Here is a 107108-nt window from a genome sequence, read left to right as displayed (position 1 = left end):
TCGGTTTTGGAGTTCCCATTGAAACTGCTCGGAGCCACATAGTAATTGGGGCAGCGTACGTCGGAGAGTAGATTTCACTAAGCGGGCCCGCTCTTTTCGGAGGTATATATTTAAAGTACTCCGCAATAGCCGGTGGTTACTGCCAGTGTTAAACCAATTAACCAAGGAGACATCTCTGAATATATGCCTTTTATCCGCTATGATGAATCTATCTCGTTCCTCGTCATAGTGTTGGGGCATAGCCATGTACACCGCCTTTGGGGCTTCTTCTCAAAAAATTGAATTCATCAAGAAGAGCCCCTCTGACTCATAGTAGTTGACGAGCATCTACCTCCTGCGATTCCTGCGCCCCTACCCGTGTGGTCCGATCCTCGATTCGTCGCGGTCTTATATTCCCACTTTAGCGTTGAAGTCTCCCATAACAACGTTGTAGAAGGCCGAAGTAGTCTCATGCATGGCCCTAGTAATATCGTCATACAAGGCTTCGACTTCATTGTCAGAGTGTACTGAGGTCAGTGCATAGAGCTGTATCACTTCTAGGGAGTACCTGTCAGTGAGTTTAAGTACAAGATACGCTACCCGGGTCGACACATTGCTGACTTCCACAACGTTGTTAGTGAGAGTCTTGTGGACCAGAAAATCGACGCCACCTTAGGAAAGCCCATCACCTTCACGGAAGCAGAACAAGTGCCCGGAGTCCAAGATCATCGTGTCTTCGCCCTCTCTTCAAACTTCAGACAACCCCAGTATGCTTCACTTAAGTTTAAGTTTAAGACTCAGTTTTACTTCCAGTTCGGTAAGGTTGTGGTCCAGTCGTAACATGCCTCCATTATACGTAACTGGTACGTAGTACCTGTAGTTTTGAGTGACAGCCTCCCGTATCCCGGTGATCCTCAGCACCCTCCGTCCCATCGTTACCGCGGCCGCTGCTATAGCCGGGAATAGTGGGGCTACCGAGATCTGAGGGCCTAAAATTCTACCGCGAACTCATGAGGGTTTTTGCCCATAGTCACTACGCTGGGCAGGCGGGTTGGTGACCGCAGGGCTAGCTTTGTCGCACCGAAGACGCTGCTGCTCGTCTTCGGTTGTGTATTTAAAAAGCTAGCTGTAGGATGGCTATACCGCCATCGGTCGGCTCAACTAGTTCCACAGTGGTATTGGAACTTTGCTATTTCATATTATTAACTAGCTGACCCGGTAAACGTTGTTTTGCCAATAAACTATCTACTATAATATAAGTGTGCGGGGATTTACTTATAAACGTTGTAGACAATGAAAGTATACTTTATTTAGTACACAGAAAAATTAAAATAATACGTATAACAGTCACTACTACGATCGGTACACAAATAAAAAAAAAAAAACAATGGCCGAAAACAGTATAGTGAGTAAGATAGGAGACCGGCTTTATTCTCATCCCTACTCCGTGATGTTTGCTGGATGAGAGGTGACAACGTAATGTAGACATATAGCGGGGATAACTGATCGATTGATAGTGATCGACCGGCGAAGGCAGGAGATCAAATTGAATTGAGAAAAAAATCACTATTAAAGGAAATTATTAAAAATAATAAAAAATAAAAATTGCGATGGAAAAATAGGGCTTGATCGTAGAAAGGTTGAAAATTAAGAGTAATATAATTTTTTTTATTCTAAGTAATGACAAAATAAATATAAAAATCCTGCCAAAAAAATTAAAGTTTATAATTAACAAATAAAATATAGGGGTTGATCGTAGAAGGTTGAAAATTTAGGATTGTATGTATTTTTTAATGTTGTATCATAAAAAAATAAAAATATAAATAATTTATCTAAAAATAAAAAAAAAATAAAAAATTAGGGGTTGACTACCCTTAACATTTAGGGGGATAAAAAATAGATGTTGTTCGATTCTCAGAACTACCCAATATGCACACAAAATTTCATGAGAATCGGTCTAGCTGTTTCGGAGGAGTTTAACTACAAACACCGCGACACGAGAATTTTATATATTAGATTTATTTATTTATTTTACATGAAATAGTATGTCCTAATAATGATCACTAATCTAATAAAATCTAATAAGTACTATTAATTATTTTGTATTGTTATTTAATTGATTGAAATTTTGATTTGGGCAAATTGAGATAAGGATTGATGAATTTTGCATGGAATTAAATAAAGCTTTATCATTATTATTATTATTGGAACTTTTCTATCCCTTAGTCGCCTCTTATGACACCCACGGGACGAAAGGGGTGGCTAAATTCTATATGTCGTAGCCACTCAGCTAAGTAAGTTTTAGTATACTTTAAATTGAAATACCTAAATAAGGGGGCGGCAAAATTTTCTTCCGCCCCGGGCGGCCGACAACCACGCTACGCCACTGTTAAAAAAGAAATGTTGTGGTTTAACAACATAAGCCTGACTATTTTTTTCTGTCTACAATAAACAATAATCAATCTGTAGCTTATAATCTCAACCACATACCACACTGATCATTCTCCTTCGTGTCTTTTCTATCCCACGTGACACTGGAGAAATCGATAGTGGCCCCATGGTGCCCCCCCCCCCCAAGTGCCCCCTGGCACAACTGATAGCCATTAAACCTACTATTACAATGTACTCTGTGCATTAAGCCCAAGATCCTAAGAATAATATTATGATACGGTAATTGAAAATTACAATACATAGGTATTCACAGGGCTCACTGAATTTGACCCCACATTTTTATTTATAGCTAGCTGTCCGCGTGGTATTAAAAAAAAGCTATTGTTCAGTTTGCAGAGTTATAAAATAAATAAATTTCTAAAATAAAAGTAGCCTAGGTTACTCCTTATTACATCAGCTATCTGCCAATGAAAGTCCCGTCGAAATTGGTCTAGCTGTTTCAGAGATTAGCCGGAACAAACAGACAGACAAAAATTGTAAAAAATGTGATTTTGGTATATGTTCCATATGCATTTTGTAAAAAGCGGTTCTTTTAATATTACAAACAGACACTTTTATTTATTTGTATAGATTAATTGAACAAATGTTGGCCCCCCTAACTAGATATCGTGATTTTTGTCGCTTCGATTAATTAATTTTGATTAATTATCGTTTTTTCGAGCACTATTGATGATTGTTCGATCATAAAAACAATTATTTTCAGATAGTCCGGTCAATTTAGATATAAAAATAGTGGTCAAATAACAAAATAATAAATGCAGTCAAGTCAATAATGCAGAATTTTTTATTTTATGAATAATTCTTTATTTTTTATTTTATCCTTTGATGATCAAGGAATATTTTTTTACAGACTTCAAAAAAGGAGGTGGTTACTCAATTCGACCATATACGGTCGAATTGAAAAAATATATCCATTTTTTTTATGTATCTTCGTCGTTAATGATCCGATTTTGATAATACTTTTTTTTTGGAAAGGAGATATCCTAAGTGTGGTACCATGGTAAGGAAACCAGGATCTGATGATAAGATCTCAGAGAAATCCGCATAACTTTTTACTGGGTGTACCGATTTTGATGATTTTTAACTTAATGAAATGAAAAGGCTGTTACAACACAGAGTAACCTCAAATACCGAAAAGTACTTTCGGAAATCTAATTTGAAACGTACATGCAGGCTGCACCCTGCTAATGTTGCTAATCTTATATCGTTCACTTTATCAAAAAACTATTTGTATAGAAAAATTACCTACGTTATTAACCTTAGGGGTTAGGGGTGTGAAAAATAGATGTTGTTCGATTCTCAGACCTACGCAATATGCACACAAAATTTCATGAGAATCGGTCAAGCCGTTTCGGAGGAGTTTGACTACAAACACCGCGACACGAGAATTTTTTATATTACGAGTAGATATACCTACAAATTTAGTTAGAAACGGTGGATCTATAATAGGTACCTAAAGAAACTACTAGTATATCTTACTACTAATCTATACTTAGTCTAGAAGTCTTGACTAAATATAAAGAAAATTGTTATTGAATGCGCTAGTTTAGTTTTATGTGATACTAGCTTCTGCGCGCAACTTCGTACGCTTGGAACAGAGGCGCGCGCAATACTTGATCATTATTTTGCTGCAATATTATTTAAAAACTGCGATATCTCCTGAGATACTCATTGAAAACAAATTATCTAAAAGGCTATTTTGTTTTAAATTAAATACTTGTGATGAATAATGTATTAGATTATTTAGATAAGGATTAATATCATGTTTATAAAGATATCTTCGCAAATAATGCACTATTTTAGAACACACTTGGTTAGCATAAAAAAGGTTATAGTGAGTCAACCTTAAAAAGATAGATATATGCTGTCGCGGACCTTTTTTTAGAACTTTTAAAGAAGATCAATTCTATCATCCATGATTTTTGCGAAACTGTTTTCAAAGCGCACGCAGCAGAAGCTCTCAAAAGGAAAAAAGAACCCCCAATTCTGAAACATTCTTTATTGGTGCTCCGCTCTTTTTGGTCTTAGCGTGATGATATATAGCCTATAACCTTCCTCGATAAATGGGCTATCTAACACTAAAAGAATTTTTCAAATCGGACTAGTAGTTTCCGAGATTAGCGCGTTCAAACAAACAAACTCTTCAGCTTTATAATATTAGTATACATAATATGTTAACTAGCTTAACTGAACTATTTTATCGTCGAATTAAATTTTATTATACCGCATAAGTTTTCGCTGGGTGTTCACATTTTGATTATTCTTGTTTTAATCGAAAGCTGATGCTTGTATTGTGGTACCATTTAAATTTGATTAAGAACTGATAACTACTTTTTGAGTTATCTTTGTCGTCAACTTTTGAATTGCAATCTCTAAGCCAATGAATTAATGACGAAAAAAAAGCCAATTGTTCAAAAATAAATTTATTTTGTCTTACCATCCCCATATGTACTAGCTACTTATATTAATAAGATTAAAATATTAAATTGTATATCAGTCTTAATACTGGAAAAATACATATGATAATTTGTGATTTGAGTATTTTATAAATTTAATAAGCTTTTGTTGTGTCATGTTTAAATTGTATATATAGTATACAATACAAATTCTACACTTACATCTATATAATCCAATGTTATTTATCTAATAAAGATATAGTAAAAACAAGTAAAAAGTTATATAATCAATATAAAGGTAAAAATTATCTCTGCATTTAAGCCTGTTATCAGGACCTTGAAGAAATCAATTAATTTTCATTATCGTTTTTAGTTGAAGAATAAATGAATTTTAGTTATAACTTTTTTATTCTAGTCTGCAACTTTTTCAAAGTATTTTCTTTTTTCAGCTGGATTAGGTATAATCTGAAATATAAACAGATATACTTATTATGGTTTTGTAACAATAGTTATAAATTATTTTGAATGTTTCATGCCAGAAGTATTAAAATACTTACAGTATCTTGACCTGGTTTCCATCCAGCAGGACACACTTCACCGTGATTGTCAGTGTATTGGAATGCTTGAACTAATCTCAAAGTCTCATCTACAGACCTTCCCACAGGCAAATCATTCATCGTAATTTGTCTCAAAATTCCTTTGTCATCAATAATAAATAAGCCTCTCAATGTATGTCCCAAATCTTCTAAATACACTCCATAATCTTTAGAGATTGAGTGTGTGAGGTCACTAATAAGAGGTATGTTAATTTTTCCAAGACCACCTTCCTTTCGAGGAGTGTTAATCCACGCAAGATGTGTAAAATGCGAGTCTACTGAACAAGCTACTACTTCTGTATTAATTTTCTTAAATTCCTCAATCCTCTCTGAGAATGCCAATATTTCAGTGGGACATACAAAAGTGCTGCAATTAAAAAATAGGTTTAAATGATGTTACTCAATGTTAATTAATAATAATTTAATAACATTGGTATAATTATAACATACACTTTAAATTACGTAAACAAATTGATTACATATTCGACATAAGTCTTTAACACTTAATTTTTTTAATGGTTATTGACCTTACTTTAGTACCTTAGTACAAGGGAATGCAACATTATACAAATAAATTAGAACTTACAAGTCCAAGGGGTAAAAGAAAAATACCAAATATTTTCCTTTAAAACTCGACAAAGAAAGCTGCGTAACTTCTCCGTTGACTATAGCCGTCGCCTCCCACTCTGGAGCCGGTCTGGAGACTGAAATAAAGAAGTTATTAAAAAAATAGTTAAATAATACATTTTAATTTATGAAATAAACTTTTGTTTTTCTTAATACTTACTCATAGCCTTTGTAAACTGTAATTTGTGGTCAATTTTTCTTGCTCCACCGGGAAAAACATTACCGCTACCAAAACTATAACACGAGTCACTTTCAAATAATGTCGAGTTACATGTTGATATGAAAAAAAATGTTACAATTATTTTAGTAATTATTTCATTCATGGTGAAAAAAGCTAAGAAAATACTTTTAAAAAAAGTGGAAAGCCAGAGTTGTCTAATATTCAATACATGACACGTCTATCAAAACGTCTATGACTTTTAACTGATAAGAAAATAACGTAGGTACATCGTGTTAATAAAAGAGTATATTTAAATAATGGTATATGCGTTAAAATTATACACATATGATGATTATGACCAATTTAATTTAAAAAATAAAACAAATAAACATAATCTATGTCATTTACAATCAATTTATAGGTGTTTGTATCTGGGAGTATATAAAAAAAATTAATATACTCTAACTCTTAATATATAAACTGAATGTTTGTTAACTATATGCCAATTATTTATCAACTGTTTGTACACTTCCCTACCGCTTCTCTTTTTCTACGCTATATTCTATGCCCAAAAGGTTGTCTGGAAGACATCGCTCTTAGCGATAAGACCGCCTTTCTACATCTTTCTTTGCATGTATCACTTTTTTGTAATGTTTTTTTGTGGTGTACAATAAAGAGTATTTATTATTATTATTATAAACCGAATATATATATTTTTATATATAATAAGATCTAAAAGTAAAAAACAACTGATTTCAATATATAAAAAATGGGATAATGTAGTATAGAGTCCAGAATAAAGGGCAACACGGAAAGGAGTGGGCATGTACAGACGTTCCCCTCTGTCAAGGTATAAGTCCAAATGGTCATATGTGTACAATAAAACTAGTTGCAGCCGCACTGATCACTAGACTAAATCCAGTTGCGCGATTGAATCAACGTCCTCCAAAAATGCCAAATTGTTCTGTTTTTTGCTGCAAAAAGAGATCTGCCACGTAAAATTTACTAAAAGATGGCATTACCTTTAATATGTAAGTATTTTTTAATCACATTATTACTGTATACTTCTTTTAAACCTTTTTTTTTAACTTAAAAATTACAAATATTATCGGTCGTGTCGTTTCTTATTTGTTTACCAACACAGGCTGCTCGCTCTCATACAATATGCGGATCGGTCGAGCGACTAATCCGAGTATATTTCCGAGAAGTCACTGTCGTCGAGCGATAGTGTTGTTACCGGTTTGTTTGTAGATAGGTATCGAAAAAAACGGCAAAGGAAAAGGAGGAGACAGACATTTTTAATATATTGATTTATTTAAAATATTATATTCATATATATCGTCTTTGTATAATATAATATAGTGTTAGGAGAGTGACGTGTTTCCGGACCATAGAGGGGATTTGAGTGGGAGGAGTCAATTTGTGTATAAAGGCGCTTGCGAGCTCGGGCGGACACGATTCGTCTAGTCTGCTTGCCAAGGGGAATCTCTGCCCGATCGAACGGTCAAACTACCTGTGTTATTTCATTAGTGTGCAGTGTTAATCTTTATCTTTCGACTTGTTATTAAAAAATTAGTTATTTTGATTATTGAAGTGATCATTCTGTGTAAGTGTAACATTATAGGTTTAAATATTGAATAAGTTAATTGTTAATCGTTAGTTTAAGAAATTATAAAAATTACGTAATAATTATAATTTTCGTTATTTGTTGTTTTTTTTAATAAAACTCACTTCTGGTTTATAAAATCAGAAGTGGGATAGGCCATACGCGTCCAGACCCGCTCTGACCACTAAAATACGGCAGTTTGACCTTTCGTAAACGAATTTATTACTATTTTTTTTTTGAGGGTAGTTTTGAATAAGATACCGAAGTTTTATAAGAAACGAATCTTTTGCTTCAAGGAAAGTGTTAGTGATTAAGGTTAAGTAAAAGTGTATCTCAGTGAGTTCTGGTGAGTATAAATCAATTAATCGACGTGTACAGGATTGCTATTGACTTTTATTACGATATTGCTTTTTATTTTTGCTTTGTTGCGATTCGCACAGTTTCCTTAATAGCTTTACTTTCTTGATTTGTAACAATAAAGTGGTGAAAATGCCCAACGGTAGTCGTAAAAGTAGAAGCCGTTCTAGGAGTTACGAATCACGTCGCTATCGTCGCGATTCACGAACTAAGAGTCCTGAAGCAAACTCTAGACGTCGCAATGCACGTCGCAGCTATCGCAGTTCACGAACAAGTAATTCACCAAGGCAACATACTTCTTCAAACAATTTAATAACTCAACAAATGGAACTGATACTAGGTCGATTAACAACGCTAGAGGAACAACAGCGTGCGCCCCACGACCTGACCGCTGCCGCTGCGTCACGAGCAACGCCGCCGCCACCGCAATCGAAGAAGCGTGGTTGCGTGTCGGAGGCGGTGACGGCAGTACAAGATGGTGCAGGCCACCGCAACTCCGGGTCTCCACCGCCTGGGCGTTCTGTGAGTGCGGCCGCTTATCGCGATGCTAACGTGACTGATCGGCTGATTGACGCCATATGCTCCATCAATACAACGGTAAGGTCAAATCAACCATATTTTATTTCAAACTTCGATCCCAGCGTTAACGATATTAACATCTGGTGTGAGGAGGTAGACCGCGCTAGGGGTTTGAACAATTGGAGCGATAACGAGTGTTTATCTCGCATTGGTAATTGCTTAAAGGGGGACGCTAGGACGTGGCTCAACGAATGGGTAACCAATGATCGGAGCTGGAGTAATTTTAAAAGGGAATTTAAGCCTTTGTGCCCTAGAAAGCCCGATATCGCAAATATCTTGTATGAAGTAATGAGCACTAATTCTGATAGGTATCCTACATACGCGGATTATGCTCGTCGGTCGCTTCTCAGGCTGCAGATAGTTAAGGGATTAAGTGATGAGTTAATTTCTGCAATCGTGATTCGAGGTATTACGGACCCTCAGATTCGCGCATCAGCTACAAATGCAAAGTTACTACCCAACGAGTTAGTGGAATTTCTTTCGATCTACGTTAAATCGAATTTGTCTAATTCAAAGAGACCTAATACCTCAAATAACGATCGTTTCTCGAAACCTAGTTACGATACAGGTTCACGTAAGCGTAGATTTAACGACGGGGTATGCTTTTCATGTGGGAAGCATGGCCATAAGTCTTCAAATTGTTATAAACGGACGAAACCTATTTTTAGCGATAGTAAAGGTGGTGAAAATAATCCGAAAATTTATCCCGTTCCTAGTACTACTAAAGTTGAACAGTGTAGTTTCTGTAAAAAACCTGGTCATAGGATCGAGACCTGTTTTGCTAAAAAGAAGGCAGAATCTAGTAATGCTAGCAATACTAACTTTTGTCGTGAGAATTGTGGTAGTCGACGTAATGATATAGTCGTCGCAGTCATACAGGGTATACCTGTTGATGTCCTCATTGATAGTGGTTCAAGTATTTCATTAATCTCTTCCACACTATTGAAACACTTTAGATGCGCACGCAAGCCTGCTTTCAGAGTTTTGAGAGGCATTGGTAGTCAAGAGGTTGAGTCTACATTTTATGTTACATTACCAATAGAGTTTGACGAAATTACTCTGGAAGTGGACTTGCATGCAGTGTCACCAGAATTTCTAAACACTCCACTTATAATCGGTACCGACGTGCTGAATCGTGAAGGGGTGACTTATGTTCGTACTCGCGATCAGCAACATCTGACTTATAAACACGGTCTTACATCCAATGTGATGTGTGTTTCGTCACTGCCGATATCCCCGTTAAAACGTCTTTGGTTGGTCATGATCTAGATAGACTGCTTGACTTAATCAACGAATTTTCGACGTTTCTCATCTCTGGTACCGCTGCTACTACAGTAAATACCGGTAGCATGTCAATCAAATTGACTAACACAATACCCGTCAACTATAGACCGTACAGACTTTCGTTAACAGAAATTTTGAAAGTCCGTAAGATCACTCAAGAGCTTCTTGATAAGAAAATAATTCGTGAATCAGAGTCTGAGTATGCGAGTCCGGTACTCCTCGTGAAAAAGAAGGACGGGTCGGATCGCATGTGTGTCGATTACCGCAAGTTGAACGAGATTACCGCCAAAGACCGTTTTCCTTTGCCATTGATCGATGATCACATCGATCGGTTAGGGAAACATAAATTTTTCACTAGCCTTGACATGGCCACGGGATTTCACCAGATTCCAATGGCCGAAGAGTCAATACCTCTCACGGGATTCGTAACGCCAGAAGGTCATTACGAGTATTTAAAGATGCCATATGGCCTGGCGAATGCTCCCATTGTTTACCAGCGTATCATATCAAAAACCCTTCGGCGTCAGTTGGAATCTGGTAAGACCCTTGTGTATATTGATGACGTGTTAATACTTAGTAATACAATAGACGAAGGCCTCATTTACTTACGCGACGTAATTCAAACGCTGACAAAAGCGGGTTTCTCTATCAACCTAAAAAAGTGCTCATTTTTATCAACGCAAGTCGAATATTTAGGCCGCACTATAAGCCAGGGTCAGGTAAAGCCGAGCAAACTTAAAGTTAAAGCTCTTGTAGAGTCCCCCATCCCGAAAACGGTCAAGCAAGTTCGTCAGTTATTAGGTTTGGCTAGTTATTTTCGCCGGTATATACCTAGTTTCGCTATTAGAACCGCCCCGATTACTAAACTGACAAAAAAGGGCGCATTGTTTGTCTGGGGAAATGAGCAAGAAGAAGCACGGCAAGTATTAATCGCATACTTAACAAGTGAGCCTGTACTAGCAATATACGATCCTGGTTTACCAATTGAAGTCCACACGGACGCGAGTTCGATTGGGTATGGTGCGGTACTGCTTCAAGTACACGAGAATGGCAACAAGCGAGCAGTTGGTTACTTTAGCAAACGAACTCAAGGCGCCGAGCCTCGATATCATTCATATGAACTCGAGACTCTGGCCGTTGTTAATGCCCTGCAGCATTATAGACATTATCTGGTTGGTGTTCATTTTAAGGTGGTAACCGACTGCAATGCCCTTAAATCCACACAGCAGAAGAAAGATTTGCTGCCACGAGTTGCCAGATGGTGGATGTATCTTCAGGACTTCGACTTTGTCCTGGAGTACCGCAAAGGTACATCGATGTCGCACGCAGACTATTTGAGCCGAAATCCTGTAAACGTTTGCAAAGAGCGCAAACAGCAGAATTGGGCTCGAATAGCACAGGCTGCTGATGAAGAAACTCAACAACTTATTCAAAGACTGACGGACGGACAGTTAGATGACAATCGCTATATACATAAGAATGACCTACTCTTCTATAAATACTCTCCTGTCGGAGAAGAATCCAGACTTCTGTGTTTTATACCAAAAGGTCACAGGCTCAGCCTACTTAGAATTTTTCACGACGAACATGATCATCCTGGCATCGATAGGACTTTAGAGCTTATTAGAAAGCATTTTTGGTTTCCATCCTTAAAATTATTTGTGCAAAAGTATATAAGTCATTGTCTCATTTGTTTAACGCATAAAAAGGTCCCGAGAGCCCCACAGCAACCAATACATTCTTGGGAAAAACCCTGTACCCCTTTTGAAATCATTCATGTTGATGCACTTGGCCCACTGCCTCAATCAAATGGTTATCGATATATTCTGATTGTAATAGACGCTTTCTCCAAATATTGCTTGTTGTATCCTATGTTTAGTCAAGACTCTAATGAATTAAAACGACTCTTTACGAATGTTATTTCCTTATTTGGCACACCAAAATTAATGGTAGCTGACCGAGGCAGAATGTTTCAGAGTTCAGACTTTATGAAGTTCGTATCTGAGTTGGGCATTGACGTGCATCTTATAACCCCGGAGATGCACCGTTCAAACGGGCAGGTAGAACGCTACTGTCGGACGTTATTGAACATGATCCGCATACAGTGCAATTATCGCTTGAACGAATGGGCAGACATGATGTGGCGGTCACAGCTAATCCTCAATATAACAAAGCAGAAGACCACTCAGCTCTCACCATTAAACGTGCTCGTAGGGATTGAAGCAGCCACACCTGTCATTCGACAGCTAATACGTGATGTAGCCTTAGACAGCTCTCACCCAAATCGTGAAGCGTCGAGAGAGATGTGTAGACAACGGGTTTCTGAGCGCTTAGCTCGGAATCAGCGGCTGCAAGATACGACCGTGAATGCTGACCGGAAAACCCCACAAGCGTTTGAAACTAACTCTCTTGTTTTTGTAATTAAGCAGGCGCAATCGACTGGCAAGCTCGACTCCGGCATGCGCGGCCCCTATCGCGTGGTCAAAGCGCTTCCCCACGACCGATATGAGCTACAGCTGCTGACGGGCTCATATGGAAAATCGACACAGGCTGCGGCCCAGTTCATGAAGCCGTGGCGTGGGGAGTGGACTCCGGAGACTTGCGCTGCTTACTTTGAGGGTAAACATACTCACTTTGTATGATAAGCTAACGTCGTGCCTATGTCATACAGGTGGGACTTTTCATGATAAGCTAACGTCGTGCCTATGTCATACAAGTGTGGATCCTACATGATAAGCTAACGTTGTGCCTATGTCATGTGTCAATACTTACTACTAAGAAATAAGCTAACGTAGTGCCTATGTTTCTTGTTAATGGAGATAGCTAACGTAGTGCTTCCTCTCTGGTGTTTGTTTGAACTATGCTAACGTAGTGCCTATGGTTCATTGTTTATAATTTTATGGTACAAAACGAATAAGATTTGTTTTTAGTGTTTTACAACTGGGGCGTTATTTATGTTCTCAGACGCAGATAGCAACGACGACAATGCGGAGTCCACGCCTGAGCAAACTGCTTCGTACGATGTACAGGCTACAGACGAGATAATGACTGATCCGACGCCAAGCACCTCCAGAGCTGCGGATCCGATACGAATCCATGCAGAGGAGGACGAGAACGTCCTCCAGTCAGGAGAGGCCGTGTTAGGAGAGTGACGTGTTTCCGGACCATAGAGGGGATTTGAGTGGGAGGAGTCAATTTGTGTATAAAGGCGCTTGCGAGCTCGGGCGGACACGATTCGTCTAGTCTGCTTGCCAAGGGGAATCTCTGCCCGATCGAACGGTCAAACTACCTGTGTTATTTCATTAGTGTGCAGTGTTAATCTTTATCTTTCGACTTGTTATTAAAAAATTAGTTATTTTGATTATTGAAGTGATCATTCTGTGTAAGTGTAACATTATAGGTTTAAATATTGAATAAGTTAATTGTTAATCGTTAGTTTAAGAAATTATAAAAATTACGTAATAATTATAATTTTCGTTATTTGTTGTTTTTTTTAATAAAACTCACTTCTGGTTTATAAAAATAGATTTATTATGTATTTATATATGTATGTATTTTAAATATGTAAGTAATATGTATGTTTATTATTATATATTATCTATTTGTACTTTATTCAAATATTGTAATTCGCCCACCAATTATTTGTTTACTTCTTAACTGCAGTTTCTGTTTCGTGTCCTATACCCAAAGGTTGTCTGGAAGAGATCGCTCTTTCAGCGATAAGACCGTCTTTGCACATCTTTCATTTGTTTTTTTTTTTTTGTTGTTTACTTTAATGGTGTACAATAAACAACATATTTTTATGTGTGCCATGATAGAAAAAGGTACATTATTTTTTTTAACCGACTTCCAAAAAAGGAGGAGGTTCTCAATTCGACTGTATTTTTTTTTTATGTTTTGTTTTGTAATTGTTCGGACGTAAAAAGGTGGTTAATAAGCATTATTATTCTTCATTCTTCATGTTTAAAAAGTCATGTGATATTAAAGTACTTTGTCTTAAAAAATAATTTTTTTTTCTCCCCTAGGCAATGTATCCTTAAAGACACACATTTATTTTCAAATAAAATGTAGGAAACTTGGCAATGTATCTTGTAAGATACATGCTATATATCATAATATATAAATAATATATATTTTTTTTACAATTTTCTCATGTATTATTATGCCAAACTATATTTAGTTGACAATTAATGGAGATTGGGGTTGGGTTATATATAAATGCAACTTGAGCAGTTTGTTAACACTTTGAGCAATTGAAAATATTGTATACATCAAAAGATATAGAAGTTTGATAGTATTGATAAATTAATTTTTTTTAACAACTTTATTGATTTTTAATTAAATAATTTAAGGTGAGCAATTTTAAAGGACAACGTAGTTGAATTGTGTTATTGAAAATCTATCGATTAGTATTTTTTTTATTACAAATATCATTATTTTGCAGGCTGGGGTGGGGTAGGTTTTGAAGCACTGTAATACTGTATTATCTGTTCTATTTAGACTATTTAATTTATTATCTGTTTTGCATCGTTCGCATCATTCGCAATCGCATTATCGCAGCAAATGTTGTATTTCTACTTTCGTAATATCATTTATTTGTATTTTCATGATATTAGTTAAAAATGTTTTTATTTCCGTATTTTAAATCATTTTCCTAAGTTCGGTTCTTTTCAAGTCCATCGCAACAAGTTGCGGTAAGTGTATAAAGCTTACTTTTTAAGTATCCACTTGTTCATTATGGCGGTCTGATTATATTGTCTTGTTTGCAATCTAAAACGTGAAAAACTCCCCACAAGAATTCTTTAATTTCGGAGTCTACAGTTGTGAATGAAATTGATCGTACGTGTTTTAGATGGACGGAGCAGACGAGGGGGCTTTGGACGTGGATTTATTAGCTGACGATGGGTCCGACGAGGAATGTGAAGCCCCGCCGTCTTCAGGTACTTTACTTTTTAAAGTGTACCTACTTTATTATATACTTTCTTAATCCATCATTAAATAACATTTAAAGTATGCTTTTTAGAATTAATAAATATTTTATTTAGTATATTTATATTTATCATAATTTTTACACATTTTCGATACTATTATAAAAAAAAAAAATCAGTAGTACTACCGTAGTAAAATTTTCCTAGACTTTTATGCAGGGCCTGCTTCAACGCCGACATCATGCGCGTCATCACCCCGCGGCGAAGAACCCGCCTCTCCTCTTGCCGTGGTGTCGCAGCCCGCATTCTTTCACCATCAGACTTACACTCGTCCATTCGTAACATCAGGCAGGAGAGGTCCTGGAAGGCCTCGGAAAGAAGGGGCAAAATTAGCGCGGGAAGGAAAGATTGTGAGACGGTAAGAAATTCACACATTTTTAAAACATCTATAATAATTCTATAAAGAAAAGTTTGTTTGTTTGAATGAACAAATCTCGGGAACTAGTGGTATGAATGGATTTTTTTCAGCTTTCAGCCCATGATTTCGTTGACGTGGAATAGGAAAAATTCTGTAAAATTTTTGCAAAACTTACTGTTTACGCAGCGGAAGATTTCAAAACATTCTTCATTGGTGCTCCACTCCTGTTGGTTTTAGTGTGATGATATATAGCTTATAACCTTCCTCGATAAATGGATTATCTAACAAAGACAGAATTTTTGAAATTGTACCAGTAGATCCTGAGATTAGCATGTTCAAGCAAACAAACAAATTCTTCAGTTTTATTATATTAGTATAGATACAATTAGTTTGGTTTAAGTACATTTTTACCACAAATTAATATAAGTGAAACTGCAGGACACAGCTAGTACCATATAAAACTTTGATTCAATTAATAACAATGTCCATTTGAATCTTATTAAATCTCTTTGGGTACAGCTACCGTGGAAATCCAGGCTCATTAAGAGGAGCTAAGAGACACAGAAGCAGTCGTGATGAAGCTCTCGATGACATGTTAGATGAAGATGACTTCACTATGCCCGCCCCAGAGGAACCACCATACATGCCAGAAAAATGGTAAGAAATAGAGGCTATAATGTACAATATAGGTAGATTTTTTTATCGGAGGTTAAATTTTTGTTCTTTCTGTCTTTACCTTAATTCCGGTGCTGCGACTATCACGCATTATTTTCCAACAAATTTAAGTAAAAACGATCTTTACTGCAAGATCAAAATACGATACGAACTGACCTTTAACGACTGACAAATCGACACTTTTAAACAATATAATGCGTCAGACAATATTCTAGTAAAATTAGTAATATAGCGTGCTAGAATATAGGTTTAGAAATTCGAAAAATACCCAAAACCGAATCGGAGCACCCCGCAGTCCACTTCGGCGACCAGCCTCCGCTGCGGAACGCAGCATGAGTGAGCGTGCTTTCGCACGCAAGGGCGGAAGGGCTGCACTTCCCGCAGCGCCGGAGCCAAGCGTTACTCTAACCTTAAAAGTGGTAGGTTAATTTTAACCTCAAAACTTCAATTACGATATCTTCTTAACAGCGGGGTTTAACAAAAATTTAACCTCCGATAAAAAAATCTACCTACATTGTACATAATAACCGAAATACAAATCAAGGATTCAAACACTACTTGTACTAAGATATTAGTTTGATTACATAGTGAAATGCTAATTTTTATTAATGTTTTTTAGGCCTGGTAAAGTTTGTGCCTTATGTAATCTAAGTGAGCGTAGCCAGCTTGGACAAGGAGAAATGAGGCAAATAGCATGTAATATAGAAGGAGAAGGGAGTCTTCCACCAAGTGTTAGTAACTCTGGAGGTGCCACACCCACCAGTGTCACAACTCCAAGCACACCCACCCTACCATTGCCTGCTGGGTTGACATCTCCACCCCCAGAGTTATTAGATATGAATGTCAATCAACAGCAGCAAGTTCTACCTTTAAGTAGACGTCAAAAGGCTTTTAACAAATGCAAGTAAGAATCGGTTTACTTATAATTATTCAAAAAATATTGAAATAGTAATCTATACTAATATTATACATAGGAAAGATTGGATTGTTAGTTTGTTTGTTTGCATGAATAGGCTCCGAAACTACTGAACCAAATTGAAAAATTCTTTCACTGCGGGATCTGCAGGTGACATTGGCCATATTATATTTATAAAAAAAATTAAAAATCTTACTAAAACTCCAACAATGAAACCATGGATTAAAAAATTACAGAAAATATTCTTTACATTGCATGAACTGCGGAAACTATTGATGACTAGCTGCCTGGACAGACTTCGTTCTGTCAAAAGTAAATAGTCAATTTTTTTAAATTTCTTTTTTGTATTACAACCATCCGTGGGCCTTAAGGAACATAAAAAAAAGAAGAACCGACTTCAATTATATCGACAAGTAATACAGTGTAGGTAGACGAAAAATAGTCAAGTAAATACGCATTATCAAAGATTACTCCAAAAGTTTTAATCAGATTTTGATGAAATTTAAATGTGACCATATGATAAACATCGGCTTTCGATTAATTTAAAAATTATCAAAATCGGTACACCCAGTAAAAAGTTATCGCGGATTTTCGATAGTTTCCCTCGATTTCTCTAGGATTCCATCATCAGATCCTGGTTTCCTTACCATGGTACCAAACTAAGGATATCTTCTTTCCAACAATAAAAGAATTATCAAAATCGGTACATTCAGTAGAAAGTTATGCAGTGTAATACAACGTAGGTCGACGAAAAAAGCGTCAACTAAAAACGCATTATTAGATATAACTCGAAAAGTAGTAGTTAGATCTCAAATAAATTTAAATGGGACTAAATGACACACACTACCTTTCGATTAAAATTTTTTTTGTCGAAATCGGTCTACCCTGTCAAACGTTCTGAAGTAACATACATAAAAAAAAATACAGTCGAATTGAGAACCTCCTCCTTTTTTGGAAGTCGGTTAAAAAGCCGGCCAAAATTTTTTACTTAAAAAAATATGATAATGTAAATCACTTTCGTAAGCAGCTTCAGTGGCTACCTATCCGCCATCGTAGAAATTTTAGAATACTTTGTTTCCTTTTTAAGACTTTTTAATCCTCGTTCTCCTTCGTATCTACGGGACCGCTTTTCTTTCTCTCACGATGATGATTCTCCGTGCAGATCTCTTAAACGTTTTCTCCCACCCACCGTACCGATTTTTATTTTTACTCCTTTACTGTACATTCCGTTAGACTTTGGAATTCCGTACCATATAAAATTCGCGATTGCAAAACACTATCCCTATTTAAGAACAGAATGAGAAAATTCTACCTTGATCAATCCTAGTCTAAAATCAATTTAATTAAGTGACTTATGCGTATTGGAATATATTATCGTATGTATTATATTATGTATCGTATATACATATATAATACATGCGTGTATAAGTATCGTATTATTTGTATCTACGTGTGTATACATTATTATGTATGTGTGCATTTATATATTGTATAATTATGTATTTATTATATATTGTATTTTTATTCTCAATATTTTTAGATTGTACACGCTAATTTTGCGACTGTTTTATAAGTTTCCTGTGGCAGGACTACAGGAAGAGATTCCATCATAGGATAAGTAGTGCCTTTGTACCGGCATTGTTTATAAGAGCTTTTGCTATCCTAGTGTACATAAATTGTTAAATAAAAAAAATAAAAACATTTTACGTTTTTAATATAAAAGTCTATTTTGCTCAATATTATCATAGTCGTCAAAAAATAGAGGCCCGTTTGGACATTTGACAAACACCCTAGAACGTAAACGTTAATAACATAGTGTTTTTAAAAGATACGCACATTTTTTGTCGCGTTAAGTAATATTATAGAATATATTGGGTGTATTCTTTTCGCGCTAACTTTATAGTACCATGCAATTTCTAATTATTACGAAACGTCTCAAAAACAGTTACGTCTTAAGTGTTTTTTTTAAACACTAGTGCTGTCACTAATTAATTATTGAATTTCACCAGCTTCATTCGATTTTGATCGTAATTAAGTATTGTGTCGGGATCTTTACTGAAAAACAGAGCTTGGCTCTCAGTCGTAAATAAAATTTTGATTTGGCTAATGAACCGCGATAAAATCAGAAAAAAATGTTTCATTATAATGATTAAAATTCGTGTAAACAATAGAAAACAATATAAAATAAAGACAAATTGACCGTTTGTACCATTATATTATTTCAAATTACCTAAAATATTAAAGTGTAAGTTAAATTTCTGATCAAACTTTAATCAAATGCACTTTACATTACATAATTAAATCGATCAAGTACTCATACAAATTTGAATTGATTTATCGTGAGTATCGAATACCGAATCGTATGGTTACTTCGTTATTTACGTCCCGGTGACGTCTCCAAACGGACCCATTATTTTGTGACGACTATACTATTAATTTTATACAAAATTTACACTATTTGAATGTACAAAAATCGCAATAAAAATCAAGGTATTATTATTAATATTTATTTTTATTAAGCAATAATTACTAAAATATCTAAAACTGTATTCTAACATATTTTTAAAACCTTTTTGTTTTATCAGGCAAACCCATAATTTGTCTGATAGCGAAAGTAGAAAAACTCTGCTCTTTATATGCTCCGCTGTCAGACGGCTCTTTTTGTTAGGAAACGCCAAATTTACTGTTGAAGCTACTCTCTCTGAAGGTACAGAGGAAGCCGTAGGTGTCAAGTCTTTAAGTGCTAGATTCGAAAAAACTTAGATGAAATGTCTCGTGTCTATCCAAAACTTTATCGGGTTTTCCTTATGAGATAGATTTGGAGCATCTAGGAATTGTTTCAACTCGTCTAGCACTCTAGTAGTTCGAGAGGCTACATTCGCTGCATTATTGCTGACTACAGCAGCTAGTAGTTTTCGTGTCGATACCATAATTACTCTGATTCTGACCGATCATTCTAACTGATCACAAATAAGTACTAATGCTATAAATAATTAGAATTATAACCGCCACATATCATGATCCACTTGGTCAGTTCCCAATCATCATCATCACTTCAGCCTGATACAGTCCATAGCTGGACGTAGGCCTCCACAGGTTCCTGCCAAAAATGGCATTAACTCATGTGTTTTGCCCATAGTCACCACGTTGGGCAGGCGGGTTGGTGACCGCAAGGCTGGCTTTGTCGCACCGAAGACGCTGCTACCCGTCTTCGGTCTGTGTATTTCGAAGCCAGCAGTTAGATGGTTATCCCGAAATCGGTCAGCTTTTTAACTTCCAAGGTGGTAGTAGAACTGTGGTATCCCTTAGTCGCCTCTTACGACATCCACGGGAAGAGAGGGGGTGGCTATATTCTTACTACCGTAATCACAGCAGTTACTTTTTTCTGTTCGTTCCAATCCTTTACGGTTTTAAATTCTAGTGATTTTAGTTACATAAATAAAAAATTTATCTCGTTATTGATAAAATTTTCGCTATTGTATATTTTGTATTGATATATCGGATCAAAATATATCGGCTAAATATTTCGATTTATTGTATTAAAAATACCGATACATCGACACTTTTTAAACAACGCCACTCAGATAGCCTTATGCGTTTTAGGCGTCACTGGGGTACGTTTCTTAATAATCTTACTTTTTTAGTAACCTGACGCAAATAGAAGGGTTTATGTTTGTGTATTATAATTTTTAAATTTTTGTTAAATATCAGTACGAATCCGGGGCGGGCTACTAGTTTGTTAAACAATAGCTATTAGGTAGGCAATGGTAACAGAAACAAAATTTTTTTAGGACACCCCTTTACAACATGGAACATACTGATGAACTATCAATAATTGGATTTTCCGAGGCATTAGAGCTACCAGCAGTCCTATCTTCTGGAAATTTTTACATCCACCGCTGCTGCCTCGAGTTTAGTCCCCCTTTTCAAGACCAAGTTGCTGCTGCATGCACATCTGAAGAGGAAAAAGAACAAGTTGAAGAAGCTAGAATCAAAGGAATTGTTAATGCTGCGCTTTCTAGGAAATGTGCCTTCTGTCAGAGACATGGAGCCAGCATACCATGCAAGGTATAAAAATTGTAGTATGATTGTAAAACATAAAGAAAAAATGTCTTATAATTAATAAGATAAATTATCTCAAATGTAATTAAAACTGTTTCAGATGAGTTGTAGTAAATATTTTCATCTGCCATGTGTTCTTGCATCTGGAGGCTTTATGGATTTTCAAACTAAATCATCATTTTGTAAAGATCATTTGTACCAAGCACCACTTGTATGTGAGTATGTTGCACATATGATTTATTGCAATAAATTGTGTTAAATTTTGCGTTATGTACAATACTTAATAAATTATATTTTTATATCTTAGGTACAGCAGATATAGATTGTAGAACTTGCCGAACTATTGGTGACATGTCTAACTTAATGACTTGCGTTACCTGTGGTGCACATTATCATGGAACTTGTGTAGGACTCAAGCAACTGCCAGGTAGAGTATACATTAAAAATAATCATCGAAACTAATATTACATAGTTGTGGTTTAGGATAATGTCGCTACATATCTTAATTATATATAAATCTCGTGTCACAATGTTTGTCCTCAATGGACTCCTAAACCACTTAACCGATTATAATAAAATTCGCACACCATGTGCAGTTCGATCCAACTTGAAAGATAGGCTATATTTTGTTTTGATATATTAATTATTATATTTAAGAAAAAAATAAAGAAGGCGGTACAAAGTTCGCTAGGTCAGCTAGTTTTAATATAAAAATCTTCCCGCGCGTAACTTGAAAACTACTACACGAATTTTCACGCGGATTTAACAAGTAGAGTGATTCTTGAGAAAGATTTAGATGTATTACTTGATGTAAGAATTTGTGTATGATTATAATTCTTAAGAGCCATTTCACAATTTTACGCTCTGCAAGTTTAGGTAAATTTGGTCGTATCGCGCGAGTCGTACGAGCCGCGCGATCTTTGTGCTAGTAAGTATAGTGTGACAACCAAAAGACCATCTTGATCATTTTCTGATGTATAATAAAAATTATAACTATGGTATAAATTTTTTTTTACATAATTAATTTGTTAAAAATTTCAAGTATGTTATATAACAACAGTCCATAAATTTAAAATAAAAATAAAAAATCAATTTTATGAAACAATTTTTTTAAAATTGATTTAGTTTTTTTAGTTTATGAATGAATCTAATATTTACGATATGAATAAAATAGCATTTTATGACATCGACACCGACAAACATATTAATTAACAAATAACAAGACAAACAGATTGAAATGCCTATTTGTATTGATAATGTGAGAAAAGAAAATTAAATTATACATTTGTTTACAGAAATTATCATTATATTATTTTACAGTCATTTTCGTAATATGTTTATTTTATTATAAAAGTATCAAATGCGGTTTATCCGCTATAACAACAGGCGCTTGCCGCGTGTGAGCGAAAGAGATGGCTCCGCAGAATTTGGCGTGGACCTTACCTCTAAGAGCGCTAGCGCTCAACTGATTTACCGGGCTTGATGCGTGGCAATATATAATATCTTTTTATTATTTAATATAAAATGTATTAAAAATGATTACATCTTTTAATTATTTTTTTTGTATTCCTTAATGATGTAAGTTTACTTTGATGAAGATAGTTCGTTAAAATTTCTTAGTTTTCTAGGAAAAATATCGCTTTTAAAATTGTACTTATTTGGAAAATATTCGTAACTTTAATTTTTTTTTTTTATCGTTTAATAGAGATACAAATATTTCAAGAATATAAATTACATTATTGCATCCAACACTGAGATTAACGACGTCAAAATATTACAATTTCGCGGATTGTTACCGATTTTTGTGAAATGGCTCTTAAAAACGTTATACAAAATTAGCAGTCAGGAAACTTTAATCGAAAACAGGTTTGAATGTAATAAAAAAATGTATAGTAGAATTATGTGACAAGAAATTTTATTGTAACTTGTATAAATAAATGTAGTGATTGGAAACTTACTCGGGTGAATACAGTTTTAAGTCTCATCAACTTAAACACGTTAGTTAGTACCTTAAACGTAGTTTAGTACCTTAAATAGTTCATGTACATCATAAATATTCATTTAGGAACATTTAGTTGGCATCGTAAAACAAAAATTACGCGTTTGAAATAAATAAGTTTACGATTACGATTACGCTTCAGCCTGTAATATTCCACTACTGGGCATAGGCCTTTCCCCATGTAGTAGAAGGATCAGAGCTTAATTCACTACGCTCCTCCAATGCGGGTTAGCGGATATACCTACCCCTACTATGAGTAACAATCGCTATAAGGTGTACATGATAACAAACAGGACCGACGGCTTACGTGCTCTCCGAGGCACGGTGGGGTGACCTACAAGAACTGCACAAACATTCAAACCACGGCAAACATCTGTATCTCCAATACAAATGTTTGTCATGTGCGGGGATCGAACCCGCAATCGCCAACGCAAAAGCCACAAACCAGGGCTGTGATCTTTGCGTCAACGCGTCGTAATAAATTTGTAATAAGTCGCTAGTCCCAAACTGATGTCGGGGCCCGCTCGACGTTAACTCCACCGCGCCCTTGCACCTTTGTGTTCTTGTCCCTCCTTAAGATAAAAATATAATAGCAGTACCGAGCCGGGACGGATCATAAGTAAGACCGAGTGGTATATGGCAGGCGTCCGCGCGGGCTGGTCGTGCCGCGCGTGCCGCGTGTGCCAGGTGTGCCGCGAGGGCGGCGCGGGCGGCGCGGGCGAGGCGCGCGCCGTGGCGTGCGAGCACTGCGACAAGCTGTACCACGCCACGTGCCTGCGGCCCGTCATGGCCACCGTGCCCAAGTACGGCTGGAAGTGCAAGTGCTGCCGCGTGTGCTCCGACTGCGGCGCGCGCTCGCCCGGCGCCGGCCCGTCGTCGCGCTGGCACGCGCACTACACGGTGTGCGACTCGTGCTACCAGCAGCGCAACAAGGGCTCGTGCTGCCCGCTGTGCCGCCGCGCCTACCGCGCCGCCGCCTACCGCGACATGATCCGCTGCTCGGCCTGCCGGCGCTACGTGCACGGCTTGTGCGACCCGGAGGCCGACCCGCAGCAGTACCGCCTCAAGAAGGAGCAGAATCCCGCCTACGATTACTGCTGCCCCATCTGTAAATCAAACATGCTGGCGGGATCCAAGTCTGGATGTAAGTTTCCGTACTAAATCATACATTTTTATTATTCTCTTGTGTAATAATATTAATTACTTTATTTACTCCAAAGCATTTGAAGAAGACAATATGGCATCGACGTCGCAAGATTCTTCTTTTGGCGACGAAAACAATCAGGATCAGGACCCTCTTGCCATTGAATCGAAGGTATGTTATTTAGATTTTACAAAATTATGTATAATAGATACACGCAATGTAATAAATAGCACTGCACAATAAAATCGAACGTTTTTTCTGTTGCATGAGATTTTCTATTTGTTGTTTACTAATTTGGGCTCGCTTGTTTTGAACCTACCCTCAGATTTTTTCTAGCAGCTCTAGTCTAGGAGCTCTAGTCTAGGAGCTCTAGTCTAGGAGCTCTAGTCTAGGAGCTCTAGTCTAGGAGCTCTGGTCTAGGAGATACAGGTACTCCCTTAAAATGTGCTCTACATTTGACTGTTGATACCGCTATCGTCAACGTCTTACTAGTTTCTGTTTCTTTTTTGCAATGGCTTCGTCTAGAAGGACCTACGTAAACAATCCAAATAGATTTTGTAACATTTGTGGCAAATATAAATTTAAAAATTTTTGTTTAAATGTGTCGGACTTCTTAAAAAATGCCTACATGGAGTACTATCAACGGCCATTAGAAACAAACAACAAGCCCTGGATACCGAATATAGTGTGTAAAGCGTGTGCGGAGTCTTTGCGTTTATGGAAAAACTAGCTGTGCCCCGCGACTTTGCTCGCATTGAATTTTTTTTAAATAAAAAGTATACTATGTTACTTCTAATACCTCCAAGAATATCTGTACAAAGTTTCATGATGGTCGGTTAAGTAGTTTTTGCGTGAAAGCGTAAAAAACTTACATTCACATTTATAATATAGGGATTAGGGATAACAAGAGGGATCCCTTGAACCTCAGTCCTATGATTTGGCGTGAACCGTCGAACGACCACGACGACTGTTATTTCTGCGTTGTAAAAATAACAGGAATTAACCGCTAAAATCATTCCAAGTGGGTTTATCCTACTGTGCCGTCAGTTACGCGACCTGTCCTGCGTTCAATTGATACATTAGATACCAGTAAAAGTAATAAGTAACCGAACAAATATAAATTAAAATAATTAAGTACTAAAAATTTAAGTACTCGGTTAGGGAATAAGCTTTTTAAAGTCATAAAAAGGTAAGATAATATATAATAAATAAAATAGACTTAATTTATTATACACTACAAATCAAACATCTTCATGTAAAATAAACGATTATAAAGAGTAAGATTGTTTGTTTGTTAGCATTGAATAGGGTCCGAAACTACTGGGCCGATTCAAAAAATTATCTCACCGTTGAGAAGCTACACTATCCCTGAGCGACATAGGTTATACTATATTTTCAAAAATATTAGGGTTCCTTTCAAAAACTCCAGTAATGTAACCCAATGGATAAAAAATAACCCAAAAAATTCCTTACTTTACGTGCGCTGCAAAAACAAATGATAATAGAAATATATAATGTAGTAAGACTTTGTAGAACACATCATTATCTACAATAATTGTATTTGCTTGCAAACAAAATAAAAAAAACCGACTTCAATTACATCGTCAAGTAATACAATATACGTAATATATACGCGTTATCAAAGGTTACTCAAAAAGTTGTTATCAGATCTCGATGTTTGAACGCGACCACATGATAAACATCAGCTTTCTATTAAATTAAAAATCATCAAAATCGGTCCACCCAGTCAAAAGTTCTGAAGTAACATATATAAAAAAATACAGTCAAGAACCTCCTCCCTTTTTGGAAGTCGGTTAAAAAGTGTGGCGACAGCATATATCTAACTATTATAATTATGTCACAATACGTTTGGTGCCATGTTGTTGTGCCAAACAATGCCAGTCTACAAAAAACGATTTAATGTTAACCCACATTTTGAGGAGTTGATGATGTACACGGTGATGTCAACGAATCAGGAACAGGGAGCGTGGCACTAATGGCATCATAAAATGATAGCCTGTCACCTGCTAGATTGAATGATTTGCTGCCGACTCTGAAAGGATGGATTTACCGACCGAGTAATAAAACTGGCTCAAAATCATCAGGGTCCTGGAGAAGGAAAACTTCATTTGAAACCCGGAATGGGGTCGCCGTCAAACATTCGTGGCATTGCTCTAAAATGCGAAAAACTCCTGCAACCGAACTGGCTCCACACGTCTCATCGTTCCTGTGGGCCTAGCTAGTGAGGTCGACAGGGTGGCGCAGAGCTTAGGCAACTCTGCGTTTTCCTGAAGAGTGTCCTAGGCAACACAGTACCTGTCTGACACTGTCTAAATCGTCTGCGATAGACGGACTAAGGCGAAGCTCCAAATTTTGAGTAGTCCTGCTGTGCTCTACCTCAGTTGCATGACAACATGTCAATACTGCCATAGCGCCGAGTGGCAACGTTTCGTTTGACAAAAATTCGGAACTTAAAATTATTGTTTTCTAAACTGAAGTTGTTTTTCGCGAGTTTTTTTTTCTTTGTCGGGAGTCGGGAAGGTAAACAAAAATTCTGGAGAATCCCGCCAAATCCCGACCATCAGGCAACCCTAGGTAGTATTGCGCGCGTATTACTTTTGTTTAGGAACCAGGTGCAGGAAACGTTGGGCGTCTAAAAAACTTAATAAACCGCGATAAAATCCGAAAGAGTTGTTTCAGTAAAAAAGTTATTTGTTTTCATCTATACTAACATTATAAAGAGGTAAAGTTTATAACTTTGTTTGTATGTTGGGGGTAATCTTCGCAAATATTGATCCGATCATGAAAATTCTTTCACTAACAGAAAGCTACACTATTCAGGAGTGACATAGGCTATATTTTATTGTAATTGAACAAAAAATTCAGTAAATAAGAAAAAGATTAAAATATAATATCAAAATGGTAAATAAACTAGCGCCATCTATCGCTATTAGAAAACAATTTATTAGTCTTTCGACGTTATTAATTTAGTCTTATTTTAGCTATCGACGACGTCTTCTCGATTATATATTCGATTCGATTACATATTATTTCTTTAAGTGCTATAAAATTTTTCTTTAAAGTATGTTATTTGGTTAATATAATAATAATAATTAACGCCCAACGAAGTGGGCACGGGTCGGCTAGTTTTCTTATATTTATAAAAGTAATGTCATAGCTTTCTATGTGCAATAATGATATCGTATGATAGTTGATTTAGTATAATTGAGTTACTATTAGTATGATAACTTACAAGAATATAATTATGTTTGCAATAAAATGTACCAAATATTTTTTAATTATACTACTTAATCACATAATCTAAGTTATTTTGCAGCATTTTATCATGTCAATTAAATTTGAAAATTAATAAAAGATCCGTATAAGATCCGCGAGAAAAGTGGCGGATACGGATCTTATTTTCCCCGCGGATATCCGCGGATACGGATACGGATATCCGGAACATCACTATAATCGGCGCGGCGAACCTTGATCCCTATGACAGTTCGTGTTAGTGATGGGTCGTGTCTTTGGTTGTGTCGATAATTTTTTTTTTAGGCAAAGGCGTGGCTTGCTTTCAGCCAAGTTGGTATACATGTTTTAAAAAATATTATAATGTGCATTTTTAATGTCCATTATGTTGTTGTTGTATTAGCCCAAGCGCCGGGGCGGTTTTTTTGCAATGTATTAGACCTTGTATATTTTTTTTGGAATATGTTTAGGGGTGTCCCCTGAATGTAAATCAAAGTTGGCACGGCGGTGCCGGGCCTGCGTCAGCCGCCATCTTGGAAAATGCGTTTTATCGAATATCTCGCGAACCGCGCATCGTACAACAAAAAGTGTTCAGATCATTATTGTAGATTATAATATTTGCCATCTTTTTTATTTGAAACTTTTTTTTTGTTTAACGCATAGGTTGTTAATTATAGCGCTCCAAAGTTTTCTCAATATGGTTTTTGCTAAATATTTAAATTTAAATTTTTTTGCTAATTATATAATTTTTTGTTATTGTAGGTTATAATAATATTATAGGATATTTTTAGATATAGCCACACTATTTGGTCGGTCACTACGACGCGACGCGCGCGATCGCTCGGCGGCCGGGGCCCGGCGCTCGCTTCTTCAGTACGAGTGCTAATGCTTTGTATGCGCCACGTATTTTTTGTTATCGGAGTGTTACTTGTTATTACTGTTTTCTTGTTATTACTGTTTTTTGTTTTTGTTGCTGTTTTGTTATTGCTGGTATTGAAAAATGCCGAAAAGACTACGAAAAACTGTACTCAACAGTGAAACGCGGGAGTTTGTTGTGCGTTTGCGAGATTACTTTGCTCGTGAACAACAAAATGGGGGGCCTTTGTTGCCACTTGACAACGTACGCGACCGTGTTGCTGATGCTCTAGGGATTGGCAAGGCTACCGTTTCCCGAATCACAAAGGAAAAGTTCGGCGAATCATCGATGGAGGAGAATAAACTCTCAACTCCAAAGAAGAAAAAATGTAATAGGGTACATTCCGTCACCAGTCCAGATGATTTCGACATGTCTGCGATACGTAACCATATTTACGGCTACTACTTCCGAGGTGAACTGCCGACTTGTAAAAAGTTATCGACGTCGCTGAAATCAGCCAGTTTATTTAATGGCAGTATGACTTCACTCAGAGTAGTCATAAAAAAATGCGGATTTCAATATGGGAAGTGTGATAAAAGAAAAGTATTAATGGAGCGTAAGGATATAGCATTGATGAGGTGTGATTTTCTACGAAAAATAAAGAAAATAGAGAATTGGGACAATGTGGTCTATCTGGACGAAACGTGGCTTAACGCCAATCACACGGTCTCCTAAACATGGACAGACGATACAGCAAAATCCTGTATCAAAGCTCCTGAAGGCAAGGGCCAGCGTTTGATTATCTGCCACGCTGGTACAGCCAAAGGTTTTGTGCCTAATTGCTTGTGGGCCTTCAAATCAGTCAAAACTACAGATTATCACGAAGAGATGAATTTTGAAAATTTTAAGCAGTGGTTCATAAAACTTTTGGATAATCTGCATGAGCCCCACCATATTTTGATGGACAACGCCCCATACCATTCCGTACAAGTAAACAAACCACCCACCAGCAACAGTAATAAAGGTGAAATACTAGAGTGGCTGCAACGCAATGGTGTGGAGGCTGACAGTCAACTGTTAAAAAAAGAGTTGAAAGAAGAAAGAGTTGAAGAGATGAAAGGGCAAAATCTAAAGGTCACACAGTGATTCGGTTACCACCATACCACTGCCAATATAATGCCATTGAGATGATATGGGCGCCAATCAAAGGTGGGTAATTTGTATTTATTTTAACTTTTATGTACAATTTAATATGTACTTTTACTTCAATCTCACTCTTTTACTTTGCATCATACTCAAAATAAATATTGTTTCAGGTTGTGCAGCCAGGCTTAACACCACTCCGCCATTTACAGCCAATAAAATGATGACATTATTAGAAAAAAGTTGTAGTGAAGTGACTCCGGATAATTGGAGGAAAATCGTAGAAAAGACCAAAAAACTTTGCTACGATGATTGGGATCGAGATGTGCGATACGACACTCTTGAAGATCAACCATTATTGATAAATGTAGGTGACAGCAGTTGCAGTTCAGATTCCGAGTCTGAGACGCAAACACTCATGTCATTATCAGATTCAGAATAAAATACAGAGTGTAACAAAAGTAAGTGATAATACTTTAGGGTGTGTAGTGTCCCTTATATAGATTTCGCTGGCAAAGTAACAGCGCTAAAAGCAAAAAAATTTTTTTGTGATTTGCATGGGGAAGCTCATGTTGCGCTTGACCATACTAATCAAAAAAAAAAATTTTTCGCTTTCAGCGCTGAGTACTTTCACTGTAAACTATATAAGGAACACATGCAAACCCTAAAGTATTATCACTTACCTTTGTTACACCCTTGACCCTGTGTAAGTAAATAAATAATTGTTAAACAGATTTTGTTTCATTTCATTTTGTCCTATAGCTGTTATTTTTTAATTTTCTTGGGTATAATATAATCATGTGTCTATGTATGAATGGTATGATCGTAATATTCTGTTCCATTCTATAATATATGAACTAAAATGTGAGTATGAAAAAAAAATGTGCATTCGTTTCCATTACCGACATTTTTTTATCGATAATTGCCGCCCTAGTCGATAAACGTCACACGACGTAAGTTTTTCAGGACGTAAACATAAATTCAGATTGAGATAACTTCTTGTAAATGTTAAGAATTGTTGAAAATATCAACGGAATATCATTACTAATGGTATAAAGCTACGTAAAATTTATAAATGGCATTTTTAGACGCCCCCAATATGATCCCAATTTAATGGTGACGCCACTACAATGTTATATGGTGACATTAGCTGTCAGTGTCATAGGGATCAAGGTTCGCCGCGCCGAGTATAGTCTATGTCAACCGTCAATGTTACGATATTGTTATTTGATTGGATTGCCGTTCGTTTCTTCGCTGCGCTTGCGTTCGTTGTACCTACTGTGTTTGTTTTTGCGATTATTCTCTATTATTTTTCTTCTAATATTTTTGAGCCGTACTTTTGCCTATGTTTTATTTGACACTGAACATAATAGTGATTCTGACCTGGAATCTATTTTAGGCTATTATTGTAATTGCCTTGTAGGGAACAGGACTGTTGGTTGTTGCTGTCATGTAATGACTGTAATCTGGTACCTTGGTTGGACAAGGCACCAAAACAATACTCAAGCTCCAGCAACATTTTTAGACAACATACTTATAACAATTCAAGAAAATTAAAAATAAAATAAATATTAATTTTTCCTTTTTTTTTGTTTGCCTTGCCTTTGCAATAAAAGGGATACGACCGATGAAAACTTACCTGGTTTAAATACCTATTATTACTGAAACTATATCAGTTTAGGCTTTAATAATTCGAAACTTTTCACTGTTTGAAAACGCCTAGTTTTTTAAATCATAACCATACTCTTACATGTTAACGTCTAGTCTATTGTAATGACAAGTTCTGTGAGTTTGATAATTATAACAATTAAATGTGCCTATTATCACGAGTTTATAACACCAAAAGTCATCGGTGTACACTAAGTTCGAATGTCCATACAAAAATTGGCCATGTCATTTAATAAACCATGTCAATTTTACTGAAAGTATGACAACCGCTGAAAAAAATGCCTGGATTAAGTTTTTTTGGCTCGTAAAGAACTTTTGGAGAAATAAAGAAGTCCATCGACTTTTCTGACCACATCAAGCAGTAACTATTATACTTTAGGCAACTTGGATGCAACATGAGCATTAAGATGCTTTCCATGCATAGCCTCCTAGATCGATTTCCTGAAAATCTTGGAGAAGCGAGGAGCACAGAGAGCGCTTTCATCAGGATATTTGCTTCATGGAGGAGCGCTCCCAGGACTATTGGAGTGAAAATATGATGGCTGACTACTGTTGGATTATAAGAATAGAGTAGAACAGAATAGTAGTAGAACTCCAACTTATTCAAGAAAGTCACATAAAAGAAAGTTTTGTTAGAATTAGATAGTTAAATAAATTGTTATATGACGGGATACCATGTTTTTTTTTGATAAAATTCCCTTCATATCTCGAAAAGTAGAGCTGCTAGCAAAAATCTGAGTACAGATTTAGAATCAGTCTAGAAAATCCATCTAGATCCATAAAAAAACATTCCATGTAACAAAAATGCTGTTGTGTAGTGTAATTATATACACTATATAATAAATTTACATATACTTACATAGATGCAGATAATAATAATAATAATAACATATTTATTTCGGGACTAGCCCATATAGTGTTAGTAATAATTATTCTTATAATCTAGTGTTAGTCTGTTATGCCTGTATTTTATTATTTAGTCATTTTTTATTGTTTATTTAGGCTTTTCTTTTCTTGTATGTGACCAGTGGTTGACTTGGGCATATTATGCACTATTATATTGTGACATCTATTTTTCAACTTGGTTTGTCCTTAGACAGCCACTTCAGTGGCCAGCATATTTTGTCGCATATGTTCTGTTCTCTATTTCTTGTTATTTTTGTCTTGGGTTCAACCACCCAGATTTCAGTTACCAACAGACCAAGGCAATCACTACACAAAAGGTCAACACAAGAAACGCAAGTAATGGACACTTTCTTATCAGCTGTTGTTGTTGCATTTCGAGCATTTTTTCATTATTGTAGAAAGTTCTTACTTACCCTTTACACTCTTAGTATGAATTCCTTTTTTTAAATTCTATAATCTACCACTATGGTAATTTATTAATAATACTAGCAACATAGAATGTCTGTGGTAAGATACTGAAAGATTAGTCTGTGGTGTATTATTAAAACTTATGTGGGTATCCAAAAATTTTTTGAATCAGATCACTCAATCGTAATTATAACTTGATGATTTTAATCTTATTTTTATATAATTCTTAAAAATAACACTTGTGGAGCAATCTTGATCGGTATCGGATGATGCGTATATTTCTTCTACATGGAAAAAAGCGACCTTTGCCCAGCAAAGGGATTTTACGGGCTGAAGCGATAAATTTATATAAATACTTAATATTAATTTGATTTAATTTTTGATTCATGTAGTTTAGTGAACAAGTATACAGAATTTGATATATGATTTTTACTTAGAATTAATATATTATACAATACATTATGTTCTTACTTCACAGGCTGATGTAGGTCTCGGTAAAGGCAAGCCATACACGGTATCTTCCAAAATAGCGAAAAAGAAAATAGGTGGTTATAAACTCAAGGGAGGATTTCCACCAGCTGGAAAGCTAGCATTTCAGAAACGCCAAAGATCCGTTTTGGACTTTGGACGGAAGAGAGGATCTAAACCAAAGATGAGGGGAGTTTTTGGTGTTCCAGGACTTGGCTTACAAAGGCCACAAGCCCCTGACAATAAAACAGCTGAAGATGATCCAGGTGATTATTAAAAAGATGTTCCTTTAAATAGAAATTCCTTTAAATATATTGTAAAGGGTTGTCTTAAACAATAATTAAAATATTATTGTTTTTCTTTTTATGGATTATTTTCAACTTACACTATAGCATAAGTTGGTTGGTTAAGCACTTACACACAATCTGAAATTAATTTCTTATTCTACTAGGTATCACTTTATACTATTGTATGTAGGTATCAACTTATATTATAATATTGTCTTAAATCTACTTATGTCTAATTTAAAATTATTAATTAGGGCGCCAGGAGAGTTTTTATATTCAACTAGCGTATGACAAGCTTGGTTATGTGGAACTTTGCAAAACCTGACTCAGGCTATATGGTATGCTTAGGGACTTGTAGTATGAGAGGGCAATGATTGTGGACTCATCCTCCTTATTTAAAAAAAGGCATTTCCAAAAGCCCTTCGTGCACAATACACCACAAATTTACCACATTTAGACTTTTAAGTAAAGCATAAATAGCATTCATAAATCTGCAACTTTATTTCGCAACTTTCTTTATAAGAACAGTTACTATCTTTCACATTTTACTTCACGTCTCTCAGTTCTTTGTTTAAACTCGCTACCAATTTTTCTCATACTACATACCCAGACATAACAATATTTTTGATGTTTCCTGGGAACAGGAACTAGTTTCCTGTATGCATAAAAAAAAACTATAATACCTAAATTGTTTGATATAAATAATTAATTTGAAAATCTCTTGAATCTGTCTTGAATATTAATTGTCATTAAGAATGTCATAGAAGTGTTTATATCGTAAATTTATATCATATTTGTTTCAGGTGTAGAAAACAAACTAGTATTGTGTTCCAGTAAAGACAAATTTGTACTAACTCAAGACCTCTGTGTGATGTGTGGTGCGATCGGAACTGATTCGGAAGGATGCCTCATAGCGTGTTCCCAGTGTGGACAAACCTATCATCCCTACTGTGTTAATATAAAGGTGAATTTGTGTCGTGTATGGGTTTTATTTAAGACATGACAAATCTTTAGCTGTGTCAATAGACTGAACTCGCTGAATTGTATTCATTTAAATATACGTGGCAATGTAACCTACCTTGTAAGGACACAGTAACAGAAGAGACTATCGTATAGTTGAACTAAAATAGAGTTATTACAGTATTACCTAATTAGTTATTCGTGTTACTTATGTATAATATCCCGCACCTTCCAGACCGTGAGCTCCGAGCTCCACTGTATGTCGTATCCCTTAAAGTGAGCGCTCTCGCGCAGGTGTCGCAAGTGATCGTGAGCCTGGGCTGGCGCTGCCTGGACTGCACCGTGTGCGAGGGCTGCGGCTCGCGCGGCGACGAGCCGCTGCTGGTGCTGTGCGACGACTGCGACACGGCGTGGCACACGTACTGCGCGCAGCCCGCGCTGCCCGAGGTGCCGCGCGGCGCCTGGCGCTGCACGCGCTGCCGCCGCTGCCTCGTGTGCGGCACGCGCGACACGCCGCGCTGGTGCGACAACTACACGGGTGGGTAGTGGCTAGTGGGTAGTGCCAGACGCACTCTTCCGTTATTACTATTGATACTTCGAAAATATTCTTTCTTTACCACTATATATTGTATTCTTTTGGAGCAGTCTTAAATAGTAAACAAATATGGCGTACCTCCGCCAACAGACAATAGAGTAATGTTGTGTAAGTATAGTGAAGTGACACAACGAGCAAATGAATGAACAATATTAATAAGCCATAGATGAAAGTAAAATACATTTTATGTTCAAATATTTAACGTTAACTTATTGCTAAAATTATTTCAAAACCTAATAATATATTGAATATTTTTGCTAAGAATTAGTAGAGGTACAGAATTCCGTATAAAAAAAAAAAAATTGAACATCGAGCATAAAAGGCAACAAATTTATATTTCGTTTATGTGAAACGGTCGGTAAAAAATACGACAAAAATAAAAATTACAACAAAATAGGGCCGGCCTTAAGGAGGCCACCTGTGTCTAGAAAAAAAGTCGACCCGATTAGTATTATTGTCACATTATTTGTATTCACTATGAATATAAAACCTTGCGCCGGCGGCACACTATAACATCTAAGCAAAAGGATTGATAACACTGTTTCTCACGAAGCTCTCATTGGGTAATCCTAAGTCTCATACTAAAGTCCCACTCAATTTTCCTGTGAACTACAATAAACTTTTATGCCAATGCTATGTGCTATACTCTTATATATTATATGGGATAGCATTAAAAATGTTCAGTGTGAAATTGATATTCATAATATAAAATAAAACCTTTACAATAAACACTTTACTATAAAAGATTGACATTTATAATATTTTGTCAGCATTTTTTATGCTCAACATAAGTAAAAAGAAAAAAAAAAAACATAATAACAAATCGCTTTACGGTAACATTGTTTTATAATTTGTTAGCAATTTTTTTTTTCTTTTATTAATTTTAGGGACTTTTGTCCTACAAGGACACGCCAATCTCATTATAACTTTTACAAAATAATCGGAACACGCACAAAAAACTTAAACAAAAATATCTCTAAATTATGATTTGTGAAAATTTAAAATATAGGTAACAAACACGGCCTATTTTATCGCTCATGCTGTATATTCACCTCTAAAAATATTATGACCACATCCTTATTTGCCTCATAAAAAAATATATCAAAATGTCGTATTCCAAAATATTAATTATACTTACTCTTGAAATCCGTATTTTTATAATTTGTGTTTAAAATGATAAATTGATATTTCTTTTTAGTGAAATAAATAGTAAATGGAGTTTTACAAATGTTTGTAAGCTAATGTGTTGTGAAAGTGAGTGATAAATGCGTAAAAAACGTGAATTACGTATTGAAAGGGGTTTGTTTACTAAATAAGACTCTTTCAAAAAAATAGAATATACTCTGACATGTTACATGTTATTAAGAAGAAATGTCATTCATTCCATTTTGAAGTATTTTGATGAACGATGTATTTACTCGCCAATGATTTGATGATGCAAAGATGAGGAGGTCTGATCATGTTTATTGCCTTTAGACATCGATCCGGACACATTCCCCTTAATGCATTTGCTTTTCTCATGGGAAAGGTAACTCCCCCAAATTGCATGGAGTGCGAAAGAACAGAAGATGTCCATCACATTTTGACTGAATGTGTCCGGATTGAAGCCGAGAGAGAGGTTTTTTATACAAAATACAATGTAATACGTAGTAACATAGGGGTTCATAATACTATCCTAGCTTTTCCTCTTAGCGAAGAAGCAAAAAAAATATATAAAATTGTTCAGATATATCTTAAGCGTTGTGTGTAAGATTTAGTGTGTAAAAATGAGGGTAACATGTTCAACCTGTAAACAAATCCTCTATAAAAAAATTAAGATGAAAAAAATCTTAATTTTTCTTTTGATATACCAAAAATGGATAGGAATAGGATATTGCAAGATGAGCGACAGTTATTAAAATTAAATCCAATTTCAATCACGCGGGAAGTATATTATGATTTTGAAGCGTCTATTGTTTCATCCTTATTGTTATATTATGTACGGCTGCTCCTCACAGAGTGTGCGCCGTGCGCGTCGCTGGTGATGTGCTGTGTGTGCTCGGAGCCGTACTCGGACGGAGAGCTCATCATCCAGTGTACCACTTGCTCGCGCTGGCTGCACGCCGCCTGTGACTCCATCCGCAGCGAGGCCGAAGCCGAGGCTTGTTGCCGAGCAGGGTTCGTCCTATCTTTCGGTTCCTTTAGACTTAAGATTCGATGTGTAATTGAAAACATTATTTTATCGAATGTAAAGTCCAATAAGATTTATAGAAGAGTCCGCTGTCGCAGATACAAGTGCGTGATGTGCCGCGGGCGCGAGGTGCCGCCGCCGCACATGGCGCGAGCCGTGCAGGCGGCGGGCGCGGGCGCCGCGGGCGGGGCGGGCGGCGCGGCGGCGGGCGCGCTGGGCGGCGCGGGGGCGGGCGGCGCGGAGGGCGAGGAGCGCGCGCGGCCGCGCCTCACGCCGCTGGCGCTGGGGCTGGCGGGCGAGTACTACGTGGACGACGTGTGCCTGTCCCAGCGCGGCGCTCACCACATGAAGCAGCTGGAGGCCGAGATGGGCATAACGCACACTCGACGCAAGAGACGCTTCAAGAACGAGAACACGGAGAAGGACGCCGGTGAGATTTATATGCTTTTACGACGTCGTTACATACTTTCTAAGGGGTTTTAGCGTTACGTCGGAAGATTCGTGCTTTGTAGCATAAAGCTTACCCAACTAAAGTGCGTTCAACGAGCCGAGATACCAACCGTAAACAAACAAAATTTGAGGTCATTCAACTATACAGGGTTTTGTAACCTTTTTTTTACTTACACCAATTTTTAAAATGCAAAATATATTTAATTTTGATAATTACTTAATTAAATATAATTATGTATATAAGATTAGATACTTCTTAAATAATAATTATCAAAATATAAAAATCATCCCGGGTGCTTCAGGACACAGAATGAAAGAAAAATAAATAATACTAAATCAAAGGGCCGTCCGCGGTCCGAATGTTTTCAAAGCCAGTTAAAATATCGTTCGACCTTGCAGAGAGACGTGCAGCAGATAGCAAACAGACAAGATAGAAAGAGATAGACTATATTTTGTTTGTTCCGTCGTCGCTACGAAAAAATGATGGGCTTTGTTTACGTTTGGTCTCTTCTCGTTGAACAGACTTTAGACAAGACATAGGAAGTAAAAAACTTTTAAATTAGATCCCAATATTCAAAATTTAAACTCATCATTATTTATTATTCAAGATTTATATGATACATGATGAACGTTTGATGCATTTAGTAATTTAGAGAGGATAACAAATTTAATTTGTTCAAACGATTTTACAAAATTATACTCCGGCGGCTCAGAGAATGCGTTCCTGACACCTGTCAATTCATCATGACTAGTGATGTACAATAAAAAACATTAATAATATTTAGTAACTGAAATGTTTTTAAATAAAAGGACAGCGAGTTGTCAGTGACACCGTTTATTCACGACTGACGCGGTCATCGAGCGCGACAATCGATGCGTCGATCGACCGTTATATTACACCTCCACCCTTATTTAAGACATACATTAAAAAAAAACGATTTACAAATATACAGCATTTACATAACCTTACATAAGCACATACACACAACAGCTATGAACTATTACCTACAACAATCTATTTTGGTACAATTAATAGCTTATTTAAATGTTAAACCCTAGTTATTCTATTAATTAAACAACAACAAAAAATAAAATAAAAATAACAATAAAGAAACAACTATATGTCGAAAGATGACATTATTTCATCCTACATCTACGTATGGGACGAGACCGAGGCGGTTCAATGGGAGGCGAGGGTTGCTGTGTGTTAGTTGGGATTGATTCCACGCATTCCTCAATTTTCTCACGTTCGCGAGTCGGGCTGTGGGCTAATGCGTGCGCATCGTCCCCGGGGTTGTTTGTGTCATTGTGATTGTTCATCCAATCATATCTTGTGAATTTTTCGCATGCTTCTTTTAAAAGCATCTTCATCTTTTTCAAAATCAAAGTAGTAAGTGCAGTGCAAAGTAGTAGTAGCTGCAATGGCTGCCGATTAAAGAAAGGCGAAAATTGAGAATTCTCTGTACCCTCTATTCTGTAATTTCCAACCCTTTTGCTCCTTCTTATTTAAAATCTAAATTTAATTTTCTCTCTAACACTCATTCTAGGGATCTTCGTTCTTCTCTTAACCTTACTCTATGCATACCTTCTCATAAATCTGGTTTTGTGTCTAATTCTTTTACAGTTAATGCCATCAGACTGTGGAATGAGTTACCGGTCAACATCAGGCACTCTCCTTCTCAACTTTCTTTTAAAACCCAGGTTAAAAAGTGGTACCTAAAAAAACTCTGTCAATAGCCCCTCCTTATTTATCTTTTTACTCTCCTCATCTTAGGCTTACATTAAATATAGCTTCATGTCATGACATTTCTTCGTGTGTTTACTTTTGTTTGAACATATTTTTTTTTCTTTTTCTCTTTTTTTTATATATTTTGTTTGTAATATGTATATATGTATATATATAAGTATATTTATGTATTTATATGCGTATGTTTATTTTGCTTGTATTGTTTTATAGTCCTACCTCAACACTTACTTTTACTATTTTTTTTTACGCCTTAAGGTTGACTGGTAGATAAGGCTGTACGGCCTTAAGTCCGCCTTTTGCGCAACGTGTTATCTTGATGTGTTGTTTTGTTGTTTTTTTTTTTGGAGTTGTGTAATAAAGTTTAAATAAATAAATAAATAAATAAGTAATTTTAATTTCAACGCTTTTTCGTGGTGTCGTTTTACGTGGTTTGACTTTTAAAAGCTATTGTTTATTATATTTGTTAATTAAGTCATTGTAATAATTTTAGCCCAAAATTAATACATTTATTGTAAGTTGGCATAATTATTCAAATTTTAATGTTATCACTCGTTAATAAGGTAAATATAAGATCTTTAAAATTTTGCCGTAAATTTACGCCAGTTCAAAGTTATATCGTCTAATCGAACACGATCTGTCAGAAACGCATTCTTTGAGCGGCCAGATTATATAATAGTTTATTTCATTTTTATTAAAAAATTAGCTGTAGCGCGTTGGGACGCCTTTTTTTCTCATACCAACTCAGAAACTTCTGTGGCTCATGCACAACATTTTGCTGAAGATCATGACATGATCAAATGCATAGTTTACGATTCTATAAAGGAGACAAACATTCATTTATTATATATAGATTAGCATTATTATAATATGCTACATGGTATTGTCCTATACCTACATAAATAAAACTTAAGTATCTAACATAGATTTTTGTATGTTGGACGCTGGCATGTGGATTTAGAAATAATGGCATCTATTGAAACAGTGGTTCAGAATGCAGAAGGGGAGATGGGTGACGAGACCAAGCCTGACAGCACGGCTGAAGTCAAAGAGGAACCAGGTGAGATTTGAAACTTATACATATTGCATATTTTTTAATGAAAATAAATTGTGCCCAAGTAATTGTTCAAAATAAATTTCATTACATTTTCTATATATAGGATTAGCATCCAACACCAATCTTAAAGAAGGCATTCTTTGGAATGTTGCAAATGACGGACCCGTACCTGAAGGGTTCACAATTTACACTACGGATTCGGGCCTCACCGTGTTGCGGAGGAAACGACAGAGGAACTTGAACAAGCTCGGCATCGGAGGGTTTGTAGTAAGACAAAGACATACAACTGCAAAAGCTCAAGCTGATGATGAAAAAGAAGGTGATGGGACGCAAGGTTCTGGAGGTAATCTAGAATTTTTTTCATTGTTTTATTAAATGTTCTGTTATATAGATATTAATTGTATGTAATGTTCCTAGAATCACCAAGCAATAAGCGTAAACCGCGTCGAAAGCCGCGTTCTAAATTAATGGAGCAATTTCCTTCCTATATGCAAGAAGCGTTTTTCGGCAAGGAACTACTCGAACCTACGAAACCCGCCGTCAGTTCTACAGGTTAGTAGTAAATACATGCAAATAAAAACGAGTACAATTTTTTTTTAAATCGTTTAAATGAAATATATTAGTTTATACGTTTATTGCTTTCTTTCCTTATGGTAACACCACGTTACCACAAAAGTGATCACTGTTAGAATATGAAGTGTGAGTTTTCCCCGCGTGCGCAGCGGCGGGCGCGGGCGAGGGCGAGGCGGCGCGCGCCACGCCCGAGGCGCTCCGCGAGCCGCGCGAGCTCGACAACTCGGACAGCGACGCGGACGACGTGCTCGCCGCGCTCACCACCTTCAACGAGAACGACGCCACCGTCTTCATCACGCTCAACGCGGTACGAGCTTTACGCTGTTTCACTCACTTCCAAACGAGAAGAATTATCATTATTATTTATCATGATTATACTCTGTTGTTTTCGGTGAATTTATGGATGTATATATATTATATGGATAATCTAAATTCTTTAAATCTGTAACGGCAGAGATCGCTTTTATATCGACAAACGAATGATATTTTTAAAATCTATTAAGTTTTAAAAAGATATATCTTTAAACTAAAGTAATATTTATATTCTAAAATGTAGGAGGAAAGTGAACTACTTCGGTCACTGAAGCCTAAGGAGGAAAAAGACGACTGCATCAACGCATTTAATGATTACTACAAGCTTAAATCGGAGGCCTCAGAGGAGGGACAGCTGAAGCATACAGAAGACTCCACTGCGCTAAAGAACGCCATACTGGGCCCACAGTTGAGCGAGCCTGAGCAGACCCCTTCCGAGACACCGACACATGTGACCAAGACCGAGAATAATAATACAGGTGAAAGTCTGCACTGATTTATTTGAATTTTTTTGTTTCTATGGAACACTCAGGATATTTATATACATAATATAAAGATTTTTGCGTTGAAGAAAATCGTTCTATTCCTACAATGTTTCTTAGTAAAGAAAGATACTTGGGCAGTTATATTTGTGAGACATTAACGGGCAACAGTCCGACAAGGTACCAGTCTGATCTTGAAAGATTTATAATAAAATGGATTTTTACTTCCTCACAAATAATTATCATTACAATCTACTTTAATATTTGCAAAATGCACGGACTAAAATAAAATGTGTGAGGAAACTTGCATAATTATTACATAATTATTTGAGGAACTGGTGAGGTGCCGTAGTTTTTTTTTTTGAAGATTTTGAAGATTTATTTTTGTTAAGTTGGAAGTACAGATCATCAAGAGTAAAAGACTTCCATCAATTTGTTTATTTGGCTGTTTTTTTTAAGTCAAAGTAATTCAAAATAACACAAATTAAAAAGAACCTGTTATCAGATACAGGTTCGCAGTCGACGATTTCTCCAAAGGATGAGTTGTCTCTTCTGGGCGTGAACTTAGACGCGATGGTGCGCGACTCTCTGCCCGACATGGATAGTAACGACGTCGACGAGATTTTCAAGGGCGTGCTCACTGACGATTCGCAGGTACGATTAATATAGGGTTGGCAACACTTCATTGATAAACGACACTTAGAAAACACTTGATCTTTAAATGATTTTAAATTATTTGCAAAAGTTTTTATTGTCCTATTGATGTTTTTTTTTTTTTTTATTTTTAATATAAGCATTTATTAAATTTAAGTTAATTATTTAGGAGTCTCAAGAGTCATCTGTGTCACACGTCACCTCAATGACAGGCACACCCTATTCGCAACAGCGTCAACAATTGCAGAGTCCTATGGAATATGCCTCACCATATCATACTGAATTTGGAAGCAAGTCAGTAGTATATATAATAAGTAATCATTTTTAAGTTAAACTAAGTCTTTATTTACTATGGCTTATTATGATAATTTATATTCAAATTTAAATTAATAATTCTTAATAATTGAAAAATAAAATTCAAACGTCTTTTTACAAACATTTATCAGACAAAGTGGTCTAAATAATAATAATAATAATACACTTTATTGTACACCAAAAACAGAAATGATACATATCAAAGAAAGAAAAAATATTGACAATATATTCATTTGGTACAAAGGGCGGCCTTATCGCTAAAAAGCGATCTCTTCCAGGCAACCTTAGGGCAAAGGAAATGGTCTAGCGTCAGCATAGGTGTACAAGTTACAACAAATTTATTATAAGTATTCAAATAATTAAACATATACATACACACATACATACATATAAATAATTGTCTTGCACAAAAATGATAATTTACGAATAATGAACGTAAAAGACCAACATAAGCCATAATGTCGCCAAGAACAAGTCCTCAGCCCAGAGCGCTAACCGAGGCGTGTCGCAGCTCGCTGAGCCCGCTGTACGGCGAGGGCGCGGCGGGCGCGGGCGCGGGCGCGTGGAGCGAGCAGCCCGCGCCGCCGCCCTCCTACAACCAGCGCAGCGCCGACAAGATGCGCGCCGACGAGAGTGAGTCCGACATCTGTTGCTGCTTGTCCACGCTTTGCTTTCGGACACGCTTTTTGTTTTCATACTCGTGCAGTCCGGCCGCTCTGAGAATGCTTTTCTGACACCTGTCAATTCATCATGACTAGTGATGTAAAATAAATAACATTAGTATTATTTAGTAACATTATTTATTGCATTTTTTATGCATATTTACTCAATTTAATTTATATCTTATTATTTTTTATAGGAATTATATTTCAGTATATTCAATAAATATTCAAAATGTAAATAAATTTTTAATAAATCAGTCAATTGAATTGAATCGTAATTTCTGAATGTAAACAAAGGAAAAAAAAATAGAAATGCTTTATTTATTGGAAAATGTATATTATGAAATACATAGCTTTAAACAATGAAGACTATGTCAAACAATTTAATCGTCCAATTTGCTTGAGGAGTCGCTGTCATCTTCACTAACATGTATAATTAAATTATTGTCAATCACAGTATCTATACGGATGTCGCGGTCAAAGTCATCAAATATAATCGTTTTAGTTTTTTCAAGCACCTTCATCCAGTCATCTCTTGTGACTTTTTCGCATAATTCTTTTAAAAGCAACTTCATTTTTTTCAAAATTAAAGTGATAAGTTCTTTTATTTTCAATGTTTTTTTTTAATTAACCGACGTCAAAATAGGAGAAGATTACTCAATTCGACCGTATATATCGACTGTCCCTACGTATAATATCGAAATTGCAAAAGGCACTTTACAGGAGAGCACTATGAAGTTAATTTTGTGTACAAAATTGTCATTTATTATGCTATCCGCAAATAATTTCAGATTTAAGCTAAACTTTTATCGACAATTAAATGTATATGTCATTTTATCCAAAATTCTTCATAGTTTTTGAGAAATGTTAGTTTCAATACTTTTGATGAACGTAGAAACGTAACATTACACTTTACTACGTTCATCAATTAGTGTGAACAATCGAAACAGGCAGTTTCGATTATTTTCTTGGGAATAATTTTATCAGTTTGTCGAATGTGACTCTTTCGACATTTTACGTTGTGCATATATTACTTAGTAAATTATCGGAAGTGTCACTTTTGATACAGTACGTCAAAGTATTTTTACACGTTTCGATACTTGGCCAGTAAATTCTGAACTGTTAGGTAAGAAAAATGATGATATTTAAATAAAACAAAGACGGTAGAAACGCGACGGAAGAAGACCGATATTGAGTATACACTCATGAAGAATGTGGTTTTATATGAATTTTATAGCTTTTTCTCTTTTTTTATGAAAGTATACATAAAAAGTAGTCAGGACAGTCGATATATATATATATGTATATATATTAATGTACGTTGTTATGTTTTTGTTGGAAAGGAGTGGTACCATGATAAGGAAACCAGGATCTGATGATGTAATCCCAGAGAAATCGAGGGAAACTCGAAAACCCGCATAACTTTTTACTGGGTGTACCGATTTTGTTTATTTGTAATTTAATCGAAAGCCGGTGTTTATTATGTGGTGACATTTAAATTTCACCGAGATCTGATTAAAATTTTTGGAGTAATCTTTGATAATGCGTATTTACTTGACCATTTTTTCGTCTACCTACGTTGTATTACTTATCGATATAATTGAAGTCGGTTTTTCTCGTTTGCCTGCAAACAATTATTATTCATCTGACTGATATTATATCACTAATTTTCTTAAGTTTTGTTTGGACGTACCAGCTTTATTATATTATTAACTAACTATTATGTATTATAAAATTATAACGTTTTATTTTATGTTATCCCGACAGATTATATTAAGATTACAAAAATATTCGATTACAATTGCCTCGTTATTTTGTCACATCACTACAAAAACAAAAAGTTGACATAACCTTGAAACAGCGCCGTTTGACTTGGATAGACTTTTAAAAGCTATTCTTTTTATATTTGTTAATTAAGTAATTGTAATAATTTTAGCCCAAAATTAATATATTTACTGTAAGGTGGCATAATTAGTCGATTTTTAATTTTATCACTCGTTAATAAGGTGAATAAAAGATATTTAAAATTTTGCCGTAAATTGTACGCCAGTTCAAAGTTACATCGCTCGGTCGATCATGATCTGTCAGAAACGCATTCTTAAAACGGCCGGACTGTAATTTTAATATTTGACAAGTAAATTAACATGTATAGTTATTTGGAGAATGTAGATATTTTGTCTTCGACGACGAGTGTTTCGACGTTCGTTACGTGTGTGATTACGGTGATATAAATATTTTTTTTATTTCATTTTACAAAATGGCGGTTTTTTTTTGATGCGAAACATTTAATAGTTTTCTTTCGATGTAACAATTGTGACATCTTAGACGGTTCGATGACGTGACGTCGTTCTCCGCTCCTTCCAGGCCTCGGGTCCGCGGCGACGATATCGGCCGTGCTGTACGCGAACACGAACCACCCCGAGTGGAAGACGGAGTTCCCGAACTGGGTGGACCGCTGCAAGCAGATCCTCAAGAAGTGGCGCGCGCTCCCCTCCGAGCAGAAGGCGCCCTACCTGCAGCGCGCGCGCGACAACCGCAGCGCCATCCGCATGAAGAAGGCGCAGCAGGTACGTGCCGGCCCGCGCGAGTGCTAACCCTACTCACTGTGTGTGCGTGTGCGCCCCGCCCCGCCGCTTCCGTCCGACTAACGACTGGCGCCCGGTAGCCTTGTAGCGCAGGTGTCACTATCTGATTTATGTAGTCCATGTGTATCTGGGAGATGTTATTTTACAATGTTTGATTGGTAATCGAAACGTCGTTTGTATGACTCCGTGTATTCTTATAAATTTTTAGACATAAAGTATGTATGTTTTGTAATAAAAGATCTCATACACATGATAAATACAGATGTATATTCTTACTTCCAAAAACAAAATGCTCAATTCTTAATTCTTTTAATTTTATTATGTGTAATGAAAAGTGATATGCCAAAAACTTTTGACACTACCATATTACTTTTCTTTAATATATCGACGCCCCCGAGGAATAAAGTCGTAAAGTGCTATTACCACTGTTTTAATGTTTTAGAATTTTCGGCATCTATAGGTCGTAATACATCTTCTGATTTTTTAAGATTTTTTTTCTAGAAATCCATGAAGCTATAATAAATTATTTATATTTTCCGGAAATTATATCACAATTATAACCCATAATAATATCGTAGTCATATAATATGGAACGAACATTTGTCTCAATAAGCTGGTAAGTACATAGCACCATTTTATTCACGTAAAAAACATGGATAACTAATTTCCGTAGTACAAGTTACCGATGAGTGGTCGGTAAACGTACATTACTGCTTTACTATTAGCTTATTTTCGATACGATTTCACGTAAAGATGATTTGCAAATTCCCTTACGAATTTTAAGTTATGTATTCGTTCGTTTCATTTTTTTAAAGTATCGTAATGCATGCAAATAGTTTTCATTACATTACAACTACACGGGAATAAAATGGTTTTGTGCCTTACTTAGTATAAACTTAATATAAAAATCAGTATTGCACATTTTTGGCAATGACTTCAAAAGTACACGTGTTTATTTAGCTTGTTTTTTTATAGCTACGTGTTACGTAAAAAATGTTGAAAATAACGATGTATAATTCAATATTATAGCCCGTTTAGGACACGCGATATAACAGAAGAACTGTTTTTTGCTCGTTCTGTAAAATTTACTTTTCTCTATTACCACTTTATTTCCCCGTGGCGTCGATGTCTTATTATTATTGATTAATTTCATCTGTAATATCTCACTGCTAGTAATAGGGCCTTCTTCCGCTTGAGATATTTATAGATAGTTTTAGTATGTTCATAACTGGGACAGTATAGGCAAAATAGAAATCAAAATAATTATAAAGAAGAGAATATTTTTTTGTAACGAAAACAGCTTCATACTGATTTTATTTAAATATTTTAATTCAAATTTAATTTAAAAAATTATCCATCACAAGTTATATAGCTTGTTCTTTAGTACACTAAAGAACAAGTTATATAGCTTGTTCTTTAGTACACTAAAGAACAAGCTAGTTACAGTTTGTAAATTGATTTAATTTTTTCATATTGGCACAAAAATAAAATATTTTATATCACGTACTATGAAATGTAGCATCTACTATGTACTTCTAAAAGTATACAACTGTAATGTTTTATTCAAAATAATCTGACTTGAAAAAATGTACGACATGCATAACAGGTCAATTATTCTCTTTTTTCCTACTGATAATGTATAATGTCTCAACATAAAACTTTACTGAAAAGTATCGAAAGAATGGATATACATTTTATTTAAATGCATTAATTTGTTAGTGACCAAAATCCTTAACAAAATAGAAGTAAATTACCAATATTGTTTTTGTGTAAATACATTTTGTATGTTTCCCTTGACGTTATCTCTATAATAATTATTGTTTCGAATTTCTCTCATGATGTCCCAGTTAAAAAAACAAGTGTTTCTGTTTTTGGAGTAATACATACACGAAATGCTTCATTTGCATCACAAGTTTATTACTATTATAATTATATATTTTATCATTATCGCTTGCAAAGCTAGTGAAGCTGTAAATACTATGCACTAGATTCCAAAAATTTACCGAATGGTTAAACAAGACATCAAAATACTTTGATGACAAATGTCAATTTTTTTTTAAATTAAAATGTATAATATATTTTTTAAAGAACTATCAACGCAGTATGATGTAATTATTAATAAGTATTTAAACAAATTGTTAATTTACAATAAATAATATTACGTTATATTACTGCTAAATGTAAAAACACCGCACTGAATATTTATGCTTTCTATTTTACTTAGTTGTTGCGTAATGATTTTATTTAATATTTCGGTTTGTATTTTGTTTTAATTTTTGAAATAATAAATATTATAAAGATAAAATCGTATTTAAACTATGTATGTAATTTAAGAATTCAAACAGATTCGACTAAACGATTGTCTAATATGAAGAAGATTATGTTTAGATAATTAAGAGCCATTTCACAAAAATCAGTAACAATCCGCGAACTGGAGCGTACTGGATGCAATAATATAATTTCTATTTTTGAAATATAATAGAGCAACCTTTGTTGTAGTAACATAATGAATCAGAATTTTGATTTATATTGTGTGTACAAAATTACTAACCTTTTCATCAGTCGCCTCCCTGGGTAACTTTGAAGATTCGAAATATGTACTTTGAAGTCCTATTTTTCAATAACATCTCCCTTAAAACTGTATAAAAAATATATGTTAATATGTGGAATATATTTTTGTTGATAGACAAAGTAGATTTTTTTTCCATTTGTTTCTCCGTTAATCCGTAACAGTAAAGTTACGAAAGAACGTTAAAAGCGATATTTTAATAATTTTAAAGAACTATCTAAACCAAAGTCAACTTACATCATCTAGGAACATAAAAAAAGTAATTAAAATATTTAATTATTTTTAATACCTTTTGTATTACCTTTTTAATACTTTCGCACCACACATCAAACCCAGTAAATCAGTCGAGCGCCAGCGCTCTTAGAGGTAAGATCCACGCCAAATTTTGCGCAGCTGTCTCTTTCGTTCACACAAGCCAAGCGACTGTTGTTATAGTGTGATAAACCGCATTTAATACTTTCATAAAAATAAAAATAAAATATGCGAAAATTACTCTAAAATATTATAATAATAATTTTTGTAAACAAATGTATCATTAATTTTTTTTCTCACATTATCAATACATATTGCATTGAAATCTGTTTGTGAAGACAAATGTTTGTTTGACAATCATTTGTTAATAAATCTGTTTGTCGGTGTCATTGAGCTTATAAAAAAATTAAAGCCGCCAAAATTTGATGGTCTACTTGCATCCAAAACTATGCAACTCACATTCACACAGATTTTCTGGAGCATAATAAAATGCTACTTTATTTATATCTCGTAAATATTCGATTCATTCGTAAACTCAAAAAACCAAATCTATAAAAAAAATGTTTCATAAAATTGATTTTTTATTTTAATTTTAAATTTAATGACTATTGTTATATAACATACTTGAAATTTTTAAGAAATGAATGATGTAAAAAACATTTTATATCATACTTATTAATTTTTATTATACATTAGAAAAAGATCAAGATGGTTTTTTGGTTGTCACACTATACCAAGTAGCACAAAGATCGCGTGGCTCCGTACGATTCGCGCGATGCGACCAAATTTACCTAAACTTGCAGAGCGAAAAATTGTGAAATGGCCCTTAGCTAACGATGTCAAAAGAACACGCGTGTCGCTTAGCGTTCTACGATGACAGACTCAGAACGGAACCGCTTCGAAAGTAACGAGTAAGAAAGAGTGAGTGTAGAAACGAGTCAAGGGCGTCATGGTAGGAATCTAAGACGATTCGTCGCCGAGACGGGACGTACTAAGCGTTGGTTGGCGCGGCAGAGCTCGAGCGGCGCGGCGGAGGCGGAGGGCGGGCGCTCGCCCGCGACGCCTGGCGCCTCGCCCGGCGTGAACGCGCCGACTGGCGCCCAGCCCAGCGCCCCGCCCGGCGCACCGCCCAGCGCCCCGCTCGGCGCCTCGCCCGGCGCGCCGCCCAGCAGCGCCGCAGTCGGACCGGTGCGCGCGCCCAACGTGACGGTGACGGCGGGCGGGCTCCTGGAGGCGGACGCGCACATCCGCGTGCTCACCCCCTCCGAGATCATGCGCACGCTGCCGCGCCTCGCGCCCCCACCCGCGCCCCCCGCGCACCTCCCGCACCTCGCCCACCTCGCGCCCGTGCCCGCGCCATACACGGTACTCGCCTCGCGCGCTCGCATATGCACGACCACACGTCACACTCGTATTCATATACCTAATTTTAAACATGTTTTTTTTTGTAGAGCTTACATTAACGACACAACGACACAATCCGAACTCTACGTTTGGTTATTAGTAATATTATATTAATGTTTTATTAACTATTTTCGAAACTACATCTAATTTACTGTAACTCGTAACAGATACTCCTCGTTATCTCTCGCAAGAGTGTACTTTCGAGATACTACACCACTCACATCACTCGTCGCGACACAGTACCATTGAAGTGTGTATGCGAGTTGCTTTCCGGTATTGTTGGGTGATCCTTCGCGCTTCCTTCGATTTAATTTAATATAATTTACAAATTCTGACGTCACCCAACAAATTTTATCTGTTTAATGGCGTTGTAAGCTGTGTGATTATTTATTTTAAATTTTCTTTTAGCTTATTTTATTTTAATTCGAGGACACAACTCTCAAAACGCCTCCCGGACTCGCGTCCTCTGTATCCGTAACGTTGTTTATTTTAATTTTCGCTTTGTCTTGGTAGTTTTGGCTTTAACATAGGATTTTGGTGGCTGGTACTGGTGTTCTAACAATTCTAACCTATACTTATATGTAGATGACAATTTTGTTGCGTTTTTATGCTCATGATACATTGTATATTAGTTATAAGTTTACAGGTAGTAGGATAACGTAAACGATAAGACTAATTAAATTTTAATATTGTTGCAGTAATTACACGAGTTTATTAAATATAAATATCATAAACTTTCAACATTTCATATAAAGTTAAATAAAATAATTAACTGTGTAACAAAAGTAAGGAATAACTAGCATGGTACTACGATTATAAAATAAAATAATAATTTCTCACATTAACCGTCATAATATATTCTTAAGAAGGAATAATAGATTTATATAATCTAAATACAAAGCATTAAAAAATGTACATTTTAAAAATGATTTTGCATGTAATCGTTGGTAGTACATTTATTTTAAAATAAGTTATTATATTTTTAGCACGATATTTTTAGTAGTCGCTTAGAATTGATCTGAAGGAACGTTTCATTAGAACAGATCATTTCAATGGATCTGTACTGATATAAATTCTTTATTTTTTTTGCACAAATTTTTAAAAATATGCTTATAAAACAATTATATTTCCATTTATAGTAGTAATTAAACAAGTCTCGTTAAATGTACAGAAAAATAAATAGTTTTTAAAGTTAGAATTTCATAAGGGGCCATCCATAAATTACATCGCACGAATTTCACTATGTTTTGAGACTTTCCGTCCTTGTCCATAGTTGGTCACATTTATGAGAACATATATATAAAAATTTATAAAAGATCCTTACACTAACTAGTACAGCGTGTGTCAATTTGACAACATAACAATTATAAACTTTAATTTTTTTTAAGTAAATAGTTATTAGGTATGTAGTTCAAATATTAAGCTTTTATACTTACAATCAGATATAATATTATATTTTGAAATGTGATGTCACAAAATTTTGAACCCTTTCCCACCACTTGTAACAAAATGTCGCACTTCGTCGACCCCCCACTCCCCGCCTAAAGTGTGACGTAATTAATGGATGCACCCTAAGAGCGATGTCGGCCGCTACGATGTCGGCCGGCCCGCGGGACGGGTGTGCGCCGGTAGCGGCAGCGGCAGACGCAGTGACAGTGTGGGTGCGGTGCGCAGGAGCAGGAGCGCGCGGTGAGCCAGCAGCGCAGCGCGCGCGAGGCGGAGCAGGAGCGCCAGTGGAAGCAGCTGCAGCAGATGCGCCAGCAGCAGACGCAGCAGCAGCAGCAGATCATACACGACCAGCGCCTGCAAGGTAGCGCTATATCACGGCGCGCGCGACGTGCTTAGGCTCGCCCGTTAATCATATGGACTCGAAATGGTTTCGGAAACACCACGAAATCTCACAATTTCGTGGAAGTTTACAAATTTCTATCACAATGCTTTATTTTTTGAAAATTTAATCAGATTATTCTTATATTTAAATTTCTTATTCTAAAAATATAAATGGGTGCTAATTAAACAGACCTCTTTTTAATAGCGATATTTGGCCTCACCCCATAAATTTGCTCCCGATTGTCTATAGACTTACTCCATATTTTCATTACATCAGAATAATTCTACTTATAATTGATTTTAAGACTAAAGATTTAATATTAAATACAAAATCTCTTGATATTTCGAACTTATCGGCGTCAAACACTCGACGATTCAAAGTTGCAGAGAGAAAAACAAAAAGCTTGTTAGTAGGTACATTTCGAGACAACTTCAAACTTGTAAATACATGTATCATCGTACACGAGTCTTTTTTATTATGGTTAGTTTGACACACACTTCCGCACGAATTGGTTTGTTTAGTTATATTTCAGTTAGTGTCACTTTTCGTTGTATACAGATAAAAAGTTTTTGTTAGTTATGAGTCCTAAAAAGTATGAATGCTTGACGATTGCTGAAAAGAAGAAGTAAATCGAAAAAGTAGAGGGAGGTGAGAAGAAAGGTGACTTGTGTCATTGTTAAAGAATAGCAGCAGTTAATAAATTTGTATGTAATAATTGATCAACACGTAATAATTCGAAGTTTTATTTATTTTCTCTCAAAAATTTCGAACCATTTGATATTTCGAACACTCGATAATTCGTAATATTTTTCGAGTCCCCGAGTTTCGAATTAACGAGAGTCGACTGTATTAACAAATAAAAGCAAAGTCGCCGCGGCGACAGGTTCAGCGGTCGTAGTATAATAATGACGTAGCGTGTCCCGTTGAAGCAGCGATGCAGCGGCTGCGCGGCGCCGAGGGCAGCCCGCCGCCCGACGCGCCGCGCGCCGCCTTCCCCGCGCAGCGCTTCCCGCTGTACGCCAGCGACGACATCAACCGCCAGCTGCGCGACCTGCTGCAGCGCCACCCCGATAAGATGTGGCCGCCGCGTGAGTGTTGCTCTATAATATGTATTGTCATTGATTGTCTCTATTTAGTAAAAAAAAAAAAAAACCTATATTTAGGGTCTGTGGATACACTTGTAGTTGCTGGCACAGCATCCTCTATCTATCTTTTCGATCCCGGTTTCTTGAGCTTCGTCAATACAATGACTGTGCCTTCGATAAATCTACTTTCAAATAACGGCATCAGTACAAATGTCCGCTCCCTCCACCGAGTTCGCTGACCTTGTGTCGCCGTCCGCAGAGGCGTCGGGCGAGGAGAACGAGGGCGCCGCTTTCCGCTCGCCGCTGCCCGTGGCTGTACGCGCGCGCGCGCCCGCGCCTCTTCGCCCGGAACACGGTCAGTGCCTGCACCTGTATAAAATTAAAAAAAAAAAAAATAGTTTAGATAGCTAACTAACCATTTTTTTAAACAACTTTAAATTTAATGTCATAAATTAAATATCAAATTTAAATCAAATTAAATATCATAGTAAAATTGTGATTGCAAAATAAATAATAATAGTGATATACCCTGCGGTTACCAACCCGCCTGCCCAGCGTGGATAAAACACATGGGTTCACGCCATTTTTGGCTCGAACTTGATGTCCAGCAGTGGACTGTGATAGGCTGAAGTGTGGATGATAGTCATATAAATAAAAACTAAATTTTATTCATTTCATTCTGTACGCAAACTGCTGTATACCTACTTACTATAATCTATTTCACATAGGATGGGTACGGTGACATTTGACATGTTCCAATACACGCTCACTATTTTCAACAAATCGGATAAATATACATTTTTAAAAATCACCAATTAGTTTCCAAAGCAAATAATAATGCTTGATTAGATTGAAATTGTATTTATATATGCGTTTTTACTTTTTAAACAAAATAAAAAAGGTACAGAAAAAATGATAACTTAAAATTACAGGCATGAAACGAAACGTTTAATGATAGGGATTGACACGTAGTAATCGGCTAAAATAAATAATCGTAACGGCCATCTTGTGAATCGCGTCATCTCACTGACTGAGATATCTCAATCAGTAGGTACTTTCTGTCTCATGTATGCTTCCCTTGTTTCGGTATTGCCAGTTGCTATAGTTGTATTTGTTGCTGTTTTATTGTTGTTAAGTTCTGTTATTATTTTTTTAGTTATTCATTTTGTGTGTGTGTTCTGATCTTTAAAATGCCGAAAAGAACAAAGAAGACCGTTTCAAACAGTCAATTGGTTGTCCGCTTTCGGGAATACTTTGAACGGGAGTGAGAAAATAGCGGTCCATTATTATCTGTCAACCACATAGTGGATCGAGTTGCACAGGCACTTGAAATTAGGCATAATACAGTGTCAAAAATTACTTCAGCCTATCGCAGTTCACTGTTGGACATAGGCCTCCACAAGCTTGTGCCAAAAAATGGCGTGAACTCATGTGTGTAGCCTATAGTCACCATGCTGGGCGGGTTGGTGACCGCAGGGCCGGCTTTGTCGCACTGAAGACGCTGTTGCCCGTCTTCGGCCTGTGTATATCAAAGCCAGCAGTTGAATGGTTATCCCGCTATCGGTCGGCTTTATAAGTTTAGAGGTGGTAGTGGAACTGTGTTATCCCTTAGTCGCCTCCTACGACACCCACGGGAAGAGATATTATATTCTTTATTGCCGTAGCCACACAGCTTATTGTCAAAAATAAGTAAAGAAAAGTATGGTGACACCAATATGGAAGATAATAAGTTATCAACTCCCAAAAAGAGGCAAAGGAAATAAATGTTTGGTCGTTGAGGTTGAATATGATTATTAGCGGAGAAATGAGTTGCCCACAGTTTTACAATAATTAATGTCTTTGAAAGGTGCTAAATTATTTAATGGAAGTGTGACATTGTTATGGCGACTTTTAAATAAAATTGGATTTACTTAAAATAAAAAAAAGTTAACAAGCGGCAAAGTGCGTGAAAACTTTGTGACATTCTTAGAAAATGCGAAAAACATTACGGATTGGAACAACGTAGTATTCCTTGACTAGACATGGTTGAACGCCAATTATACTGTTGGCAAAGTGCATGGACAGACGACACTGCTCATTCTTCGACTAAAGTACCGGAGGGTAAAGGCGAACGAGTAATAATTTGCCACGTGAGCTGTGTTAATGGGTTTGTCGATAACTCATTTCTCGCGTTTAACACCACCCTTAAAATATTATTAATTCACTATAGCGATGATTAATTTTTAATAAGTAGTTAAAAAAATTTTTTATATAATCGATTAAAGGTTAACTGCATTTGTACTCGATAATCGAATTACATCAATTAATTATGGCATGGTCACCTCACTATAGAGTTAATTTGACATGTGTCACCGTACCCATCTTACGTGAAATAGACTATACTTACTATACTGAGCCCTTTCAGGCCCTGTGCTTGTGTAGAATTCGAAATGTGATACTGATTTCTTTTTCTTCTAGTAATATTAGCTCTCAATTCTAGTTATAATTCAACATCGTCTCGTCACCGGAGAGAACGCCCAGATGCAGCAAATCATTACAACTCCGAACACCGCACAAATTATAGACCAGAAGCAAGGTGCTTCGTCCCAAGGTTCGTAACTAACATACTACCAGGAGTGACGTAATATACTAGTATTTAGAAGAAAAATAGCTGTGCCCGCAACTCCGTCCGCTTGGAATATAACAAACAACTTATAATTCAGTTTGCAATTATTCAAAGAAAAATCTAAAATAAAAAGTAGCCTAAGTTACTTCTTGTTACATTAGCTATCTGCCAGTGAAAGTCCCGTCAAAATCGGTTCAGCCTTTTCAGAGATTAGCCGGAACAGACAGACAGACAAAAATTGTAAAAAAAATGTTTTGGTATATGTACCGTGTATACATCCATATTGCTGTGTGTTATATTACTGTGTAGCTACGGCATTAAAGAATATAGCCACCCTCCTCTCTTCCCGTGGGTGTCGTAAGAGGCGACTAAGGGATAACACAGTTCCACTACCACCTTGGAACTTATAAAGCCGACCGATGACAGGATAACCATCCAACTGTTGGCTTTTAAATACACAGGCCGAAGACGGGCAGCAGCGTCTTCGGTGCGACAAAGCCAGCCCTGCGGTCACCAACCCGCTTGCCCAGCGTGGTGACTATGGGCAAAAAACATAAGTTCACGTTATTTTTGGCGTAAACTTGTGGAGGCCTATGTCCAGCAGTGGACTGTATAGGCTGTAATGATGATGATGACTCCAATTTTATTTATTTGTATATAAAGTATTGATTTGTATTACCTCCGCAATCGTTCTTCAAGTCGACTGAAGACATAATCGACTTGTTTTTAGTGCGGAGAATAGTAATGTGTGTGGTAATCCGTTATACATTTATGCTTCCTTCGCAAAGTGTTCGCTTTGTTTTTTTTTTAAGCTTAAATATAGTGAATGGCACACCGACAAATTAAAAAAAAGTATTATATAAACGAACCAGTAATGTGTTTTAGATAAATAATAGTCTTATCTATGTACTATAGCTTCCAATATCGACAAACAAGACACCGGGGCTGACCAAGGAACCGATGAGATGGACATCGGAGACATGGACAAACTGGAACAAGATTCGGGAAATATAGGAGAGGTAAATTCCAAAGGAATGACAATAACTTCCATAACTTATTGTTAATCTTTTTAACAGAGATCAAAAAATTAGCTGGTAAAAATAATAATGTAGAGTTAAATCTATGAGTCAAAATTATTAGTTCAAATTCAATTATAATAATTTGTGTCTACCATAATTAAATGTATTATATTTTTGAAATATTGAGAATAACAGGTAATTTCTCCTGATTTTAGATCGATATTTTCATTTATAGAGTCAAAACACGCTTTTCTGATCGTCTATAACAAACGTAGTTCTATACCACAATAGTCACGTAGAAGTGACGTAAGTGCGTTGCGCTCGCAGGTGGACATCCTGACGGGGTTGGGCGGCGAGGACGACGAGGAGCTGCTGGAGTCGCTGACGGCGGAGATTGGCGAGCAGTTCAACATCCTAGAGTACGCAGACCCCGAGCTGGCGGCGCTGGGCGACGAGCACCTGCTGGACGGGCTCGAGCTGCCTGACGACGTGCCCGAGCGCCTCGAGCGCCACGCCAAGCGCTCGCCCGAGTACGTAGGGCCTGCCTCGCCTGCCACTTACTATTTTTGTACACGAATAGGTCGCCAAATAGTAAGCGGTCGCCGTAGTATATCAACATCATTATCATATCATTATTCTGGCAATACCCGAAGCTTCACAAGTGGCTTACGGACAGACGGGCTAGATTTGAGCCAAATATTTCCAATTGTACCCTTTTTTATTTATATATTTATTTTATTTTATTTTTAACGTGGGGAAAATCTGACACCATCCGGTGCCCTAGCCCAAGGGGAAGGAGACTCTTACTGAATAAAAACTATCCACGTGTGAGCACACCTCCGCCTAAGTGGAGCGAGATGGGGTCGCACTAGCATGCACCATCTCGCCCCGGCGGCCGGCCCGAATGAAAACATCCGGGCCCCGGCAACCAGAGAAGGGTGGCACCCACAAGATAAGCCCTCCCGACGACTTGTGGGGTCTCAAACCAGCCGAAGGTCTCCAAGCCAGGCAGGCCTGACCTCCAACGGATCGCACCGAGCAACCGAGCAAAGCTCCAGTGAGTTCAGCGCGATCCGGCAACTACTCCACGGTTCCGCCGGACTGCACCGACGACCGAGCTAAAAGCTCCAGGCAGCCAGCACAGCCCGGCCCTCACATAACTGGTCTGCCGGATTGCACCATCAACCGAGCAAGCTCCAGGGAGCCAGCGCAACCCGACCGGCACACCGCGCTTTCGCGCCACCGCGCTTTTGCGCCACAGGGCGGACGACTGAACCACCCGCCCCGTCCGTCCGCCGGTTTTTGGTTCACGGGGGTCTAGGACCTAAGACCTACCACTCGCAGGAACCAGGCGAGTGGCGTTCCCCCATCCGCCACCTAGGGTACGCGCCCAGTATCAGATCCGGCAACTTCCCCTGGGTTCCTACTGTACCCTACCTAAATGATTTACTATATCACCTGGCATTTCGTTATAAGTTTATACTTTCACAGTCTCTATGAACAAGTGTTTACTTTTGATTCTTTTCTCCATGAGGAGCTTACGTAACGTAGAATCAAAAACTGTCATCTTTTGTAAACGAGACTCTTCTTTTTGTTTTACTATTTGAGATCTGCATTTTTAATTTCCAAACTTAGTTTATTGTATTAGTCAATACTTTTATGGGACTTACTACGATTGTCATTTTGAAACTTCCAATGTTTCGTTGTGTTTGCAGTTATGGTCACGGGTGACTAATTTCAAAACATCAAGAAGACAATCTCGTTATGACCCAGAAAAAAAATGACCGAAAAGTTTAAGTAAATCGAATATTTGTTCTATCCATAATATCTTTGTTTCCCTTGGTCATTCCTACTGTCACCCAATTAAAGGTTCTGTTCTAATGTAGGTGTGTTATTTGTTTAACGGTGCTAAACTTTAAATGGACTATATAAGCTTCCATGTAATTGTGTTAAACAATCTTTTTTACTATATAGATTCTTGTTCTGTTTCAGGGATGAATCTGATCCTAAGATGGACAATAAGATGGACAGTGAACTACATAAGTCAGTAAAGAATATAGAATCCACGAAATCGGACGTTAAACATGACTCGACTAAAGTGAAATCCGAATCACAAGATTCAAAACCTGATGCGCCTGTGACAAGCATAGGCCAGATGTTCCAGGATGGAATTCAGAGAGTTATATCACAGAATCATCAGATGTCTTTGCAGGTATTATTTTATTACTTAAACTCCATCCAAAAATAAAAGTCTTATTTTGTAAAGAAATATGGCGAAATGGGTTACCATAGACTACTATAGTGCTGTGGTGTATGTTGATAAATGTCGATGTCGGTAAATTTAATATGGTGCATTTCTGCTGGCGCTATGCAAGGCCATAGAATTAGTGTTTTTCCACAGATTAATAATAATATAGTAAGTGTATATAGTATAGTGTAGTAATTGATACTACCTCTATAATAGGTACTACCTCTACTTGAAAATTATATAGATGTAATGAGGAATTAAACTAAATAAAACATTAACATATATTTATTACATTTGGCAAACCATACGATAATCGTCGCTTGATGAGTCGTCTGACATACAAACAATAAATGGTGGTGTTAAATTGTCCGTTGCTTCATCTATCGGCCCATCTAGTCTCATAATTTTATTTTCTTCGTTGATCGCGTGATCGATGCAGTTTTTCCAAGATGTTGCGTCTATTTTTGTAATACTTTCTTGCATTAATTGCTTCACTTCGGTCATTTTATACGTTTTATTATTTCTGCCGACGTATGATTTGATTTGAGCCCATATCAATTCTATCGGGTTTAATTTAGTGACACGGAGGAAGGCGTAAAACTGTAATATTTTTAATGGCTGCGTACTGATCAATAAAATACTTTTTTGTGTGTTTAGTTTTATCTTTTTTTTTTTTTATGTCACTAGGTCGGCAAACAAGCGTACGGCTCACCTGATGGTAAGCGACTACCGTAGCTTATAGACGCCTACAACACCAGAAGCACCGCAAGCGCGCTGCCGACCCAATCCCCAATCTATTTTACACAATCATTTAATAATACAATCTATTTTTGCCATTAAATGTGCTTTGGTTTCTTCTTCCTTGAAGGAAATTTCTTTTACACGCAACCACTCTTGAATTTCTGCCTTCCTCCAACCCATATTAGACAAACGATCCAATTGCCTGGAGTGATAAGGCGCATTGTCCATTACAATAACTGACCCCGGCTCCACTTTTGCAAGGATGTCTTGAAACCTGCAATTATTAATATTATTATACTTTATTGCACGCCAAACACACATAGGAAAGTACAATCAGATTTTTTTTTTTACAAAGGCGAGCTTATCTCTGTAAGAGATTTCTTCTAGCAACCTTGGAGATTCTGAGAAGAAGTGTGAAACGGTGCAATTAGTGCTTAGTGCTTAGTGCTTAATAGTTAATATTTAAAATTCAACTTTTTTAAAATTGTGTGCATGTGGATCTTTGAATGAAGGAAGATCTTCATCATCATTGATTGCCCTCAAAACTTTATCTACAGTTAGCAATTCTTAATCGTGAAAGAATTTGTGTACTTTCCTCCTTATCGCGGTTAGCGTGAAATCGTCTAAATTATTTATGATTGATGGCCTCCCGCTGGTCTCCAACGACGGTTCAGCTGAAGGTGGTCTGGGATTATTCTGTTCTTTAACGACTCTTTGGATTGTCTTATCCGAAGTCTCAATTATTTCGGCTGTGTTTTTTTATTATATTTTATTATTTCTTATATGAATAGGCCACCAATGTTTTATTTACGTATTTGAAAACGTTGGTTGCAATGCAATGCCTTTCATTCTCAGTCAGATGAATTCTCAGTCAGACACTGGACTTTCTTTCATAGGAGGCAACAAAAATTAAGGTGGGTCCGGTATCATTACTTGGGTCAGGATTCCTCAATTGAGATGACCTAGGCGTTGGGCCTGACTTAGATGACTGACACTTTAGAAGGTCCAGACAGGGGGTCAAGGTAGCGCATAGTCAACCTCTGAAAATACCAAAAAGTAGATTTTTCTATTAGGCCTGACATACTAAATCATCTAAGTGCGATATCCTGAATGAAAATATGCATGTAACTACAGATTATACCAATATTATATTACTATATAATATTGGTTGGTATATATTACTATATAATATTGATATTGCATTTTATTTCTCAGTTTTTATTATTTCATCTATTATCTATTAATTATTAGAAAATATGATGCATTGTAAGTAGCCTTTTTTGTTTGTCATCTTATTATGAATCATATTACTTATAAGATATAGATAGATAACTTTGAGATTTACATTCAGAAATTTGTTTCCTTTTCCAATGTGTTAGTTTTATTCAATTTGTAGGTGTGAACGACATTTCGATACAATAAAGTTAATAATTTAAGCTAAAAATGTAAGATATTAATATTGATTTCCATAACCGCCATCTGTCACAAGCAGTGGTTAATGACTTCTATAACAATTACGTTACGCTACAAGCTTGTAAGTGAAAATTACAAAAGGCGCGCGCCTCTAACTCGGCGCATCGTTTTATTATAACTTCTTACAGGGCGTAGAGTTGTGTGTTACTAGGTGCATGGCATTACTAGTTGTAGTAGTACTGTTGTTTTAAAATATCACTGACAAATACCAGTACAAAATACTAGGTTCTCGACTACTCGATACTGGTATTCTAAAAATACTACGTTTATCTCGCCTCCTCTTATCGTAAATGCTTAACGCACGAGCGAGATGGAGATGATATTTTCAAAAAACTACAACAACAAGGACAAGATGACGCTGTATGCTCACGTATTAAAAATACTGCGTTTACCTCACCTCCTCTTAGCGTAAACGCTTAAGCACAAGTGAGATGGAGATGATATTTTTAATACTTGTGAAAAAATACCGCACATATACAGTAAAAGTAGTATTTTTCTAAACCAGTCACAGTGACAGACTGTGACATTTATATAACGAGTATTTATACCAGTGACGATAAATACGCCTCATGTGCCTATTGCGTACATAATTACACACAAGACTTTTTTTCATCAATGTTTTCTTATGACGTGTTATCACGTAAATATATCGTCCGTTAACCGATTTTTATTAGACAACAAATTTTTTTTCCTACTCTGACAATGTGAAATCAAGAGTGATTTGACTTACCTCGTAGAAATGAAGTTCAAATAGAAATCCAGTCGAAGGCGAATTCGGGGTACTTAAAACTTTGCAAATAGTCGTCAATACGAATATAAACACGGTCCAAATCACAAAGAAATCGGAAGTCCACAAATGAAAGCCAACTTGGCGTGAGCTGTAGAAACACAAACACACAGTGAATAATTGTGTTTGCTGGCAAACGAAAAAACCGACTTCAATTACATCGACAAGTAATACAACGTAGGTAGACAAAAAACAGTTACGTCAATACGCATTATCAAAGATTACTCCAAGAGTTGTAATCAGATCTCGATCAAATTTAAATGTGACAACATCATAAACATCGGCTTTCGATTAAATTAAAAATCATCAAAATCGGTACACCAAGTAAAAAGTAATGTGGATTTTCAAGGGTTTCCCTCTTTCCCTCAATTTCTCTGGGATCCCATAATTAGATCCTGGTTTCCTTATCACTGTACCACACCTGGGATATCTCCTTACCAACAAAAAAAGAATTATCAAAATCGGTTCATAAACGACGAAGTTATCCCCGAAGATATATAAAAATATAGATATATATATATACGGTCGACTTGAGTAACCTCCACCTTTTTTTGAAGTCGGTTAAAAAAGCACCCGTAACGCAAGACATTCACGAAACGAATGTCTAATGTGGCGCGTAGTGACTAGTCGCTGCATTTGCCGATCTCAGTGTTACCAGACTAGAATTTAGATTAAGAGGGTTGGTATCGTTCATCTGGTTTTTATTCGTTCTTAAAGGATTTTTTTTCATTTCTGGCCAAAACCACGTGCATGGTATACTAGGAAATCCATATAACATTATCTGATAATTTCTTTTTTTATATTTTTCTGTAATCTAATATATAAAATTCTCGTGTCGTGGTGTTTGTAGTTAAACTTCTCCGAAACGGCTTGACCGATTCTCATGAAATTTTTTGTGCATATTGGGTAGGTCTGAGAATCGAACAACATCTATTTTTCATACCCCTAAGTTATAAGGGGGGGGGGGGGGTATTAAAAGGTTAATAACGTAGGTATAGGGTAAAACAACGTTTGCGGGGTCAGCTAAATTTTCTATACAAATAGTTTTTTGATAAATTGAACGATATAAGATTAGCAACATTAGCAGGGTGCAGCCTGCATGCGCGTTTCAAATTAGATCTCCGACTACTTTTCGGTATTTGAGGTTACTCTGTGTTGTGACAGCCTTTTCATGCATCGCCATTTCGTTCATGTTGTAATTAATATCTAATTAAAACCTTTTTCACTTAGAAACTAATTAAAGTACAGGAAAATTTTAATCAATATTTAAAGTATATTCGTATTAGGGGCACATTGCCTTAGCTGGGGCTCCACACTATCGTGTAACAACTCCTTTAAAAAAAGTATTTGCAATTTGATGACAAAGAAAGGAAAGTTATTTATTGGCCTCATTATAAACAATTACATCCTGCACAGTAAAACAAAGTAATAAATAAAAGGTAAAAACGAATACAGAGGCAAGATTAGAAATTTAAAAACATAAAACAAGTTCAAGAAGGCCAACCAGGTCTCTTTTTTTTACGTGGGGAAATCCATCATATCATCATCGTCACCGACTATCGGCCGGCGACAGGCCAACCAGGTCTCTGCCTCAGCATTACTTAGCAGCAAATGTTTACTGCTAAGGCGCTGTTCCTCTGTCAGAGCCTGCATTGGTGACATACTGAACAAACGCCACAAGAACATACTAAACTTATAAAAAAAAGAATATAAAATAAAAAATTAAGGAAAAAAACACATAAAAAATATCATAATAAAAATAATAATAAAAACACAATCATATAGCCCCTTTCATTAAAAAATTAATTAAATTAATTCAGTTTGATTCGACTTAACAAATGCTCATTTATATTTTGCTAACAATGCGAATAAATAAAAATAATAAACTGAATACATAAAAATAAATAATAACTTAAAATACTGTAATAATAACTTATAATATAATACATAATATGCATGAAACTCTAAAATATTTTCAATGAGATTTAAAGCAAATGTTACCACAGATAAAGACACGGTCTTATTTATTAAAAAATGAAGTAATGCATCTCTCAGAGTCGCTTTAAGTAAGACACTATTTAACTTGAGTGGCCGTTTTAACTTTTTATGATTTATAAAAAGTTCGAGCTAAAACGCTGTTATTTTTCTTTAAATATCTTTGACTTTTTATCGATATAAAAGAATGTCCCAGCCCTTAAAACCAAAGACAAGACAGAGTAATGATAAATGTCACTTGTAAGTTTGAGATTACAGCGAATTCGGTTTTCTGCAAAAATATTAGCTTGACGATGAAATAGACGTATAATTACAAAAATAATGGTACTTCATGTGATTACCCAGATGCTACAATAATTATCTAGTAGCTATTGTGTGTGATTACATAGGGAATGCGTATTTTTCTTCCGGTAAAGGGTTTGTTTAAATAATCAGACTTATTTTTGGATGGAGTTTACGTAGTTATTTGGTGTTGGTAAAAATCATTATGGGGTTGGGAACTGCGTCACATATTTTTATTCTTCCTCAGTCGACAATGCAGGTCGTGAAAGCGGAGAAGAAGGGAGAAGTGGACGACGTTAAATCCGAAAACGACTGGCCGCGTCCCGTCTTCTCTAATATGTTTGGTCTGCAGCTGCAACAGCAGCAGGTAACGGAATTTATCTCTTACTCTATCATAGTAAATTCCTTGCGTGTGCATGCATATGTAGGTCGGCTTTGACTGCTATGACGGCAACCAAGTATATAGCCCACCCGATAGTAAACGGCTACCGTAGCCTATAGACGCCTGCAAAACCAGAAGCATCGCAAGAACGTTGCCGACCCCACTCCTTATCCTCGTCACGAGCCACCTTTCTCACCACAGGAACATGACACTATTTGAGGGTAGTGTTATTTAGCTGTGATCTTCTGTAAGGTCGAGGTACTTTCCCAGACGGGCAGCTCCAGATTATGAGCAGGATATACTCTGCTGTGCCCCACCTCGATAGACGAAAATTGTGCGTGACCCATAGATCAAGTAAAAAAAGGTAGATAACGCACCTAGAACAGAAAACTGAAGCCACTTTTTTAAAGATGTGTGAGTGAGTGAAGTGTTGACACCTTTTAAAAAAAGTCCCTAAAATTTTTATTAAACAATTAATTTAATATAGGTAAAATGGGTATGTGAAAATAAAAACCTGTTTATAGTTTTAAAAAAATTTACTAAAAATAAAACAAAAAATCGGTAGAATAATAAAAAAATATATTCGTAAGATAATCGTATGAATGGATACTTCCTATCCCCTCTGTTTATCTCTTTTCAGTTTGCAGTCGGTTTTTTTTAACTATTTTTCTTAAACCTAGAATCCTTTATGTTGTATAAGTTTTTTAAATTTTTGTTAGAACTTTTAGAACTTAGAGTAGAAGAGAGAACTCACTTAGAACTCAGAGTCATCGTCATTGTTTGCATTTTACTAATATGATGTAGTCTTAATTGACTTTATCCGCATGGCCAGCATAATCGTAGTCATTTTCTCAGTCTTACAGCCACTACCTATTCACCTCTTATTAAAATATTCGTTGGAAACCTAAAACAATGAAATTTGACAGTAAAATATGGGTACCTAGTTTACTCAAAAATTGTAAAAAGTTAAAACATAAAACAAACGAGTTAATAATTCATAAATATATTTTGATTTTTTTATTTTCAATTTATGTAACATAAAATAACAGGAGAAAAAAAACAATAACTATGTCTACTTTTTACTTAATTATTTTTCTGATTGCGTACAATTTACTTACCCACATTTTGGGGTATTGAAAAAAAGAACTACTGGCAGCACTCCCGTGGTACGTCATTTCGTGACATTGAAATTATAAGTTCCGAATAACCTCAATATTATTTTGGAATAACAATAAATTTAAAGTTTTATATGTACTTATGTGTGAAACGATATTCCTTCAGATTTTTTGTTTACTTTGGTATTGTTTTTGCACCATTTAATCACACAAGACGGCGTTTTACAAGCAAAGTTACTGTATGAAGCCTCGTGACATACTAACGAAAATGAGCGTAGTTTGATGCATATGTGTGCGTGAGCGCGTGTATTTACTTGAAGGAGCCGAGTTTTGTGGCTTCACTGACAACAAAGGCCGCGCATTATCTACTTTTTTTTACTATATCTATGGCGTGACCGTATTCGTAACGTTTAGCAGCAGTCGGCCGCGCGCGCCAGCCCGCAGGCCGCGCCCGCGCCCGCGCCGCGCCCGCAGGGCCAGTTCGTCGGCCAGCACGTGCAGTTCGCGCAGGTGCACTTCCTCACACGTTCCTTTCATGTAGCACGTATTTTAAGAAACTGCCGGTGTAAGGTTAAGTCATCGGAGATATGAAACGATTTGATCTATTCAAATCTGATTTATTACTGCCACTCAATATAAAACATTACATATTTTATATAGGTACTTATTTAAACACACACTACTAGTTATAATATAACACATAACACCTACTTACACCACGTTTCCGTCAAGAATGCGAACAGATTGCATGGAAATTTTGTTAGCTGCTTAAGTTTCGTAAATAACAAAACACGTATTGTTGTGAAATTCGAACCATACGAATCTCCCATCGCCGCGAGAGGGAGTGCGCCAGTGTGTTTGACAGTGGTCGTGATCGACAGGGCGGCGCGGCGCTGAGCGCCAGCACGCAGAGCATCGTGAGCGCCATGACGGCGCAGGTGGCGGCGGCGCTGGCGGCGGGCCGCGCCATCGCGCCCGGCACGCGCCTGCTGGGGGCCGACGGCGCCGTGGGCGTGGTGCGCCACGACCGCTCCGTCACGCTGGCCGCGCTGCCGCACTCGGGTACGCGACACTGCGACTGCGTTGACGCGATGCGACGTCACTTATAAACTATCGTATCGATAAGCTCATTGTTCATTGTCGTGCCTCAGCGCAGACGACTCGATCTACGAACAGATATATGAATGCAATGAAAATTTGAAATTTGCGCATCATGTCATTTTCTCGTTTTTCGCTCACTAGGAAAATATTCCATCGAAAGTCTCACCTTTTCTGACGTATCAAACGTTTTGCAGCTCGAGGCATGGTGGCGGGCGCGACGGTGACTCGACATCTGGCTCCTCAGATGCGTCCGGACACGCCGCACGCGGCCGCGCCACTCGCCGGTATGTATAGTTGAATTACGTAGCAGATTGCTACCAATAAAAGTAGTAGTGCCAGTAGACGATCGGACCGTTTTTGCGAGCCGCGTGTCTCACCGCGTGTCCCCCGCAGCGGGCGTGCCGAGCGCGGCGGGCGCGGCGGGCGCGGCGGGGGTCCGCAGCGCGCCGCCGCCCTACCCCGGCCTGCGCGCGCCGCCGCCTCCGCCCTACCCGCAGCTCCAGGTGCGTACCTCCCACGCGTGCCCACTCCTTTCCGAGTGGCTTCCGGTCGCGACCCTTCGCTCTAGTCATCTTCAGACATCGGGTAAACGCACTTGTTGTTTAGAAACTGTTCTTCGATTGGAAAACCTTTTTTGTTGTAACGTCCAAGGATTCGACCGGAAACCACTCATTATACTTAATTTTTCAAATAAATTATTTCGATTCGATTAGATTGTGTCGATTACTAATGATGCATTTTAAAGTATAAAATTAATCTGCCTTGGAGGATTTTCGATTATAATTTATTGTGCATGTCGTAATATTTCTCCTCTAAATGTTTTCGATCTGGATTCGTTTCGAGTTTCGTTTTTTTTTTTTTTTTTTTTTAATTTTATAGTAGAATGAAACGAGTTAGGAGCTTAATGTATGTATTGAAGCTGTGATTCATATTAAGACGCTTTCGAAATAAGAAGGACATCTAAATATGTATCATTCGGTAAATATGATTATAATGTCGCTTTAATTATTATCGCATCGCAATAACATTACCAATTAACCGGACGTATCCAGAGCAATATTAATTCATCGATTCATTTGTCCATACGTGGTGATGGTTTCGTAACAACTGTACAAATAAAATAAGGAATGAGAGACAGCTTGTTAACTCGAACGAGCTTCAAAAACTAATATTGCATGGGTACATGACGTGTGGGCCTCGTTTTCATACACGACAACGCGGTCACCGCCGAAGTAGCGGAGAGAGGACGCGTAGAGCGTACGAAAGCGAGGAGGGAGGATGAGCAGGCGATGTCGATACGGCGTGTTGTTGCATGTGGGTGATTGGTTGTCCGGCAGGCGCCCTTTGACGCGGACGCGTGGGGCGACTGGCTGCACCGCCGCCCGCTGCTGCTGCAGGTACCGCGAGCACCCGCACCCCACACCCGCACCCCACACCCCACACCTAGTTGAACCCACGTCGGAACTACTATCACCTTGTTCCTTTCGTCTAATACGCATGATCGACTATTCTAACTTAAAGGTTACTTTGTCTTTCTCTCGATTCGAGACTTCTCTATATGATCCTTTAGAAAAAAAGGTGCTTGTATTCCTAGCACCTATTCTAGAACATTCTTGAGAGTTCTCTCAACATACAACCGATTAAGTTTTCTGCTAAATTTATTCGACATTGCTGAGGAGTCTTTCACTTAGAGGGCCTTGTCACCACTGATCACCTAGTAGTTAGTGCTTTTTCTTTGCTTGCTCGCTACACGCATGCGTACTGACTAACCGTTTTGTTCCTTTTCAGCATCTATCCTAACGACCTAACATAACACTAATATAAGAACATATTGTATTACTGAAATAAGACTCGATTGTGACTGGTTTTAACTCGCTTTAAGGTAAACTCAAAGGTGGAGGTCAATTTGGTTTTGGGTCTTTGATAAGGTCGATATATAAATTTAAAAAAATTCAAATAAAATAAATAAGTAAAAAATGTAATGAAAAGAAAAAAAAAAACATCAAAAACATTTCAGTGTAGATTTAAAAGTTAATTAATTATTAGATACAGTGGAAGTTAATTTCAGATGTAATAAACTTTAAGAAAATTAATAAGTATCTGATTAAGACAATATATGTATTTAAAAAAAATAAATAAAAATAAAATAAAAAACTTAAGGTATAGTACTCTTACTTCTTTATAACAGATCTGTTCAAATATAAAATTCAAGTGATAATTTAATTATTAATAGTATTAATTTTACAACACGATTGACACAGCCTTGATTTATTTTTATTATTTTGCCATAGATAAATTTACTATGTAAAATTGGCACCATGTGTAGAATTAGACTGTCGGCCTTTGTCTATTAAAATGCACTCACCTTAATCCTTTAGTCTTGTTTAATTAAATTGTATGTAATTTGGATATTGTTCATCTTTAAATTTATTATTATTATTTTTTTCATCGATTCCTCGAATGTGATAAATTGAGAAAACACAGTTTGCCACTGGTAACCAACATAGAAATCGATAAGAAATAAACACATCGCTCACTCAACGAGTCACCTTCGATAAAGCGGATACGATAAACGAGACGCGACCGACGACAGTAGAATCGACGGTCGGCGAGCGTCGAGGAGCGATGTGAAAACAGACATTTAACCGTCAGAACGTAAACCAGGAGCAACCGTTGCTTCTGGAGGAGCTGTTGGAGCAAGAGAAGCGTGAGCAGGAGCGCGAGGGCGGCGAGTGGGCGGGCGGCGCGGCGGCGGGCGCGCTGAGCGGCGCCGGGCCGCCCGCCCCGCCGCCCGCGCCGCCGCCCTCCGTGCCGCTGTTCGGCGCCGCGCCGCCGCCCGCGCCGCCGCCGCCGCCCGAGCGCGCCGCCGGCGAGGCCGACCACCACGCGCGCCTGCTGTACGAGCAGTGGCTCAAGCAGTACAACACGTTCGCCGCCGACCAGCTGCGTTACTACGAGCAGGAGGTGCAGAAGCTGCGCAAGATCCGCAAGGTGAGTGCCCGTAGAGCTTCTGTGTTCGTGCGCTTCGTAGTCGCGTGTTGCGTCCTCCACTTCGCGGTTAATTTTCTCTTTCAGGTATCGGTTCAGGGTTGGGCGTCTGTGTTAACCGAATGTCTATGTGATGTGTACTAACGGGTTTTAAGCTACTGTTTTCTCTTTACCACTCGCTACACTCGACACGTATTGATTTCAGTCGCTGAATAGTAAACAGCGTCAGTTGAGAAAATCTGGCAACGAGTTGATGCCGAACGACGCCGCCGAGTTGCAGCGTGTTTCGACCGAGCAACAGGCTCTTCAGAAACACCTGGAAGCTGCTAGAAAACAGGCTAGACAGCATAGCATGCTTATACAAGTAAATATTCATCATTATACTTTAACGAATTTAAAATATCCGTATATAAATAAACATGTTTTTTGTTTTTAGGAATATGAAACTAAACAACGTCAACAAAACCCTCAATTGGCCCAACAGACGGTGATAAATCAACAGCAGCTAACTAATCAAAATGTATTCGCACAGAATCAAAATATTGCCCAAAGCCAGCAAATGCAACAACAAACTATTAATCGACCGATGCAAATAGGCCTTCAGGGCTCCACGATTCAGCAGCAGACATTAATTCGCACCCAACAGTCGATACTTGGTTCTGACGGTCAACCGCTGTCTCAACAAAGAATAGGCTTAGTGACCTCGCCGATGAGCGCTCAAGGGCGGATCCTGCAGGGCGGGCGCACGCTGGTCATCGAGCAGGCGGGTGCGCCGCAGCAGCAGCTGGTGCGCCAGTTGTCCGCCGCTCAAGAGCGGCCGCAGTCGGTGGGCGGCATCGTGCAGTTCGGACAGTCAGTGAGGAACGCCATGCCGGCGGGCAGCCAGACGCCCCGCCCGGGTGGCGCTCGGCCCGCGATGTCTCCGCTACACGTACAATCTCCGCATTCTCAATCACCGCATCATTCTATCGCTCCTCAGTCACCTTTACACCCGATGCAGAGTCCGATGCAGTCGCCGTTGCATTCGCAGCAGTCTCCGTTACATCATACTTCACAATCTCCTCTACATCCGTCCACCCAATCTCCACTTCATACTCAACAATCGCCGATGCACTCTCAACAGTCGCCGATGCATGTTCAGCAAACCTCTAATATGCCGCAACAGAGCCCGATGCATCCTCAACAAAGTCCAATGCATCCGCAACAGTCACCGATCCACCAGCAGTCAGCGATGCATCCACAAAATCAAATGTCTACACAACATTCTCCGATGCATCCGCAGCAGAGTCCGATGCATCCACAACAAAGCCCGATGCATCCGCAACAGAGCCCGATGCATCCACAACAGAGCCCGATGCATCCGCAACATAGTCCGATGCATCCCCAACAAAGTCCGATGCACTCCCAACAATCTCCGATGCATTTACAACAGTCTCCGATGCATACACAACAATCACCAATGCAGTCATCGATGTCTCCGCAACATTTCTTACAACAGTTACAAGCTCAGAGGACGAGCCCACAATTGCCGACTCCTAGTCGTAGCCCTCAGGTATAATATATGTTGCTATAGTATTGTTGAGAATAATCTAAACATATAATTTATTTATTAATCAATTAATATTTTATTGCACAATACATTAAAGAATTGTACAAAAGGCGGGCTGAATGCTAAAAGCATTGTCTACCAGTCAATCTTAGGACGTATAAGAGCAAACGTTTGTAGTGCAAAATTAAGTATTAGTTAAATTCACAATCTAGTTTTAAATAATTTAAATTATCGTTTCTTTACACAGATCTATCAGCAGTCACAAATACAAAGTCCAGTAGCGTCTCATTCACCGCAAATGCAAAATGTAAGTATTATACTATACATTATATTATTTATTTCGTTTTGTTAAATAATCAGTATGGACAACGTGCTTACAACGTGTTTGTTCTCGTATGATGTTCGTTATTTTCGTTAGTTTGTTATTTTTTACGATTGGGGTGTTGCGTTTTGAGAAACTGTAAATATAATTTTTAGTTGTTTAGTGAGTTTAGTCATAGTCTAGGCCGCTATTATTAAGTAATTTATAATATGTAAAATAAAACAACGAGTTATGGCTGCGACTAACTAACGAATGACAGATTGATTAATTTTATTGAAACAAAGTTCATACTACAGAAAGTATAACTAGATGGAGCTAGTAGTATCTACATTTTGATATTTACAACAATATGCAACGCTTAACAGCTAGCATCAAATCGCGTCGTTATAATAATTTATACTAGAACTAGCTGATCCCCAAACGTTGTTTTGCCATATATGTTATTAACCTCCTTAATACCACCCCCTTATAACTTAGGGGTGTGAAAAATAGATTTTGGCTAATTCTCCGACCTACCCAATATGCACACAAAATTTTATAAAAATCGGTCCAGCAGTTTCGGAGGAGTATTGTAACTAACACTGTGAGACGAAAATTTTGTATATAAGACTAGCTGACCCCGCAAAACGTTGTTTTGCCATATGTGATATTAACCCTCTTAATCCCCCACCCCCCACCCCCATCCCCCATATAACTTAGGGATATGAAAATAGATTTTGGCCGATTCTCAGACGTACCCAATATGCACACAAATTGCAGCCGTTATAGATATTAAGGAACAAAAAAATATATGTATATCTAAACTTTAACAATACCTAAAGTGTTCAAATGTTTGTAATGTTTAACAGCACTTAAGCTCACATCTGATGTACACAAATAATACTAACAAGGTTTTCATTTATCATTTCTCTACAATGGTGATACCTAACATCAACATGCTTAGTTTTATTATGAAAAACAGGATTCAGTAATAGTTTTTGTGCACTCAAACTATCATTATAAATAACAATTTTATATAATCTATGTGTTATTTCATACTGTAAGTTTCTTAAATATACTGCCTCTTTGCAGGCTTCTGATATTGACACATATTCAGCTTCTGTACTAGAAAGCGAAATACACTTTTGTTTCCTACAACTCCAAAATATAACACACCCTGATAACATATAACAAAATCCTGAGTATGATTTTCTATCATTAACATCATTACTCGCGATTCGCGGGTAGGCGGTGTGAGAAATAAGTCACGAAATTTTCGCTCCGTTATCTTTTACGTGTATAAAAATAAATAATAATTATTGTAAACTAAGTAATGCACTTGTGACATCCCTAAGTCTGCCAGCTATATTTCCTAATAAAATCCTAAATAATTTTGTACACTGGAACAGTATTCAAAGTATATATAAACGTGTCTACTATGGAATCAATAAAAAACAGTTTGGCTGAACTCTCAGAACAATTTAATGCAAGATTGGAAGAAATTCAAAAAGAAATTAAGACCTCTACTCCTGCTACCAGTCCTACGTCAAATATTACTTCTCAGTTTAATTCCTTCCGGCTATTCGTATTAAGTTCGTTGCAAAATTTGAAACTTCAAGTGGAACTGTTATCAAGGCAATATGACGAAACTGAGATGCGTTCACGAAGGAAAATGATACTAGTGCATGGTGTTCCTGAAACCAAAAAAGAAAATACATCAGATCTTGTCTTCGGTCTACTGGCCGACAAACTTAAAACTCCTGAGGTAACTACGGATTCAATCTCTCGCTCTTTTCGTTTGGGACGTTATGATGGAGATAAGCCTCGTGCTATCGTGGTTAAGTTCCGTGATGTCTCGCTCAGAAATAAAATATGGTACTCTAAAAAAGCACTAAAGGGCACAGGAATCACTCTGTCGGAGTTCTTGACCAAAAGCCGTCATGAAATATTCCTTAGTGCTCGTCGACGCTTTGGTATAACTAAATCTTGGACGAGAGAAGGTTCTATTTTTGTGGTAGGAAGTGATGGAACTGGCCACAGAATTACTTCGATGTTAGAGTTAAATTCAATTTCAAATTCCTTGGATGCGCCGGCCCCGTCTTCCGCCACGATTGTCGCCGAAACCGTGAAAGATAGTAAGACGTCAAGCTTAAGACCTAAAAGAACCGTTAAAAAGTAATAAATTTTGCATACGGAAATATAAGCACTTAACAATTCGTTATTATTTACATCAGCCTACCTCACGGTAACTTTACTTTTATTATTGCAATTAAATCGGGTTCTGTACTACCTACTCTTTAAATAACATTACTTAAAGTTAAAACTTTTGTAACATAACTACCGCGCTTTGAATTTTAAATATGTAACGTAAAAATATTATCACTATAGGATATTGTCACTGATGATTTTCAACAAAACAATAATGGTTTCAATAGGCGGGTATTTGTTGAATACTAAAACTTGACGTTTAGCGTTTTGATATTGCATGTTGATATTATTTTGATAGTGTGTTATACTATAATATTTTAGTTCTTGAGTTTCTTAGTGTTATCTTGTTTTATTAATAATAATTTTTACCTATTGTTATAAAGCTGCTTTGATTCTTTTGTCTATGATATAAATTTTAAGACTTATGTTTTAATTTTAATTTTACTTTTATTAAAAGACTTTTAAGCACTTATATTTGGTGATATTTTTTTTAATTTGTTTTATTTCTTTTTACATTTAATAATTGTTGTTATTTTACTGTTATTATTTTTTAATATTTTTAGAGATAGTTTTTAATTTTTTCTCTTTTTATTTAAATATTTTTGATGTCATTTCTAGTCAACTAAATTAAATTTTTACCGCATTTTTTTACATTTAATAATTGTTGTTTTTTTACTGATATTATTTTTTAATATTTTTAGAGATAGTTTTAATTTTTTCTCTTTTTATTTAAATATTTTTAATGTCATTTCTAGTCAACTAAATTAAATTTCTACCGCATTTTTTTTTACATTTAACAATTGTTGTTATTATATTATAATATTTTTTAGAGATAAGTTTTAACATTTTTTTTTTTTATTTTGTTTGTTCTTTCTTTTTTTTGTTATTATAATTTTTTTTTGTAAGTTACCGTGATGGAGGTTCTGATAGATTGTGTTTTTTTTGTTCTAATTACTGTACCTATTTATATATTTTTTGTTAAATGTTGATTTGTTCTTGTTGTAAGATTTTCAAGCAAATACTTTCAATGCTGCTGGCGGGTTAGAAATACATTGCTTTATTTTAATATAATATTTTTATGAACTATTTATAATTTTTATATATACATTTTAATATTATTTTTATTTACATAATCTAGCATTTTATTATTGAATATATCTAAGTATAGTATAACATGTCATTTTTAAACAACAACAATACATCGAGCGATGAATTTGCGTCTTTTTCGTCAAGTGATTCCAGCGAAGACAGTTTCCATAGTACAACTTTCATTCCACTAAATGTTACTTTAAATTCTTATTTCCCAGACTCGCTGAAAAACTTTAATATAGTTCACATAAATGCCCAAAGTATTCCAGCACATTACCCAGGTATGCTTGCGTCCTTCGAATCCCGTAATATACATGCCATCCTGGTCTCAGAATCGTGGCTTAAACCTTGCCTACCATCGACCTCTTACTCATTACCAGGATTTCAACTTATACGTAATGACCGTGTTGGCAGGGTAGGCGGCGGAGTTGCTATTTACTTAAGATCATACATTCCTTTCGCCATACTTAGCGCCTCACCGCAGCCAACTCCTGTGGATACGATTGAATATCTTTTAATTGAGGTCACATTATCTAACACCAAAAATTTTTTAGGCGTTTTCTATAGCCCTTCTCTCCACATCGACTATTTTTCTTCCTTTGAATGCCTTTTAGATAAGTTCATTCCAATTTACAATCACAGTATTATAATGGGTGACTTCAATACATGTTTGTTAAAAAAGAATGCTCGCTGTAAGAGGTTAATGTCAATGATCGAAGCTTTTAATTTGCACATCTTACCCTTAGCTGCTACACATAACTTACCTGGCTGCATTCCATCCCTTCTCGATCTTATGATGGTAACTACTCCTTCGTCTATTGTAAAACATGGCCAGTGTGCTGCCGAGGCATTTTCTAATCACGACTTGATCTATCTCTCTTACAAGCTTCGTCCTCCGAAAGCCAAATCAAGGACTGTTATGCAGCGTAGTTTTAAAGGTATGAATCTGGACCGTCTTCGCGAGGACGCACAGTCTACTGAGTGGTCAGCTATAACCGAACTCTCCTCAATTGATGATAAGGTTGAAATGTTTAACTCCTTGATAACAAGGCTATACGACATCCATGCACCTGTCAAACCAATTAAATTAAAGCACTTGCCTGCTCCATGGTTGACTGAGGACCTGAAGCTATTAATAGAAAAAAAACACCGAGCCAAACGTAACTTTAAGTCTAATAACACGGAGGCTAACAGGGAGAGGTATTATGGATTGCGGAATCGCTGCAATACATTGGTTAGAGATGCACAACGACGCCATATTCACTCATCTGTCGAAAACGGCGACTCAATTTCTACAAACACTTGGAGTTGGCAAACCCCCTAATAATACATCTTCTAGTAAAATTGATATTGAACTTTTAAATAAGCACTTTTCATCTTCTAGTCTAATGGAAGATAGTGAGAAAAAACTCACTCTAACTTCTCTTTCGTCAATTCCAACTCCTAATTTTCAACCGTTTAATTTCTCCTCATTTGCGGAATGTGATGTTAAAAAGTACATTTATTCAATTTCATCGAATGCCGTTGGTACCGATGGCACTAGCCGTAATATGATCTTACCTATCCTTGATATCCTTCTGCCTATCTTAACTCATATCCTCAACGAATCCATTTCTTCTGGTCAATTTCCTAATGCTTGGAAGAGTGCACAAGTTACTCCTATTCCTAAAAAATCAAATCCTTCGAATTTCTCTGACTTTCGACCTATATCTATACTCCCATTTCTTTCTAAAGTCCTTGAAAAATTAGTCTATAATCAAATAAACTCCTACCTTATTAAACATTCCCTTTTAAATCCCTTTCAATCCGGTTTCCGTCCTGGTCATAGTACGGTCACTGCACTGGTCAAGGTTACTGATGACATTCGCTGGGGTATGGACAACAAACATCTGACAGTTCTTACTCTGCTCGACTTCAGCAATGCTTTTAATGTTGTCGATCATGAAATATTGCTAAAACTTTTACGTACATTTAACATATCTCCATCCGTAATGAGTTGGTTTCAGAGTTACCTCGGTGGGCGCCGGCAGAGAATAAAAATTGAAGATTCGTTATCTTCTTGGTGTAAAGTCCGAGCTGGCGTTCCCCAGGGTGGTGTGTTGTCTCCATTACTGTTCTCCATCTTCATAAACTCCATATCCCAAAAAATTACTTCTCTCTACCACATGTATGCTGACGATTTGCAAATTTATACTCAGTCAAGTCTCGATAACCTATCCTCTGCTGTGGTTGCCACTAACAATGACTTGGCAACTATATACCAATGGAGTAAATCATATGGACTCAAAGTTAATCCTAGCAAATCACAAGTCATTGTCATTGGGAGTCCCAATATCATGTCGAGAGTTGATTGGGGTAGCCTTCCTTCTGTAACATATAATTCTTCTGTAATACCTTACTGCACCTCTGTAAAGGATTTAGGCATTTACTTAGACCCAACCTTGTCATGGAGCAATCATATAAAAGAACTGAGTAAAAAGACATTCGCGGCCATAAGCTCGTTGAGACGTTTGCAGTCATTTCTTCCCATTCCTACTAAAACTATGTTAGCACAATCTCTACTACTGCCTGTTCTTGACTATGCTGACGCAAGCTATACCAACCTAACTGAAGATCAACTTAATAAACTTGAGCGGCTTCAAAATGTTGCAATCCGATTCATATTTGGATTGCGCAAATTCGATCACATTTCTGACTTTCGCTCTAAGCTTAAGTGGCTTCCTATCCGTCTTCGCCGAAATTTACACATTCTCTCACTTCTGTATTGTGTACTATTTAAACCAACTAGTCCTTTATACTTGAAGAACAAATTTGAATTCGTTGGAGATCACAGTAAAGTACTTCGTTCGTCTGGAAATCTTACGCTTAGAATGCCTGTACATAAGACCAAATATTATCGAGGTTCATTTGCTGTTCAGGCTATTATTTTGTGGAATACTTTACCCTTACATATTCGCAAAGCTCAAAGCATTAGTTCATTTAAAAAACTTGTAAAAGACTATTATCTGTCTCTTAATAGGACTTAATTATATATATAAGTATAAATGTTTGTATGTATGTATATATGTATGTGTGTATTATTTAGCGTGTACTTATATTTTATTGTTATGTACGTGTATATTTATACCTATAGGAATATTGAATAGTTTATCATATATATTTTATTTGTATTAGTTGTATCTTATTTTGTTTGATGTACGTTTATTATACACCACCTACTTATTTCTTTTTTTTTCCTCTAATCCTAACCCTAAGGTTGCCTAGAAGAAATCGCTATCGAGCGATAAGGCCGCCTCATTGTGCAGTATACTTTTTTTTTCTTGACAATTCTGTATGAAATTACTCTGTGTGGTGTACAATAAAGAATAAATAAATAAAAATAAAAAATACTCCAATCTGCATCTACATAGCCTTCAATATTAATATTTTTGCCTTTACAATATTTCAAACCTAAGTTTTTTGTTTTCTTTAAATATCTTAATACGCTTTGCATAAAGCCACTGCTCCTCTGTACTACAATTATTGAATTGGCTTAGGAATGTCACTGCATATGCTATATCAGGTCGTGTGAGAACTACTAAATACATTAAACTCCCAACAAGTTGCTGATAGGGATTCTGACTGTTACAATTATCTTCCCTTTTAGATTTTAAATTAATTTCCATTGGAGTATTAATTGTTTTACAATCTATCATATTGAATTTTGACAACAATTTATCAATATATTTCTCTTGACTTAAGGTTATAGTACAATTTTGTATATCAAAACCAACTGACATCCCCAGACATTCCTTTACAATGCCCAAGTCTTTTAACTCAAAATTCTTACTTGACATACTTTTAAGATAACTCAGTTCAGTATTGTCATTAAAAAAAAAAACAAAAAAATCATCGACATACAGAGTTACAAAGATCTTATTGTTACCAACAATTTTTATATACAAACAAGGCTCTATTTTTGATTTGACATAGCCACCACCTAACATACAATCATCAACCTTCTTATGCCATTCTCGTGAAGCCTGTTTGAGACCATATATAGCCTTGTTTAACTTAAGAACCTTTTTATTATCTTTACACACATAACCTACTGGTTTTTGCATGTATATAGTCTCAGACAGATCTCCATTCAAGAAGGCTGTTTTTACATCGAGATGAGTCACTTTTAGATTCAACTGCACTGATAACGCAAATAATAATCTAAGGGTTGTATGCCGTACCACGGGAGAAAAAGTTTCACTGTAGTCCACACCATATTTTTGACTACAACCCTTAGCCACTAGTCTGGCTCGATAACGTACATTGTTTTCAGAGTCACACTTCTTTTTTAGGACCCACTTACACTTTACAATATTTCCACTTACAGGAACGTCAACAATGTCCCAAGCCTTGTTGTCTTCAAAACTTTGGAGCTCTTCTTTGATGCCCAGTACTCTTTTTCTGATCCCTCCAGTGCCTCTTCCAATGTCAATTCATCGCTGACTGGTTTGTTACATTCTTCTGTAACCATTAATCCATATCTGTCTGGTACCCGTTTCTGCCTTTTAGATAATGTTCTCACCATCATATCTTCTTCAGATCTCAAGAACTCCTCATCCTCTGAAGATGGTACATAGGTTTCATCCAAGTCAGCAGCATTCTTAAAAGACTGAGGTTTGGTTTAGATCTTGTCCATACCTCATATGGGGTGCGGTTCTTCAGTCCAGCTTTCACAATTCTGTTCTGTAAATAGACAACAGTGTTGACAGCTTCCGCCCAGAATTCCTTACCAAGTTTGGCGTCAAACAAAAGACATCTGGCCTTTTCTATAATTGTTCGGTTCATCCTCTCACAGAGCCCATTTTGTTCTGGTGTATATGGGTTTGTTTTTTGATGATTAATACCAGATTTCTTTAAATAGCTTTCAAATTTCTTGTTACAGAATTCAGTGCCGTTATCGCTTCTAAGAGTTTTAATTCTTTTTGACAATAAATTCTCAATTCTTGCTTTATAATCTATAAAACACTGTAAGGCCTCATCTTTACTTTTTAAAAAATAAACTTGTGTCATACGACTGTGATCATCAACGAAAATAATGAAATATCTCGATCCTCCGAGTGAGACATTCTCCATTGGCCCACAGATATCACAATGTATTACATCCAAAAGCTCAAGACTCCTGTTTCCTTCATGAGCAAAAGGTAAACGACTCTGTTTCCCTTCACAGCACACGATACAGTTTGTCTTGTTGATGTTTGCCGTCTCTGATAGCTGAACTCCTTCCACAGCACCATGCATTTTATTCATGTCGAAACTATTCACATGTCCCAATCGACGATGCCAAACAACTGGAGATTCAACTGCTGCTGCCACCAAACATGTAGATGTAATCAACTTATAAACGCCATTTACAAGTGACGCAGTAGCTACCAGAATGTTCTGTTTATTAAATATTTCACATCCGCTGCTTGTGAAACGCACCTTGTTGCCCTGTTTCATTAGTTGGCTAACTGACAACAAATTTGTCGCTAGCTGGGGAACACACAAAACCTTTTCAATAGTTATGCTGTAACTGTCTTCTGCGGTTAATGTAATTATGTTTACATTCCCACAACATTCCACGGGAACTTTACTCCGATTGGCGATCATGATTTCCTTGGTAAACCCAGAGTAACAAACATCCGTGATCCAATTTATGTTACTCGTCAAATGTGAACTGGCACCGGAATCCACGTACCAATCACCCTTATCAAATGTTCGATTAAGAAAAACAGCACTAAACGCATTTGTTGTTTTGGTTTTCTTTTCTGAATCTTGCAAATTCTTTGAATATTTTTTATTACTTGTGCATTGGTTGACATAGTGGCCATATTGTTTACAACCATAACATTTGACGTTTGGTTTTCCCTTGACAGATGTCACTTGATTTATTTCATTCCTGCCATCTTTACCGACCATAGACTGCGTAGATTTCACAATTTTTGAACGATGATTCGACTTATTGTGGAAGCATGCAAATGCATTATTGATGTCACCACCGTTTTCCGGTTCCATGTCCAATAACTTCCCTTTAATGGCGTCCGTTGAAATTATCATGCCGGAATGTTCAATGGCCATTATCATGGGCATATACTTTTCTGTTAATCCTGCTAACATGATAGAACCGATCCATTCGTCGTTAATCCCAAAACCCGTTCCTTGCAGCTTCTGACCAGCTTCAACTATTTGAGTTACATATGACGTCATCGATGAGCAATTTTCTAATCGAATCGATATAAAATTCCTCAGCAGGCTGATTTTTCTCGTAAATCCCGAATCATCAAACAGCATCTTCAATGTATCCCACAATTCCTTCGATGTTCTGACGCTTTTGATGTGAACGTAAAGTGCCGGGTCGATTGTTAAAACTAACTTGGCTTTCGTCTTGGCGTCATCTGCAGCTGATGGGGGCTGACCGTGCTCTGGTTTGATGCACCCAACCATTCCTTCTAATATTAGAAAGTTTTCTGCCGCAAAACACCACTCACTAAAGTTCTCGCGCCCTTTTAGCTTGGGTACGTTGATCAAGTAGTTCGAACTAGACGCCATGATAGCCACACGTGCACAGTTAAATTATTAAACTTTTTAGCTTAAACTGTTAGCAAACCGAAATATTGTTAACCACACGGTACTAACGCTAAAAAAAAATTCACTAACTAGAACTAGCTTCTTTATGAATTCTGGGCCCATAACCTAAAATAAAACAACGAGTTATGGCTGCGACTAACTAACGAATGACAGATTGATTAATTTTATTGAAACAAAGTTCATACTACAGAAAGTATAACTAGATGGAGCTAGTAGTATCTACATTTTGATACTTACAACAATATGCAACGCTTAACAGCTAGCATCAAATCGCGTCGTTATAATAATTTATACTAGAACTAGCTGATCCCCAAACGTTGTTTTGCCATATATGTTATTAACCTCCTTAATCCCACCCCCTTATAACTTAGGGGTGTGAAAAATAGATTTTGGCTAATTCTCCGACCTACCCAATATGCACACAAAATTTTATAAAAATCGGTCCAGCAGTTTCGGAGGAGTATTGTAACTAACACTGTGAGACGAAAATTTTGTATATAAGACTAGCTGACCCCGCAAAACGTTGTTTTGCCATATGTGATATTAACCCTCTTAATCCCCCACCCCCCACCCCCATCCCCCATATAACTTAGGGATATGAAAATAGATTTTGGCCGATTCTCAGACGTACCCAATATGCACACAAATTGCAGCCGTTTCGGAGGAGTGTGGTAACTAACATTGTGACACGAGAATTTTATATAAGCTATACCCTGTGCGCGTTGCTGCGCTTTTTTTTCTTTTCTGTCGTACCAACTCTGAAACCTTTCTGGGCTCATGCACAACACTTTGATGAAGATCATGACGTCATGATGAAATGCAAAGTTTACAATTCTATAAAGGACATACAGACAAACATTCATTTTTAGATAGGACATTGTCCTGCCCGGAAAACAACTACCAAATTTGATAGCTAACATACCTATAGCAGCGCTACCTACCAGGTTCGATTGAGGTAAAAACTACCTCCCAAGTTTGACCAAATTACAGATGTTTACAAAATTTGATATAAATTTGTTCAGTAGTTTCGGAGTTACATACCAATAGCAGCGCCACCTACCGGGTCAAATTTAGATAAAAACTACCCTATCTCCTAAGCTAGAACAAATTACAGATGCTTCCAAAATTTGATGAAAATTGGTTCAGTAGTTTTGGAGTTACATACATTTAAAATTTTCATTGTTTACGCCCACCCCCCCACAATCTTCATTGGGGATGAGTTATCATCAAATCCGCTTACTGATCATTTCTACATCACATATAGAAGATCCCTACCAAATTTGGAGTCAATACGAGCTATAGTTTAAAAACGGTAATTATCCATTGTTAACGCCCCCGCAACCCCCTCTTGTTAGTCGAATTTCTTAAAATCCTTCCTTAACTGACCTCTTCTCGGCAAAATATAGTTCCAGAGATATCGTGATGAGTCAACGTATATGTGAAAATCTCTTCTTTTATCTAATATAATTAACTATAATTCAGTTTGCTCGTAAACGAAAAAAAAAAAGCCGACTTCAATTATATCGACAAGTAATAGTCTAGTAAATGTGCGTTATCAAAGATTACTTAAAAAGTAGTCATCATATCTCAATCAAATTTTAATGGGATTACAAAGTAAGCATCAGCTTTCGATCAATACAAGAATCATCAAAATCGGTACATCTAGTAAAAAGTTATATATGTATATAAGTATTTACGGTATAAAACAACGTAGGTCGGCTAAAAAATAGTCAAGTAAATACGCATTATTAGATATAACTCGAAAAACGCTTATTAAATTTCAATTAAATTTAAATGGGACCACTTGACACGCACCACCTTTCGATTAAAACAAAAATCATCAAAATTGGTCTACTCATTCAAAAGTTCTGAGGGAACAAAAAATTTTTGGAAGTTGGTTAAAAAATATTAAATACTATTCAATCATTATTTCTAGAATGATTATGGAACGGGCAGATTCCCACGCCCAGCATCAGGATGTTCACCTCTGCCTACACGATTCGCTCGACCACCACACCATCAGCAAGGTAAAAGCATAGTTTTCTTTATATTTGTCTTTTATATATCAATGTGATATTCGTAATAATATATTTCTTTTATAATATAGGTATGAGAGTCGGCGTACCTTTCGGCGGCCGTCAACAAACTTCGCCACTTGGCAGCCCACAACCTCTTCCTTCGCCTGGAAATTCTAATAACGAAATAGCTGTAAGTTTAAAACACAAACCTAGATATCAGTAGTATTTCTTAAAATGAATGTAACGAATTATAGTCGTTATTTTTCGTATTACAGCGTCAACAGATGCTTCAAAGGCAGCAGTATAGTCCTATGGGCGGGGCCCCGGCGTCGCCCTCGTTGTCCCGGTCGCCGCACGTGGCGCGCACGCCCACGCCGTCTGCGTCGCCGGCCGCGTCGCCCGCGCCGCACCACGAGCACGGCGGCGGCGCGCACCACCACCACATGGCGCCCGTACCTCCGGGATACAGATACTTCAAAGTTGGTCTCTTCGGGGGCGCGCCCGTGTGGCCCAACAAAGAGGACGACCGGCGTCGGGCTACTCATATCAATAAAGTCTCTATATTGAAGCGGAGAACCCCCCCTCGTCCGAGATTCACGGGAAAGACTGCTGCGCCGTGTCCGGAAAACCGATCCGACGAAATGGGCGAATCGAGTGAAACCAGAAAATACGTTCTGTATTCTTCTGATAGTGTCGAATATGCGAGCACGTCTGATGATACCGCTAGAATGAGTTTCGCCAAAGACGATGACGATGAAGATATACAAGAGTTTGTAGATCACTTAGACGATGACGATATTGTCGTCGTCGAACCTGGAGCGATATCTCCAGAAGAACGTATTGCCACTGAGGAAGATTTCGAGGAGTTGATTGATAGTGGAAAACCAGAAGATGAGGCCGAAGAAGAAGTGTCTCAGGATAAACCTACTCGAACAGAAACAACTACTAAAACTGTTGCAGTCATTAGTTTAGCCCCTGCGAAACAACCAAATAATAATGTACAGCAGTATAAAATTGTTAACCCAGCACAGAATTCGGCTCTTTCCCGTTTGCCAGTCTTAAGCGCTGCCGTGCTGTCCCCGCATACTAATACAAAGATTCTTAATGAGGTTTCTCAAGCAACAGTTGCTTCTGTATCTATTGCAAATCAGACAATTTCGGTACCAGTGTTGAAAAGTCTTTCAGTTCCGATTGCTAGTGTTACTGGACATGCAGGCGGTATTTCCAAACCACAAATTAAGAAAGTTCCTCTTAACATAACTAATCCGCCCTTGACGGTAAACATGTCATCCCAGTCTTTGTCAAAACCAATAAGTTCTGTTATAAGCGTAATTTCTTCTAATGTTGCTAAAAATGTTAGTATGAATCCAGTAATAACGCTAGCAACTTCTAATACCATTGCCGGAGCATCAAGAGTTCCAGTATCAATTCTGACACAGCATCAAGTTAAACAAAAAATTGTCAAAACTATTGAAAAGCCTATGGCGCTATCTTTGTCAAATACTAAATTATCAAGCTTGTCCGTAACCCACGATGCTACATTACCAGCGAAGATATTTCAAGATGATGCCGCGTCACCTGATAGCACTGTGACTTCTGAAAGTCACTCAGACATGCAAAACCCTAGTGGGTCCCAACGATTACTTTCGATTGCATCTCATGAAATGTCACAAAAAGAACATAAAGACAATAAAGATATTGATATTGAAAGTGAGATAAGTCAACAAACAGAGCTACCTCATACGTTGTGTTTATCTGACAGAACGCCGCTTCTATTAGGGAAAGCTGACATTAAAAGTCCTGACCCTATACCTGAAAAAATACCGGACAATATAATGGAAGGTGACGAAGACGATAAACCAGAAGATAACATGCAAAGTCACTTACTACTGACTTATAATAAAACAATCCAAGAACAACCAATAACAAATACAGCATCGTCAGACAGTAATCCGGATGAAAATGTCGTGAAAACTATTAAGGCAATTGCAAACCAAACTAAAGAAATGGTCATCGATTCGAATATGCAAATAACATCGGACTTAACACAAGACTCTGTGCAAATTTCGATACCTTCTCCTACACCATCTCAAGAAAGATATCTTAATGACATAACTATGCGAGAACATTCTGAAACAGTCGAAGGTAATTCGAAACATGTGGAATCTTTTGAAGATATGCTATGTATGCTAGAAAATATAACTGACGATACAAAGACTTATGGTATGAAACAACCAAATCAAAAGAATAATCCACCTCCACAGAATTCTAGTGTAAGTGCAAACAACATTTCCAAACCCGAGCATAAGGAAACACAAGAATCACCAATATTTTCAACTAGGGAATCTGAAAGAATCGCTCTACAATCTGCAACCGTACCACAGTTATCGCCACTCTCACAACCAGCAGAATTAACGTCTAACATGGCTAATGTTTCACAACAGTTACGTACTATTATGTCTTCTTTAAATACAAACTCTTCCAAAGTCGAAACTCAAACGATAATAAGAAGGAACAGTGATGCAACAACCCCAACTCAAGTCAATTTTGAAACTTTACTTCCATCTTCAAAAGTTGAAATTGCAACATCGCGACCATCCCCTGTTCAACGAATAGAAAAATCTCAAGTATCTAATCCCTGTTCGGAATCTGTTCCAATGAGTGCAGCGCAATTAATCGGTTCCCGAGTAAATACACTTTCTACAATGGGTCAAATGAGGAAGTCGCCTACAGTTTCACCAGTTAATTCTCCTGTTGGATTACAAAATACTCTCATGAAATCTCCAGCACAATCTCCTTTATTAAATCAAAATCAATCCTTTAATCTAAGTGAGGAACCTCAATGTTCAACCACTATGACGTCTCAAATATTACAAATGCCAGCTTTGTCCAAAATACACAGTAGTACTTCAACACCTACATCGATGATGCTACAGAATAATATTACTACGACAAGTATTAGTGGATATCAAAAAACTCAATCTTTGCCTACGAGTATTTTGGGCCATACATTACTACAACCCACAAGGCAAATAAATACCAGTAATTTACAATTTAATCCGCAAAATATAAGTTCAAGTCAACCACCAGCATTAGTCATGACTTCGAGGACAATTATTGGTAATAAGGAACCAGCTCCAAATGTTACAGTTCGTACGCATAGTATAGTAAACCCTAATATAGGGCAAATTCAAACAAAACCAACTCAGGGCTCAATTAACTTTATAACATCTTCAAAACTTTTGCATACACAATTAACATCTCCTTTGAAAAGATCAAAATCTACCGATGAACCAAAAAGTGAGATCATTGTCGGTCACATTCAGCCTACTAAAAGACATAGTGTCGAATCAGTTATTGTAAAATCTGAACCCATGGAAACCGATGAGTCAAATGATCCATCAACTACTGCAACTGACAATTCGGGGACAAAAAACATTCATCAAAATGCACAAAATCAAAGGAATAATGATGAATCACAGAACGTTTTGCTCAAACAACTTTTACAAACGACCACTACGTCGTCAAATGTAGTTCCTCAACGAACCATGACTATACAGAGAACTGCACCGGCGCTAGGGACTATACCATCATTAGAAGCGCAGCTAGCGAGACCATCGATACCACCTCCTACGTTAGGATTGACTCAAGAAGTAGAAATACCCAAAAATTCTCCACGACATATAACTACGTCCACTTCCCCATTTACTAGTCGTCCAATGCAAACATCTATACCTACGTCATCGATTTCACCTTTAATACAAAATTCGACACAATCTTTAATGGACGTACGAAAACCACCAATGAAGTTGTTAAATAAAGAAGAGACGACACCGATACCTGAATGTTCGCCAACAATGAAAACTTTACCAATGTATCCCTTAAATATAGAAAATCAACAATTGCAACAACCTATAAAGAAAGAAGTAGCTCCACCACAACAAAGCCCTGTACATCGTCCTTTTACACCACTGGATGTTAAGAAGGAGCTCTTGGACGAAAGTTCTCAGCAATCAGCTACCTCCGGTGTCTCAACTGCATCTGATCAAGGAAAGTTAGATCAACCAATGAAAGAAGAGTTCCCTGAAAGTGTAAACATGGAAACTTCGTCAGAAATCAACCCTTCAGAAACTCCGTCAGAAGCTAAGAAACGTAAACGGCGAGAATATCAACAAAAGAAACGCAAACAGTTGCAAATGAATATGAAAGCAGCTGCTGAAAATAATATGAATGCCGTTAATGCTAAGAAACGACCTCGTAAAGGATCTAGATATGAAGAAGATTACGATACATTTATCGATAACTTAATGGGTCAGTTAAGACTATTACCACCTATGCAAATACAAGAGCCCGCTTTAACTACTAATTTTGCAGTGTGTCCTCTTTTTGGTTCAGGCGATCTTACTAAATTAAAGAATAAAGATTACGATATTCTTAAAGGTGATTTAGTAGGAGAGTTTGGTAACGCAAAAATTCCCAATGTTGCTGACTATTATAATACCAAACCATTCGGTGATGAAGAACCATTACCTGAAAAACCAACGGCGTCCACACAACGTGGTTTTTATGACCAAGAATTTCAACCGATTATATTTGATGAAGACCCAGAGGATAAAAAACTTGACTTTATTTGTAAAGAGCGTGACACAGACACTCCAGATACTATTGTCAGTTGTTCTAGCCCGGAAGGCTATGAAATTGATCCTGATGATAGATTTCCGTATCTTAAACCTATTGATGATGATGACGACGAGGAGGATGAGGAAAGTTCTAGTTCTGGTAAAGTTTCGCCTGTAGTATCTCTTATTGCTCCAATTCCGATAAGAGTTAAGCCTTTATCATTATACCAACTAAAAGATGAAGAAGACAATCAGAAATCACTAAAATGCTTAGACACTGATGCTCCGCTTAAAACTAAAATAGAAGACTCACCTGGTAGCACAGAAAGCAATGAGAATGTTACCGTTACTCTTACTCTCACATCTGGAGCTGCTGAGGATATACTTGGCGTTTTGAAAGAACTGGCAGGCATATTGCATATTCCACCACCTACTTCATATCAAATTATAGAACGAACAGCCACACCGCCATCGCATAAACTGGGATTGTACAGATCTAAAGGCAAAGATGGTAAAGAAGGAACACCAATCGACATTCAAAGTATCCTTAATGGTGCAGCAAAGTTTTGTCGGCATTGCGACGTAGTTATTTTAGATTCCGTTGTAAGAGCTAAAGCATCCGAATTTCCGCTTCTATCGGCAAATAAGGGTAACGCGGAAGAAATTTTGTGTGATAGTGATTCCGAATTATATTTCTGTAGCGCTCAATGTTATGAGAGATTTGCATGGCGTCCGACGAATATAATTTTAGATGGTAAATCAAAAACACCAATTAAGGAAGACAGCAAGTCAGATATTGAGATGAATCTTTCAAAAGATCGAGATGACTTCGACACTGCATCGACCGAAAGTATGGAAACGGATGATTTAGATATAAAGCCTGATATTAAAGATGAAAAAATGGATCTATCATTTATCGATTCATTAGACAACGATGAGCTAATGAAAGAAGTGGGTGACGACGTTAGTGCTCTCGACGAGGACTTAAAGAGTATAGAACAAGACGAAAAGAGCAATCAAAGCGTGGAGAAGGAAAAATACAGAGGCATTCGTTACAAATTATGGGCACCAGGCTGCATTGGACCACCCATAAAATACAAACGCCCGACGGACCGAGAACTGACTGAACTCGTTTTTCGGACGGGTGTCGCTATAATGCCCGTTACGAATGAGGACACCCGTAAATGTGAACTATGCGGTATCCAAGGAGATGGCGTAGCAGACGGTGTGTCAAGATTACTAAATTGCGATGTGGACAGGTGGGTGCATCTTAATTGTGCCCTCTGGTCTGAAGGCGTTTATGAAACAGTGAGTGGGGCGCTGATGAACGTCGATTCAGCTTTGGTGGCCGGTTCGAGTGCGACTTGCGCCGTATGTCGGAGACTCGGAGCGACCGTGAGATGCTTCAAAGTGCGATGTGGAAGTCTTTACCATCTTGGATGTGCTGTTAAGGACAACTGCGTGTTTTACAAAAATAAGTCAGCCTTTTGCTCTTCCCATGCACCAAAGGTAAGTCAGGTTGCTTAATAACTATACGTAGTTATTATCACATTTTAATAAGATTCTATTAGGGAGTTATTCCTTTAATGTGGAGTGAATTGCCGACATATAATAATTGACCTAACTTTGTTCAAAGATTATTACATAAACCCATTTTTCAAAATAAGATAGTATCATGTTTTTATTAAGTGCATATTATTTTTTTATCTACTCCAATGTTTTAAATCCTCTATAAACTCTTCTGATCTTAAAGATTCTGAAACAGTTAGCTTATTGCCAACATTAAAACACACAATTTCCTAATAATCATAATATCACCCAAACGGATGATTATACACTCGCTTCGCCTCGTATGATAAACCCACATTCGTGTTTAATAATACCCCTTGTATACAACAGTTGCATAAATAACTATAAAACTTTTGAGCTGCAGCTGAAAGATATTTAGTTTGTCAAAGAGTCAATCAAGTTGCTAAATAATATTGGTATGTAATAAGACGTGAGTTAACACATTGCAATTCTATTTTGTCAGCTATTATTAATATAATAGATCTTTACCTATAAAATTGCCGTCATTAATTAAATAAGTTAACACACTTTTTTTCTAGATTTTTTATTTTTATTATTTAAAGTAATTACCCATGAAATCAATGCATTTTTGCCAACGTAGTCGTAATTTATTGATGCCTTTCTTGAAAAACTCTGCTGGACGGGAGGCAACAAACTCCTCAAAGGCATTTTGTAATGCCTCTCGGGTATTGAATTTTTTCCCGCCAAAAAGTTATCCAAATTCTGGAAGAAGTGGAAGTTTGTAGGGGCAAGATCTGGTGAGGTCGGTGGATGATGGAGAACTTTCAACCCCAGCTCTTGTAACTTGGTGACCGTCTGCTGTGCAGTATGAGATCAAGCGTTGTCGTACAGGAGCAGCGGAGCCGAGCGATTGACAAAAGCTGGTTGGAGATTTGCGAGCTTTCCCATTATTGTGCTTAGTTCTTCACAATACACATCTACAGTAATGCTCATGCTGTTTAGTAAGAAGCTGTGATAAATTACACCGGCGTTAGACCACCAAACAGTTACCATCACTTTCTTAGGGGTCATTTTTCGTTTAGGGTATTGTTTAGGTACTGAACCAGGATCTAACCAATTAGCTGATCGCTTGCGATTCTCGAATAGAACACATAAGTTCCAAGGTGGTAGTGGAACTGTGTTATCCCCTAGTCGCCTCTTACGTCACCCAAGGGAAGAGAGGGGGTGGCTATATTCTTTGATGCCGTAACCACACAGCATATAATTTGACGCAAAAGGACCTATATTGTTTTAGTGCTAACTTCAAAAGCTGCTGCTAATTCAGCTGTAGTTTGGGAATCATTAGCCTCCACAATCGCCTTTAATTCGTCATTGTCGATCAACATTTTCGGCCGACCACGTGGTTCATTTCTCAGGGTAAAATTTCTGGAACGAAAGCGAGCAAACCAATAACGGGTGGTACGATCGTTAGTAGTGTTCGCACGCTTGCTATCACGACGGAACTCATACTCCATAATCACTCGAATTTTTAACATATCCATGATGACGAAAACGTACAAATGCGATGTAAACAGAACGCTAACCATTAACAAATGACTAATTATAGAAAAGAATTGTATATTTTTAAAATAAAAAACAATTCGAAATTCAAGTTCTTAGCGATTTTTTTTTAAGTTTTGAAATAACCACTACGGCAATTTCATAGGTAAATACCTAATATATAGTAGCTGACCCTGCTAACGTAGTTTTGCCATATATGTTATTAGCCCCCCTTATCCCCCCCCCCCCCCCTTAATAACATGGGGTATAAAAATAGATGTTGGCCGATTTTCAGACCTACCCGATATGCACACAAAATTTCATAAAAATCGCTTCAGCCGTTTCGAAGGAATATGATAACCTAACATTGTGACATGAGAATTTTATATAACATAAGATAATATAATGGTTGTCGACTGTAAAAATAGTAATCAATTTTAATAATTCTTTCAAAATTTAAAACAAACCTACAGCTACTAATCATTCCACTTTATCTGATGGAGTCGAGCTATAGCCGTTAAATGTTAACCAATTTCCGAGTATTAAAAGTGAACTCTGTCAGAACGAGAAGGACAACGAGTTGACGACGTTGAGCGTCGGGCGGCGCGTGTTCGTTTGCCGCGACGAGCAGCGGCAGGTGGCGTCCGTCATGCTGCACTCCGACACCAACCACCTCATCCGCGTTGGCGGCCTCATCTTCCTTAGCCCCGGCCACCTGCTGCCGCACCAGCTCGCCGCCTTCCACACGCCCAACTACATATACCCCATTGGATACAAAATCGTAAGACCTCATTTTTCTTTATTTACGAAAGAAGTAGTAATAAATTCCATTGTATTTTTTGCACTGTGACAGTGATCTGTGGGTCAATTTGAATAAATGTTTTTAATCATTAAACTACGTATAACTCAAGAGTAATTTAACGTAAAGTAGTAAAAATACTACATATAAACCACTTTTTGTCTGTGAAAGTAGTTAAAATATATTCTTGATATCAAATAATTTGATTGTTGTAAATATCCGCCAACCCGCATCAGCATTAAGCTCTGACCCTTCTCCTACATGGGGAAAGAGGCCTATGCCCGGCAGTGGGTTATTACAACCTGAGGCATAAATAAAATAATCACTATATTTATTTGTAATATATGCTACTCCGTCGATTTCTACTAAAGTATGATTATAATGAAGTTTGTCGTCCTCGGTCGCCAGGTTCGGTTCTACTGGTCGATGCGGCGTGCCAACAGTCGCTGCCGGTACGTGTGCTGGATTTCCGAGGACGAGGGCCGGCCGCGCTTCCATGTACGCGCACAGGACGAGCGCCAGGAGATGAGCGCGCCCACGCCGCGCGCCGCCTGGGCCGCTGTACGTGCACAGTACACACCGCTTCACACGTACACACACCATATTGTGTCCAGTACACACTGCTTCACACGTACACACACCATATTGTGTCCAGTACACACCGCTTCACACGTACACACACCATATTGTGTCCAGTACACACCGCTTCACACGTACACACACCATATTGTGTCCAGTACACACCGCTTCACACGTACACACACCATATTGTGTCCAGTACACACCGCTTCACATGTACACACACCATATTGTGTCCAGTACACACCGCTTCACATGTACACACACCATATTGTGTCCAGTACACACCGCTTCACACGTACACACCATGTGTACAGTACACACCGCTTCACACGTACACACCATGTGTACAGTACACACCTCTTCTGCGTGCGCGCGTAAGACGAGCTTCAATAGATCAGCTTGTATAAAAAAATATTAAATAAATAAAATACATTTTTTGTAATGTTCAAGCTGCCTGTTAAATGATTGAAAATCTTTAGTTTTGTAACGAATCGTAAAATAAAATTTGTCTTTGATTACATTGAGCATTTTTTTAATAAGAAACATTTTTCTCAGGTGTTAGATGCGGTGGCCGCTCTGCGAGAAGAACGCAGAGAAGAGGGCGTCTTGAAACTGTGGCCAAACTACGTGACTGGAGAGGACTTATTCGGGCTCACCGAGCCTGCCGTTGTCAGAGTTCTCGAGAGCTTACCTGGTTTGTAAACACACATAATAGCTGTTTCATTGTAATTTACATACTTTTGAGCAATTTCGGTTTTTTTTTTTTAAATCATTTTATCAGGATGTCCCGGGACGGGCTCTATTACGAAATATAATGATTGTGTTGGTTCTCAGACAAAAAAAAACGAGACGAGAATTATTCGTTATCGAAGTCGTTTAAAAGTATGATACCGTGTCGCGGCGCAGGCATCGAGACGCTGACGGACTACCGGTTCAAGTTCGGGCGCTCGGCGCTGCTGGAGGGCGGGCTGGCCGTGAACCCGTCGGGCTGCGCGCGCGGCGAGGCGCGGTGCGCGCGCGCCTGGCGCCGCGCCGCGCGCTCGCTGCTGCCCGCGCCGCCCGCGCCGCCGCTGGACCACGCGCACGTGGCCTGCCCCTACTCCAAGCAGTTCGTGCACACCAAGAGCAGCCAGTACAAGAAGATGAAGCTCGAGTGGCGCAACAACGTCTACCTCGCCAGGTGCGCCGCCCTGCACTCTTGCGCCTGGTTCTTGTATTCGGATAACGATTTATTTGTTTTTCATATAATAAGATCGGTAAATAAGCGTACGGCCTTTGTGAAGGTGAGCGGTTACCGCAGTTTATAGGCGCCCGCAACACCAGAAACGTCGCAAGCACTTTGCCGACCCTATATCGACCGATAGTTTTGCTCAAGATCCCAAGATCAAACTTAGAACATTTCGTATTGTCATGTAGATCACGGTTAATTCGTAAGCAAAACAAATGCTTTTCTGACTATAAGAACCGGAGTTTATACATCAACTTACCATACATTTTGGAGTTGTGAAATATGCAGCAAAAATGACGAAAGTTATAAATGATAAGTAAATCTACTTATTGTTACTATAAAAACAGGAACGTAAAATGTAATAACGAACACATCTAAACCTACAAGCAACGTTTCCGTGTCTCTTAGCTAAGTCACTTGTCTGGGATAACAGGAAATAATAAGATATTTGTCTAAAGCTTTCCTATAAACTCATTATATATTGCATTATATATTCCATCTACCGACTTGCCCTAAACATCACATCACATCATTCACGAACATTTGTTTTACATGATAAAATTGTATATTTTTGCAGATCGAAAATACAAGGATTAGGACTATATGCAGCACGTGACTTGGAAAAACATACAATGGTAATAGAATACATCGGGGAGATTATTCGTTCCGAACTTTCCGAGATCCGTGAAAAGAAATACGAAGCTAAGGTATGTAGTACCATTGTCCAACCCACCCCTTTTTTTTCTTTCTTCTCTTGACACTTAATTTGAACTCTGTAAATGTGCTAGTTTTTTAGTTGTTAACCACCGCTCTGGTGTAGTGGTGCGAGTAGTCGCCTAAAACACTGACGGGTTGCGGGTTCGATACCCGCTCGGGATAGATATTTGTATTTGTACAAATAATTCTTTCCGGTTTGGATGTCTGTCCTTGTGCTGTTGTGTTAAGCCGTCGGTCCCGGTTTTTATCATAAATGCATGATAGGGATCGTTACTCATAGTAGGGAAAATATCCGTCAACCCGCAGCGGAGCAGTGTGGTGGAATAAGCTCTAATATATGAAGAAAGAGGCATATGCCCAGCAGTGAGATGTTACAGGCTGAATGCAAAAAGTGTGCTAGTTTTAGAAAAGGCATTATTACACATTATTTATTTTGTACCTTTAATATAGCTCTTGATCTTTTGAGTTCAAAATTTTGTCTCTATATGTCACGTCGTTGTTAAATGGTATAACGTACCGCAGAACCGTGGCATCTACATGTTCCGGCTGGACGAGCGGCGCGTGGTGGACGCGACGCTGAGCGGCGGCCTGGCGCGCTACATCAACCACTCGTGCCAGCCCAACTGCGTGGCCGAGACCGTGGAGGTGGACCGCCACCTCCGGATCATCATCTTCGCCAAGCGCCGCATCGCGCGTGGCGAGGAGGTAATGCGTCTCTTTCTCTCTCTCTATATATATATACACACACAGGGTTACTTGTAAAACACCAGCATCCTTGCAGGACAAGATAGCTAACATCATAAGTAACAACTTTTGTTCTATGACTTTTCATAATTTGTTAGATTTTACTTTCATACAAAAAAAATATTAATTTAATTTTCCGTTTGAATGTTATAAACTCTAAGCGCATCCTAAAGATTAGGTAAACAGTTACCACGTGCGGGTGTGAATGTGAGGGGGGAAGGAAGGGCCGGTGCGGCGCTAGCGCCCTTGAACTTGAACTATTTAGCTAGCGTGGCAGTCGGCGCGTCGACCAGCGTTGCAAAAGCTACCGATTTATCGGTAGATCTACCGATTTTGGCCCTTGTCTACCGATATACCGATTTAGCAGTGCTATCTACCGAATTTTTGAATTTTCAACTAATGTAAAATAATTTTCTAAAAAAAAAAAGGTAAAATAATATTCTTAATACTGTAACACTAAAAGAAAACGGTAACACAAAATCAATGTACGAGGACTTCCCGAAATTCTTCCCACCACGTCGAATATGACCGTTCAAATCCGCGGTGTGTTAAAACAAATTGTACTAACACGTCATATAATAGAGTTTATTATTGTCTGGTGAGTATACAAGGGAAAATCCCTGAAGATAACTTTCTTCGGGTTTGTTTCTTGAATTAGATATAGGACTAGTGATAGATTGTTTTTGGATTATATCGATGGATTAGGATTAGTATTCGGATTCATTATTGACATGGAAAGATTCAATTCACATTTAACAAATTAAATGTAGTTGCAAATTTTGTGAAGTGTTAAGCGAATTCATCGCTAATTCATACTTCTTTTGCGGCAACGTGCTATTCTATCGGACCCACGGGAAGTCGGGAATACTAATAATCTGTTTCATTATTAGCAATTTAGCAGTTGCTGTGAAGAATGAAATTATGCAATCTTTGGTTTGTTTGTATTTATGATGCTTGTATGGACTACTTCTATAATTAATGTTTCTTAGTGATAAAACGTATTGCTTTTGAGTACTTTCTTTTTCTGTAATGTAAAATAATTATAATTATAAATGGAACAAAAATTTGCACGCCGTTTAAGCTAGATTATATGAGACATTGTAACTAATAACACCTTATGTATTATCTATATTCATGCAAATAAAGAATTTGATTTAATTTAACGGAACAAATTTAAATAAATGAACGCATTATTGGCTTAAAATACTTTTGTTTTACTCCGAGTAAAAATCTACCGATTTCTACCGATTTTTCGGAGCCCAATATACCGATTTTTTATTTTACACTTTTGCAACACTGGCGTCGACTTTGATGCGCCCGCGTCATACGATTTTGTGTGCCACTCGTATTTATTTTACTCGTATTGATCGATGTATTGTATCTGTACTAAAGTAGTTTTATAACCATGGCGTACCGATATTCTAATGTCGAGTACACGGAAATGGTGAGGATGCTGGCTAGGTGTGATGACAATGTGTCGGAAGCCTGTCGGCAATATGCAGCTAGGTATCCAAACTTACCTACACCGAGTCGTGAAACTATGTTACCGGTCGATGGATTGGACGCGGGGATCTCGTGCATGGCCCCCAAGGTCACCAAGGTCAATGAACTTTTATTTATGGGGACACATTAAAACAATGGTGTACATTGGTTGCGAAATTACAAGCAGTGAAATGCTCATTGATAAAATAATTTGTGCGTTCAATCAAATTAAAACTAATTCGGAAGTGTTAGCACGTGCTATTGACCAGCTGATTTTTAGGTATGGTCTGTGTGTTGGTAGTGATGGTGATTATTTTGAACGCTATATGCGCGATAGGCACTGACACGCAAGAGACTTTAACCTTAGAGGTAATAGAAATTTAGTTTGTAAATATTATTTTATTGTCAATTATTTTTTAATTATTGTAAATACGCTGATTCCACTTTTTAAATACGCCTGCATTAAACAATGAAAAGTGAATAATACTTAGCTACCAATATTTGATATTAAATTGGTTTAATTAAACTTTTAGTAAACGTTACAGAATAATAGCTACGTTAATAATTTTCACATATTTTGGATGTTCAGAATTCAGATAGCTAATCTACATACACATTTACATAAGTCACTGTGACATATTTGCTATGATACTGTATACAAACCCACCAAACAATTTATATTATTAACTAGAGTTATTTGATTAACTAGAATTATCGGGCAGAGTAAGTGTTATTTATTACTATTATTAGCAGTACAAGCGCTCGCGAGCGTTGCTTCGTCCTTTCGATAATGAATGAAACATAGTTACAAATGTTACGACAGTACAATAAAAGCTTAAAAAAATCATTTTTGATTAATATATTGAGTTATGTCAAAAGTCGTAGAACAAATGTTGTTACTTATGATGTTAGCTATCTTGTCCTGCAAGTTTCTTACTTTAGGAGCAGATGACCGTGTGTGTATGTTGTATTTATTTAATATATACAGGTACTTGTAAAACACCAGCATCCTTGCAGGACAAGATTATTTTATATATATATATATATATATATATATATATGTATATGTATATATATTACACCCACACTCGGTGTGGGAATCGAACCCACAACCTCCAGAGCAGAAAGCAGGGTCACTACAAACTGCGCCAACGGGCTAGTCGAATAAGTATATATATATATATATATATATATATATATATATATATATACATACATATACATATACCTTCTCCCTCTCTCCTCTCTTATTTTTCTCTCTGCCCAGGATTGATCTCTTTCTTAACGTAAGGATATTATTGATATTGATTTTTGAAATATGTTACTTTTTATACATTGGTGAAATTTTTACTTTTGATAAAATACTCAAAAATACCTAGGGTAGTAAGTAGTAGGTAATTTTATGTTTATTACCTAATAATGGATCTCTTTGGTGTCAATGTTTAATGAAAGGGCGGTTTGTTTTCAGCTGGCGTACGATTACAAGTTTGACATCGAAGACGACGCGCACAAGATCATGTGCATGTGCGGCGCACCCAACTGCCGCAAGTGGATGAACTGAACTCGCGACCCTCTGGGCTAGCCGTTGTCCCTGTAGGTACCAAAGTGTTTTTACGACCTTCTGATGAGTATTTTTAAAGTAATGGATTTCTCTTTATAAGCTCACGTGTGATGTAAACTGTAAATAAGACAATATCGACAGAATTTTACAGATAACTTTCATTTTACGGCAACTTTGTAGGTCCACGTCGAATATTAGAACGTGCGAACGCTTTGTACATAGTATATTGATTGATATGAAATCATTGTTGTTATTGAATTTAATGTTTTAGATGTGAATGTTCCGATATTATATGTAGGTTTGGATTAAATTTAATATCGCCATAATCTATCCATGTTTTTTACGACTGGTTCATTACTTTGGCATATTATTATATCTTCATTTGTTAATGACTAAAGTTTATTTACTCGTTGATATCAATTTTTATATTTTCACGATTATTTATGTAAAATTGTATATGTTTTTGTAAATGTGTATTTTTATTTCATCTAAGATATCGCACTAGTGTCGATGTTTTCACAATATTATAAAAAATAATTATTTATAAATAAAATATATTTTGTTATACCTTTAATAATCTCAACACTGGTGAAAGGTGGTAAGTTAGGTTAAGTTACCAAATAGACATGTATGCATTTAGTATCGCTATAGCACGTGTTATTAGCTGTTTAATACATATGCCACATCGTGCCTGACCAGTTTTGTACGAGTGTTCACTAGAGTTCACTAGACGCAGTCTTACTAGTTTGTAAAATAAGTGATTCTACACTTCGGTATATTCGTTTCGGCCTCTGTTTACAATCACTTTAGATTATTACCATCCTAATTAAACTGAATCTCAAAGCATCGATCAAAGCTATAATGGGTACGTTCCACTAAAGGCACGCAATGATTGTAACACCTCTGTATCGTTCCACCTAAGGCCCGTGGTCGTCGCTAGAGATCGTTCGACGTCATAGATGACATCACTGTTCGCGACCACATTTTTTCCCACTTTGCCGTATTGGTATCTCAAAGTAGGCTTTTGCCAAAACGTGGCGGAAATTGATGAACTTTCCAAGTTATTATCACTCATTCGTTTCTTTCAGACGCAACGTTCACGGAAATTCATGTTGAATTAAAGTTACTCTAATCCATGCGAAATATTTACTCACAACCCACACAGCGCTCAAATATGTGTTCAACCTAAAAAAATCCTACAACGCCTGTCGTGTTTTTACGTTGGTGGATGGGTGACTTCAGCGTTCGTGGTCGATGGGATTGCCGGCCTTAAGTGTAACGTAGCCATTAGCGAACACGATTCTGTCTCGGTCTAATATCGGCATTGTTCTAACGTCCCACGGTTTTTTTTTTAATGTCATTTGAACGCGACAAAAACGGGCGTCGTAATTTTAATGTTAGTATTGATATGAATGCTCTCAGTTTTTAAGGACAATTTGCTTGCTTGTCCATATTGGTTGAAATTGTAGCCGAAGCCAAATTTAACCCAAGTATAATCATAACTAATATTTATAAGTAAAGTATAGCGTAAACAAATCATATTTTGACGTTCGTCACAGACAACGGCGGTTTTGAGGCTATTAGTTTAAATGTCATTTCATTGTCGGTTTTTCGTCTCAGTTTTAAATGAGAAAATTTTAAACTAGTAAAATTGCAATCTTCAGCATAAATTTTTGAACTAACTTGCATATTTACGAGCACAAAGCAAGAGAGGCGTTCAAGTATGACAATAATTCTGATTGTTGTTGTTAAACACGGTTTTATGTATAGTCATGTGGGTCAAGTGTGCGCACTTAAGCTTTGAAACCTCTCTGAAATAAAAATTATGATCTTAATGAAACAAAACAGTATTTATTATTTAAACTATTTATTAATCAACAATTTAGTTATAAAAAAAGTAAAATATAATAGAATAAATTCTTTGAACTTAAAGAATACAAAATTAATCAAAATGCGTACACTTACCCGAGTTTGGGGGTAACTGTGCGCAGTGGTGGGGGTAAGTGTACGCAGCATAAATCAATAATATTTGAGTTTCAACATACTCTAAAGCTTCTTATTTTAACTTTAACTATCAAATTATGTTTCAGTAATAGATAAATTGAAAACAATAATTTTGATTATTTCAGCATATTCATAAATCAATTTCCGAAGGCTGATCATGATAAGCCCCTAGTAAAGATCGTCAGACTTTTTTATATTTCTTGTTCTTGAGCCTTTGTAAATCTTGAACAATATCTTCCCATACTCTCCGCTGTCTTTCCAAGTTTTCGTTCAGCTTAGACCCCTCCACCCCTTAGGTGAGATTTGCTTGGACCTCGCCCCCTCCCCTTACGTGAGATTGACGCTGAATATAATAGCGATGGGGGGGGGGGGGGTTGGTGGGGGGTGTTAACATCTGTAATATTTTATATTTTTTGTAGTTGATGTGAGATTATCCTCCCTCGGTTTGAATAAAATTTGGTGAGATTTCATGGATTTCATGGGATTCCCCCAATTCTGAGCTCACGTAATTAATGGATGTCCCCTTATTTTACAATTTCACTTCAACATGACTAATTAGTTGAAATTATTAACCTAACATGAACAACATATTCTTTTAGGTTTGATTGTTTTTAACTGTACTATCGTTATTGAACTATAACTGCGTAATAGAGACCCACCGAAGATAATATATAGGGACAGATTGATCCGAAAACGAACCGTGTTCGATAAAGATCGACTCTAATATAAAATAATCGCAGTCCTCTCACACTCGTAGTTCTAGTCTGAGCTTTGGCGTAATCGACTAGAGAATTGATGAATGAATTATAGATAGAATAATTTTTGTAATATTTTTAAAACCGACGTTAAATCATTCGAACTGATCTTGACGATTGTAAAATTCTATTTGAATCATGTATTTTCCGTTTGTAAATAATAATGGAAATGGTCAGATTTAGAGTGTAGGGTATTCAGTGAGCAATGGTATAAAGGAAATGTAATTGGAAATATTGATTGCTAGTGTATGTATGTAATCTGGGTTCGGTCGTGATCGCCGAGTTGGTAATTTTTTTATTAAAACATTTATTTTTATTTGTTTATATTACTCGAATCGTTTTTACAATTTGCTTAAAAATAAAGAAACAATTATACAATTATAATTGAGCTTAAAAATGTCTCAAAAACAACTTGGCGCTCACGAGTAATAAAGTAGGTATAGTTTTTTAAGTAATGTAGACCCAGGTTGCCATTCACTAAAGTTTTTCGAGCATTGTAATTATAAGTTTAAATGTGCAATATCAAGTCAGTACCCGATTGTAAATAATAATCACTCTCCAGGTTTTAGTGGAATCGTTTTATTTGATAATCATGCACTATAGTTTTATGTTAAATGAGTTTTAAGCAATCCAAGTGATGTTATGTCGCTTGTCTATCAACTTATTTATTTTGAAGCATTCCCATTCACACTTTCATAGAACTGACTACTGATTCACTAGGTAGATGATTTGAGTCCTAGTGAAACTATATATTTTAGAAATATTCTATACTTGATATTTTTATCCCAATTCTTTCTTTTGTTAAAATTTTTAAGTAATATAAAGGATTTTATTTCATACTTCTTGTTTTTTTTTACCCTTAACTCCCACAAAAAATGCTGGATACACAAATAATGCGTATAAAATAGGTGCGTCTGACTTTCTTATTTACGCTGTATTTTTATTTGAACGTCAAAATTAAAATTTTTCAATATAGCCATATCATAAGGACTTTTGAACATTTAATTCAAACTTTAAAATTAAAAATAAGTAAAAGTAAACAATCACACAAACACCAACAATCTGGATTATCTCGCGCGCTGCAATTTCTGGCGTTGCCTTAGGAATGTGATGCGATCATAACGTCGTGTCACTTCAAATAATGCATCTAAAACACTTGTTTACATAAATTGCCGCGAGGACTTGGGACAGTTCAAGTAATTATGTAATAATCTGTTTAATTCCAAGCAAATTTATTAAATCCTCGAATTTTGGTGGTATCAGCCACTTTTATATACTTACACTCGCGTGCAACTGAATCGACTCAAGCCGTATATTGTTATATAAGTTTGATTTTTCGGAAAATGGCTTATCCGATTTTTGCAAAAGTTTTTTTATTCGAAAGATATATTTTTTTTATAAATATAGCAATTTTCAAATAAACAAAGACAAAACTTTTTAAATAAATACGGTCAAACACAATCGTTACAGAAATTACTCGTTGCGAGACTAAATCATGTATAAAAGCTCACGTGACCCATATTTCTTATAGACGATAGGTTAACCGTAGCCAACGCCCCTTTCTAAGGGAACACACCCAGTCACGAAACACACACGCACCGCCTTCGGCGGCGAAGACGAGGTCCTCCGCGTTAGGACGGCTCGGATACGCTTAGGCGCATCGACCGTTCACAACTCGCCGCAGCGCTCCGCATAGCGCCTCCTCCATTCCGACGTTCTAAGCCGAGGTGCGATCTCACTAGGAGAAACCCTTAGGACGAACGTCACCTCTGTGCCCTCCAAGGGCCCACATCTTCCTTCGCCGCCGGTGTCTATAGATCCCGGCCCCTCTCACCGGTGACGCTGTAAAGACCAGTAGAGCCAACAGCAACAGTCATTTCGAAAAAAAAAAAAAAAAATTTTTTTTCTTATCAGTCACTCGTCAGACGTTGACAGGTACACATCTCCTTAAGCTCCCAGTATTGTAATCGCGATCCAATGGACAGTACCTCAGAAGCAGCGGCCCAAGTTGTAGCTTTCTTGCAAGCGGGCCATAATCAACGGCAAGTCGCTCGTGAACTTAACATGAGCCAATCAGCTGTTTCATGAGTATACAGAAGGTTTCCAGAGACTGGTGGCTTCGTTCGGAGACCACAAACCAATAGACACCGGAGCACATCTGAGACGGACGACCGCTTCATTGTCTCAAATTCGTTGAGAAATCCTCATCTCACGGGCGTTGATGTCCAATAGGAGCTCAGAAGGGTTCGAGGATTGGCTGTCAGTCAGTGGACAATTAGAAGACGCCTGAAGAAAGCCAATTTAACTCCTAAACGGCCAGCCAGAGCACCGAAACTGACCGCAGCTCACCGTTAAGCCTGACTTCAATTTGCTCGTGAACACCTCAATTGGACTATTGAGCAATGGAGCTCCATCCTGTTCACTGACGAGAGCAGAATGTGTCTCCATGCCAACGACAGAAGAGACTGAGTATACAGGCTTCCAGGAGAACGGTTCTCGCAATGCTGTTTCGCTGAAACAGTATCATATGGCGGTGGTTCAGTCATGATGTGGGCTGGAATATCATATGAAGGGAAGACCGAGCTTGTTTTCGTGTCTGGTGGTGGTCAGAGTGGTGGTCTAACAGCTCAAAAGTACGTGGAAAATATTCTCCTCGATCATGTTGTTTTTTTTTTATGTCACTAGGTCGGCAAACAAGCGTACGGCTCACCTGATGGTAAGCGAATCCCGTAGCTTATAGACACCTGCAACACCAGAAGCATCGCAAGCGCGTTGCCGACCCAATCCCCAATCCCCCCAGGAGCTTTGGTCACCTTACTCACCAACAGGAACACAATACTGCTTGAAAACAGTATTATTGTACTACTACCCCAGTCGGGCTGCTCCATATTTTGAGCCGGAAATTCCTGCTGTGCCCTACCTCAGTTGTACCTTATGCAGGGTACATAGGAGAAGATTTTCTATTGATACATGATAATGCTCGGTGCCATACAGCAAATGTTACTCGCGAGTTTCTTCAAGAGGTGCAAATTGAGACGATGGCCAGCCCTCAGTCCTGATCTGAATTGCATTGAGCATTTATGGGACGAGCTCAAACGGAGGAAGCGAGTTAGAGATACGGCTCCATCAAGCATCGTCGAGCTTAAAACTGCGCTAGAGGAAGAATGGAATACGATACCTCAAGATGTTATCAAAAAATTAAAATTAAAAATATTTTTTTATGCATTTCTGTCAAATTAAATTTTATCAATATTATCAATACTCAACCGATTTTTCTCATTAGGATAGCATTTTTTAAGAGAAAAGATAAGGCTTTCAAACAACAAAAAAAACAAGAAAATCGGATTAGCCATTTTCCTAAAAATCTAACTTTTATACCAATATACGGCTTGAGTCGATTCAGTTGCACACGAGCGTAAATTTTAATTCTATCACCCTATTAGTTTCAAGCACGTAAAAACTATAAGTCATAAATGGGTCATTCAAGTATTACGTAAATAGAATTTTAGTAAATTTTGACCTCCTCCTCCCCCTTATTAGCGAAATTCAAGAACCCCACATATGCTTACGTAAATAGTGGTATACTTATTTTTATATTCTATTTTTTTGAAACCGTTTTATTAGTAAACAAATATGGCGTACTTCCGACCACAAACAATAGAGTAATATGTAATCATGCAATTATTATGGACTACGTATGTATGTAACATTGTAAGTATAGTAAAGTGACACAAGGAACAAATGAATGAACAATATTAATAAGCCATTAATCCACCACGCTACTCCAATGCGGGTTGACGGATATATTCCCTACTATGAGTAACGATCAGATGTACATGATAACAACCGGGGCCTACGGCTTAACGTGCTCTCCGAGGCACGGTGGGGAGACCCACAAAGACCGCACAAACACCCAGACCACGGCAAAAACCTGTATGGCCAATACAAATGTTTGTCATGTGCGGGAATCGAACCCGCAACCGCCAGCGTAACAGGTACAATCCATGGCTGTGACCGTTGCGCCAACGCGGCGACAAAAAAAAATACTTTTTTTTTAATATATAGACTAGCGCTTGACTGCGATCTCACCTGAAGGCAAGTGAAGATGCAGCCTAAGGTGGTGCGCGCTTAAGGTGATATCAGACGGTTCATTTTTTGTTCATTTTCACCTTTCATTCGGTACATTTCACTCGAAATGAAATGTCTGAACAAAAAATGAAACACGAGTGCCGAATGAATTCATTAGTGAACCGATCCAACAGTGTTGGATATTGGCATCCGGTATCTTTCATTCCCACTCCGAATGAACGAGAAATGAACGGTCTGAACACTGAGAGAACGTTCATTCGGATTCGGCCATTTTGTTTCGAGTCCTGTAGCCGATGGACATCAAGAAGAAGTTCTTCAAATTTACTTTCATCCATTCGAAGATGATTACAATATGAATCAGGATCTTCAACGGCTAGTTCTCTCAACAATGTATTGGAAGCTCCTAATAAATTTCTTCTTGCAATCCATGGTCGCACCCACCACCGTCGACGTTTTCTTTGCTTCTTTTTTGTCAACTCTTTGATTAAATGATCACAAATTAAACGAATTCCAAGACGTACGACTTCATTCGATGACATATTTAAAAGAAAGAACAATGAATGTTCATTTCTGTATCATTTCGTCTAAGCCGTGTGAACATAGAATGAAAAAAAAATGAAGCATTCACTCGAGTGAACAATCATTCGAGTGAACCGTCTGATATCACCTTTACCTAGAAGATGCCTGTTCACTCTTGATTTAAAGATACCCAAGTTATAGTTCGTTGGAAAAACGGAAGCCGGAAAGGCATTCCAAATTTTTGCGGTGCGTATTAGGAACGAGGAAGCAAATCGTTTAGTGCGAGATCGTGGGATTTCAACCACATAGCGGTGCAGATTCATGCGATGCCTTGCGGTTCGGTGGTAGAAAGGTGATGGTGGAACCAAATTGTATAGTTCTAGAGCACACTCTCCGAAATATAATCTGTAAAATACCGACAAACAGGCAACCTTGCGCCGATGTTCGAAACTTTGAAGTCTAGAGCGAACCAGCGATTTGTCACCGATAAGTCTTCTGGCGCGTCGATCCACAAAATCCAAAGCAGCGAGCTGGTACTTGACAGAGCCATCCCATAAGTGGCTGCAGTACTCCATACACGATCGAACTTGTGCTTGATAGAGAGTATTATTAGTACTTTATTTATTGCAAAATATTATGAAATACATAGTTTTAAGACTTAAACAATGAAGATTATGTCAAACAATTTAATCTTCCAATTCGCTTGAGGAGTCGCTGTCATCTTCACTAACGTGTATAATCAAATTATTGTCAATCATAGCAGTGACGAAACGGATACCAGTTTGGCCGGATACCGGATACCAGATATTCGGCCAACCATGTGGCCTTGGCGGAACTTAGCTGTTTGGTGTATCGCACACACGCACACACACACACACACACACACACACGCCTTTCTTCCCGTGGGGGTCGTAAAGCACAACCGAGGGATAAACCTGGCTCAAAATCATCAGGGTCCTGGAGAAGGAAAACTATTTGAAACCCGGGATAGGGTCTCCGTCAAGCATTCGTCGCATAGCTCTAAAAAGCGAAAGACTCCTGCAGCCGAACTGGCTCCACACGTATCGACTCGTTGTTTATGTGGGCCTAGCCAGTGAGGTCGAGAGGGTGGCGCAGAGCTTAGGCAACTCTGCGTTTTCCTGCAGAGTGTTCTAGGCGACACAATGTCTGTTTGACACTGTCTAAATCGTCTGCAATAGACGGACTAAGGCCAATGATGATGATACTGAATTACTATCCGGTATCCGGCTGGATACTGAATTATTATCCGGTATCCGACCGGATAGTGAAAGCAAGGCCGGATAGACCGGATACCGGATAGTTATCGGATATCCGTTTATCTCTAAATCATAGTATCTATATGGATATCGCGGTCAAAGTCATCAAATATAATCTTTTTAGTTTTTCAACCACCTTCATCCAATCATCTGTTGTGACTTTTTCGCATGCTTCTTTTAAAAGCATCTTCATCTTTTTCAAAATCAAAGTTGTAAGTAATTTTATTTTAATTTTTTTTTTATTTCAGCTGATTGATATGACACCAATTTTCTTAAGTTTCGTTTGTGCGT

General features: G+C 37.4%; 2 protein-coding genes across 2 annotated transcripts; one reads left to right on the top strand and one right to left on the bottom strand.

Moving 5' to 3' along the window:
• Positions 1–4837: 4837 nt before the first annotated feature.
• Positions 4838–6484, bottom strand: LOC123655233 (peroxiredoxin). The gene is made up of 4 exons (XM_045591060.1): positions 6210–6484; positions 6009–6126; positions 5384–5789; positions 4838–5291 (listed from the first exon to the last, which is right to left on the bottom strand). The coding sequence occupies exons 1-4, from the start codon at positions 6370–6372 to the stop codon at positions 5238–5240; spliced, it is 741 nt and encodes a 246-aa protein (XP_045447016.1). The 5' UTR covers positions 6373–6484; the 3' UTR covers positions 4838–5237.
• An 8403-nt stretch (positions 6485–14887) lies between these two features.
• On the top strand, positions 14888–98726 carry LOC123655110 (histone-lysine N-methyltransferase 2C-like). Its single transcript, XM_045590948.1, is given in 51 exon segments — positions 14888–14975; positions 15171–15381; positions 15901–16038; positions 16676–16960; positions 20764–21040; positions 21135–21249; positions 21342–21461; positions 23677–24177; positions 24254–24348; positions 32889–33144; positions 33969–34129; positions 34420–34663; positions 36718–36877; positions 36989–37067; positions 37143–37320; positions 40046–40144; positions 40245–40484; positions 40559–40744; positions 40864–41021; positions 41271–41511; positions 42014–42162; positions 42332–42460; positions 42978–43110; positions 45504–45726; positions 49502–49910; positions 51624–51786; positions 52710–53099; positions 55345–55455; positions 56386–56489; positions 56817–57019; positions 58482–58701; positions 64263–64382; positions 65927–66022; positions 66352–66566; positions 67020–67116; positions 67951–68010; positions 69278–69604; positions 69807–69965; positions 70038–71153; positions 71398–71457; positions 83291–83381; positions 83462–83562; positions 83648–84048; positions 84106–89500; positions 91623–91841; positions 92268–92420; positions 92997–93135; positions 93348–93621; positions 94247–94376; positions 94909–95091; positions 98081–98726. Coding segments are annotated over 51 exon segments (15495 nt in total). The 3' UTR covers positions 98174–98726.
• The last annotated feature ends 8382 nt before the right edge of the window (positions 98727–107108 follow it).

The sequence above is a fragment of the Melitaea cinxia genome, chromosome 7 (genome assembly GCF_905220565.1).
Source record: "Melitaea cinxia chromosome 7, ilMelCinx1.1, whole genome shotgun sequence".
Lineage (NCBI taxonomy): Eukaryota > Metazoa > Arthropoda > Insecta > Lepidoptera > Nymphalidae > Melitaea > Melitaea cinxia.
Note: the sequence above shows the minus strand (reverse complement) of the source record. Positions and strands in the feature narration are given on the sequence as shown.

Bases quoted from the DNA above. Each gene is read 5' to 3' on its own strand.
- LOC123655233 (XM_045591060.1), bottom strand. From the start codon at position 6,372: ATGAATGAAATAATTACTAAAATAATTGTAACATTTTTTTTCATATCA. The intron at 5,790-6,008 runs GTAAGTTCTAAT...TTTTAATTGCAG, and splicing joins TTCTTTTACCCCTTGGACTT to CACTTTTGTATGTCCCACTG. The intron at 5,292-5,383 runs GTAAGTATTTTA...TTTATATTTCAG, and splicing joins GGAAACCAGGTCAAGATACT to ATTATACCTAATCCAGCTGA.